Raw genomic sequence first — 144,179 nt, 5'->3', positions numbered from 1 at the left:
AGAGTGTGCTGTCAGTCCTCCCCCATTCCCTCCCATGTTGTGATCCAAGATGGCGGTCCACAAATAAAGGGTGGGAACCAATAGGAACCCTGAATCATGTCATGTGACAGGCTTTGGCCAATAGGATGGCAGTATCTGGTGTGGCCATCAGAGGAAATATAGGACAGGCTCAGCAGCTCTGTGGCCTCAGTCTCACTCAGTCAGCCAGTAGCAGCAGCAGAAGAAGAAGAACAAGAAGAACCATGAAGCATCAGCAGCAGTCGAGATCCAGCACAGTCCCGCAGAACAGGAAGAAATGGAAAAGTAAGTATCCCATACCACATCTTTCTCTGTAGTTAGCATTATTATTTTTATTATTATTAGTTATTTATTTACATTGTTTAAACACATACAAGATCACAAAAGGCAAATTATGACTTGTTGCTGTTATTTTTCTTGTTCTTCCAGTATTGTTTCATCATCTCGCTATGCTTAGCTTGACATTCATCTGTCCACTTTCTTCCAGGTACTTTCTTCTAGGTACCATGGGTTTGTCTTCTGATGAAATGTACCAGCTGTAGATCTTATGTCTGAAGATGTGTAGATCTTATGTCTGAAGACGTTTCGATTTCCGATGGCTGTCGGTGAGATTTTGGCATTTTTAGATTACTTTGGACCTGTTTTATTCAGACTGTTGTTGTTTTCAGTTTCTGTTAAGTACGTCAAAACTTTCTTTGTTAAACGGTTGTCATTTAGTCTCACGATGTGTCCATAGAATTTCAGTCGTCATTTGAGGAAATCGGTTTCGATGCTGGAACATTTTTCTGTGAGTGTGTGTGATTGCAGATGGTATCCTTCGTCTGTGTGTTTTGGCTCGAGGATTTTTCGGATGATTTTTCTTTCAGCCTTTTTGATACTTTCGAGGTCTACTTTGTAATTAAGGTTTAGAGTCTACTGGCATAGAGTGTTTCAGGTTCGATTAACAGTCGTGTAGTGACGAACTTTTATGTCGATGTTTATGCATTTTTTATTGTAGATGTGAGGAACTTTCTCGTAAGCTTTCCGCATTTTGAGGTCCCATGTTTTGTGTGCTATTCTGTCTGTACCTGTAGGCTCAATAATTTCTCCTACATACTTGAAGTATTGTAACCTTGTTTACTGTGCCGTATTTTGTGGTTAAATTTTGGGTCTTGATGTGGTTTTGTAGCCACGAATTCGGTTTTAGAAAAGAAATTTCAGTCCAACTTTCTCGGCACATTCTTTGAGGACTTCAGTCTCATGGATTGCTGTTTGTTCATCACCATAAAGGATAGCGAGGTCATCAGTGAAGGCTAGGCATGTGATGTCGATGTTATCCTTTTCTTTTCCTAGCCTGATGTGTCTCCAGATGTTTCGATTTTTCAGTTCTTGTTCCCATTCTTTGAAGAATTTGTCTAAAACGATGCTCAAAACTAGTGGGGAGAGGCCACCGACCTGCTGGACGACAGTCTTGATGGAAAAAGGCTGTGAGATTTCTCCATTGAATTTAACTTAGAAAGTTATGTCTGTTAGGGTTACTTGGATGAGCCGTTGCGTTTTTGGATCCATATTTTTTATTTTTATTTTTTTAATTTTTTTTATTATATTAAACAGGGATTGTCGGTCGATGGAGTCATAAGCTTTCTTGAACTCGACAAATGTGCAGATGGGAGATTTCGTGTAGCTCGAATTTTCAGGCTAGACTGCAGGTTGAAAGTTTATTCATTGCCTGACCTAAGTGGTCTGAACCCTGCTTGATATTCACCTGTTAGGAGTTCGAGTTTTTCTTGTGCGCATTGTAAGAGGCAAGTGAAGAGAAATTTGTAAGGAACAGAAAGGAGGGAGATTCCTCTGTAGTTAATCACATCAGATTTTGTCTCGTTTTTTATAAAGTGGATGGATGAGTGCACATTTCCAGTCGTCTGGGAATTCTTCATTGCGCCATATGTCCTGAATGATCTATGTGATTTCCTGTAATGATCGTGTTTCGAGATTTTTCAGTAATTCTACGGTCATTCCATCTTTTCCTGATGTCTTTCCATTTTTCAGGTTTGTGTTGTGGTGTCAGATATCTATTGTGTCGGTGGCTCGGCGTCGGGTTTCGTGTGACTTGGTGATGTGCGTGAGACGCGTTCGGATGATTCGGGGCAATTAAGCAGGTTGGAAAAGTAGTGTGCCAGTTCTTTGCAGTTTTCTTGGTTGGTGAGTGCGAATTTCCCATTTTTTTTTTCTTGAAGGTCAAATTTTGTGGTGAATAACCTTTAATTCAGTTAGCGAAAGCTCTATAGAAATTTCTGCTGTTATTATTTCTTAAGTTCGTCCTCAATTGATTTGAGCTGTTGGTTGATGTACTTGCGTTTGGTTTTCCTGATGATTCTGTTTGTCTCTTTGCGGGTATCAAGAAAGTGTCATAAGGTTTCCGGCGATTTATTGCTGTTGTATTTTTGAAAGGCGATTCAGCAATTGATGATGGTTTGGTCGCAGTTGGAATCCCACAATGGGTGTTTTGCCTTTTTCTGAAACAGGATTAATTTTTGGCTTTTCTGATTATTTTGCTACAGAACTCAGTCCAGTTGTTTGTCGGTTCTTTTCCCCATTCTTCTGTAATCTTTGTTTCTTGAATTCTAGATGAGTCGAACTTTTAGATGTGCGGTTTTTTATGTTTTACTCTCTTCAGAGATAATTTTTCTTTAAATCGGGTGAGGTAGTGTTCCAAGTCGATGTTCACACCTCTTCGGACGTCAATGTTGTGGATGATTATGTAGCGGTCGATCTGATATTCACCAAGTTGGATTGGCGATCGCCATGTATTCTGTTTTTGTGGGGGTTTTCTAAAGTGAGTGGACGTAACTTTGAGGTTGATATGTCAATCAGACATGTGCCATTAGTATTAGTGTTTTGATGTGCAGAATTTTTGCCAATTATTTTTCGATAAGTTTTTTCTTTCCAGAGTTGGGCGTTGAAGTCTCCCATTAGGATTTTCACGCTGTGTTGTTGAATTTTGCTCGTAATTTTTTCGAGCTTGTTCCAAAATTTTTCGACAGTTTCGGAATTTTTCTTGTTTTAGATACTGGTGGGCGCATGTACGTTGATGGTCATATATTTTATTGGCACTCTGAATGCGCATGGTCATTGTTGATGGATGTGATTTCTTTAACAGAGTTGATGATGGACTTGTGAACAAGAAAGGCCGTTCCGAAGATTGATGCACCTTCGGAAACCTTCTGTTGTGTTTTGCTCTTGAAGATGCGGTAGTTTCTGTGTAGTCCATGGTTTCATGGTCGGTCAGTCATGTTTCTTGAAGAGCAAGTATGAGAATTTTTTGTTGTTCGATTTCTTGAGTGATATTACGTAATTTTCCTGTTTGGATCAGTGTATTGGTGTTTAGTGTTCCAATGAAAGTTTTTCTGCTTGTAGGGAACTTTACCAGATTTTATCTGCTGTGCTTGCCTGGACTCCCCAGACTCTGAAAGTCCAGTTGCTGTCTGTTGTGTACCACCTAGGGTAAACTTGAATTTGCTTGCACAGTTCATGATTACTTGTGTTTTACTGATTGGTCGTGGTCAATAGCAAAACCAGATAGGACCAAAGTTTGTTGAGGCCTTTGGAACCTAATAATAATAATAATAATAATAATAACAATTATTATTATTGTTATTATTATTATTATTATTTCTTTACTTTCTCAGACGTTAAGTCTGGTTAAGAATGGAAAGTGACGCGGACCTTGATCAAGCGTCACTTCCTATTAACTGTACGGTATGTGTTATATTGCATTTAGGAACTTTCGGGTAATTGAACATGTATCAATAATTACGGATTTCTGTAGTTGTATATATATGGTTGGATGTAGCTGTATTGCATTGGTGTACTGGTGGATATTGTGTGGTATGACTCCTGTAGTTGATAGTATAATTGGTATGATGTCAACTTTATCCTGATGCCACATGTCTTTGACTTCCTCAGCCAGTTGGATGTATTTTTCAATTTTTTCTCCTGTTTTCTTTTGTATATTTGTTGTATTGCGTATAGATATTTCGATTAGTTGTGTTAATTTCTTCTTTTTATTGGTGAGTATGATGTCAGGTTTGTTATGTGGCGTTGTTTTATCTGTTATAATGGTTCTGTTCCAGTATAATTTGTATTCATCATTCTCCAGTACATTTTGTGGTGCATACTTGTATGTAGGAACTTGTTGTTTTAAAAGTTTATGTTGTAAGGCAAGCTGTTGATGTATTATTTTTGTGACATTGTCATGTCTTCTGGGGTATTCTGTATTTGCTAGTATTGTACATCCGCTTGTGATGTGATCTACTGTTTCTATTTGTTGTTTACAAAGTCTGCATTTATCTGTTGTGGTATTGGGATCTTTAATAATATGCTTGCTGTAATACCTGGTGTTTATTGTTTGATCCTGTATTGCAATCATGAATCCTTCTGTCTCACTGTATATATTGCCTTTTCTTAGCCATGTGTTGGATGCGTCTTGATCGATGTGTGGCTGTGTTAGATGATACGGGTGCTTGCCATGAAGTGTTTTCTTTTTCCAATTTACTTTCTTCGTATCTGTTGATGTTATGTGATCTAAAGGGTTGTAGAAGTGGTTATGAAATTGCAGTGGTGTAGCCGATGTATTTATATGAGTGATTTCCTTGTGTATTTTGCTAGTTTCTGCTCGTTCTAGAAAGAATTTTCTTAAATTGTCTACCTGTCCATAATGTAGGTTTTTTATGTCGATAAATCCCCTTCCTCCTTCCTTTCTGCTTAATGTGAATCTTTCTGTTGCTGAATGTATGTGATGTATTCTATATTTGTGGCATTGTGATCGTGTAAGAGTATTGAGTGCTTCTAGGTCTGTGTTACTCCATTTCACTACTCCAAATGAGTAGGTCAATATTGGTATGGCATAAGTATTTATGGCTTTTGTCTTGTTTCTTGCTGTCAATTCTGTTTTCAGTATTTTTGTTAGTCTTTGTCTATATTTTTCTTTTAGTTCTTCTTTAATATTTGTATTATCTATTCCTATTTTTTGTCTGTATCCTAGATATGTATAGGCATCCGTTTTTTCCATCGCTTCTATGCAGTCGCTGTGGTTATCCAATATGTAATCTTCTTGTTTAGTGTGTTTTCCCTTGACTATGCTATTTTTCTTACATTTGTCTGTTCCAAAAGCCATACTTATATCATTGCTGAATACTTCTGTTATCTTTAGTAATTGGTTGACTCGTTGATTTGTTGCTGCCAGTAGTTTTAGATCATCCATGTATAGCAAATGTGTGATTTTGTGTCGGTATGTTCCAGTAATATTGTATCCATAATTTGTATTATTTAGCATGTTGGATAGTGGGTTCAGAGCGAGGCAGAACCAGAAAGGACTTAATGAGTCTCCTTGGTATATTCCACGCTTAATCTGTATTGGCTGTGATGTGATATTATTTGAATTTGTTTGGATATTAAGTGTGGTTTTCCAATTTTTCATTACTATGTTTAGGAACTGTATCAATTTAGGATCTACTTTGTATATTTCCAATATTTGTAGTAACCATGAGTGGGGTACACTATCAAAAGCTTTTTGGTAATCAATGTATGCGTAGTGTAGCGACCTTTGTTTAGTTTTAGCTTGATATGTCACCTCTGCATCTATTATCAGTTGCTCTTTACATCCTCGTGCTCCTTTGCAACAGCCTTTTTGTTCTTCATTTATAATTTTGTTCTGTGTTGTATGTGTCATTAATTTCTGTTTAATGATTGAAGTTAATATTTTGTATATTGTTGGTAGGCATGTTATGGGGCGATATTTAGCTGGGTTCGCTGTGTCTGCTTGATCTTTAGGTTTCAGATAAGTTATTCCATGTGTAAGTGTATCGGGGAATGTGTATGGGTCTGCAATGTAACTGTTAAATAATTTAGTTAGATGTGAATGTGTTGAGGTGAACTTCTTTAACCAGAAATTTGCTATTTTATCATTTCCAGGGGCTTTCCAATTGTGAGTAGAATTAATTGCTTGGGTGACTTCATGTTGCAAAATTACCACTTCAGGCATTTGTGCTATCATCTTGTATGTGTCTGTTTCTGCTTGTATCCACCGTGCATGCCTGTTATGTTGTACCGGGTTTGACCATATGTTGCTCCAGAAGTGTTCCATGTCTGTTATGTTTGGTGGATTGTTTATTTTAATGTGTGTGTTATCTATTGTCTGGTAAAATTTCTTTTGGTTTGTGTTGAATGTTTGGTTTTGTTTCCTTCTATTTTCACTTTTTTTGTATCTTCTAATTCGTTTGGCCAATGTTTGTAATTTCTGCTTCTTTTCATCTAATTGCTCTATCGCTTCTTGTTGTAAGATTTTACCTAACTTTTTCGTTTTTTTTTCTCTGACATTTCATTTCTTATAAATTGTGTTAGCTGTCTGATGTCTTTTCTCAGTTTTTCTATTCTGATCTGAAGCCTGTGTTGCCATGCTGGTTTTGTGGGTTTCTTCTGTGTGTTGGTTGGTTCTGATCTCTGCCTAGTGTGTATATTAAGTGTAGTGAGTGCTCCTATATAAACCAGTAGTTGTAACTCTTCCATAGTTGTGTTTTCATTTATTTTGTTGCGTATGATTGTGTTGATAGTTTTTATTGTTGTTCCGACTTGTGGGTTATTTGGTGGTCTATGCAAGAATGGTCTAATGTCTGTATTTCTGTCTTTGTATTCTATATATGTTAGCTGAAATTTTTCCTCTATATCTAACATCTGTGTCACTTCGTGTTCTATTTGTGCTTGTTCTGGTGGCTGTCTTACGATTTCGTTTTCCTCTGATTGTTTAATTGGTGCGTGTAGTTCTTTGTTTGTTTGCTCTGGGATGTTTGAGTCCATTACTGTATTTTCTTCTTCTTCTGATTGCACATTATTTTGTTCCAGTATTTGTTGTACTTCTTGTTTGATGTTTTCTAATTCTGACTGGGGTATCCTGTTATTTTTGATTATTACACGGATCTGATCAGCTAGTCGTTGTTCTGTTAAAAATTTTAATTCTGGGTATCTGGTAATAAATGTTGTGTATACTTGTGATCTGTATCCAGTTGTGTTGGTTCCTAGGTTTGTTGCTTGGTAATAACAGAACATGAGGTGTCGATTAACTTCATCTGACCATCTCATCCTCTGTCTTTGTTTTCCTTCTAGGGTGGTTGCAGGAAGCATATCCTGCAAAACACCTCTATTTGGATTTAAATCATTTTGCAGTTGGCTAGCAGTGTCGTTACCATTGTGGGCGGGCATAGGGTTCAAGCGTCGTCCCCGACCATGACGGCGCTTGTCCGAGGCTTCTTTAGTTCTGTCCTGAACCAAGTAATCACACTAAAAGGGGGGTTAGCCCTATTAGTGGTTTGTTCTTTTCGTCGCCTTTTACGACTGGCAGAACATACCGGAGGCCTATTCTTTTCCCGGGCCTCCACGGGGATTATTATTATTATTATTATTATTATTATTATTGGTTGCTTTCTGTCTTGGTCTGATGTAACGCTTCCTCCTCCTCTTTCTTCAGAAATAGCCTTCGACAAGTCGAACCCTGCAGGGGCGAGCGCCAACATGTTGACCTCTGTCGTATACGGACCTGCAGCAATGTCAGCCGCCATCTTGTCGAGACCTAAACCGACCTCTGAACCTAGAGCAGGAACAACCTCCAGCATGTCTCGCGAAGAGTCCATGAGGATGAAATCAGAGAGATTAGAGCCCACACAGAGGCATACCGACAATCTTTCTTTCCACGAACAATACGAGACTGGAGTAGAAGGGAGAACCGATAGTGGAACTCAAGGTACCCTCCGCCACACACCGTCAGGTGCTTTGCGGAGTATGGATGTAGATGTAGATGTAGATGTCAAAACCTGTAGCAACAACGTCGGATCCTGTAGCGCATATATCCCACTTCCTGGAGCAGGACAAGAAGCTGTTATTGTCTATCCCACCTATCAATTTTTGCAATGTGGCCACCTGATCTGTTCCAAGCGTATCAAATGCTGCAGGTGGTTCTAAACAACAGTAAGATGGAGAATAGTACAGGTCACTGACATGCGATACATCCCAGCAGAACATCCCTGTGCTAGTGCAGGGACTGAGTGCAGATGCTGTGGATAAGAAGGTATCAAGTGTGCCCATCGTTTTCAGCTCTACTTACAATTTAACTCCTAGTGGAACAAAATATTTAAATGTTGGTACAGAAGCACATCAAGACTCGGACTTGGATATGAGAATTGAAATTGAAAATGTATCAAAGGGTGTTAAAGTGCCTATTTATGAATTCTACTGGGATGAAATATGTTGTGCAGAGTGCTACACCAATCAGCAAATGACTCCAGAGCATTATCCAGTTCTTACCCCCAGACATTCAACTTAGTGGTGCGACACTATCTATTACAACGGTGCATGACGACTATGCACTATGCGTGAAATTGGGTGACAAGACTTTATCTATAGCATGCCCCAGTTATGAACTTATACAATGAGGATACTGCACCACACATTGCATTGGAGAGATTAAGCCGTTGGCTGCCGAGAATTGACTCCACATACAATGATGTAAACTTTCTACAAGTGCATAATGTACATGTTAATGATTTGGAGCAGTACCTTTATTGTGCATGAACGCAGAGCCAAATGAGAAACAGATTAAATGTGCAAGTGAAAAACCAGATTATTGTGAGGTAGCCACTGGTTTGAAGGGGATATGCAAGGAATTTATCGCATATCAAAAAGCATTATTTGAGAAAGACTGTATAGGTGCAAAAAAGAAGACAAGGAAAGAATCAGATGATGTTTTTGAAATACTGCATCCAATGTGCAATATTTAAATAAATGATGTGTTTATATTCTCAATCTTTGTTCATGTTTTATTTCATACCTCTCTCATTATAGCCCAAGTGTTATACTCATTATATCACTATTTTCGATGCTGCATCTATAATCATGCAACAGCAGACAATTGGCTCAAACACCTCCTCACCAGTCATTGTGAAAATAAATGATGAAGTTACTCCTCATGAGTAAATATACAGCTGAATTCTCTGTGTAGCCAACATAGTTCATTTGGTTAAGTGATGGAGCTTTAGTAGCTGCACACACTATTACCATCCTTTCAAGTGTACCTTTCTATATATGTCCACTACTTGTCAGTATCTGGTATAGTCAATATCATCGTGGGGTGGGTGAAACATACTCGTCACAAGGACTTTGTTGTTAGTGACTGGCCCTGTGAAGATGCAAAAGAAGACCTGAAGAAGAAGAATGGAATACTCCTGCCTGATAATATATGAGCAATTTTTGTATGTCCATCCAATTGTGCCAAGATTAATCTGTTCATGACGCTGCTAACACACGTAGATGGAGTCCAATATGAACAAGTTTTTGTATTTCCAAAAATACTTTTCCAGCTCAAGCATCAGCTATTACTGGAGATATTGCAAGGTGTAAAAGGCGTTACATACACGACATTCAGTGAAAACAGTGATATCCTCCTAACTGAAAGAGTGAAGCCAAACACTGTGTTCGTATTTCACGATGTTTCTGTGGAAAAACAAGACCAAATTCAAAGATATTTCTGTTTTGGTCGTCATATGTGTGCTGATCTATTTTATCTAAGGCACACATATTCCAGAATCACGAAACAGTTATTTAGGGATAATGCAAACAAGTCAATCTGACTTTAAAACACATAGACCACGCACATGTAGGAACCGACATGTTTTTCAATGATTTTGTTAAGATATGTGCTGATGGCTGGAATCATTCATAGTATGGGTTCCACGTTATTGATAAAACAAGAAAACTGAATGATGGTAGATACAGTCGAAACTTCCAATAGTTTCTGCGCATATTGCCCGGTAAGAGAGGTAAGTATATCAGTGTAAGCTGCGCCATGTACAAATTCGCTCGCATAAACCCGAGAGAACGGATGTACATGGACAGAACATTCAAGCTATCGTGCATAAAGTTGGAGATATGCACAGGGAGCTAAAGACGTATTGACAGACTCTTCTGAGAATGACCAACTCATTAAATGAGATGGTTAACGGAATCGGTACAAAAGTAAGCGACTTAACTGAAAAGGTTGAGGCTGTTAAGGAGAAAATGGATGTAGAGGCCCTTGTTGTTGAGAAGGGGCAGCAGGCGCATAATAAGAAGAAGAGGAGCAGATATATAAAACAACACGCTACAGAGATGCCTGGTTAATATACACCGAGATGTCAATGAAGCAAAACTTCATTCAGACGTGGAAAGCCGTTCGAGAGAAATTACGGTCGCTAAGGTTAGGGCATATGGATCGACAGAAAACACTAACAATAAGAGATATTCTTAAGCCGGTTACTGAATCTCTCAGGCAGAGCTCAGCAAAAACAAAACCACACGGTAACGATAGTGTTGCATAGACGAATCCATTATCCATCACGCCCCTGACCAGATCGATAGGACATTCGGCGTCAGCAGGGGAAGAGTGAACATGTTGGTGCACTAACTACTGATAGGCATAGTTAGCAAATGAAGGATTTTGATAGAGAACAAACAATGTATTTACCTTAATAGTGTTCAAAAGTCATTATATATATATATATATATATATATATATATATATCAGTTCATGATATCCAGTCTTACAAATTTCGTTTTTCTGACGGACACACGTCCAGATCGTCCGCTCTCAAAACTCTGCCATCTCTCTCCCCACATCCACCACTGCTGGTGGCTCACCTCCAACTGCGCAAGAGGATCGGTTAAAGCACCTCGAGTTCTACCAAAACCCAAGACGTCTGGTGGTTTTGTTCTATTCCTCATCCAAGCACTCTCTGCTCTCTCGGCGGTGCTGCAACTGGTGGTGCTGCAACTATTGCTCGAACAGTCAAGAACGCGCAGAACTCCCAAGCACAGTTAAAAGAAGCAAGAAGACATAACCACATGATGGAAGCCGCAACAATCAGTAAAGGACTATACTAGAAACTGTACAGGTAAGGGCTTTGTTTATTCATAAATAAAAAAGGCCCATTAGCAGTCCTACCAGATCGGCCACTCACAAATACTGATCCTTTTAAGTTTGCTAGAAGAAAATTCAACATTCCAAGATTCTGTGGTGTGTTTATACACGATACATTACCAAAGACTATGTGGAAAACTGGTGAATATGGTATTGTGAATTTACAAGGGGTGGCCACGACGTTCGGATCATAGATTTACTTCAAACTCTGTACTCCTTTCGTAGGCCATTAAAACAATATAATGTGCAAGTAGTAAGGTGCACTACTCTGGCACTTCTGAGAAGATTGCAAGAGAAGTTTTACGCGCCTGTTATGTACCAGATGTATTTGTGCGTAGGTAGTAGATGTTAGAGTTTATAGTGGTCAAGTGGTTAGTGTTCAAGCTTTGTCAGACGAAAGTGTGTGAAGCGAAGGTTTAATTTCCAGTCAAACTCAATTTTTAATCTATATTTTTTCATCACTGGTTATATTATTTAGTTTATATTACATTTGAGAGGTAGTATAAATAAAAAGCCACATATATTTGCATGAAGTTTTGGTGAATTTCATGTTATTTGAATACTTACTATTTTTAATTTAATTATTAGAACACACATATCTATAACTATTGATAAGTAAGTGAAAAAACGCGTAGAGTTTTCCTGAAAATATTTGCCTCTCACGATTGGCAGAATCCCTTGTACGCTATGTGATCAAAAGTATCCAGACACTACCAAAAACATACGTTTTTCATGTTACGTGCATCGTGCTGCCATCTGCTTCCACGTACTCCATAACAGCAACCCCAGTAGTCATTACACATCGTGAGAGAGCAAAATGGGGCGCACCGCGGAACTCAAGGACTTCGAACGTGGTCAGGTGATTGCGATTCACTTGTGTCATACGTCTGTACGCGAGACTTCCACACTCCTAAACATCCTTAGGTCCACTGTTTCCGGTGTGATAGTGAAGTGAAAACGTGAAGGTACACGTACAACACAAAAGCTTACAGGCTGATTTCGTCTGTTGACTGACAGAGACTGCCAACAGTTGAAGAGGGTCGTAATGTATAATAGGCAGACATCTATCCAGACCATCACACAGGAATTCCAAACTGCATCAGGATCCATTGGAAGTACTATGACTGTTAGGTGGGAGGTGAGAAAACTTGGATTTCATGGTCGAATGGCTGTTCATAAGCCACACATTAAGCCAGTAAATCCCAAACGACGCATCGCTTGGTGTAAGGAGCGTAAACATTGGACAACTGAACAGTGGAAAAACGTTGTGTGAAGTGACGAATCAGGGTACACAATGTGGCGATCCGATGGCAGGATATGGGTATTGCGAATGCCTGGTGAACGTCATCTGCCAGCATGTGTAGTTCCAACAGTAAAATTCGGAAGTGGTGGTGTTATGGTGTGGTCGAGTTTTTCATGGAGGTGTCTTGCAACTCTTGTTGTTTTGCATGACCCTATCACATCAATGGCCTACATTGATGTTTTAAGCACCTTCTTGCTTCCCGCTGTTGAAGAGCAATTCAGGAATGGCGATTGCATGTTTCAACATGATCGAGCACCTTTTCATAACGCACGGCCTGTGGCGGAGTGGCTACACGACAATACCATTACTGTAATGGGCTGTCCTGCACAGAGCCGTATATAACACCTATGGGATGTTTTGGATTGCCGACTTCGTGCCAGGCCTCACCGACTGGCATCCATACCTCTCCTCAGTGCAGCACTCCGTCAAGAATGGGCTGCCATTCCCCAAGAAACCTTCCAGCACCTGATTGAAAGTATGCCTGCGAGAGTGGAAGCTGTCGTCAAGGCTAATCATGGGCCAACACAATACTGAATTCCAGCAGTACCGATGGAGGGCGCCAAGAACTTGTAAGTAATTTTCAGCCAGGTGTCCGGATATTTTTGATCACAGTGTATGAATGCATATCATGTGTGCAGAAGAAAGTTAAAAAAGTGTTTTAAGAATGCATAAACAAAAAATATATATTTATATTTATTGAAAAAGCATAAACAGAATAAAATACTTGTATATTTATTTGTTCATACACAATGTATATGCAGCCTGTAAATATATATGTATCAATGCACCATGTTCGTCTTGTATATAGAATAGTTTAAAAGTTTTCACCAGAAGACGTGTGTTCTGTAACTTTCGGCGCTATCAGGACTTAAATACACACCTCTGCGGACATCTATGCATCATGTTTCTCTTGACATCTACAAAGAAGAAGAAGACAAAGACTATATAAGGAAGAGCTTCAAACATTCCTTTATAAGCTGCAGTTCAGTTGCAATGTCGTACACTTTGACTTTAAAAGAACGATCATCTGTATTACGTGCAAATTACTTCCTGCCATTTGATTTCAGCGTTGGTGCATGGAGTATTGCTTTGATTGGACCGGAAACATACAACAGTATGAAAAATATCACCGAGAATAACAAGAATCTGCATATGGATATTAACTGTGAAAAAGACATTGTGGAAATAGAACCAGAAACATACGGTAGTGATAATTTAAACGAAGTCTTAAAACAGTCTGGAAAAGATATTGAGCTACATGCAGACATCAGTACACTTAAATCTGAAATGAGGACTGTGAATGCGATGATTGACTTTAACGAGAAAGGTTCAATAGGGCGCCTACTAGGTTTCACAAAAGGACAGGTTTTGAAGAAGCATTCTAGTAAATTTTACAAATCAGATGAGACTGTGGACCTACTGCCTGTTAGCACAATCCGAGTCGAGTGTAACATTGCAACGAACACCTATCTCAACGACACTGAGTTATACTATTTACGAATTCTTTCTCTCAGTTGCAACAGGGTATAAGATAGTTGAGACTCACAGCAATGCAATGTACCTTCAAGTGACAGTTCAAACACTGGACTATTTGTAGTTGCATATTGTGGACCAGAATATGCAACTTGTTGACCTACGTGGTGAGGAAATCATTGGATGGATGGGCGTATGGTATAAAACCAATGTACGCAATCCACAGCACGTCACTTCGCTAATGAACCGCAAGGTGAACTACGAGTTTCTTAAATCAGTTAGTTTGAAACCTCGCAATGAGGTCCTCACTCAATATGACCAGTCCAGCAGAGTTTGATGAGCGAATTATACATCATGCATACCTCTCGCATAAACCTTATGCTTATACCACATTTAACAAGAATGGTGAAATCAGGATTATCTTCCAACATCAAGACGCGTTTACGCTTCCTCGCAAGAGTTTCATATATTTGGAGGGATCACTCAAGAAAACCGACGTTAGCACTACAAAATGGTTCAAATGGCTCTGAGAACTATGGGACTTAACATCTTAGGTCATCAGTCCCCTAGAACTTAGAACTACTTAAACCTAACTAACCTAAGGACATCACACATATCCATGCCCGAGGCAGGATTCGAACCTGCGACCGTAGCAGTCCCGCGGTTCCGGACTGCAGCGCCTAGAACCGCACGGCCACCGCGGTTAGCACTACAGTTGGATGCAAGCTTACACGTCTTGCTTAAGTATTCCTGTTTCAAGAGATACACTGCGAACTTAGTGAACCTGAGATTAACCATACATCAACCCTTAAAACACACGACTCTGCATCACCTACGGATTTGAATGGTTTAGAAAATGTGGGATGGTTCATAGACGGTCCAGCAAATTAACAGATGCAGAGTACAAACGATTTACTGCATGCAAATCTCTAAAAAGGCATATGGGCTACATTGAGAACATGAAGCAGATTATTACGAAAGCTGAACAGTACTCATTCGAGTATGGAGTGCGACAGACAATAACTCATACATTCAAGGAGCTCAAGAGTATAATATGACCACAGTCAGCAAGATAACTTGGAAAATGCCTTACATCAGTGCATTAGACGAGGAGTACCCAGTGCTACCAACTGCAAGCAGAGAAACACGGGCCATTAAAACCTCTTCACAGCTATAAAAGGGAATACAGCAAATGATTCCACTATATTTGACAATTGCAAAAACTAATACCAGATTCTACCTGAATTCAGAATTGCACACATATGACAATTTACACCTTCAGTGGGATGAAAATGTATACAGTCTAGCATATGACATGTATGCAAGGTTTCGTGCTTCTTACTACGGAAATGCTGAAGAAGAAGGAAGAGGGTGTCTATTCAGTCCATGGAAATTCAAAGAGCTATCACTGATCATCGTAATAGACTGCTTGAAACAGAACGAGATAATTAAGTCTGGATCTGTAGTTGTACGAATTGAATTTGAATCTTCAGAAAATTTCCTCGCACACACTGCAGCATATGCTCTAGTTCTACATAACCATGTGATTAACTACTGCCCGCTCACTGGTGTTGTGTGTCACGATCTGTATAAATGAACAGCTGCTGCGCCATAACCATGGCATCCCACAATAGCATCTCAAGGTGTGGGCATCATTGCAGACACTCAGGATTTCTATCAAAGTGACTGTAGACAGTTCATATTTGAAGAAGTTGCATTTGTAGTGTACACAGAAGATGACAGAATAATAAAGATATTCTCAGCAAACGTTGCATCACTGAGGTCTTTCAAGGATGTGAAGTGTGCTTAAACACGAAAGAGTGCAGAGTGGTTAACACATTTCTACCGTGGAATTCACTGGGATGATCCTGGCATAACCTATAAAGATATGGTGACGTCACTTCGATTATTCGACATTACAGATACCATCATCTATGTGAAGGGGAATGACAAGATCTCATGGATGCATAGAATCTTCAAGTTTGTTGCTATGCAAGAGTTCTACAAGTGTCCTGCTCTCCATTGACTAAAGGAGGTGTATGAAAATAGTGTTGCTGTGTCTGCTGATGAAAATGTAAAATTACTTTTAAGTTGGATAAGAAGTAAATGAATTTTTACCCCTAATATGTGCATCATTTCTCTTTCCCTGTGCCCGCTATGATAGTAGACACTTTTGTCCAGATAACATGTCTGTGGTTTTCTTCAAGCACAGGAGGTATAATTTGAGATATGCTTCCCATATTTCTTTGGAAGCGAATGCAGTCATGTGGCTCTTGCTCCCATAACCAAGTTCGTGCTGCACAACAGGCGTAATTCCTTGCAACCATTTTATATATTTTGTTATTCTCTGTTTTAAATATTGACTCCTTAATAACACTCATCTTAAGAAAAACTAATGTCACTTATGTCCTGCACAGACTTTAAATATACGAGGGCTATTCGGAAAGAAAGGAATGATAGGCCGCGAAATGGAAACCACAGTAAAAATCAAAATTTTATTTGCAACTGTTAGCTACAACTTCCAGCTACTTATCTCCATAGGCGTCGATCCGACTTAGACCTTTGTCGTAGCGTTGTACCAACTTTCCAATACCCTCGTTATAGAAGGCAGCTGCCAGTGCTTACCGCCAATTCTCTACGCTGGCCTACAGCTCGTTGTCTGTGCCAAAATGTTGTCTTCATAGCCAGTGGTTCATGTGAGCAGAGATAAAACTCAGAGGGAGACAATTATGGGCTGTATTGTGTGTAATCAAACATTTTCAATCGAAAACGATGCAGGAGCATCTTTATTGCCCCTGCAGAATACGGCTGAGAATTATGATGAAGGAAACGCATGACAGTAATGTAATGTTGGCAGCATAGCTTCAGGCGAAGTTTCTCACCAAGCCCTCGTACTTGGCGGGAGACGCTAGTGTTCTAGATATCTTTATGTGCTCCCTGTGTGCTCAGAACTAAAAAGAACGACTTAACGTGATCGATGGGCGTACTAGAGACACTGTCCAACACACATGTGCAAAACATCATCCGATTTTCACTGTTGTTTCTATTTCGCAACCGATCGTTCCTTACTTTCCAAATAACCCACGTACATGTTGTTGTTGTGGTCTTCAATCCAGAGACTAGTTTGATGCAACTCTTCATGCAAGCTTCTTCATCTCCAAGTATCTACTGCACCCTAAATCCTCCTGAATCTGCTTACTGTATTCATCTCTTGTTCTCCCTTTACGATTTTTGCCCTCCAAGCTGCCCTTCAATACTAACTTGGTGATCCTTTGATGCCTCAGAACATGTACTACCAACCAATCCCTTCTTTTAGTCAAGTTGTGCCACAAATTCCTCTTCTTCCCAATTCTATTCAGTACCTCCTCATTCGTTAGCTGATCTAACCATCTAATTTCAGCATTCTTCTGTAGCACCACATTTCGAAAGCCTCTATTCTCTTCTTGTCTAAACATTTTATCGTCCATGTTTCACATCTATACTTGGCTACACTCCATACAAATTCTATTAGAAAAGATTTCCTGTCACTTAAATCTATACTCGACGTTAATAAATTTCTCTTCTCCAGAAAAGATTTTCTTGCCACTGCCAGTCTACATTTCATACCCTCTCTACTTTCACCATCATCATTTACTTTGCTCCTTTTTTTTTGGTCATCAGTCTACTGACTGGTTTGATGCGGCCCGCCACGAATTCCTTTCCTGTGCTAACCTCTTCATCTCAGAGTAGCACTTGCAACCTACGTCCTCAATTATTTGCTTGACGTATTCCAATCTCTGTCTTCCTCTACAGTTTTTGCCCTCTACAGCTCCCTCTAGTACCATGGAAGTCATTCCCTCATGTCTTAGCAGATGTCTTATCATCCTGTCCCTTCTCCTTATCAGTGTATTCCACATATTCCTTTCCTCTCTGATTCTGCGTAGAACCTCCTCATTCCTTACCTCATCAGTCCACCTAATTTTCAACATTCGTCTATAGCACCACATCTCAAATGCTTCAATTCTCTTCTGTTCCGGTTTTCCCACAGTCCATGTTTCACTACCATACAATGCTGTACTCCAGACGTACATCCTCAGAAATTTCTTCCTCAAAGTAAGGCCGGTATTTGATATTAATAGTCTTCTCTTGGCAAGAAATGCCTTTTTTACCATAGCGAGTCTGCTTTTGATGTCCTCCTTGCTCCGTCCGTCATCGGTTATTTTACTGCCTAGGTAGCAGAATTCCTTAACTTCATTGACTTCGTGACCATCAATCCTGATGTTAAGTTTCTCACTGTTCTCATTTCTACTACTTCTCATTACCTTCGTCTTTCTCCGATTTACTCTCAAACCATACTGTGTACTCATTAGACTGTTCATTCCGTTCAGCAGATCATTTAATTCTTCTTCACTTTCACTCAGGATAGCAATGTCATCAGCGAATCGTATCATTGGTATCCTTTCACCTTGTATTTTAATTCCACTCCTAAATCTTTTTTTTATTTCCATCATTGCTTCCTCGATGTACAGATTTAAGAGTAGGGGCGAAAGGCTACAGCCTTGTCCTACACCCTTCTTAATACGAGCACTTCGTTCTTGATCGTCCACTCTTATTATTCCCTCTTGGTTGTTGTACATATTGTATATGACCCGTCTCTCCGTATAGCTTACCCCTACTTTTTTCAGAATCTCGAACAGCTTGCACCATTTTATATTGTCGAACGCTTTTTCCAGGTTGACAAATCCTATGAAAGTGTCTTGATTTTTCTTTAGCCTTGCTTCCATTATTAGCCGTAACGTCAGAATTGTCTCTCTCGTCCCTTTACTTTTCCTAAAGCCAAACTGATCGTCACCTAGCGCATTCTCAATTTTCTTTTCCATTCTTCTGTATATTATTCTTGTAAGCAGCTTCGATGCATGAGCTGTTAAGCTGATTGTGCGATAATTCTCGCACTTGTCAGCTCTTGCCGTCTTGTGGATGATGCTTTTCCGAAAGTCAGATGGTATGTCGGTAGACTCATATATTCTACACACCAACGTGAATAGTCGTTTTGTTGCCACTTCCCCCAATGATTTTAGAAATTCTGATGGAATGTTATCTATCCCTTCTGCCTTATTTGACCGTAAGTCCTCCAAAGCTTTTTTAAATTCCGATTCTAATACTGGATCCCCTATCTCTTCTAAATCGACTCCTGTTTCTTTTTCTATCACATCAGACAAATCTTCACCCTCATAGAGGCTTTCAATGTATTCTTTCCACCTATCTGCTCTCTCCTCTACATTTAACAGTGGAATTCCCGTTGCACTCTTAACGTTACCACCGTGGCTTTTAATGTCACCAAAGGTTGTTTTGACTTTCCTGTATGCTGAGTCTGTCCTTCTGACAATCATATCTTTTTCGATGTCTTCACATTTTTCCTGCAGCCATTTCGTCTTAGCTTCCCTGCACTTCCTGTTTATTTCATTCCTCAGCGACTTGTATTTCTGTATTCCTGATTTTCCTGCAACATGTTTGTACTTCCTCCTTTCATCAATCAACTGAAGTATTTCTTCTGTTACCCATGGTTTCTTCGCAGCTGCCTTCTTTATACCTATGTTTTCCTTCCCAACTTCTGTGATGGCCCTTTTTAGAGATGTCCATTCCTCTTCAACTGTACTGCCTACTGCGCTATTCCTTATTGCTGTATCTATAGCGTTAGAGAACTTCAAACGTATCTCGTCATTCCTTAGTACCTCCGTATCCCACTTCTTTGCGTATTGATTCTTCCTGACTAATGTCATGAACTTCAGCCTACTCTTCATCACTACTATATTGTGATCTGAGTCTATATCTGCTCCTGGGTACGCCTTACAATCCAGTATCTGATTTCGGAATCTCTGTCTGACCATGATATAATCTAATTGAAATCTTCCCGTACCTCCCGGCCTTTTCCAAGTATACCTCCTCCTCTTGTGATTCTTGAACAGGGTATTCGCTATTACTAGCTGAAACTTGTTACAGAACTCAATTAGTCTATCTCCTCTTTCATTCCTTGTCCCAAGCTCATATTCTCCTGTAACCTTTTCTTCTGCTCCTTCCCCTACAACTGCATTCCAGTCGCCCATGACTATTAGATTTTCGTCCCCATTTACATACTGAATTGCCCTTTCAATATCCTCATACACTTTCTCTATCTGTTAATCTTCAGCTTGCGACGTCGGCATGTATACCTGAACTATCGTTGTCGGTGTTGGTCTGCTGTCGATTCTGATTAGAACAACCCGGTCACTGAACTGTTCACAGTAACACACCCTCTGCCCTACCTTCCTATTCATAACGAATCCTACACCTGTTATACCATTTTCTGCTGCTATTGATATTACCCGATACTCATCTGACCAGAAATCCCTGTCTTCCTTCCACTTCACTTCACTGACCCCTACTATATCTAGATTGAGCCTTTGCATTTCCCTTTTCAGATTTTCTAGTTTCCCTACCATGTTCAAGCTTCTGACATTCCACGCCCCGACTCAGAAAACTTTATCCTTTCGTTGATTATTCAATCTTTTTCTCATGGTAACCTCCCCCTTGGCAGTCGCCTCCCGGAGATCCGAATGGGGGACTACTCCAGAATCTTTTGCCAATGGAGAGATCATCATGATACTTCTTCAATTACAGGCCACATGTCCTGTAGATACACGTTACGTGTGTTTAATGCAGTGGTTTCCATTGCCTTCTGCATCCTCATGTCGTTGATCATTGCTGATTCTTCCGCCTTTAGGGGCAATTTCCCACCCCTAGGACAAGAGAGTGCCCTGAACCTCTATCCACTCCTCCGTCCTCTTTGACAAGGCCATTGGCAGAATGAGGCTGACTTCTTATGCCGGAAGTCTTCGGCCGCCAATGCTAATTATTTATCAAAATTTAGGCAGTGGCGGGGATCGAACCCGGGACCAAAGACGTTTTGATTATGAATCAAAGACACTACCCCTAGACCACAGGTTCCCCTTAAGTAGCAAAAAATCATCTCCTACTTTAAGTGTCTCATTTCCTAATCTAAATCCCTCAGCATTACCTGATTTAATCAGATTACATTCCATTATCCTCATTTTGCTTTTGTTGATGTTCATCTTATATCCTCCTTTCAAGACACTGTACATTCCATTCAACTGCTCTTCCAGGTCCTTTGCTGTCTCTGACAGAATTACAATGTCATCAGAAAACCTCAAAGTTTTTATTATATATATACATAATGCAATATGGGATGGTTTTTTATAAATAACAACAACAACAAAGACGTATGGTAACGAATTTTTTCGTTTATTTAGTTCACTCAAATACATTTCAGTTTTTGAGATTACAGTTCAGTCCTTGAGACAGTTCAGTTCTTGGATGAAATATACCTCTTGAGGTACAATTTGACTCTACTATTCCAATACAGAGACACTTTTAACATACACACTACAACAATTGTTTTCTCTATAGCACTGGGTGAGAATGTTAAAAAAATTTCCAGGTTTATAAATCCACACTAAAAACTAATGCAGAAATACTTTTTTTGATACTACTACAACTAAATTCGCAGTAGCGTAGCTTTTACAATAATTCTGATGGACTGTGTACACTTAGAATGTAATTTCAACAGACCCATTAAAAAAGATTTTTACGATAGTAATACATCTGATGGACTGTGAGCTATGTAGATATACACATTGGAAAACTAATCTGACTTGGATGGCTAGCAGCAGGTGAAAACTTAAAAACTATTCTGTATACAAGATGTACATGGTGCATAGATACATATATATTTACAGGCTGCACATATATTGTATATGAACAAATAAATAAACAAGTATTTTATTCTGTTTAAGCTTTTTAATTAATATAAATATATTTTTTTGTTTATGCATTCTTAAAAGATTTTTTTACTTTCTTCCACACACATGATGTCCAGACACACACAAGTGTCCAGACACCGGCTGAAAATGACTTACAAGTTCATGGCGCCCTCCATCGGTAATGCTGGAATTCAGTATCGTGTTGACCCATGATTAGCCTTGATGACAGCTTCCACTCTCGCAGGCATACTTTCAATCAGGTTGTAAGAGGTGTATTGCTCATACGCTGCCTGCAATATGCAAGGTAGAAGAGAATCTCTGACAAGAGAGCAGTGTTGACTGTAGTAGGAACTGTGTAGCTGTAGCAGTAAGTTGTTGCTAGTCTGGAGTCTGGTCTGGTCTGGTCTGGTGTATCGTGTTGGCTGGCGCGGTCAGGGTGCAGCGATGCCGGAGCCTGAGTATTATTGTATAAGGTAAAAAAAGGAGCCTCGCGCATGTGTAGTAATGTTATCTCAAGTCGCATGTAAATGTTTTAAAACTCTCGTAATAATAATCTTCCTAATAAAAAGTAACTATTAACAACCATTCATTTCAATCTAAAGAATTTACTAATTTCTCCCATCCATGATCATCCTGATTATTGCAATAGAAAAATCAGTTGCTTCCTTTCATAAATGACAGATAGGTCGGCCAGCATTGCACAGAGCTGTGCCAAAAAAATTTATTGTAAGAGCAGATATATCCGGCGACTTCATTGAGGTAAGAATTTTTCCTTTTTTTATACAGAATGATCTTTCAGGGCCATGACGCTGGTTAAATTCACAGTGAATTATTGAAAAGTCATAAGTGAGCAACAATTTAATTGAGAGGTTAGTTACATTGTTTTATATTGTTTTATTACCAGGTTACTGAATTCATTTTTTATTGGGACGTTACACTGAATGTGAACCACATAATTATAATTTTTACTGTTGAGAGATTTAGGAATTTTTCTGTTTTGAGGTTACGCTAAATGTGAATGAATTTTGAGCTTAGATTAAATCAGAAAGAATTTTGTGGGCAGGTTACGCTGAATGACGATATATATTCATATTATTTAATATTTAAAATTATATTGTGGGGAGGTTACGCTTGGCGACAACCGGCCAGCATTGTATTTCTTTGTGAATCTCTGAGAAGTAGTCATATATCTGCTCTTATTTACTTAAATGTAGTTTGCATCTGGCGCAACGCATTTACTAATTTGTCACTCTTTCCTTCACAGATCATTGGCAATTTATTGCTCCTTGTTGTAATTGTATTTGTTCCATTTTTGCTTTGTCTTTGTTTCATTTTGTGCTTAATTTTGATTTGTGAAAAACGCCGCGAAAACTGTTAACAGTACATTGCGATGTGCAATGAGTGAAATAGCCGACTCAAATAATTTGACCGATAATACTTGTGACACTCAGTGTAATAATGATAATCCTCCATTTACAGACAATCAGTGCATACCGACCACTAGTAATGATTTTAATGCTAATGATGAGCAAACAAATACAATTGTGTCCTCTGTTAATTTAACGACAATTGATGACATGGCACGTTCCATTACAATGAACGCTGACCTGTTTGACACACCTAATTTGCAAAATTTACGTAACAAACAGATAATTGTTTCTAATGAAGGTAACAATGTACTCAAAATATGTCAGATTTATTTGATTCCGGTGTAGTGACTAACAGTGCACATCCAATTGGCGAACCTTTTCAAGAATCAGAGAATGACCTAATAGTTACACAAAACGTGACAAATGCAGATACACCAACACACAGCATAGAAAATAGAGTCGCTACTTTTGGCATGGATCAAGTTATGGCAGTATTGCTACAACTTAATGAAAATCTCAAACAGTCTAAGACAGAACAAGACGACAATTTCAAACGACTTAATGAATCGAACAAACAACTTAATGAAAAACAAGACAACAATTTCAAACAACTTAGTCAACAGATTACAGCCGTTGCCTCGCAATGTCATGATACTAAAGAACAATTACGTGAGGAAATTACACAGATAGCACAGTAAGCCGGTTTCAAAATTGTTTCCAGATGTAAAGTTCAAGTTTATAAACTTGATCAAAGCTGGAATATTCCGGCCTGTTAGTTGGATTCAAGCTTGAAACAATCATCAAAGTTGGCAGAGTTCAAGCTATATTTCAAGCTTGACTTATCAAGTTTGGCTCCAGCTGTATCTACACACGTGGAATACAGCCTGGTATTTACAGCTTGTTTTAAGCTACATAATTATTAATCTGAATTTATTGAACCTAATTAATTAAATAAATATCAGAATGGAAATGGTGTGAAAAAAAATTACCAAGACATGTATGTTTAAAAAATTTTATTTTCAAAGTGTTTAAAATTGTTTTAATTTAAAATTTAATTATTCTGAAGCCCCTCCGGCCCCAGCACACAGACCAGAGCAGGATCAAATATCGCTGACTTCTGCTGGTATAATGCTCCTGTAACAGGTAAAAGAAAATGTTAGCCATACCTAAACATAAAAAATGTAAAACGTTGAAACTGATCAACCTAAATATAATTTATGCCCCAGATTAGCAAAATAACATCAAACTCACTGATGTAGTAAGAATCATTAACTAGTATAAACGTCACTGAGTAAGCAGCTGCTTTTGGTGACTTCATTCCAAACAGTTTTTAAAGTAATTTGAAATAACTTTTTATTTGAAATTTTGAAAGTAAAGATGACATTTGGGTAATTTTGCGATGACTTCATGGAGAAGCCACACATCACTATTTCTAACAGTTTCAGGACCATTTAATCTGAATTATAAAGAAGCAATTACTTGAAATCATATACACCTCATACTGTAAGCTTATAAGGAAACTACCGTTTAGAAAAATGTAGACGTTTTATTCTATCCACAATTATATTTTGGTGAGTAAAACTGAATCAAAATGAAATAAAAGATGAAATCAAAATGAATCTAAGAAATTACCAGTTCAGTGGAACTGAAATGTAAAAGAACAAAAAATGTTCTCCTTGTCATATTTTAATATTGCCTTTTATTAGATTTCAGCCACATTACAAATAGCCTAACAATAAAAGTAAGAAATACCAGTAGGCCCTGCAGTATTATTTCACCTAGGGAACAACAAAATTAAGAGCAATTGAAGACCAGTCAAAGCTACGTAAATAAAAAAGGCTGACACCTATGTAGTGACTGGTTCTTGATGCACTTTTCCTGTTCACCATGTCATTACTATTTGTATTAGCAAAGAAACTTTTCACACTTCATGATTATTCATTCATGGCGTGACACACGCAAGTATTTACAAGTAAACAAATGTAATAGGGCGATATATATAAAAAGGCGAGATTTTAAAAGGGTAAAATAACATTAAGTTTTAATTTATTTGTGCCACGTACTAGAGAGTTAGTTTAAAACGACCTCTTTTTGCTGAACAACTTGTAATATGTTTTCTTAGCTGGTAATCCATTTCACTTTCATCCAGGTTCAATTTTTCTACGTAAAAGAATATGATATTTCTTTGCGTTACGTAATAATATTTAACATTTGTAATATTAACGTACCACTAGAGAAAAAATGCACCAGCGTACCTGTAATACACTATATATCTTCTTCAGACCAGGCGTAGCAGTAAGGCAGGGGATGCCACACACTTTCCGAAATATTTTCCAGTATAAAACAAACTTCACAACAGTCAACAATCATTAACGCACGTCACAAAAATAAAATGGCCGTAAAACTAGCAGAGCCAGTGCAACTGCAAGGCTTATAAACGCTTGTGGCGCTTCCCATGGACGTCTATGGAAGCTATGCTGCGTGCGCATCTGCTGTACAGCCTTTCAGGGAAATTACAGTTTATTTCAAGCTTGGGAAAATTATTTTAATTCAAGCTAAATTTTTACAGCTTGATGTAAACTGTGTAACAGGTTGATTTTTCAATCTTGAATTTTCAATTGAACCTAAACTCAATATCCACCTTGAAATAAGCTGTGTAACAGGTTGATTTTTCAATCTTGAATTTTCAACTGAATCTAAACTCAATATCCACCTTGAAATAAGCTTGAGTGCTAGTTGGGTAAGGCTTGTGCTAGGAGCAGTAGTGAAGAAATTAGATCTGTGGCTCAAGAATTAAATAATACACATGCAGCCATATCTAAATTACTTAGAGATGAAATTAGTGCAGTCGCTAAACAATGCTCTGAAAACGCAACACAGTTACGCGACGAGTTTAAACTAATGTCAGCAGAACTTTCAGGCACACTGGATGCGAAAGTAGACGCGAAATTTGACCAACAGAACAGCCAAATTGACGAACGTTTTAATCACCACCTACAAAACAGTGAGACGCGTTACAATAAATTTATACAGGAACAGAATAAAGTAAAGAAACAAGTCATGGAAACAATTACTGCACAGAGACAGGAAGATAAGCGTAAATTGTTTACGAAAGCAAAAACATACGTAGACAACAATATTGCTACAGTATCAGACGAAATCAAACAGTTGAACACTGAATTGCATGATGAAATTTCCGATCTTAAAACAAAAACAGATACACACACATTAGACTTTCAGACAATGACCAACAGACTTGAAAAGTTGGATCTAATACAGGATCCCGATGCCATCAAAGCAGACGTTAAGAAACTGAACAAAACCACATGTGAAATACAAAAACAAATTAACGCTTGTGATATTAAAAAAGATGATCAGGTAAAAGCACTGACTGAACAATATGATGAATTGGCCAGTCGTATTGATGTTATCGAAAATAATAATGATACCAAATCGGACGATACGTCACCAGTTTCGCTTAATCAAACACCCGAATTCCAAAATTTACAGCAGACGATCAGTGAGATAGGTTCGTCCAATAATACATTACGTAGAAAATTGTCATTCTTACAACAAAAAGTGACAGAAATGAAAAATGTTTCAGTCACTGACACGTTACAGCATACGCCACTTTCCGAACATTTGTCAGACTCACACAGCCAGTATAATGTAGGTAATTTAGAGAGCGTACGTGTCTTAAATTCAGAACAGTCACAGACAAACAGATTTTTACACAAACCTGAACCTGCTCAGTCATGTAGAGACGATAATTTTGATAATAAGCACTTTCTATTGATGAGAAAATTTAAGGTATTTAAGAATGACAGAACACAGATTCACTCTTTCGACTGGATACGACAATTTGCTTTTGAATTTTCACCGGCATTTCCTGTAATGCAGAAACTAGCATTGGACTGGATACAACAACTTGCTTTTGAATTTTCACCGGCATTGCCTGTAACGCAGAAACTAAAATTTATTTGCAGCGCGTAATTGACCTCAGGAGATTCATTACGCTTCGATGAATATGTGCCGTAGCGTGCACAGGGCCCCGAGCCGTAGTAGTGCTATTTCATCTTTAGTTTTCTGCACTGCTGCCTTCTCTTTTACTATCCTTTATATCTATCAAAACAATTCTTCAACTATCGATCTATCTAGGATTAAGGATGAGTAAAGAAATCCTGATACGACAAGTTATTATACGCTCCAGAAATGACAACCACCAGACTTTAATAACAGACAAAATTTTAATTATCAGTATCGTCAAAATTATCAGCAACAGGAACCACATTTTGGTAACAATAGAGGTTTTTCCCAACAACAGCAACAAAACCAACCGGTTAGCGCACCTAACCAACAATGTAATGTGCAAAGTCAACCAAGCTTTGATGTTTCGCCGCCTACACTTATAGCGTCGGCTCCGCCAAATAGTAACGCACACCAACAAGGAAATCACTACGTGCAGAAGACGTATCATTTCAATTCCTATCGCAACGCCCCGTATAGCAATGATTATCATGACAGACGTAAAAGTAATGAGCACAATTTTCAGCGTACGTTTAATAACAGTCGGTCTTACCAGCAGCATAATCAGCCGCAACAACAGATTATCATGAATGAACTAGACAGTAAATATCATCCCGAACGTAGTACGTCAGGACGAAATAACAGAACAGTACAAATAGTTGAAATGCCACAGCATCCTCCCGCAAATAATAGCAGGTCAGATAGAATTTGACTAGATACAGTACAGGTTGCATCTTCCAGCAACGCAAGCAATACTTTTGACACACAGAATCTTGTTCACGAAAATGTTATTACTTTGGACGACATCCGAGACACTCTTTTGCAGGAAAAACCAGTTATTCAAAAAACCATTTCACACCCTGTCATTGAAGTAAAGATTGGATCATCCAAATTTTCAGCAGTAATCGATTCTGAATCACCTATGTCGGTTATAAATGAGGAAACTTTCAACGAATGTAACAAAGAGAATACCTATCCTACATTACCATTAGGCAAAACTAAGTAAAAGGAGCAGTATCTGGTAAAGGAGTAGATGTAAAATTACAGACACACTTATCGTTTTGTATTGCAGGTCATACGTTTCACTCAAATTTTTGGATTGTTCCCTTGTTGACAATAGACGTTATTTTAGGTACGAATTTTCTGGTACAACACGACGCAATTATTGACTTTCAAAATTCGTATTTAATGTTGAAGGATGAAAATATACAACTGGCATTAGAATTTCAGCACTCTTTATCTGCAGAAGAACAAACAATCGTACAGTGGTCATTTCTGCATCACGTAACATAGACTGTCATTCCACATTGTTCACAGATACGTACGTACACAACTATAATACTCCAGGCGAAGCCGACTATGACGTTATACAGATGATTTCTGATAAAATTGAACAGAGCAGTGCAAATACAGACGACGAACGTTCAGAGCTACGCAAAATTCTTTTTCAGCAAGCTCCAGTTTTTGACAACGTCCCTGGTACTATGTCCGGATTTATGTACGAATTTCAAGTTAAACAGCACGACACGTTTAAAGCCAAACATTATCCCATTCCGCATATTCACAGAGAACAAGTTAAGAAAGAATTGCAAGCTATGTTTGACCAAGGTATTATTGAACCGGCAGTTAGTCCGTACATAAACCCGCTCCATATTGTTAAGAAAAAGGATGGTTCACTTCGCCTCGTACTTGACATTATTATTAATGAAACAGATCGCCCACAGACACTAGAACAACTTCTACAGAAATTTCATGGTACTGCTATTTATTCCACATTAGATTTGAAATCGGGATTTTGGCAAATTCAGCTCCATTCGAACTGCAGAAAGTACACAGCTTTTCTCTGTTTTGGTGACTGTTATCAATTTTGTAAATTACCGTTCGGTTTAACTATTTCTTCGGCAGCATTTATTCGCGGTTTAAATACTATACTTCCAACAGAACTAAAAGACAGAATCACAACGTATGTAGACGACATTCTTATTGCAGAAGCTAACTGGTCTGAACACAATTTGATTCTTGAACAACTGTTACGAACTTTTCGTGCACAAGGACTCTTGTTAATCTCAGTAAATCGCACTTTGGCAAAACTTCTATAAAATTTCTTGGACATGTAATTTCAGCAGAAGGCATTGCGCCTGACCCGGAAAAACTTCAAGCTTTACGTGACATTACTGTTCCTACGATGAAGAAACAACTACGCAGCGTTTTGGGTTTAATTAACTTTTTTCGTAAATTTATTCATTACTCTGCTTTAGACACCCCTAGATTATGTCAATTGACAGGGAAAAACACTATTTGGTCCTGGGATTAGCAAGCACATTCTGAATTTCTCTCAGCAACAATCAGCAAGACATCGCAACCAACTTCTGCCAAGCAAATTTTACCGTCATGTATATTCAACAAGTTACATTTGAAAATTTTATTTCGTCATCATTACGAGACATAGCACAAGAGCAGAGTGAAGACAACGTATGGAAAGAAATTAAACACCTTTGGCAAGATAGGAATAGTGTTACCATCAGAAACCATTATACTGTACGCAATAACATTCTTTTTCGCTGCTCTCTCCCTGACAGCAACAACTGGTTACTATGCATTCCTGACGAACTGGTTAACAAATTAATTTGGTATACTCATTTAAGTTACGCACATTACGGAGCCAGAAAATGTTTTCTTATACTGAGACAGAACTGTTATTTTGCCAACATGGAGAAACGTATACGACGAGTTTTAGCGTCATGTAAAATCTGCCAGAAAGCTAAGTCAGATAGGACCTCACATATTCCTCCGTTACATCCCATTGTACCTGTTAAATTCAGACACATGGCCGCTGTAGACATTTTTGGTCCGATTCCCAGAACTAATAGAGGTTTTTGCTACATCTTTGTCGCTGTTGAACTCACTTCAAAATTTGTAACCTTCACTCCGTTACGCAAAGCTACTGCTAAATCTGTTTCTAAAGCATTTGTAAAACATTTTCTATTTCATGTAGGGCATGTATTGAAAGTAATTTCTGACAATGGACCACAGTTTCGATCTGCTATATGGACACGTATGTTACGAACAAGAAACATTTTTCCGATCTATATATCCAGGTATCACGTTTCTTCGAACCCTTGTGAACGACTAATGAAAGAAATTGGTAAACTATGTAGAATATACTGCCATAAAAAACATAATGATTGGGACACACACATAGTCTCATTCCAGGATGTAATTAACTCCATACCAAATGAATCCACTATGCTACCTCCGACTGTTATATTGAAAAATGTTGAACCACCTAACAAAATTGAAGAATTACTATCCTTTCCTACATCTCGTCGACTATGACACCATGAAATAATTGACATTTCACTCAACAACATCAAACGTGCCGGAGAGCGCCGAAGAAGACAGCAAAAACAGGTTTGTACAAGCCGTGACTTTCACATTGGACAGAAGATATTAGTACGCACACATTATTTATCCAAAAGAGGAAAGAGTAGATGTAGTAAATTTGAGCTTCTATACACAGGTCCATATCGAATTCGCAGCATTCCTCACCCCAATGTAGTACACGTCGAAACTTTGAGAACCAGAAAAAGCAAGGGCAATCACCATGTCTCCAATATTAAACCCTTTATTGAATGAACATACTTTATGATTTATCACACTGTAATGCCATTTCCTGATTTTTATATGACCACTTATGCAATTATATTTTTATGACTACTTACTTATGATTATCATATTTTGTTTCTTGGCAAGTGCCCGGCAAGGTAAGATTAGCAGGTCGCTTTTCTTGTCGTTACACATCAGACCGTGCACAATTTTCCAGATAAAGTTACATATTTTATGTCCAATTATGCAATTCTATCTAGTGACATATTAATTTTATCAAATTCTTTCTCCATTAAAGTCTTCAACTCTCGCCTCTATCAACTACACAACATACAAGCTGAACACAAAGAAAGTCATTTCTTGTTGTTATATATCAGACAGTGCACATTTTCCATTTCTCGTGTATGTATGATTGTTTTCCTGTTTTGTTTGTATGCACTACGAAATCTTTAAGATATAACAAACACCAGTTGACTTTAACATTTTTCCTTATGATTTCTCAACATTGTGACTATTTTACATTTTTTTTACTACTACATTGTGATACTCTGTGTACATTTTTTGCACTTGAAAACTGTCTAGGTTTTTGACATAATACGTTTTCTGTCATGCTATGCTGTATGCTTAATTATATCACTAGAAACAAGTTTTTATTTAATGGGTATATGATTTAAATGCAAGATATTAATCCTTATTCATCACTTTCAGAAAGCAATAACGTGTAAAAGAAATAACTTAAACAAACCACAGTGGATTATTATGAATGGGAATTTGACCTTCAGAATGAACGAAAGAAGATGCAATACCTTGTCATGAAGAGTAAATGGATCAGAATTAACGAGCATTAACAAGAATATACTATACACATCGTATGATAGCAGTCTTAACTAATTATTTTTCTTTCAGAATACGAGGCGATTGATGCAGGCTGTCAGACAGAACTACAAATCTTAGTTTTAGTGATGAAATATACTAGAAATAAGAATCTCTATACTATGAATAGTTGTATGAAGTAAATGTTAATATGAATAATGAAGTGTCTTTTTTGCAGATGATGATGAATGATGATGAATAGTTATATGAAGAATATGGTAATATGAATAATGAAGTTTTTCTTTGCAGGTGATGATAGTGATGAATTTTATATGGCCACTTAACGCACCATTTTTAAGTTTTTCTTTGCAGATAAGAATAATGATGAAGTTTATATATTAGTTAAGAGATGCTATGTAGTTATTTAAGTATTTGTTGCATTTCGTTTTGACAGTATGTCTTATATTGCATGGTATAATGACTGAATGTTTTGGAAAGGACAGCTAGAGTACATACATATTGAGTACACGTTTCATTACCTGTTAACTCGAAGTTCACTACTTTTCAGCATAATATGCGTTTCTTTCAGCTGAATAATCCATTTTGTATTTTTTCCAGGAGAAGCTATTCATGAAATTAATGTGCTATAAGCAGTTAGTTATTAAACCTGTTCTAGTACTTGCATTTTTTTACCCATTTGTGTGTGTCATTCATGAATGTGATCACATATACTCTACTTGTTTCATAACCTTGCTACAGCTGACTCATGACGAATGATGTTACTAATCCTTATTTGCAGCAATAAGTCAAAAGCAAATATTTTCATGCCCCAGTAATTAATTATCGATCCCAACGCAATGCATTGCTAGCACAAAAAAATAGACCTTGAATAATAGTTACAGTGTGTTACATTTTAAATATGTCTTATGTCACTTGAATGATGAGTTCTGAGTAATACTGAATGATGTTTTCTAACCACAGACCTTGAGTAATAGTTATAGTGTGTTACATTTTAAATATGTCTTATGTCACTTGAATGATGAGTTCTGAGTAATACTGAATGATGTTTTCTAACCACAGACCTTGAGTAATAGTTATAGTGTGTTACATTTTAAATATGTCTTATGTCACTTGAATGATGAGTTCTGAGTAATACTGAATGATGTTTTCTAACCACAGACCTTGAGTAATAGTTATAGTGTGTTACATTTTAAATATGTCCTATGTCACTTGAATGATGAGTTCTGAGTAATACTGAATGGTGTTTTGTAATAATGCATAAATGCTAGCCAATAATTTCTGTAAATAATATTTTTGTTATACTTTATAAATGCTATGCCAATAATTAACTCTCATTTTGAATGATGACTTCCGAATAATACTGAATAATGTTTTATAAAACTATATGAATACTTTGTAACTGGCCAATGAATGCCACTGTTTCTTATATTTAAATTTGTCTTATGTCACTTACATGCTATTATATATGAATACCAGTAGCTTGGTGCTACACTCATTAATTCCTGTTTTGAATGATGACTTCTGAACAATGCATAAAAATGTTTTGTAACTGGCCAATGAGTGCCAATGATTACTATAATTAGATGAATTATGTAAATACTATGCCATTAATTAACTCCTGGTTTGAATGATGACTTCTGAACAATTCATAAAAATGGTTTGTAACTGGCCAATGAGTGCCAATGATTACTATAACTAGATGAATTATGTAAATGGTATGCCATTAATTAACTCTTGCTTTGAATGATGACTTCTGAACAATGCATAAATATCGTTTGTAACTGGCCAATGAGTGCCAATATTAATTGTAATCAGATGACTTATGAGTACTGTTCTGTAACACTCCATACATAGTACAGAAATGTTTAGTAACTAGGCAATGAGTGCCAACAATTACTCAAATCGGTTGATAGACTAGTGTAATTCTCTATGATGACTAGTATAAGACTTAATGTCCTTCACCTTCTGATCTAAATGCAATATCCGTTTGTCCTGTCCATCCTCATGATCATGGAGCACTATATTTGGATTTTGCACTAATTCTACGTTGGTGAAAAAGTATCAATACTGCAGGGTGTGGTGTTGACACATCATGCTGTCCACCACCTTGAACGATGAAGATGTTATTATGATCCCACTGTTTGGTGTACCTAATGTACTACCAAAATGATAACATTGAATATTAATACGACATTTCAGTGTTTTGGCTACACTGATTAATACTTCAGGGAAGAGAACTTCAGATTTTCTCACTTGGTGTTATGCTTCTGTAGAAAGATATGGACTTTCAGTGCAGCTACGTGCAACCTACTGTGCTACAACCATGATGCAATCCTTCCCTTTCCTTTCCTAGTTCTTGTAAAATGGTAGAGATATATACAGTGCATGTGCACTTTATGTCATTTGTTAATATGTTTTGTACTCATTGCGTATCCTAGTTCTTGTAAAATGGTAGAGATATATACAGTGTGTGTGCACTTTATGTCATTCGTTAATATGTTTTGTACTCATTGCGTGTACATTTTGTCATTGCTTGATATGTTCTGTACTCAGTGCATGTGCACTCTATTTCATATCATGTTCTGCACTTATATATATATATATATATATATATATATATATATATATATATATATATATATACTCTGTGAATTTGTTGCTCATGGCAAGTCCAATTGACTCACCCGCGCTGCCAAATTTTTGCCCCCCCACTGGAGGGTTATGTAAGAGGTGTATTGCTGATACGCTGCCTGCGATATGCCAGGTAGAAGAGAATCTCTGACCAGAGAGCAGTGTTGACTGCAGTAGGAACTGTGTAGCTGTAGCAGTAAGTTGTTGCTAGTCTGGAGTCTGCTCTGGTCTGGTCTGGTGTATCGTGTTGGCTGTTGTGGTCAGGGTGCAGCGAAGCCGGAGCCTGAGTATTATTGTATAAGGTAAAAAAAGGAGCCTCGCGCATTTGTAGTAATGTTATCTCAAGTCGCATGTAAATGTTTTAAAACTCTCGTAATAATAATCTTCCTCATAAAAAGTAACTTTTAACAACCATTCATTTCAATTTAAAGAATTTACAATTTTTCCCATACATGATCATCCCGATTATTGCAATAGAAAAATCAGTTGCTTCCTTTCATAAATGACAGATAGGTCTGCCAGCATTGCACAGAGCTGTGCCAAAAAAATTTATTGTAAGAGCAGATATATCCGGCGACTTCATTGAGGTAAGAATTTTTCCTTTTTTTGTTCAGAATGATCTTTCAGGGCCATGACGCAGCACTGCTGTCGTCCAAAATTTACCAGGTTAAATTCACAGTGAATTATTGAAAAGTCATAAGTGAGCGACAATTTAATTGAGAGGTTAGTTACATTGTTTTATTACCAGGTTACTGAATTCATTTTTTATTGGGACGTTACACTGAATGTGAATGACATAATTATAATTTTTACTTTTGAGAGATTTAGGAATTTTTCTGTTTTGAGGTTACGCTAAATGCAAATGAATTTTGAGCTTAGATTAAATCAGAAAGAATTTTGTGGGCAGGTTACACTGAATGACGATATATATTCATATTATTTAATATTTAAAATTATATAGTGGGGAGGTTACAAGGTGCTGGAAGGTTTCTTGGGGAATGGCAGCCCATTCTTGATGGAGTGCTGCACTCAGGAGAGGTGTGGATGCCAGTCGGTGAGGCATGGCACGAAGTCGGCAATCCAAAACATCCCATAGGTGTTATATACGGCTCTGTGCAGGACAGTCCATTACAGGGATGGTATTGTCGTGTAGCCACTCCGCCACAGGCTGTGCGTTATGAACTGGAGCTCGATCATGCTGAAACATGCAATCGCCATTCCCGAATTGCTCTTCAACAGTGGGAAGCAAGAAGGTGCTTCAAGCATCAATGTAGGCCTGTGCTGTGATAGGGTCACGCAAAACAACAAGAGTTGCAAGACACCTCCATGAAAAACTCGACCACACCATAACACCACCACTTCCGAATTTTACTGTTGGCACTACACATGCTGGCAGATGACGTTCACCAGGCATTCGCAATACCCACACCCTGCCATCAGATCGCCACATTGTGTACCCTGATTCGTCACTTCACACAACGTTTTTCCACTGTTCAGTTGTCCAATGTTTACGCTCCTTACACGAAGCGATGCGTCGTTTGGCATTTACCGGCGTGATGTGTGGCTTGTGAATAGCCGTTCGACCATGAAATCCAAGTTTTCCCACCTCCCACTTAACAGTCATAGTACTTGCAATGGAGCCTGATGCAATTTGGAATTCCTGTGTGATGGTCTGGATAGATGTCTGCCTATTACACATTACAACTCTGTCAACTGTCGGGAGTCTCTGTCAGTCAACAGACCAAATGAGCCTGTATGCTTTTGTGCTGTACGTGTCCCTTTACATTTCCACTTCACTATCACACTGGAAACAGTGGACCGAGGGATGTTTAGGAGTGTGGAAGTCTCGCATACAGATGTGTGACACAAGTGACACCCAATCACCTGACCACATTCAAAGTCCTTGAGTTCTGCGGAGCACCCCATTCTGTTCTCTCACTATGTCTAATGACTACTGATGTGGAGTACATGGCAGTAGGTGGCAGAACAATGCACCTAATATGAAGAACATGTTTTTGGGGGTGTCTGGATACTTTTGATCACATAGTGTATATATACATTTTTTTCTTTTTGTCTTTTCTCCCCACATGTGTATGTGTGTGTGTGTGTGTGTGTGTGTGTGTGTGTGTGTGTGTGTGCGTATGTGTAGACATGTGTGCATAGCACACATAAGTGAATAAAAATTTACATCACACATGCACACACATGCACACACACACACACACATACACACACACAGAAGCACTTACACTGTGATAAAAGGGTCATACTATTACTCTGCAGACTGTCTCTCTCTCTCTCTCTCTCTCTCTCTCTCTCTCTCACTCACCCACTCACTCACTCACTCACTCATTCTCTCCCTTTCACTCAGAGTCTCCCACCCCTTCTCTCTCTACAAGTGAGTAATGTGAGCACGGGAGAGTTTCAGTTCTGTCATCACAAATGACCCTCTTATCCTCATGAGGCGACAGACTGATTTTAGATTGCAGCACATTGTATACCTCACATCCTCTCTATCGAATACTAGTTTTCATATGATATGCGGCAGCTGCGGTGCAGCACCGTGAACACCACTGTACAGGCACCACAAATAGCTTTCGATAGAGAGAGCTCTCATATGATGCACCCCCTTAGTCGACCTCTGGGTGGCAACTTCCATTCTGCGATACATATAAATTTTTGACCTCAGACCTGCAAACCCCACAACAAGCAATCCATTCACCTCATCTTTCATAAGGTCAATAACCTTCTTGTTCTATGGAACAATACCATAAGAATTATCATCCATGTATGAGGACAATCGAATTCTTTATGGTGGTACTTCATTACTTCATATGGATCGTAGTTCTTTACCCAGTAGACGAAGCTATCTGTAACCATATAAAGTAATATAGGATCTGTGAAACGAGTTTTTGGGAACTCATAATGAAAGCGGTACATCTGGAGTTTGGATAGGTCTAGTACGCACATCCCCACATAAATAGGTTTTGTAAGCTCTACTGCAGTCTCTGTCATCTCCACACCAACAAAGCTCTCATTGAATATGGTGACCCACTTAAAATTTAGTCTGGCAATGCATTTTCTTATGACATAACGTCCATCCCATTCGGTTCTAATAAATTTCACATCATTCCCTCAAATTTCCTTTTTTACCTAAAATTGAATTATTCATTAATTTATAAAAAGCTGTCTTAAAGTCTCACGTCACAGAAGTTCTCTGTACCATATTCAAAACAATATACTCCTGCAACCAGGAGGACTGCTTGAAGGAGACAGCCCAGGTGATTCTAACCAGCTCCATCTCCAAGCTGAGACACTGTTGGAAATTATGATAATGAATAATGTATCTTCGTTTATTCCCCAGCATTGTCATTGTTTTGTAATGGAGCCTCCTTGAGGAACTAGTTGCTCTGGACACAGCGGAAAATTGGCATATGCATCATGCAATCTAATAGGGTATGTGAGTTCACCCCCACCATATATCCTACATCAAAATCAGCTGCCATACCCCCCAGGATTTTTCCACCTAATCTCTTGCATTGGTCTTTGGACAACCATCGAAACTCACCAATTAGCAGTGATTACTGCATGGTGTGCCCATATAAGTTACTTACATCCGAGTACATTATGTAACTCGAATCAAGGGATGTGTTGAGACTGTCACCCATCCGTGGGTTATTTCGCTTGACATACCTATGGACACATTGGCAAAGTCCCCCACGTGTCCCTCATTCAAAGAAAAGAAGCATGTCAGCATTGGTCAATAACACTGTCGCTTATGGTACGTGTTTTTCTATGAAAGTGGTATGGGAGATCGTGGGGTCACCTCCACAGTGGGTCACAGGAGTGAGGAGGCATTGAAAGTTGGTGTACACTACAAATGGGCGAGGGTCCTGGTGGAGAGCATTTTTAAACTTTATGAATTTGTTTTCCTCAATAGGCATAATAAGACATACCAGGTCCTTGGAAGCACAATCTACTAGACACTCTGCTGATAACATGTCTGAGTAAAAGCTATTGAGGCACCTTGAGCAAATATGATGTTCACCCTTATATTTACTCATCTGAGAGGCAAGAAGATGGGACATGTTTTTGATACAAACATAACGATAATTATCACCTTCAGAGAAGAGTCGCATGTTTACACACATGTCATGCTCAAGAGCAAATTTTGAGAAATAGAGGGGGCCAACAACAATATGTTTGTCCTGCTCATCTGGTTTGCTATTCTTCTCCAGGCCATAAACATGAACTGACACTCTGGTATTCTGCACCTCAAATTTAGGTATGTTCTGGATCTTGATGGGTAGCTCGATACCATCAATGTTATAACACCCACGCATATTATCACTTACATGCTATATATTGGAATGCTCAGGATTATCTCTGTTATTGTAATTTCTCTCATAAGCCAGGACTGACTATACAAAACAATCCTGATCCACTCTATTTTCGTCGTTCATGCATGTCCTCTTATTACCTATAACCTAAGAGAGTTTCATATAGTTAGACCCTCCATTTACCGGATCATAGACGTGTGTATGGATTAAATTTCCTTCACTTCAAGTTTATGGTCACAATTTTTTGCCGTCAGACTACCAGTTTCAGTCTATAATAACCATCTTCAGATCTGTTTTATAGTAACAAGTCTGAAACTGATAGTCTGATGAGAAAAATTTGTGACCATAGATATGAAGTAAAGAAATTTATTCTATATTCGCGACAACTTGTGATGTATATGGATGTCTAGGTGTAGATTCAACTGAGTGCTTTAGCTGACCCTCTCACTTCCATCTCAGAAAACTGGGCCAATATAGCACTCAAGGTGAATTTACGATACCAATCGGCGAATGACATTCTCCTCTTTTCCCCACCAGAAATAATGAAGATTTGTCTCTTCAATGCCAGAGGCTATTTTGGAGGCGGCGGGGGGAGCTGGAGTGAATAGTTCGACGCAGACTACCATATTGCCATTTAATGACAGGATACTGCGAAGATCATTAACTACTTTGAGGAGCTCCGTCCCCATCACAGGAAGGCACACCCTTAGAAACCCCACAGGGTCGCGGTACTCTCCTGCCGGATTCTCGATTCCTGTGAACGAGATTCCCTCCTCAAAGGCGTCTGCAATCACCGAGTATTCCAACTGCAGTATGGTGTCACTGACCCCATGTCCTTCACTAAAAGGACGAGAGAGGGAACTTCTGTTAGTCACAGGATCTTCTCTATAACTAATAATACTACTACTACTACAGCAGATGCGGCCGCTAGAGAAGAGAGAAAGAATAATGAACACTATTAAGTACAAGTTTCTAGACATTGCATGCTGCTGCAAGGAAAGAAGGAACACTGATTATTTTCAGGGAGAGTGAGTAATTACCATTCACACTCTGCGTCCACGGTATGAGCATTTTATCGACATTGTCAGGTATCTATACCACCCATTCAGGGAACTCACAGTCTAAAAGGGCCAGGTCACATTGCCTTTGCAGCTGTTCATTTGTGACCATTTCCCTGACCCATTCAGATACTCATTTCGTCGGAATCGATATGGCGCCTCTGGTCCATTTCGTCTACAACACACACACACAGAAGAAGAAAAACTTTCTATACTACAGACACAAACAAGCAAATTAAAATCCGTTTTTGCTTTTTTCCTATTTACAAGACTGCTCTGCTGTCTTACCGGGTGCTGTAGACTGCTGCTGCAGTTGGCAGATAACCTCGAGCTGCCTGTCTAGGAGGTCTAGCCTCTCTACAATTGTTGCTGTAACAAGACAAAACAGTTTTTTTATTTGACTTATATAGATACTGCTACATTGACATTTCTTTTTTTCTATTCTTAGGCGGAATTTGGTGCTGTGTATTTACTGTTGGAGGCTGTTCCATAGGTTGTTGCTGCTGCATTTTTTCAGCTTCCAGCATTGCCTCCGGCTGGAGCTGCACTTTCACCATGTGAGCTATAACAGGTACAAGTGTGATATTAGAAATAATCCAACGATACAAAAAACAAATTACTCTACCACTACCACGAAATTTTCTTTTTTTAATACTCACATAGCAGCTCTAGTTGCAGACTTTCCACAGGAGGCTGAACCTCAACAGGGAGAGTTTGCTGTGTCCCAGACTCCTCCTCCCGTCTACACTTTGTAATGGTCCGCCTGGTCGTAGATATTGCTAATTGCTGTAATCGCACTATTTCACTCCAATTTACGGAGCTTGTTAGCACTTGATGTTAGGTTGGCGCCATTAACATGCATTGTATTGTAGTAATCGCTGCTGCTTGCTGGATCGCTGCTGTGTCTCGATGCTGATGCTGGCTCTAAATCTGGTTGTCTAGGGTAAACACATGAGGTCCCGTGTTTTTCGTGTGCTTTTGATGATAAAGAACGAGCGAAACCAACACATATGTAAACATCAAATATTTATTACTTTAGTGGCCATATTAATTCCACTGTCCACCAAAGACCATAACACAACACAAAGTAGTACTTCCTTTACATGTTCTTTGCATTGTTTTGCCAAACAATAACACAGAAACACACTTCACCAAAGTGACATTCTGACTCCCCACTGCCTCCGACTGCCTTTTCGACCCTTGTCGCTGCTTGTATTTATAACATTGTCAAAGAACTACTAAAAAGAGATATAGTTTATGGGTCACATGTACATCTGTTATCATAATTTGTGCAGAAAAGTTATTAATTTGCATCGAGTGACATAATTTAACATGTTATGAAAATGACAGACAGATTTGTTGACTTGACAGAATAATTCTCTGTTACAAAAAGGCCGTTTTTTAGAAGTTTGTCAATTGACTTCTCTAATTTGCATAAATAAGTAAGTAACATGAATTATGAAGAATTACATTGGTTTTCGTCTAAAATAGGATTGATTACGTGAATACTGAGTGAAAACGCTCCTAGTGAACAAATAGGTTTCACTGGGTGATTTTTATTTAAGGAGATCCAAAATACCTAAGTTGGCCACTATTTTTCGTACTTCATATTAATTATTTAAGATAGACTTAGTGTTTTTCATGATGACATTTGCTGTATCAGTGATCAAGTGATATAAACTTTTGTGTGGGTCAGTTATTCAGTATAATTTAATGGGTTGACTATTTATGGAGACATGTTATGCAATCATTGTTCACATACACAATAACTTTTCTATAATCATAAATACTCATTAAACTGGTTGAATTTGGAGGGTATCGCATACTTCGGGAAAGTAAAGCCTTTAATATGTTCCGTTACAATACCCCCCTTGGATAATATCATTTACAGAATGTTAATGATATTAGCTGACTAGGACAAATGTGTCAATTACTATGCATAATGTGTATGTATACAACGACCGTTACACCGTTTCAAAATGACTTTTTCCTGCAAATATTTTAGTTGTGTTGTTTCAAATGCACTTTGTGTTATGGCTCTCAGTATGACAGCATCATAAAAATATTTAGTAATATATGAAGGGAAAAAAAACTATTAATCTTTGCTCCCAGTGAGCCACATGGAAAATGATCAAAAACAGACACAAATATATCACATGCGATCGTAAGATATATAAAAAAATATGTAAATTATTTCAAAGTCAGCTCTCATTGAGTCACAGAATAATCAAGATAATAGAAGGAACATAAATATATTACATAGATGGACAGGTCAGATGTCCATAGGAAAAAGAATGCAACTGTCTGCTCGTTTTGAGCCACATAAAGGAAATGAAAGCAAAGAACATAATTATAAGTATGGACATGATATATATAAACACAAACACTAGAGAAGTCACATGTATGAATATAATATGCATTTAAAAAAAAAGAAAATATTTAAAAAACTTGTCTCCCATTGAGACACATAGTCAAGATAGTACAGGAACATATTAATACCAAAATTGCACACTTAATTTGGTCACAACATAACACAAACATCAAACTTGGTGAACATCTGATTAGCTGTAGAAAATTGTACACAAATCTTATGCCTAAGAAAACAATAGTAACAAAATGATGGGTCTTGCACAACAATTTTTACATTGTCTTTTATATTTGGTGCAAGTATGTCCCATATTCAACAATACAAAAAGAAAGTAATAAATGTTTGTCACCTTCTTGCCCATTGCAAGTAAAGAAGATATCACAATATTTAATATTCAATAGTGACAATACAAATATAAAAACATTGTCTCAGACATCTGGAACTTTTCCAGGGTCTGTAGCATGAGTGGTAGTTGCTATTTGACACACCCAGTAAAAACTTTGCTGATAACATGCTTTATGGAAACTGGGTAAGTAACTGTATTCAAACAGGGAAATGTGCTTAATCATGTTTATATGGTTTCAATTCAGTGATGTTTCTTAATCCAAATAACCTTCTTGATCTGGGAAAGATAAGTCTATACGCATTAGGATGTGGGCTTTCTTTTATTTCAAATGGACCAATGTCATTGTTTACTTTAACATATGGACAACCTAGCTCAACATCTTTGTCTATTTTAGTATTTTCAAACAATAGATCATTTTCAATTTCTTTAGTTCCTAAGTCTAATGTCTCTTTCCTACATTTAGCCACATCCCTCTCTGTTTGCAAAGCATTGACATTTAAATATAAACCTTTGTTTTTATCTGTTCCTCTTAACACTGTGTTGTCACTTAACAAACTACTGTTTTCACCCCATTTTTTATAAAGTCCACTACAGATTCTTGTCCACCATATAGGATACAAGGTTGCACTTACCTTTGCTAATTCTTTCCAAAAGGCATCTTTGTATATACAGTTCCCATAGTTGTTCCACAAAACTTCTAAAAACTTTTTCCCTTTTTCTTGAAAACACACATTTACATTCCATCCCTTTATATTTTCTTTAATATTATTATTATTATTATTACCATTCTCATAGATTAGCATTTCATAGTTCCCAATAGCCAATAGCTTGTCCTCAGATACACATTCCCTAGTCTGCATTTCACTTAAATTAACCTCATTATTACCCATGTTTGTCACATCACTTACCTTTACCACATCATCACTTTTCAATTCTACAAATACTTTTATTTCTTCCTCCACACTCTCATCAATAACATCACTTGATTTAGGATCATTATTTAGATGTCCCTCTATTACTTCTTCCTCCTCCTCAACAACAACCCCATCTGCAGTTTCCCCCCTATGTATCTGAATCTCAGCAATTGAGTCTTTGGCTCCATTAAACACTTCGTCATCCCCCTTCTTATCAAATAAACCCCCCAAAATAGATTCTACTTGTGGTGTGTCTGACTTGTTATTAACACCAGTATCTTTTTCAGCCCAACTATGGAACTCTGCAATACCTTCAACTTCTGCACTTTCACTAACTACCTGTGCTTGAATACTGTTTTTATTAACTGTATCACTTTTACTCATAGTATCCCAAAACCTTTTATTAAATTCTAATTTATTCATTCTAACAACATCAGTATTTTCATGGTATTTACTCTTTACATTGTATCCTCTCCTTTTCCAGTTTCGGTTATGTGTTGTCCTGTCATAATATTGTCTAGCCCCAAAACTACGGACATCTAGTGGGACTGTCCACCGTTTCCCGGCTGGTTCCCTCGGTCTGTCTGCTTGTAGTTGTCATTTTGTTCACTAGTTTCAAGAAACCCCCTTCTATCTGGTTCTCTTCCCCAATACCTATTTCTATCATTCCTGTTATCTCTCCTCCATCCTCCCTCCTGTGTATTGTTTCTGAAATCATTTTCATATCTCCTATCTCCCCTATTTGGAGCATTATTTCCAGAATTTTCAAAGTCTCTCCTCCCATAATAATCTCTATTTACATTCCTGTTCCACCCCCCCATACTGGTTGTTGCCAGAGCCAAAACTTTGGTTATTTTCTCTTTCCAAGGCCCTATCTAATCTATCTACAAATTTCAGGAACTCTTCCATTGAATCGTCTGGTCCATGGACCAATTCCCACTGCAGTCTCTCTGGTAATCTTCTTTTTAAAACATCAATTTGTGTCATAATATCAAAAGAGTTATTTAAATGAGCAAGTTTTTTCAATTGATCTCTGCAAAATTTTTGCATTCCCCCTACTTTCCCTCTATACACTGGTCCATTTAGAAATTCTGACTTTAATCTGGCTTGTATGGATTGTGACCAAAATTTACAAATAAATATAGCTTCAAACTCTTCAAAAGTATTCCAACAATCATTATTCTCATTTGCCCAGGATAGGGCCTCACTTTCTAGAAACCGTTTTACTAACTTAATTTTTATGTTATCTGACATTCCTACAACAAACATATCCTTACATTGGTGAATAAAGTCAATAGGGTGCAGATTTACACCAGGAAAGCATTTCACTTGGATGTGCCCATACATTGTATTTTGATTGTAAAACATTTGTTTTGACATCAGTGCATCTTCCAATTGTGTATATTTAGTGTGTATATTTTCTACTTTTGTATCTACATTAGTGGTATACAGGTTGTATTCTTGTTTAAGGTTTTCTGATGTTTTGTCTATTCTCTGGTCTAATCTTTCAACTTCAGTATCTACTCTGTTGTAGATGACAGCAATGCTGTCTGTGTTAGCTTGTATGTTTTCATTTAAACTTTCAACTTTAACTTGAAATTCTTTTCTGAAGTGTATCAACTGTTCGCTAGTGTTCTTACTGAGGGTAGTTTTAATTTCCTCACACTTCTCATTGAGATGAGTACTTAATAGATCAAAATCCAAACTTAACTTATCCAGTCTATCCGTGTTCTCTTTAAGTTTCAAACTTACTTGTTCATTTGATTGTTTAAAATCCAAACGTACTTGTTCACTTGATTGTTTAAGTTGCGAGCTTACTTGAGTTGCAAACTCTGCTAGCCACTCTGTTAAGTTTAATTGTTCACCATCCCCTGGTTCAATTTTCACATTTCCTACGATCTCATCCCTCTCAGGTAGAGACATGTTAACAATTAATTATTTTAAATGACAACAACAACAAAATACCTTGCTTTATGTCTATGCTATGATGTCGTGGTCGGTGTTCTTGTCGGCTTTCTTCACTTATATTCGGTTTTATTGAAGCTGAGGTCTTGATTGATGAAATCCATTGACATAATCCAGACGTTAATCTTCCGAGCGGTGTGATGATAGTTTTTCGTAGTCGCACAAACACACCTTATTTATTTATTTATTTTTGACATATTTTCACTGTTGCCACACTGCACAAATAAACTTTTTCGGAATGCTAAGCACTTACGAAATTTATCGCTGCACTATTATCATCGATGCACTTAAAGATCCCGGACGAGCCCCCACTTTTGTAATGGTCCGCCTGGTCATAGATATTGCTGATTGCTGTAATCGCACTATTTCACTCCAATTTACGGAGCTTGTTAGCACTTGATGTTAGGTTGGCGCCATTAACATGCATTGTATTGTAGTAATCGCTGCTGCTTGCTGGATCGCTGCTGTGTCTCGATGCTGATGCTGGCTCTAAATCTGGTTGTCTAGGGTAAACACATGAGGTCCCGTGTTTTTCGTGTGCTTTTGATGATAAAGAACGAGCGAAACCAACACATATGTAAACATCAAATATTTATTACTTTAGTGGCCATATTAATTCCACTGTCCACCAAAGACCATAACACAACACAAAGTAGTACTTCCTTTACATGTTCTTTGCATTGTTTTGCCAAACAATAACACAGAAACACACTTCACCAAAGTGACATTCCGACTCCCCACTGCCTCCGACTGCCTTTTCGACCCTTCTCGCTGCTTGTATTTATAACATTGTCAAAGAACTACTAAAAAGAGATATAGTTTATGAGTCACATGTACATCTGTTATCATAATTTGTGCAGAAAAGTTATTAATTTGCATCGAGTGACATAATTTAACATGTTATGAAAATGACAGACAGATTTGTTGACTTGACAGAATAATTCTCTGTTACAAAAAGGCCGTTTTTTAGAAGTTTGTCAATTGACTTCTCTAATTTGCATAAATAAGTAAGTAACATGAATTATGAAGAATTACATTGGTTTTCGTCTCAAATAGGATTGATTACGTGAATACTGAGTGAAAACGCTCCTAGTGAACAAATAGGTTTCACTGGGTGATTTTTATTTAAGGAGATCCAAAATACCTAAGTTGGCCACTATTTTTCGTACTTCATATTAATTATTTAAGATAGACTTAGTGTTTTTCATGATGACATTTGCTGTATCAGTGATCAAGTGATATAAACTTTTGTGTGGGTCAGTTATTCAGTATAATTTAATGGGTTGACTATTTATGGAGACATGTTATGCAATCATTGTTCACATACACAATAACTTTTCTATAATCATAAATACTCATTAAACTGGTTGAATTTGGAGGGTATCGCATACTTCGGGAAAGTAAAGCCTTTAATATGTTCCGTTACAATACCCCCCTTGGATAATATCATTTACAGAATGTTAATGATATTAGCTGACTAGGACAAATGTGTCAATTACTATGCATAATGTGTATGTATACAACGACCGTTACACCGTTTCAAAATGACTTTTTCCTGCAAATATTTTAGTTGTGTTGTTTCAAATGCACTTTGTGTTATGGCTCTCAGTATGACAGCATCATAAAAATATTTAGTAATATATGAAGGGAAAAAAAACTATTAATCTTTGCTCCCAGTGAGCCACATGGAAAATGATCAAAAACAGACACAAATATATCACATGCGATCGTAAGATATATAAAAAAATATGTAAATTATTTCAAAGTCAGCTCTCATTGAGTCACAGAATAATCAAGATAATAGAAGGAACATAAATATATTACATAGATGGACAGGTCAGATGTCCATAGGAAAAAGAATGCAACTGTCTGCTCGTTTTGAGCCACATAAAGGAAATGAAAGCAAAGAACATAATTATAAGTATGGACATGATATATATAAACACAAACACTAGAGAAGTCACATGTATGAATATAATATGCATTTAAAAAAAAAGAAAATATTTAAAAAACTTGTCTCCCATTGAGACACATAGTCAAGATAGTACAGGAACATATTAATACCAGAATTGCACACTTAATTTGGTCACAACATAACACAAACATCAAACTTGGTGAACATCTGATTAGCTGTAGAAAATTGTACACAAATCTTATGCCTAAGAAAACAATAGTAACAAAATGATGGGTCTTGCACAACAATTTTTACATTGTCTTTTATATTTGGTGCAAGTATGTCCCATATTCAACAATACAAAAAGAAAGTAATAAATGTTTGTCACCTTCTTGCCCATTGCAAGTAAAGAAGATATCACAATATTTAATATTCAATAGTGACAATACAAATATAAAAACATTGTCTCAGACATCTGGAACTTTTCCAGGGTCTGTAGCATGAGTGGTAGTTGCTATTTGACACACCCAGTAAAAACTTTGCTGATAACATGCTTTATGGAAACTGGGTAAGTAACTGTATTCAAACAGGGAAATGTGCTTAATCATGTTTATATGGTTTCAATTCAGTGATGTTTCTTAATCCAAATAACCTTCTTGATCTGGGAAAGATAAGTCTATACGCATTAGGATGTGGGCTTTCTTTTATTTCAAATGGACCAATGTCATTGTTTACTTTAACATATGGACAACCTAGCTCAACATCTTTGTCTATTTTAGTATTTTCAAACAATAGATCATTTTCAATTTCTTTAGTTCCTAAGTCTAATGTCTCTTTCCTACATTTAGCCACATCCCTCTCTGTTTGCAAAGCATTGACATTTAAATATAAACCTTTGTTTTTATCTGTTCCTCTTAACACTGTGTTGTCACTTAACAAACTACTGTTTTCACCCCATTTTTTATAAAGTCCACTACAGATTCTTGTCCACCATATAGGATACAAGGTTGCACTTACCTTTGCTAATTCTTTCCAAAAGGCATCTTTGTATATACAGTTCCCATAGTTGTTCCACAAAACTTCTAAAAACTTTTTCCCTTTTTCTTGAAAACACACATTTACATTCCATCCCTTTATATTTTCTTTAATATTATTATTATTATTATTACCATTCTCATAGATTAGCATTTCATAGTTCCCAATAGCCAATAGCTTGTCCTCAGATACACATTCCCTAGTCTGCATTTCACTTAAATTAACCTCATTATTACCCATGTTTGTCACATCACTTACCTTTACCACATCATCACTTTTCAATTCTACAAATACTTTTATTTCTTCCTCCACACTCTCATCAATAACATCACTTGATTTAGGATCATTATTTAGATGTCCCTCTATTACTTCTTCCTCCTCCTCAACAACAACCCCATCTGCAGTTTCCCCCCTATGTATCTGAATCTCAGCAATTGAGTCTTTGGCTCCATTAAACACTTCGTCATCCCCCTTCTTATCAAATAAACCCCCCAAAATAGATTCTACTTGTGGTGTGTCTGACTTGTTATTAACACCAGTATCTTTTTCAGCCCAACTATGGAACTCTGCAATACCTTCAACTTCTGCACTTTCACTAACTACCTGTGCTTGAATACTGTTTTTATTAACTGTATCACTTTTACTCATAGTATCCCAAAACCTTTTATTAAATTCTAATTTATTCATTCTAACAACATCAGTATTTTCATGGTATTTACTCTTTACATTGTATCCTCTCCTTTTCCAGTTTCGGTTATGTGTTGTCCTGTCATAATATTGTCTAGCCCCAAAACTACGGACATCTAGTGGGACTGTCCACCGTTTCCCGGCTGGTTCCCTCGGTCTGTCTGCTTGTAGTTGTCATTTTGTTCACTAGTTTCAAGAAACCCCCTTCTATCTGGTTCTCTTCCCCAATACCTATTTCTATCATTCCTGTTATCTCTCCTCCATCCTCCCTCCTGTGTATTGTTTCTGAAATCATTTTCATATCTCCTATCTCCCCTATTTGGAGCATTATTTCCAGAATTTTCAAAGTCTCTCCTCCCATAATAATCTCTATTTACATTCCTGTTCCACCCCCCATACTGGTTGTTGCCAGAGCCAAAACTTTGGTTATTTTCTCTTTCCAAGGCCCTATCTAATCTATCTACAAATTTCAGGAACTCTTCCATTGAATCGTCTGGTCCATGGACCAATTCCCACTGCAGTCTCTCTGGTAATCTTCTTTTTAAAACATCAATTTGTGTCATAATATCAAAAGAGTTATTTAAATGAGCAAGTTTTTTCAATTGATCTCTGCAAAATTTTTGCATTCCCCCTACTTTCCCTCTATACACTGGTCCATTTAGAAATTCTGACTTTAATCTGGCTTGTATGGATTGTGACCAAAATTTACAAATAAATATAGCTTCAAACTCTTCAAAAGTATTCCAACAATCATTATTCTCATTTGCCCAGGATAGGGCCTCACTTTCTAGAAACCGTTTTACTAACTTAATTTTTATGTTATCTGACATTCCTACAACAAACATATCCTTACATTGGTGAATAAAGTCAATAGGGTGCAGATTTACACCAGGAAAGCATTTCACTTGGATGTGCCCATACATTGTATTTTGATTGTAAAACATTTGTTTTGACATCAGTGCATCTTCCAATTGTGTATATTTAGTGTGTATATTTTCTACTTTTGTATCTACATTAGTGGTATACAGGTTGTATTCTTGTTTAAGGTTTTCTGATGTTTTGTCTATTCTCTGGTCTAATCTTTCAACTTCAGTATCTACTCTGTTGTAGATGACAGCAATGCTGTCTGTGTTAGCTTGTATGTTTTCATTTAAACTTTCAACTTTAACTTGAAATTCTTTTCTGAAGTGTATCAACTGTTCGCTAGTGTTCTTACTGAGGGTAGTTTTAATTTCCTCACACTTCTCATTGAGATGAGTACTTAATAGATCAAAATCCAAACTTAACTTATCCAGTCTATCCGTGTTCTCTTTAAGTTTCAAACTTACTTGTTCATTTGATTGTTTAAAATCCAAACGTACTTGTTCACTTGATTGTTTAAGTTGCGAGCTTACTTGAGTTGCAAACTCTGCTAGCCACTCTGTTAAGTTTAATTGTTCACCATCCCCTGGTTCAATTTTCACATTTCCTACGATCTCATCCCTCTCAGGTAGAGACATGTTAACAATTAATTATTTTAAATGACAACAACAAAATACCTTGCTTTATGTCTATGCTATGATGTCGTGGTCGGTGTTCTTGTCGGCTTTCTTCACTTATATTCGGTTTTATTGAAGCTGAAGTCTTGATTGATGAAATCCATTGACATAATCCAGACGTTAATCTTCCGAGCGGTGTGATGATAGTTTTTCGTAGTCGCACAAACACACCTTATTTATTTATTTATTTTTGACATATTTTCACTGTTGCCACACTGCACAAATAAACTTTTTCGGAATGCTAAGCACTTACGAAATTTATCGCTGCACTATTATCATCGATGCACTTAAAGATCCCGGACGAGCCCCCACTTTTGTAATGGTCCGCCTGGTCATAGATATTGCTGATTGCTGTAATCGCACTATTTCACTCCAATTTACGGAGCTTGTTAGCACTTGATGTTAGGTTGGCGCCATTAACATGCATTGTATTGTAGTAATCGCTGCTGCTTGCTGGATCGCTGCTGTGTCTCGATGCTGATGCTGGCTCTAAATCTGGTTGTCTAGGGTAAACACATGAGGTCCCGTGTTTTTCGTGTGCTTTTGATGATAAAGAACGAGCGAAACCAACACATATGTAAACATCAAATATTTATTACTTTAGTGGCCATATTAATTCCACTGTCCACCAAAGACCATAACACAACACAAAGTAGTACTTCCTTTACATGTTCTTTGCATTGTTTTGCCAAACAATAACACAGAAACACACTTCACCAAAGTGACATTCCGACTCCCCACTGCCTCCGACTGCCTTTTCGACCCTTCTCGCTGCTTGTATTTATAACATTGTCAAAGAACTACTAAAAAGAGATATAGTTTATGAGTCACATGTACATCTGTTATCATAATTTGTGCAGAAAAGTTATTAATTTGCATCGAGTGACATAATTTAACATGTTATGAAAATGACAGACAGATTTGTTGACTTGACAGAATAATTCTCTGTTACAAAAAGGCCGTTTTTTAGAAGTTTGTCAATTGACTTCTCTAATTTGCATAAATAAGTAAGTAACATGAATTATGAAGAATTACATTGGTTTTCGTCTCAAATAGGATTGATTACGTGAATACTGAGTGAAAACGCTCCTAGTGAACAAATAGGTTTCACTGGGTGATTTTTATTTAAGGAGATCCAAAATACCTAAGTTGGCCACTATTTTTCGTACTTCATATTAATTATTTAAGATAGACTTAGTGTTTTTCATGATGACATTTGCTGTATCAGTGATCAAGTGATATAAACTTTTGTGTGGGTCAGTTATTCAGTATAATTTAATGGGTTGACTATTTATGGAGACATGTTATGCAATCATTGTTCACATACACAATAACTTTTCTATAATCATAAATACTCATTAAACTGGTTGAATTTGGAGGGTATCGCATACTTCGGGAAAGTAAAGCCTTTAATATGTTCCGTTACAACTTCCAATCCAGGATATAATATCCTGGAGTTGCACTGTAAAAGAAGGAAAAGTAATTGAATTACCGACGAGAATTTTTTAACGCACTGAATGTTTTTCCTGATTTCAACACCATAACCACATACACTCCTGGAAATTGAAATAAGAACACCGTGAATTCATTGTCCCAGGAAGGGGAAACTTTATTGACACATTCCTGGGGTCAGATACATCACATGATCACACTGACAGAACCACAGGCACATAGACACAGGCAACAGAGCATGCACAATGTCGGCACTAGTACAGTGTATATCCACCTTTCGCAGCAATGCAGGCTGCTATTCTCCCATGGAGACGATCTTAGAGATGCTGGATGTAGTCCTGTGGAACGGCTTGGCATGCCATTTCCACCTGGCGCCTCAGTTGGACCAGCGTTCGTGCTGGACGTGCAGACCGCGTGAGACGACGCTTCATCCAGTCCCAAACATGCTCAATGGGGGACAGATCCGGACATCTTGCTGGCCAGGGTAGTTGACTTACACCTTCTAGAGCACGTTGGGTGGCACGGGATACATGCGGACGTGCATTGTCCTGTTGGAACAGCAAGTTCCCTTGCCGGTCTAGGAATGGTAGAACGATGGGTTCGATGACGGTTTGGATGTACCGTGCACTATTCAGTGTCCCCTCGACGATCACCAGTGGTGTACGGCCAGTGTAGGAGATCGCTCCCCACACCATGATGCCGGGTGTTGGCCCTGTGTGCCTCGGTCGTATGCAATCCTGATTCTGGCGCTCACCTGCACGGCGCCAAACACGCATACGACCATCATTGGCACCAAGGCAGAAGCGACTCTCATCGCTGAAGACGACACGTCTCCATTCGTCCCTCCATTCACGCCTGTCGCGACACCACTGGAGGCGGGCTGCACGATGTTGGGGCGTGAGCGGAAGACGGCCTAACGGTGTGCGGGACCGTAGCCCAGCTTCATGGAGACGGTTGCGAATGGTCCTCGCCGATACCCCAGGAGCAACAGTGTCCCTAATTTGCTGGGAAGTGGCGGTGCGGTCCCCTACGGCACTGCGTAGGATCCTACAGTCTTGGCGTGCATCCGTGCGTCGCTGCGGTCCGATCCCAGGTCGACGGGCACGTGCACCTTCCGCCGACCACTGGCGACAACATCGATGTACTGTGGAGACCTCACGCCCCACGTGTTGAGCAAATCGGCGGTACGTCCACCCGGCCTCCCGCATGCCCACTATACGCCCTCGCTCAAAGTCCGTCAACTGCACATACGGTTCACGTCCACGCTGTCGCGGCATGCTACCAGTGTTAAAGACTGCGATGGAGCTCCGTATGCCACGGCAAACTGGCTGACACTGACGGCGGCGGTGCACAAATGCTGCGCAGCTAGCGCCATTCGACGGCCAACACCGCGGTTCCTGGTGTGTCCGCTGTGCCGTGTGTGTGATCATTGCTTGTACAGCCCTCTCGCAGTGTCTGGAGCAAGTATGGTGGGCCTGACACACCGGTGTCAATGTGTTCTTTTTTCCATTTCCAGGAGTGTATTTACAAATACAAACTTACGAGGGAGTTCGTATTCTTCTTCTACAAGTCTATATCGTTTGCCACTAATGTAGACGAGATGTGGCTCAAATTCAAAGATATAGTAGCAACAGCAATTGAGAGATTCATACCACATAAATTGGTAAGAGATGGAACTGATCCCCCATGGTACACAAAACAGGTCCGAACGCTGTTGCAGAGGCAACGGAAAAAGTATGCGAAGTTCAGAAGAACGCGAAATCCCGAAGATTGGCTAAAATTTACAGACGCGTGACATTTGGCACGGACTTCAATGCGAGATGCCTTTAATAGGTTCCACAACGAAACATTGTCTCGAAATTTGGTAGAAAATCCGAAGAAATTCTGGTCGTATGTAAAGTACAAGCAAGACGCAGTCAATACCTTCGCTGCGCAGTGCCGATGGTACTGTTACCGACGACTGTGCCGCTAAAGCGGAGTTATTGAACGCAGTTTTCCGAAATTCCTTCACCAGGGAAGACGAATCGAATATTCCAGAATTTGAAACACGAACAGCTGCTAGCATGAGTTTCTTAGAAGTAGATACCTTAGGGGTTGCGAAGCAACTCAAATCGCTTGATACGGGCAAGTCTTCAGGTCCAGATTGTATACCGATTAGGTGCCTTTCAGATTACGCTGATACAGTAGCTCCCTACTTAGCAATCATATACAACCGCTCGCACACCGATAGATCTGTACCTACAGATTGGAAAATTGCGCAGGTCGCACCAGTGTTTAAGAAGGGTAGCAGGAGTAAATAATCGAACTACAGACCTACATCATTGACGTCGGTTTGCAGTAGGGTTTTGGAGCATGTACTATATTCAAACATTATGAATCACCTCGAAGGGAACGATCTATTGATACGTAATCAGCATGGTTTCAGAAAACATCGTTCTTGTGCAACGCAGCTAGCTATTTATTCGCACGAAGTAATGGCCACTATCGACAGGGGATCTCAGGTTGATTCCGTATTTCTGGATTTCCGGAAAGCTTTTGACACCGATCCTCACAAGCGACTTCTAATCAAGCTGGGGTATCGTCTCAGTTGTGCGACTGGATTCGTGATTTCCTATCAGGAAGGTCGCAATTCGTAGTGGTAGACGGCAAATCATCGAGTAAAACTGAAGTGATATCAGGTGTTCCCCAGGGAAGCGTCCTGGGACCTCTGCTGTACCTAATCTATATAAATGACCTGGGTGACAATCTGAGCAGTTCTCTTAGGTTATTCGCAGATGCTGCTGTAATTTACCGTCTAGTAAGGTCATCCGAAGACCACTATCAGTTGCAAAGCGATTTAGAAAAGATTGTTGTATGGTGTGGCAGGTGGCAGTTGACGCTAAATAACGAAAAGTGTGAGGTGATCCACATGAGTTCCAAAAGAAATCCGTTGGAATTCGATTACTCGACAAATAGTACAATTCTCAAGGCTGTCAATTCAACTAAGTACCTGGGTGTTAAAATTACGAACAACTTCAGTTGGAAAGGCCACATAGATAATATTGAGGGGAAGGCGAGCCAAAGGTTGCGTTTCATTGGCAGGACACTTAGAAGATGCAACAAGTCCACTAAAGAGACAGCTTACACTACACTCGTTCTTCCTCTGTTAGAATATTGCTGCACGGTGTGGGATCCTTACCAGGTGAGATTGACAGAGGACATCGAAAGGGTGGGAAAAAGGGGCAGCTCGTTTTGTATTATCACGTAATAGGGGAGAGAGTGTGGCAGATATGATACGCGAGTTGGGATGGAAGTAATTAAAGCAAAGACGTTTATAGTCGCAGCGAGATCTATTTACGAAATTTCAGTCACCAACTTTCTCTTCCGAATGCGAAAATATTTTGTTGAGCCCAACCTACATAGGTAGGAATGATCATCAAAATAAAATAAGAGAAATCAGAGGTCGAACAGAAAGGTTTAGGTGTTCGTTTTTCCCGCGCGCTGTTCGGGAGTGGAATGGTAGAGAGATAGTATGATTGTGGTTCGATGAACCCTCTGCCAAGCACTTAAATGTGAGTTGCAGAGTAGTCATGTAGATGTAGATGTAATGTTGATGGTGTTTGATGTCGCCGAATGCTTCATCTTCAACAGCAAACAGACACACACATACAACTAAAAGAACTACCTCTCTGGCGAACTGCCGTTGGCAGAATGAGACTGGGAGTGGAGGGGATAGGATTTACATAGACATACTGATCTGGCAGGAATCAGTCAGGAAGGGCGGTTGGTGGAAAGTCCTGAACAGCAATTTCAGGAACCAATAGGAGTTCCGCATTCCATCCCACCTACCGATGACTGCAGGTCTGAGAACACAGGAGAAGTTGGTGCTGGTCCGCCTGACCACAGTTTTCGCTCACTCGTGGATCCGGCCGGAAAACACCACTTCTGGTTGGCACTTCACTCTTTGGTGACCTGTAGCCACTGACCAACATGATGCCTCTTTGCGGTTCCCGAGTTACCACCATGTATCGAGTATTGTATTTAACAATATTTTTTATGTGCTGTAGCACCGTCTTCAGAGTTTCCACAGGGTGTATTTTCACCCATTCGTTTTAGTTTCAATTTGTAAACAATATTACCGCATAATTTTTTACTGTATTTTGCTGTAATGTATTTCCATTCCACATGCACCTGGGAAGACGGTGCAGTGTTTCGTGTGCGAGTGTATTTGAAACAAATTATTTAAAGCAATGTTTCCAGATGTACTGAGGCGTTAAACACTTTACCTAATTTCTTTATAAACACAAATATTCCAGAGTACTGGAGGAAGACTGAGAGGTTTCACAAGTGCGCCACGATTCTTTTAGAGACTGTGTTCAAGTGTGGCCGTATACACTGCAAAATTGAAGCAAACTTTTGTGCAGCAATCTTTCTGAAAGTGCATTTAGAGACATATTCAATTGGATTTAGCAACTCCTGAAGCAGCTCGTGCTCAAAGACAAAGGTATTTGCCACAAAAGTGCTCGAAGTGTCTCAGGGACTGTTTCACAAGTGTGTCGTGATCTTTTTTTAGAGTCTGTGTGAAAGTGTGGTGGTGGTATTCCTCGGAATAAAACGTGTTATTACATCGAAAATTGTTTAACTATTCTTGCGTCATCTGCAAAGCTCTCCCACTCACTTTGTGCAGTGGTAGATTTAGTTCCTCTGACATCTTCAAGTAACGTATGTGACAGTATTCTGCACATTTCTTTAACACCTGATGTAATATCTCCCAAAGCAGTTCGTGTTCAACGACAAAAGGTATCCATGCACTGGGCAAGGGAAGGAGGAAGGCTGTGAGTATTTCCAGCGTGACAGAAAGTATGCGGCCACCCCTGCGGCTGCCATGTGGTGATGCTATGAGCCCAAAGCGTGGCCTCTGGGGCAGGGAGTGGACACACTGGAGCGAGCGTTTTGCTTCTTGTGCTCCGGAAGACTGACTGGACTTTTATCGAATGATGTACAGCTATGGCACACACATTTATCAGCTTGAATTGGAAAGTGTAAGTTATCCCCATCCTGGCGCATATTCCTTATTTGATGAAGCATATTCGTCTTCTTCATACACTCACCAAATATCATTGCTTTCCAAACATCGTGCAGGTGGCTATGGACACAGTCCTCAGCTGCTCGATTTCAGCTAATATACCCGTTAAACTCCTCCTTCTCCTGCACAGACATCTCATCCATTGAACACATAGTACATACATTAAACAATTACATCCATCCTGCCAGTCCAGCAGCGAGACACAGACTGAGTCCTTTTCCTGCCAATTTTCTCCGGACCGCCATCTTAGATTACATCTCGTGAGGGGAGATGGAGAGGGCTGTCAGTACCCTCTGGTGGTGCTGTTGTGAACTAGATCATTTGGACTCTGGACTTCAATGGGAACACACTGGATGGAGCTACTGCCTATGACAACTCAAACTGTTAAAAAAATAAAACTAATACAAAATAAAGACTTACATCCATCCTAATCGGCAGCACAGCACAGACTGAGCCCCTTTCTCTCCAATTTCCAGATGGGGGAGGGGAGGGGAGAGGAGAGGAGCTTGTTTAAATAAACAATACATACAGAATAAAGATTTATGTCTGTCGTATCCTGCAGTCCAGCATAGTCTGACGCCTTTCCTCCCCCCCCCCCCCCTTACAGATTGGAGATGGAAGGGGCAGGAGTGAGGGGAGGGGAGGGGAGAGGGAGGGTGGAACGGAGTGGGAGCTAGAGTTAGGTTAGTGGAGGTAGACCAATTGACCTATTTTCCCGCCAAAATTTGAACTTCTCGCTATGACATCACTGTGATATTGCCACATCTATGGCCGCCATCTTGGATCCGCCTTCTTGTATAAATTTGGCAACAATGCAGCGTGGGGTGGCACCCACTTTGCCCTAACACTAACAGCCTGTTACAGAGTCATGTCAGATTAAAGCTGTCACTCATGAAGAACCTACTAAAGAATCAAGTGAAACTCTACCAGTCAAACGAAATAATCAAGATCCTCATCACGTAGAAGGGAAAACAACAAATGTCGAAATGCTAAGCAACCCAAAGATACCTGTACAAACATTTGATCTTGACATTATTCAGTAGTACAGTTACATCGAGGAGGATAGCATTAACGCCAATGAAATGGGCAGACGTAGACGATGAAATGTCCACTTAGCCTAACAATAAATGGTGCAGTCATGCCCTCCGGAATATTTTCACTCTTTAACATAAATAAGATATCCAATGTTACTAAGATAGTTATTCTTAACAACTTCTTAATGGAGATTAAATATGATATAGTTTTAGTACAAGAAGTCACAAGTGAAGCAGTTAATCAAATTGTCGAGTTCACAGTAATTTCTAACATCTACCCAGAGACTAAAACTGATACTGCCTTATAATACATCGTGACATTGAAATAAAGAAGGTAGAATTTTTACCGAGTGGGAGTGGAATCGCTTGTTCCACTGACGATGTAGCTCTTGTGAATGTTTACACTTTGTAGTGAAAACAAGAGCAATAGAAGCCATTTCTTTGGTCAAGAAATTTGCCGGTTACTTCACCGAAATAATATAAACTTGTCATCGGTGGCGATTTTTACTGTGTAATTACTAATGATGATCAGAAGCCTCTTCTAAACAAGTGTAATAAACCTACATCACTGGTTAACACTTACACCGAATTTTGAACCCCAACAAAACCGAGTACACATATTTTTATACTAATATACACAGCAGACTTGATAGGATATACATATTACCTTCAGTTAATCGAAATTGGAACAAAACCGGTGATATTCTCGGATCATTGCAGCTACATCTGCCAAATTAAGTTCCCAAAAACACATTTTTGGCATAAGAAAAGCATGAAAGGCTGAACATCAGCCAGTAGGGAAACTGTCTGCTGATGCAAAAATCAGTCACATGACAAGAGTTACTCAAGAAGCGGTGCCACATTAAAATCACTTTGGAATGTTGCCTCACGCAAGCTAAGCCTGCTCTTCGAAATTTATTAATCAACCACAATGCCAAGAAAGCCCTTTGGCCCCGATCAACGTCATAATTCCATCAGAGTTGTCCACAAGATTTCGGTAGAAAACTGACAGTTCAACCGAACTTACTGCAAAGTTGAGACAAATTAAGGTAAAACTTGCATGAGACCTACGAAAGAAAACTCAAAGAACCCTTATAAGGGGTCAACCAGTGGAAGGCAACACAGAAGAACCTACCTCAATCTTCCACTTAAACATGGAACGAAAAAGAGGCGGGAATTGCTTTATAAGAAACAAAAAAAGAATTATAGACGTTGACTTCGAGCAGGCACTGATTGAAATCAATGGGGAAAACTGAAAATTTGTGCCTCACTGGGGATCTTTATAAGGGAATGGAAAAACATAAACGGCCACAAAACTACCGATGAGTATGAAATCAAAACCGAAATCACCACCCACTTTACAAACCTATTCAAAGAAAGCGACGTCAACCATCCGCAATAAACAGTTTTCTTCAGGAAACACCTCTCATGCTTACGGGAAATAATCGGACGCACCGCAAGGCTTTTAGACGAAACAGAGGAAGCAATCAAGACAAATTCTAAAAGAAAATCTCCATGGGTGCATGGGGTTCCTGTTGAATTTTATCTGAAATATGTTAATACTTAAGGGGAAGTTTCACTAGATATTGGTAATGAAATCTGTAATGCTGAAGACATACCGCAAGAATTTCTAATAGGTTGCATCACATTGATACCAAAATCTAAAGAAGCACCAAATTTACAGAAGCTACGGCAGATCACATTACTCAACCTTGAGTAGAAACTGATTGTACGGTGCTTTGCTGGGAGATTAAAGCAAACAATGAAAAAAGTGGATAGTCCTTATCAAATGTGTGCCAATCTGGACAGGAATATGTATGATGCCTTGGGGATTGTACACCGACGAAAAAAAACCGCAGCACCAAAAGATAATTGAGGTAGAGTAATGGAATTTCAGGAATACTTTTGTCTAGGTAACATATTTTAATGATTAACATGACAAGATCACAGATTAATGTGAAACGGAGATAAGCCATTGCAAATGTGAAATACTGGTACATTAATTACCGGCTTAACCGCCAGAATGTTGACTGCAAGTATGCAAATGTGCATGCATCATGTTGTACAGGCACCGGAACTCAGTTTGTGGGGTGGAGCTCCATGCCTGTTGCACTTGGTCAATCAATACAGGGACCATTAATGCTGGTAATGGATGACACTGGAGTTGTCATCTGATGATGTTCCATTTGTGCTTGGTTGGAGACAGATATGGTGATGGAGTAGGCCAAGGCAACATGTAGACATTCTGTAGAGCATGTTGGGATACAACAGTGGTATGTGGACGAGCGTTATCCCCTTGGAAAACCCCTACTGGAATGCTGTTCATGAATGGCAGCACAACAGGTCGAATCACCAGACTGACATACAAATCTGCAATCAGGGTGCGTGGGATAACCACGAGAGTGCTCCTGCTGTCATACAAAATCGCACCCCAGACCATAACTCCAAGTGTAGGTGCAGTGTGTGTAACACTCAGAAAGGCTGGTTGCAGGCCCTCATCTGGCCGCCTTCTACCCACCACACCACCATCACTGGCACCAAGAAAGAACCAGCTTTCAACAGAAAACACAACAGACACCACACTAACCTCCAACGACCTATCACTTGATTCCACTGAAGTGGTGGTTTTGGAGTCAACGGAATGCACACTACAGGGCGCCTGGCTCAGAGCTGTCCTTGAAGAAACCGATTTGTAACAGTTTGTTGTGTCTCTGTGATGCCAACTGCTGCTCAGACTGCTGATGCAGATGTGGTAAGATGCACCAGACGCAATGGTTTTCCCTCTCAGTAGTGCCATGTGGCTCTGTGGAGCCCGGTCCTCTTGCGATCATATATTCCCTTGCCGGTTGCTGCCACCTATCATGTACAGGGCTACATTATTGCTATGTCTTTCTGCAGTAACACAGAAGTAACATCTAGCTTCTGGTAGAACTATTACATGGCCTCGTTCAAACTCAGTGAGGTACTGGTGATGGCGTCTTTATGGTTATAAAGGAATTCTTGATTAACATCAACACATCTTGTCCAATCTCAAACTTAACTAACACTCACGACTTTTAAAGCGTGTATTTCAGCAAATGTGATTTGCATTCCCATAGTCGCGCTACTAGCGCCACTCTTATACAACTGGAGCGAAATTTTAATAGACATCATCTTTTAGAAGCAGAAACACGCCTGCCGCTTTTCGTTAATGTCGCACAACTCCTTCTTGGTGTTGTGATTTTTCCCCAAAAACCGAAATATCAAAGATAGCAGCCTATTTTGTTAATAGACTTTAAAAATGCTTTCGATAAGGTTAGTTATAAATATCTGGGAAAAGTCATGATTAAAATGGGCTTTGGCACCAAGTTCACGAATGCAGTTCGGAATATTTTGGGCAATGCTGTCTCACATGTCATTATTAATGGCAGGTAAGTAAGAAAATCCCATCTGATCTCAGTCAGACAAGGTTGTCCTTTACCTATGTTGTATGTGCAATAGCTTTCGATGTAATCCTCTCCTCTGTACCAAATATTGTGAGTGTGAAGGAATTTCACTAGGAAATGAATGGCTCACATGCCGAGCTTACATCGATAACCTGGGTGTTGCCATGGAAAATTCAAGAGAGGTTGACATCTTACGTAACGTGCTACGACAGTACGAAAAAGCTATAGATGCTATTGTTAACCTAAAAAGTCTATGATGTTGCCAACTGCAAATAATAAGTGGAATTTACAGTGGAATTAATTTGCTGTCAAAGATCAACACCAAGCGTTAGGCGTCATTATGACAAATAACCCACAAGGAATGTAGGCTCTCAATTGACGCATGACGCTGCATAAAATAAGGACGATAGACAACTGTGTGCAGGTAGACATCTAGCTGTGACAGGAAAGGTCAAGTACACAGTCGACACACAAATACTTGCAAAAATGTGGTATGTAGCTCAGGTTTTCCCGGTATCCAAAAAAGTAGGGAGGGCTATACAACAAGTGATATATTGGTTTGTATGGAGGAGTGAAATCCTTAAGGCCTCTCTGCAGACCTGCGCCATAAGCTTAAATGAGGGTGGACCAAGACTAATGGTCTTACACGCAAAACGTGCAGCACTACTCGTCAGCAGAACTACGTATGTAATAAAAATAGGACCATACTCGCCAACTGCTGTAGGCTACTGTTTCACAAGTAACACCTGACATCAGAGCTAGCACCGACTAAAATTGTCAATACCACATACAAATTAAGCTTTGTCTGAAATTATTATCTCAACTCAAGCTATACTTCAACAGTGATATCATCACTGCTTGTATTGACACCATACTATTATGGTGTGTACGTTAATTGGTTTATTGAGACTCAGTGACATCTTGTATTTTACTGACATTTAGCACAAGACACATTGCGTATTATGAAGTAATGTTTTTGTCACATTCTGTGATATCAGTGCTACTACTGATATTTATTAGTACATATACAATAAATATGTAAATGTTTAGTTGACTATGGTAATATTATTTTCATGTGTATTTACGTCTAACTTCTTTGGAACATTACAAATGAGCCACACGGGGTAGCCGTGCAGTCTAAGGCACCTTGCCACTGTTCGCACAGCTCCCCCCGCCGGAGCTTCGAGTCCTACCTCGGGCAAGGGTGTATGTCGTCCTTATAGCCCCTAGCGTAAGTTAGATTAAGTAGTGTGTAAGCCTAGGGACTGATGACCTGAGCAGTTTAGTCTCATAGGAACTTACCACAAATTTCCAAAATCGCAAATAATTCTTGCTATATTACAATACATCGTTCATCCACATGAAGCATCCAGGAACGAAATTTTTGTGAGTTCCATGGGTGTAAGTTTACGGTTCTCAAAGCTCGTCTGAACACTGATGCGAGCTTAATGAGCAATATCATCAGCAAATTCTAAGAATAAATAAAACTGCAGTTCTGGTCTCAACAGTGGGTGGGGTTTGCCGTCTGTTGAGTGCAGCAAGCAGGTGAAGTCAGTCAGCAGAGAGCCACTGGCGTGCAGCTCTAGTGAATGACTGTATAAGTCGGTCATGAGAATCTGTTTCTAAGATAAATCAAATGCCATTGATACAAAAGTTTTGTGAAATGGTTTAAAGTTTAATTAAACTAGTGGCCACATATCTTGATAAAAAATAAATGGCAATGGCATATAGTATTTAGTGAAGTTTGGTTATGGTGGAAGAAGCTAGCAGTGATAAAAAATAGATATTATCAAGCAGAAATATTGCGTAAGACAATTAATTCATTTTCTTGATTCATACCACATCCTGCTTTAGGGCAAGAGAGTTGGAAGAGATCTACGAAATAGCAAAACAATTTGAGTGTAACAGAAGGAATGTTATAAGTGCCTTAGTTTAGCTATATTTGCAGAGCACGGGATTACAGCTATATGTGTATTAATAAGAGACATATCTGGTGTTAAATCTGCAGAGACTTCTTCAAGATTCTCGCTTCCCGCGCCCGGGGTCCCGGGTTCGATTCCCGGCGGGGTCAGGGATTTTCTCTGCCTCGTGATGACTGGGTGTTGTGTGATGTCCTTAGGTTAGTTAGGTTTAAGTAGTTCTAAGTTCTAGGGGACTGATGACCATAGATGTTAAGTCCCATAGTGCTCAGAGCCATTTGAACCATTTGAACTTCTTCAAGAAACCGATTGTTGATAACTACTTCACAATACACACACACACACACACACACACACCATTGATCAAAAGCAACCAGATGTCATTATGTAACATGGAACTGACCACTAGATTTCATGAGAGACAGATCAGCCAGTATAAAAGGAGGCATGAAATAGTGTGTTGGCAGTAGAAGAACTAAGCACAGAATGATTTGCTGAGGAGACCGCAGTGACTTCGAACATGGACTAACTATTGGATGTCACCAGCATAACGAATCCACCAGGAGCATTTAAATTCTTCTAAAGATGCCTGCAGCTGGAAGTGAGGGAAAACAACAGTTTTTAATTTTGAAAAGGGCATGCTGCTCTGCCACAGCGCTAAATGATAATGACATTCTTTTGGGTAAAAATATCCTTGAGGTAAAATTGTCCTCCACTCAGAGCTATAGGAGAGCTGATCATGAGGATGTCATCAGGAAAAATAAAACTGGCATTCTATGGACTGGTGCTTGAACTGTTGGATCACTTAATCTGGTAGGTAGGTTAGAAAATTTAAAGGGCAGTGGATAGGTTGAGGTTAAATGTAGCAGGACTTATTGAAGTTCTGTGGTAGAATGAACAGGACTCCTGGTCAGTTGAGTGCACAGTTATAAATTCAACATCAATTAGGAATAACACTGGAGTGTATCTAATAGTGAATAAGAAAGTAGGAATGTGGCTAAGGCACTCTAAACAACATAATGAACACTTTACCATAGCAAAGATAGACACGAAGCCGATACCATCACAATAGTACAGTTATATAGGCCAACTAGCACGGCAGCTGATGAATAGATTGCAAATATGTACAATGATACTACAGAAATAAATTATTCAGATAGGTAAGTGAGAGGAAAATGTAATTGTGATGGGTGTCTGGAACTCGACTGTAGCAAGAAACAAGGAAGAAAAATAATAGGTGAATATGGACTGGTGGAAAACCATGAAAAAAGGAATCCACGTTGTAGAATTAAGCATAGAGCGTAATTTAATCATAATTGACAATTGCTTTAAGAAATATGAAAGAAGGCTGTATATGTGGGAGAGACCTGGAGACACAGGAGGGCTTCAGATTGATTACATAATGGTAAGACAGAAATTTCGGAATCAGATTTTAAACGCTAAGTAATTTTCAGGGGAAGATGCGGTCTTTGACCATAAGTTACTTACTAGTTATGAACTGTCGATTAAAACTGAAGGAACTGCAAAAAGACAGGAAATTAAAGAGATGGGAACTAGATAAGTTGAAAGTACCAGAGTTTGTTAAAAGTTTCATTAGGCAACATTTTATTGAAACTGGAGAAAGAAATAAAGTAGAAGACAAAGGGGTAGCTTTGAGTATGAAATAGTGAAGGCAGCAGAGGATCACAAAGGTAAAAAGGCAAGGCCAAGTAGAAGTCCTTGGATATCGTAGGAATTTAACTGATGAAAGAAGAAAATATAAAAATTCAGCAAATGAATCAGCCAAAAGGGAATACAAATGTCTAAAAAATGAGACTGACAGTAAGTGCAAAATGGCTAAGCAGGAATGACTAGAGGACGGATGTCAGGATTCAAAAGCATATTTCACTAGGAGAAAGACAGATACCATCTACAAGAAAATTAAAGAGGTCTTCGGAGAAAAGAGTAGTATGAATATCAAGAGCTTAGATGGAAAAACAGTACCAAGTAAAGAAGGGAAAGCTGGAAGGTTGAAGGGGTGTATATAGGGTCTGTACAACGGAGACGAAATTTCAGACAATATTATAGAAAGGAAACAGGATGTAGATGAAGAAGACATGGGAGAAACGATACTGCAAGAACAGTTTGGCCAATTAATGAGAGACCTAACCTGAAACAAGGCCCCTGGTTTGGTCGACTTTCCCTGAGAATTACTGATATTTTGGGAGAGCCAGCCACGACAAAATTATTCCCCCTGGTGTGCAATGTCCTTGATACTGTGGAAATACATCAGAATTGAAGAACAATATAATAATTCCAATTCCAAAACAAAAACTCATGTGTGAGAGGTGTGAATATTAGTGTACTATCAGTTTCATGAGCCATGTTTTCAAATACTGACACAAATTATTTACAGAAGAATGGAAAAGCTAGTAGAAGCTGACTTTTAGAGAAGAATAATTTGGGTTGTGGAGAAGTGCTCTGCTCTCCAAGTGGTGATCTGCTTGGCAGCCATGCCACAGAAATGTATGGCTTGCCGAGCTCCAGTTACAGCGAGCTCAATGTGTGCTGAATCTGGCATCTGCTGATAGGCAGATTTACCATTCACCATTTAATAGACATTACAAAGAGATTTCATTTGTCAGTTGGTTGTTTACTCATTTGTTTCGAAGAAATGTATTTACACTCAACATTCGTGTCACAATATCCACCAATCCTGAACATAGTGTATGGGTGCAATAGTAAATCCAGCTCATTGTATGACTGACATGTAAAGGCGATATTCACATGTTTCTGCTTCACTGATCTTATGAATTATCTGAGAAGAAAGGCAAACCTACAATTACAGCATCTGTAAACTTAGAGAAAGCTTTTGACAATGTGTGACTGGCATATACTCTTTGGAACTCTGAAGGTAGTGGGGATAAAACACAGGGAGCAAAAGGTTAAATACAAATTGTACAGAAACCAGATGGCAGTTATAAGAGTCGAATGGCATGACAGAGAAGCTGTGGTTGAGAATGGAGTGAGACATGTTTATAGCCCATCACTGTTGTTACTCAGTCTGTAAATTGAACAACAGGTAATGGAAACTGAAGAAAAGTTTGGACAAGAAATTAAAGTTCAAGGAGAAGAAATAAAAACCTTGAGGTTTGCTGATGACATCGTAATTCTATCAGATACAGTGAAGGACATAGAAGAGCAGCTGAACCGAATGGACAGCATGACAAAAGGAGGATAGAAGATAAACATCAACAAAAGCAAAACAGGGTAATGGAACGAAGTCGAATTAAATCAAGTGATGCTGAGGGAATTATAAAATGAAATGCTAAACGAAGTAGATGAATTTTCATATTTGAATAGTAAGGAACTGATAATAGCCAAAGTAGAGAAGTTATAAAATGAGACTGGAAATGGAAAAATAAGCATTTCTGAAGAAGAGAAATTTACATATTAGGAAGTCTTTTCTGAAAGTATTTGTGTGGAGTGTAGCATTGTGTGTAAGGGAAAAGTGGACAGGAAACATTTCAGACAAGAAGAGAACAGAAGCTTTTGAAATGTGGTGTTACAGAAGAATACTGAAGATTAGGTGAGTAAATCTTGCAACTAATGAGGAGGCATTAAGTGGAATTGAGGGGAAAAGAAATTTGTGGCATGCATTAACTAAAAGAAGCGATATGTTGGTAGGACACATTCTTAGACATTGAGGTAACATCAGTTCGAAATGTGTGTGTGTGTGTGGGGGGGGGGTTAAAACTACAGAAGGAGACCATGAGATGAATACAGTAAATAGGGACAAATGGACATAGATTGCAGTGGCTACTCTGAGATGAAGAGTCTTGCATAGGACAGAGTAGTGTGGAGAGCTGTGTCTAACCAGTCTTCATAATGAAATCACAACAACAACAAATCGACCCATGTCGACTGCAGTGTGATTATTAAGTGGATATGCAAATGACAGCTAACTCAAGACCAGACAGATCTCATGTAATGATGGAAAAGGAAATCGAGTACCAAGGAGAGGGGTTGTAAGAAGTCTCATGAAATCAGTTCAGTTCTAAAGTGTCACCGATAGTCCAGCTGGCACAACTGTATGTAGGGAGATAAAAATAATAGGTAAAATGGTCGAGTGGCTTCTCACAAGTAACACATTTCCGTAGTAAATGCTAAGTGATGCTTGTTGTGTAAAGAGTGACGCCACTGGGCAGTGGATGGGTGGAAACGCGTGATTTGGAGTGATGAATCACACAATAACCTGTGTCAATGTGATGGAAGGATTTAGTTTTGGCGAAAGGCTGAAGAATGTTATCCGCCAAAATATGTAGTGCCAAATGGTGAACTATGGAGGAGGCTATGTTATGGCTTGGAAATGTTCCTGTTTGTTATTTTGTGGAATTCTTATTTAAGAAAACATTAAATGTGGAAGAGTACAGCGTTGTGTGATGTGTACAGTAGAGCAGTAGTTCAGAAATGTTTGTATTAGTATGACAATTTATCCTGTCATGAAGTAGCAACTTAGAGGAATAAGTTGGTGGGAAATAACTTTCCTGAAACGCACAGGATTGTCTGAAGTCCTGAACTGAATCCAATGGAACACTTTTGGGATGAATTAATACATCGATTTCGCTCCAGGCCCCAGTGTGCAACATCACTACCTTCTCTGGGTTCGGCTCTTTAGGAAGAATGGGCTATTACTCCTCCACAAACATTCAGACACCTTACTGAAAGTATCCTCACCGAATCCAATCCTTCATAAGCGTGAAGGGTGGACACAACCAACATTAATGACCACTGAAAAGTTGAACTTTCTGCAAATGCTATTTCCAACAGCTATAACTCATTTTTTGTATGCCTGACATGCAGATATTGGTCTATAATTACATCTACCGGTTTCAGTATTAGACCATCAACATAGTATAAATGATCAGTTATTAACGACATGCTTTTGCATCTATTATTATGGCAGTCTACCTAATTCTTGTCCCATTTAAATTGCTAATCAAATGTAGAGCCCAACTGGTTTTCTTTGCACAAATGATGGCGTGTCCAGTTTATAAATTAAGTGGTAATCGGATTTGTATAAAGCTACAATAAGAGCACGTGTTGCTCCCGAATCAGCTGTACCACACATAGTGTATATACATCTTCTTATACGAATGCTTCGACCATAAATCTATGGTCGAAGTACGAATGATACCAAGCAAGGATATTCGGTGTGTATAAAATCAAAGAATTTCGTCTCCACAGTGTCTACTGCAGACAGTCGGACTTATATTTGTTTGTTTACATATGGAGTTATGAGAAACGAGAAGCAGTTGCGACGTGTAGTGAATTTTGTTAGTGTACACATTGGAAAACGTGAATTTTATTAGCATTTTTGATCGCATATGTTACATTGATTATCCCATCAAGATGTGAATAAAAACTGTTTGTTTACTTTCTTGCATGAGAATAAATGTATGTTAATTTAATGTTATTTCGTGTCCACCTAAATAGGGGATCTTTGAACACTACAAATACACAGCGTATTTGCTATATATATTTTCGCTGTCGGCGATTTGAAAAAAAAAAAGAAAGAAAGAAAACGAAGTGCGTTACATTTACATTGTGTTTAGATTTTGCGTGTAGGTGCTGCGTGATAAGCCCCCCTCAACCCCATTTCAACAATATTTCGTTGGATATTTACTTGTAATAGGCAACAAAAGTCTCGTCCGAGAATATTGAGCTGTCTGATACAACTTTAATTTACTGTGTAAATTTAGTTTGTATGACGAAATGTGCGTTGAATATGGCGCTAACGTAGACATCATGCAATGTTACTATAACTTTTAGGTCAGAGTGTAATATTTACACCCCACCCCCAGAATCTTGGTTATGGTGTCAGACTGATCTGAATGGTATCCAAGGTTTTTTTTTTTGTTTATATGATTTGTGTATATTCATATGCTGATTTGAATATAATTAAATATTATTTTGGTATTGATTATTTTTCTTTTAGTTTAATTTTGTTGAATTTTTGAATTTATTCTTTAATAATTACTTTTAGAGGTTCAGCTTATTTAAGTTCGTATCATTCTAATTTTTTGTTTTTATGGTTTTGATTTTAATAATTATTGTTCATTTGCTAGATTAAGTCTTCTTTCTTTTTATATTCTTTTTGAGGCTGGATTGGTTCGTACTTTGGTTTTGATTTTAGGTTGGGATTGTCAACGTGAGTGGTTGCAGGCTGCTGTTTATTTAATTTTTTACACTTCGGTTGCTAGATTGCCTATGTTATTAGTTTTATTTAGGGATTATGATTTTTCTAATTCTTTGGATTTCCCTTTATTGGTTGATTGTGGTTCTTATTATTTTATGTTTTTATAAATTTGGCCTTTTTTAGTTAAGATGCCAATATTTTTGGTTCATTTATGACCTCCTAAAGCCCATGTAGAGGCTCCTATTTCTGGTCGAATAACTCTTGCTGGTGTTTTATTGAAGCTAGGTGGTTATGGGAGGTCTGCATGGATAACCCTATTAGCAAGAACAATGTCAATGAAATATAAGATTCCAAGTTAAAGATCCATGTCGACATAGGAGTGTAATTGGTTATGAATATTAGTTGGTTATATATTTATACTCCAATTTTAAATTGTAAGCCTAAGAACTCATTGATGTAACTGACTTCTGTTGTGTTTCCTTGGAGTCTTATGCAGTGCTATGTAAAATCTTATCTGTTTGTAAGCCGCATCACTTCAAATAAAACACTCGAACTTTCAGTAGCTGTCTCTGCCATCGTTATGAGGAGTTAAAATCACTGACTGCCAGGACTGGCATGATATTCTCCTTGTGTTGTCTGTATAGATTAAAGACCAATATGTGTGTTCATATTAGTTTAAATCGTGCAAAAGAAGCTGGTTGTAGGATAAAATGTGCATTAGTGCTGAAGTAAATGCAAAGTTAATATCAACATTCGAAATTCTATTGAAAATATGCTTTGTTGCAAGATTAGTTTTCTGTATTGAAGGTCTGTCAGATTCTGTAGCTATAGAATTTGTTTCTGAGGTAGCCTCTCTCTTTTTTTACAATAGTATACCATAGAACTCTTGGGCTGGGAGAGGAACTGTGCTCAGTAGTTGGAAAAGCTTCCTTAGTTACGCCTGTCTACCAGAAGGATAGCAGATTTGATGCACAAAACTGGTATCTGGCGTCTTTCACATCTATCTTTTGCAGAATTTTAAAACAGAATGACCTCCTTCATGCCACCCAGCATTAATTCCAAAAACATTGTTTTCTCAAAGCTCAACTAATACTTTTCTCACATGACATCGTAAAAAGCAATCAGGTAGATGCAGTAATTGTTGACTTCCTAAAGGAATTTGAGTCATTATCGCACAAATGATTATTAACACAATTAAAATCAGATCTGTGTACTGGACTGGGATTTGAACCTTGGACCTTAGCCTTTAATGGGTTAGTGCTGTACCGACTGAGCTACTGTGAGGTGGGTGTGGATAACTCACTTTGGTGGAGCACATGCCCCTGAAAGGCAGAGGTCCCACATTCGAGTCCCAGTCCAGTACACAGTTTTAATCTGGCGGAGAGTTTCGTATCATGGCACACTCTAATGCAGAGTGAAAATTCATTGTGAAAAGTAAATTAGTGTGAAGTATCAAACAAATTGTGTGACCAGACTGAAAATTTCTTGGTTGGAAGATGCAGTACATTATCTTAGATGGAGAATCATTGACCAGAAGTAGACATAACTTCTGGCATGCCCCAGGGAAATCTCCTCGCTTTTCATGTTTTGTATTAATGACATGGCAGACAATATTAATACACTACTGGCCATTAAAATTGCTACACCACGAAGATGACGTGCTACAGATGCGAAATTTAACCGACAGGAAGAAGATGCTGTGATATGCAAATGATTAGCTTTTCAGAGCATTCATGCAAGGTTGGTGCCGGTGGCGACATGTACAACATGCTGACATGAGGAAAGTTTCCAACCGATTTCTCATACACAAACAGCAGTTGACTGGCGTTGCCTGGTGAAACGTTGTTGTGATGCCTCGTGTAAGGAGGTGAAATTCTTACCATCACGTTTCCGACTTTGATAAAGGTCAGATTGTAGCCTATCGCGATTGCGGTTTATCGTATCGCGACATTGCTGCTCGTGTTGGTCGAGATCCATTGACTTTTAGCAGAATATGGAATTGATGGGTTCTGGAGGGTAATATGGAATGCCATGCTAGATCCCAATGGCCTCGTATAACTAGCAGTCGAGATGACAGGCATCTTATCTGCATGGCTGTAACGGATCGTGCAGCCACGTCTTGATCCCTGAGTCAACAGATGGGGACGTTTGCAAGACAACAATCATCTGCACGAACAGTTCGACGATGTTTGCAGCAGCATGGACTATCAGCTCGGAGACCATGGCTGCAGTTACCCTTGACACTGCATCACAGACAGGAGCGCCTGCGATGGTGTACTCAATGACGAACCAGGGTGCAAGAATGGCAAAACGTCATTTTTTCGGCTGAATCCAGGTTCTGTTTACAACATCATGATGGTCGCATCCGTGGTTGGCGACATCGCGGTGAACGCACATTGGAAGCGTGTATTCGTCATCACCATACTGGCATATCACCCGGCGTGGTGGTATTGGGTGCCATTGGTTACACGTCGTGATCACCTCTTGTATGCATTCACAGCACTTTGAACAGTGGACGCTACATTTCAGATGTGCTACGACCCGTGGCTCTACCCTTCATTCGATCCCTGCGAAACCCTACATTTCAGCAGGATAATGCATGACATCATGTTTCAGGATACAGAAAATGTTTGACTGCTGCCCTGGCCAGTACATTCCTCAAATCTCTCACCAATTGAAATGTCTGGTCAATGGTGGGTGAGCAACTGGCTCGTCACAATATGCCAGTCACTACTCTTGATGAAATGTGGTATCGTGTTGAAGCTGCATGGCCATCCAAGCTCTGTTTGACTCAATGCCCAGGTGTATCAAGGCCGTTATTACGGCCAGAGGTGGTTGTTCTGGGTACTGATTTCTCAGGGTCTATGCACCCAAATTGCGTGAAAATGTAATCACATGTCAGTTCTAGTATAATATATTTGTCCAATGAATACCTGCATATCATCTGCATTTCTTCTTGTTGTAGCGATTTTAATGACCAGTAGTGTAGTAGTCTCGGGCTTTTTGCAGGGGATGTAATTATCTGTAGTGCAGTACTAACTGAAAAAGCTGCACCAGCATTCAGAAAAATCTTGATAAGATAGTAGTGCAAACATTGGCAGCTTGCTTTAAATGTTCAGAAATGTAAAACTGTGTGCTTCACAAAACAAAAAAGAAATTTTCTATCACTCAATATCAGTGAGTCACAATTGAAGTCAGTCAACTCATACAAATACCTGTTGGATGGTCTTTACTGATGTTTCAGGTCAAGTCTGAAACCTGAACACTATGAAGAATACAGAATGCTGCAAAATGCCATAAAATGCGAGTATCATGTATGCTACTTCCTTTGTGTTCAACAATATTAGCTGTGTGATTCTGTGGAAGAACCTCTGTAGATGTGACATGTGGTAGATTGAATTGGGCTTGAAGGTTTCTCATTTAGTAGAAGTGGTTAAGACGACCATTCCTGATAATTGGGAAATCCAGGTTCGAGTCCCAGTCCAGCACATATTTTCATGCGTCATAAACAGCTGTTGTCAATGTATGCTCACAATATGCAAATCTGTTTCGTATTGTTTACCACAGCTGTAATTGTCAATGACAATGTCTGCTCTTTCAGCGAAACATGCATGTTTTAATGACATTGTATTGTGAAGATACAGACACTGTACAGAGACACTGTAACCATCAGTATCTTTCAGAAAGCAAATCACAAAGTTTCAAGATCCAGCATTAATGGAGGAATCTTGGTATATAATAAAACTTCTGCAGGGAGCACAAAGCCAAGATTTTTTACAATGATTACAGCATGCACAAACACATATATGCAGTTTTTCTTCCACACTCCATAAATTAAAAAAAACTGTAAGGAACCCTAACAGTGACACAACAGGAAGTACTATCTACCATACGCTTCACAAGTGTTTTTGTTATGTTCCTTTTTTCCAGTGTACTCTAGATTTGTACAGCCATTTCTGATTTGGCAAATGATAGTGTTGCTGTATTTTGTGCAATGGAATTTATTTTGTTCTCCTCCAGCAGGTATTGTCCATCATTGTGTTTATTGCTTGGTGTTATGTGATAGCTACTGGTTATTATATGTCAAACCGAAATTTAAGAAAAAGTCAGCTGATGTGTTAAATTTCTTATAATATTCAAAGTCATGGCATTTTCTGCTGATGCTGCTGCTTTCCAGGTGCAGGTAAGTTATTAAAATTATTATTTCTATTTTCTGTAAATAATTATGATTAACTACTCATTTTAATCTCAAATTGTCTCCCTTTGTTTAAAATATAGATAATAGTTACATCATTGTCATTATGTTCAAATAATAGTTATTTTATTGTATAATCTGCATGTACTCCTGTGTAGAACAAGGTTGTCCACCAGTCAAAATGTTAGGCTCTCATTTGGAAGGGTGACAGTTCATGTCCCTATCCAACCATCCAGATTTAGATTTTCAGTGGTTTCTCTAAGTTACTGAAAGTGAAGACTGGGCTGGTTACTGTGAAAATGACTTGACACAGTTACCCTCCTTGTCCATACCAGGTTTGTTCTGTGTATCTAGTGTTGATGGATTGTTGAACACAAAACGATAGACTACTACGGGGATGGTGGTGGGGATAGGAGTAGGCCCTGCCTATGTACATTAATTTTCATGGAGGAGCCATTAACATCATTGTGACATACAAAGAACCTCTTTGATAGCCCTTCTAAAACAGACATGATGTCCAACAATTGCTTCTGAATATAATGTTTTATCATTATGGTAGGCTGTGCCTTCACACATAATACTATTTCTCTGCCGTCTTCTGACTTTTGCTAGTGCAGGTGTAGAGAGCTCAACACTAGAAAATGTTTGCAGATTGTATGAAGATAATATGCTGCGGGGTGATTATACCTTTTCGGATCACTGTAAGATGAGATAAGGAAAGGTACTTTGATAAAAGTGCACTGACAGTGTACTGTGGCATTTCTGTTGAATTCTGTTGTTGGTAACTGCTGGCTCCGTGAATGATGGGAAGTCAACATGAATTGTTGTGTGTCAGTTGTCAGAAGTCAGTCGGCATACTCATCTGTAATTTCCAATGGTTCATGAATGAAGGTAGCTGATATGTTGTTCCATTAAGTTACAATATAACTACAGGGTCAAAAGGAAGAGCTGCCAGAAGGTTATTGCATTGACCAACATATATTGTGCTGCACATTAGGCTATGACGGGAATCATATTTTCGTGTGGGTGGATAATTTGTTGTCTTCAGTAATTACGAACCAAATTGTCACACTCCAACCTAACCTAGGCCTTGGAATTTGCTACTGGTCAATATGTCAGCTCATCATTACTTTGTATATAATAGAGGGAAACATTCCACGTGGGAAAATTATATGTAAAAACAAAGATGATGTGACTTACCAAACGAAAGCGCTGGCAGGTCGATAGACACACAAACATACACACAAAATTCTAGCTTTCGCAACCAACGGTTGCCTCGTCAGGAAAGAGGGAAGGAGAGGGAAAGACGAAAGGATGTGGGTGTTAAGGGAGAGGGTAAGGAGTCATTCCAATCCCGGGAGTGGAAAGACTTACCTTAGGGGGGAAAAAGGGACAGGTATACACTCGCACACACACACACATATCCATCCACACATATACAGACACAAGCAGACACATTCAAAGACAAAGAGTTTGGGCAGAGATGTCAGTCGAGGCGGAAGTGCAGAGGCAAAGATGTTGTTGAATGACAGGTGAGGTATGAGTGGCGGCAACTTGAAATTAGCGGAGATTGAGGCCTGGTGGGTGACGGGAAGAGAGGATATATTGAAGAGCAAGTTCCCATCTCCGGAGTTCGGATAGGTTGGTGTTGGTGGGAAGTATCCAGATAACCCGGACGGTGTAACACTGTGCCAAGATGTGCTGGCCGTGCACCAAGGCATGTTTAGCCACAGGGTGATCCTCATTACCAACAAACACTGTCTGCCTGTGTCCATTCATGCGAATGGACAGTTTGTTGCTGGTCATTCCCACATAGAATGCATCACAGTGTAGGCAGGTCAGTTGGTAAATCACGTGGGTGCTTTCACACATGGCTCTGCCTTTGATCGTGTACACCTTCCGGGTTACAGGACTGGAGAAGGTGGTGTTGGGAGGGTGCATGGGACAGGTTATACACCGGGGGCGGTTGCAAGGGTAGGAGCCAGAGGGTAGGGAAGGTGGTTTGGGGATTTCATAGGGATGAACTAACAGGTTACGAAGGTTAGGTGGACGGCGGAAAGACACTCTTGGTGGAGTGGGGAGGATTTCATGAAGGATGGATCTCATTTCAGGGCAGGATTTGAGGAAGTCGTATCCCTGCTGGAGAGCCACATTCAGAGTCTGGTCCAGTCCCGGAAAGTATCCTGTCACAAGTGGGGCACTTTTGTGGTTCTTCTGTGGGAGGTTCTGGGTTTGAGGGGATGAGGAAGTGGCTCTGGTTATTTGCTTCTGTACCAGGTCAGGAGGGTAGTTGCGGGATGCGAAAGCTATTGTCAGGTTGTTGGTGTAATGGTTCAGAGATTCCGGACTGGAGCAGATTCGTTTGCCACGAAGACCTAGGCTGTAGGGAAGGGACGGTCCCTCATTTGCTTCACCTGGTCCTACTCAACCCAATTAGCCACCGTCCTAGATGTTGACCTCCACCTCAAAGATGGCTACATTAGTACCTCTGTCCATATCAAACCTACTAACCAACATCAATACCTCCACTTGGGCAGCTGCCACCCATTCCGTACCAAGAAGTCGCTTCTGTGCAGCCTAGCCACCCATTTCCGTCACATCTGCAGTGATGAGCAGCCCCTATTGAAATATACTGAGGCTCTCACTGATGCCTTAACTGACTGTAATTACCCTCCCAACCTTATACAAAAACAAATCTTCCATGCCTTATCTTTCCAGCCTCCCACCACCTCCCAAAGTCCCACCATCCAGCCACAGAGGAGCATTCCCCTCATAATTCAGTAACACCCACGACTGGAGCAACTGAATTACATTCTCCGTCTGGGTTTTGATTACCTCTTGTCATGCCATGAAATGAGAAATGTTCCCACAGTGGTATTCTGCCGTCCATCAAACCTACACAGTATACTTGTCCATCCATACACAACCCCTGCTCCCAATACATTACCTCCTGGCCCATACCCCTTAATAGACCTAGATGCAAGACCTGTCCCATACATCCTCCTACCACCACCTACTCCAGTCTGGTCACTAACATCACCTGTCCTATCAAAGGCAGGACTACCTGTGAAACCAGTCATGTGGGCTACAAGCAAAACTGCAACGACTTTGCTGCTTTCTATATAGGCATGACAACCAACAAGCTGTCTGTCTGCATGAATGGCCACCGACAAACTGTGGCCAAGAAACAAGTGCACCGCACTGTTGCTGAACACACTGCTAGACATAATGTCCTTCATTTCAGTGACTGCTTCACAGCCTGTGCCATAAGGATCCTTCCCACCAACACCAGCTTTTCTGAACAAACCAAATTCTTACATATTCTTCCATTTATGCTTCTTTGACTTTTGTTTGTCAGTCACGCCGCATTCCTTCCCCGTCTCTTCATTACTTGTATTTCTGTCACATTCTTCTTATGTTCTGACTCACTCCGTCTCTTGTGTATGTTGGTGCTAGTGCCCTCAGTGTGACTTGTTCTGCTTCTCATGAACTAATACAAGCTCTGCTTCTAGTACTTAACTACTACCGCTTTCCACTATTGAAGCTATAGTGATTTCTAAGCATTGTATCCCATACTAAGTGTAAGTCTTGTTTTAAATATATGTGCTGTTATGTGAACACAATGTGAAATATGTAGAATTCCTGGTCAGATATGAAAGAGGGCTGGAATCTAGGCAAAATAAATAGAGCAATTAATAATAACTTATACATATTTCATGTGTATTAAATTTTAAAATTTAATTGTATAACTAGAATATAAATTTGTGGGTAAGATTCACTTTCATACAATTTTTGAAAGCCCTTTCTCCTTTTATTTTTAAAAAATCTGATGAGTAATAAATTAAACAAGCTTCCAGCTCCACCAGTAACACATGTTGCTAGTTTGAGGACTCTATATGTTACACAAGAATTTTTCATTCCTCTTGTCTTATAATCACTTATGTCCTTGGTGAGGAGCTTATATCACTGACCACCAAAGATACAATATGAAGATGGCATCTGTTCTTTCAGACATGTCTGAAAGAACAGATGCCAGTGGTGACCGTGCAACTATTTAGAATGAAATTACACTTAAATCAATACCATTATCTGCTGACAGGCGTTGATATACATCAACAGGGACAGTTGAAAATATGTGCCCCGACCGGGACTTGAACCCAAGATCTCCTGCTTACATGGCAGACACTCTATCCATCTGGCCCACCGAGGGCACAGAGGATAGTGCAACTGCATGGATTTATTGCTGGCACGCCCCCCGTGAGACCCACATTCTCAACTTACAGTCCACACACTACATTCGTAGTGTCCCCGCCAGAGAGCAAAAGAAAAAATCTCATATAGAACAAGGCAACTATTAAGGAGAAGAAACATAGAAACATGAAAATAAAATTAATTAAATAAAATTAAAATTAGAAGACTTCTTTACGCCTGTATATTTCAAGAGAGAAATCAAAAACACAAACAGTTGATAATGAAAGCAATGACATTCTGTAAATAAAACCGGGTGAGATTTATGAAGTCATATTACTGATAAAGAGAGTAAAGACATCTGCATGCGTTGTTTCAGTAAAAGTGGTTGAATTTAGGGACACATAATGTAAAAGGAACGTGGAAAATTATTTGCCCAATGACTGTGGAGGAAGACAATCCACTGTATCTGAAACAATTCTGTAACTGTTCTTTTTCAAAGAACAGAAGCTATAGACACATCAACCTTCACTGTGTAATGTGCAAGATACTTGGTAGACTGTACAGCCTGCATAGATAAAAATGTTGGATTTTAGTAAATCGAAGGAAATGTTCCGAAATATTTGTAATGCTATGAGACAGCTTCACTTTATCAAGAATTCATGGATTTTGAGGTGGTCTCTGAACCAGTTTCAACAAAATTCGTACTTTCGCAGAAAAAAAAAAACATTGATGTTAGTAGGCTGAGGAATGTCTGCATCAGAACACAGATTCCACTAGACTGCGTCAGCACAGTGGGAAATTCAGAACTGAAGAACAGTTGGACAAGTAAATTCCATGTCACTATACTTGTCTCAGAAGCACTGTGACGCATTTCCAGATCTTAAGATGAAGAAGGTCATTTGTTACTGAATACACATCTGAATCACTTTCATGCTGCAGATGACCAGTGTACCTGTAATACAGATAAACTTCCAACATCTAAGGAATGAAGAAGGGAGCAAGTTTGAAAGTAGGTATAAAGATCTTCTACAGTAATACAAAGGTAATATATAGTCCACACATTGAAAAGAAAATAGTACAAATCAACGATGAACTTACAGAACTGGTTGATGAATCTTTTTTTTTCTGCGATTGAACATGAGAAGATGGACAAGGAAAGAAATAAAAAGAAGTGTGTTTTTGGTAATGAACCATTCAAAAACTGAGGAAAGCTCAGCAAACAATGGAGAAATGCATGCTGGCAATTACTAGGAGAAACAGGAATACAAACAAATGTACCAGCAATTAAAGACATAATTATGACTGTAATGAAACTGAAATGTGGGTAGACAGTACATGTAACGTGGAAAATAGAAGGCGGATGTTTGTTGAGTTCCATGAAATTAGAGACTGGGAAGTGGGCGGATGTAATTATAAAATACACAAGAGTAGGATGGATGTGTGCAGCTGAAGACTGTAATGAATGGAAAAGTCTAGAGAAAGATCTTCATTCAGCAGTGGATGCCATATGACCAGCCATGGTGATAACATTTTACAAAGAGATTGCAAAATTTATTTGTTTGTGTTTCTGTAATACATTGTTCTTGTTTTAAGTATTAATACCTGTTTTAGGTATCTAGTTCTGGGATATCTACATATTACAACTGAATATTTCTCATGTGTTCAAATGATCTCATAGTACATTAACACCCCCCCCCCCCCCCCCCTACATGAACCATGGACCTTGCCGTTGGTGGGGAGGCTTGCGTGCCTCAACGATACAGATACAGATAGCCGTACCGTAGGTGCAACCACATCGGAGGGGTATCTGCTGAGAGGCCAGACAAACGTGTGGTTCCTGACAAGGGGCAGCAGCCTTTTCAGTAGTTGCAGGGGCAACAGTCTGGATGATTGACTGACCTGGCCTTGTAACACTAACCAAAACAGCCTTGCTGTGCTGGTACTGCGAACGGCTGAAAGCAAGGGGAAACTACAGCCATAATTTTTCCCCGAGGGCATGCAGCTTTACTGTATGATTAAATGATGATGGTGTCCTCTTGGGGAAAATGTTCTGGAGGTAAAATAGTCCCCCATTCGGATCTCCGGGCGGGGACTACTCAGGAGGACGTCTTTATTGGGAGAAAGAAAACTGGTGTTCTACGGATTGGAGCGTGGAATGTCAGATCCCTTAATTGGGCAGGAAGGTAAGAAAATTTAAAAAGGGAAATAGGTAGGTTAAAGTTAGATATAGTGGGAATTAGTGAAGTTCGATGGCAGGAGGAACAAGACTTTTTGTCAGGTGAATACAGGATTCTAAATACAAAATAAAATAGGGCTAATGCAGGAGTAGGTTTAATAATGAATAAAAAAATAGGAGTGCGGGTAAGCTACTACAAACAGCATAATGAACACATTAATGTGGCCAAGATAGACACAAAGTCCACGCCTACTACAGTAGTACAAGTTTATATGCCAACTAGCTCTGCAGATGATGAAGAAATTGATGAAATGTATGATGAGATAAAAGAAATTATTCAGGTAGTGAAGGGAGACAAAAATTTAATAGTCATGGGTGACTGGAATTCGACAGTAGGAAAAGGAAGAGAAGGAAACGTAGTAGGTGAACATGGATTGGGGCTAAGAAATGCAAGAGGAAGCCGCCTGGTAGAATTTTGCATAAAGCATAACTTAATCATAGCTAACACTTGGTTCAAGAATCATGAAAGAAGGTTGTATACATGGAAGAAGCCTGGAGATACTGCAAGGTCTCAGATTATATAATGGTAAGACAGAGATTTAGGAACCAGGTTTTAAATTGTGAGACATTTCCAGGGGCAGATGTGGATTCTGACCACAATCTATTGGTTATGAACTGCAGATTGAAACTGAAGAAACTGCAAAAAGGTGGGAATTTAAGGAGATGGGACCTGGATAAACTGAAAGAACCAGAGGTTGTACAGAATTTCAGGGAGAGCATAAGGGAACAATTGACAGGAATGGGGGAAAGAAATACAGTAGAAGAAGTATGGGTAGCTTTGAGGTATGAAATAGTGAAGGCAGCAGAGGATCAAGTAGGTAAAAAGACGAGGGCTAGTAGAAATCCTTGGGTAACAGAAGAGATACGGAATTTAATTGATGAAAGGAGAAAATACAAAAATGCAGTAAGTGAAGCAGGCAAAAAGGAATACAAATGTCTAAAAATGAGATTGACAGGAAGTGCAAAATGGCTAAGCAGGGATGGCTAGAGGAGAAATGTAATGATGTACAGGCTTATCTCACTAGGTGTAAGATAGATACTGCCTACAGGAAAATTAAAGAGACCTTTGGAGAAAGGAGAACCACGTGCATGAATATCAAGAGCTCAAATGGAAACCCAGTTCTAAGCAAAGAAGGGAAAGCAGAAAGGTGGAAGGAGTATATAGAGGGTCTATAGTAGATGAAATGGGAGATACGATACTGCATGAAGAGTTTGACAGAGCACTGAAAGACCTACGTCGAAACAAGGCCCCGGGAGTAGACAACATTCCATTAGAACTACTGACAGCCTTGGGAGAGCCAGTCCTGACAAAACTCTACCATCGGGTGAGCAATGTGTATGAGACAGGCGAAATTCCCTTAGACTTCAAGAAAAATATAATAATTCCAATCCCAAATAAAGCAGGTGTTGACAGACGTGAAAATTACCGAACTATCAGTTTAATAAGTCACAGCTGCAGAATACTAACACGAATTCTTTACAGACGAATGGAAAAACTGGTAGAAGCCGACCTTGGGGAAGATCAGTTTGGATTCCGTAGAAATGCTGGAACGTGAGGCAATACTGAACATACGACTTATCTTAGAAAATAGATTAAGAAAAGGCAAACCTACGTTTCTAGCATTTGTAGACTTAGAGAAAGCTTTTGACAATGTTGACTGGAATACTCTCTTTCAAATTCTGAAGGTGGCAGGGGTAAAATACAGGGAGCGAAAGGCTATTTACAATTTGTACAGAAACCAGATGGCAGTTATAAGAGTCACGGGGCGTGAAAGGGAAGCAGTGGTTGGGAAGGGAGTGAGACAGGGTTGTAGCCTCTCCCCGATGTTATTCAATCTGTATATTGAGCAAGCAGTAAAGGAAATAAAAGAAAAGTTCGGAGTAGGTATTAAAATCCATGGAGAAGAAATAAAAACTTTGAGCTTTGCCGATGACATTGTAATTCTGTCAGAGACAGCAAAGGACTTGGAAGAGCAGTTGAACGGAATGGACAATGTCTTGAAAGGAGGTTATAAGATGAACATCAACAAAAGCAAAACGCAGATAATGGAATGTAGTCGAATTAAGTCGGGTGATGCTGAGGGAATTAGATTAGGAAATGAGACACTTAAAGTAGTAAAGGAGTTTTGCTATTTGGGGAGCAAAATAACTGACGATGGTCGAAGTAGAGAGGATATAAAATGTAGACTGGCAATGGCAAGGAAAGTGTTTCTGAAGAAGAGAAATTTATTAACATCGAGTATAGATTTACGTGTCGGAAGTCGTTTCTGAAAGTATTTGTATGGAGTGTAGCCATGTATGGAAGTGAAACGTGGACGATAAATAGTTTAGACAAGAAGATAATAGAAGCTTTCGAAATGTGGTGCTACAGAAGAATGCTGAAAATTAGATGGGTAGATAACATAACTAATGAGGAGGTATTGAACAGAATTGGGGAGAAGAGGAGTTTGTGGCACAGCTTAACCAGAAGAAGGGATCGGTTGGTAGGACGTGTTCTGAGGCATCAAGGGATCACCAATTTAGTACTGGAGGGCAGCGTGGAGGGTAAAAATCATAGAGGGAGACCAAGAGATGAATACACTAAGCAGATTCAGAAGGATGTAGGCTGCAGTAGGTACTGGGAGATGAAGAAGCTTGCACAGGATAGAGTAGCATGGAGAGCTGCATCAAACCAGTCTCAGGACTGAAGACCACAACAACAACAAAAACAACAACAGTACATTAACCTTAGAAGTTTCTTGGCAGCAGACTTAGCTCTTTAACATATAAGGAAAATAATTGTGTATATGTGTGGGGTGGGGTAGGGTGGGCGGGAGTTTCACACGTACACACACCGTGAAACATCCTTCACAATTAAGACCAGCTATGATCTTGTGTTCAGCATGAGCTAAAGCTAATTATAAACATGAACTGCCAGCTGATGATGAACCTTCTGGTTCAAAACTGTCAATGGCACTGTTTGGTTTTAATAACTAGCCTTACTAATAGTGCTTGGTTGTAGTCTCTTTTTTTTCTTTTTAAAATTTTTTGTGAGAATTAAACTGTAAATAAACATTTGATTCTGATTCTGAACTGTACAAACATTGACGCAATTGCTTATGCTTAATACACTGATATATTTTTGTTTAGGAACGACTGAAAGCCTTATATCATCTTGTGCATGAGATTGAAGAAGAAAGAGTAAGGAGTGAACATAACCTTAACAACATATCTAAAGCACATGACAAAATAAATCAAGAAGAAAAAGTTTCTCCATATTACCAGGTAAAATGTGCTCTTTTTAATAACATCTGGGAACAGTTTTGCTCGTGTACTTGTATTCAATTGCTGTTTATCGATGGTTACAATTCATGTCATAATTTGACCATTTGGAAATTTATACCTTATTGTATCATTTATATAAAAAAAAAACGTGAAAATTACAGCATACAATGATGTTGTCAATTCTGCAGCTCTGCAATGAAATGCTTGTTGTGCCCATCTTATTATGGGCTTTGAGAGGGAGACATGCATGCATTTGGTTTTTTTGCAGCCTTATCATCATTGTCAGATGTAGAAGTAACTTGCAGGTGTGCCCCAGGGAAATGTGTTATGACCTTTGCTGTTCATATTGTATATTAATGACCTTGCAGACAATATTAATAGTAACCTCAGACTTTTTGCAGATGATACAGTTATCTGTAATGAAGTACTGTCTAAAAGAAGCCCCATAAATGTTCACTCAGATTCCAATAAGATTTCAAAGTGGTGCAAAGATTGGCAACTCGCTTTAAATGTTCAGAAATGTAAAACTGTGCACTTCACAAAAAAAAAAAAAGAAAAAGAAAGAAAGAAAGAGCAGTAACCTATGACCATATTATCAGTGAGTCTGTATTGGAATCACCCAATTCATATAAATACTATGTAACACTTTGTAGGAGTATGAAATTGAATGATCTCATAGGCTCAGTTGTAGGTAAAGCGTGTGGTTGGCTTCGGTTTATTGGTGGAGTTCTGGGGGAGTGCAGTCAGTGTACAAAGTAGATTGCTTACAAATCACTTGTGCAACTGGTCTAGAATATTGCTCAGTTATATGGGACCCATACCAAATGGGACTAACGGGGATATTGAACCTACACAGAGAAGGTCAGCACAAATGGTCACAGGTTAGTTTGATCCATGGGAGAGAGTCACAGAGATGCTGAAGGAAATGAGCTGGAAGACTCTTGAAAATAGATGTAAACTATCCTGAGAAAGTCTGTTTACAAAGTTTCAAGAACTGGCTCTAAATGATGACTCCAGGAATATACTACAACCCCCTACAAATTGCTAACAATGCGTATAAGATTAGAATAATTACCATCCTCAATACCTGAATGAAATGGGAAGAAACCATAATAACTGGAACAACGGTTTGCAGAGAACAGATTTAAATGTAGATGTAGATTATCTCCTGATAGTTTCGAACATCGGCCTTTAGGCTATATATATTTAAGGCATTCAATTAGATTTAATCCAAAATCTCCCCCCCCCCCTTTTTTTTTTTTTTTTAAAAAAAAAGGCTTTCGAGCTTGCAAGGAGGCTGTTAATGCTGAAGTTACATAATTTCAGTGTAGGGATAGCAAATCTAACGATATTAGTTCAGCTCATACAGTGTAGGGCATGTGAAACATTAAGGTATATAATTTTTCATCGCAGTTGCAATTTCCCAAACTAATAAAACACTTACATCAATCGTTTGCAATGCAAGCTTATTTCAGTGAAATAAAAAGTAACGGCAGATCGACGTTGCCCCACGTTGTGAAACACTAAGATTTCAAACATTTTGCACCTTGATTCAGAAGGGAAGAAACTGAAAATTATGTTCATTAACACAGAAAACAAACTGCAGATATAGACCATTTGCAATTCTGCACTTTCTTATGTTTTTCATCTTGAGATCTATGCAAACAACATATACTAACAAGAACGTTCACTGCTTACGTAATGTGCATGTTTCATTTGTAGCATGCAATTCTGAATATGATTTGTAAGCCTTCTGATGACTTCAATCCAGTACCTTGTGGAAGCAGAAATCTGGTCCGATTTCCGAATACCAAGCAACAACACACAATATATGTGCTAATCAAATCATCAGCTGTCATGAACTAATAGAGCTGTTTCAGAATCCTGAAAATAAAAAAAAAATAAAAAAAATTGCTAGGAGAATGAAGGGCATTGGGGTATGTAGTCTGAGAACTGCTAGAAGGCAGCCTGTGACTGTCAGAAGATTAATGGCATGTCTACCATGGAAGATTATGCTTAAATTTTCTTTTACTGGTTAGCCCTTATTTAGACTTTAATACTCTACCCATCCCATCCATTCTAGTTTTGTTTGATCGCTCAGAGGTGCAGGATACTGCTAATACTCAATATGTAGACAAGTTTTGCTGATCCTTTATCTCCCACCATGTAATCTGTATACTTGATCATAGATTATCTGCATTCGTTGATGGTAATGACCTTGTAAACTCCACCTACATCTTTTCAATGGAGTTAAGGGCTAGTTACTTCAGCACAAAGGGAAGAAGTTTTATTCTTCGCTGTTGTTGGAACCAGTTCTCGATAGCTCTGATGCTATGAATGAGATCCTGTAAATAAATTATCATGTGTTAAATTTCAGATATTATATTTCTGACTAATGTGTGAATTTTTAATTTTGAGACTGTGAAAAAAATTGGACTCCTGCAATGACTGTGTCGTCTAAGCAAGAGGTTTAAAAGTCGTACTTGGTAAAGAGTTTTCAGATTCCATGATACTTCAGTGAGTGCAGCAGACAGAAAAGCACGACCACAAGAGGAGGGTTGGGGATTGCGATCAGAGTACGGAGTGAATGAAGATGTAGTTTAAGATACCAAACATCTCACATTGGTAGGCTTTCGTTCGGGACATATCGTCCTCAGAAAACAGACAAGATTAATTTAAAACAGCCTCAGGTTTTGTAATGGTGAGATAGTCAACTGTGTCTGTTGTTAGGCTGGCCTGTTTGGGGTCTAGCATTCAATAAAAGCCATGTAAAGTGTTACTTTTTTATTTTCGTTGATGTCAGAATTTTTAAATTTCTGTTAGATTCTGTTTCGTGGCTGCAAACGGTATTCTGCTTCACCTTTTTAGTTCAATAACTAGCCTTTACTTTATTTTTTTTCACTCTCTTCCCACTCACAAAGATACAAGAAATATACAGATCTATTTTCAGACGGAGATAGTCTGTGCGAACATCACACATATTCAGTCACTTAATACGCTGCATTTAATGAACGCAGCCATGGCCACCAGTGTTGCCTCTTCGCACCTTGTGTGAATGCCATCACTCATGACTTATTGTTCTTTTGATATATATGCATAAATAGAAGGGTAATAAACTGTAACTGAAATAAGTCAGACAGTGCTGAGGCAATTAGCCTAGGGAATGAGATGCTGAGGTAGTATATGAGTTTTGCTATGTGGGCAGCCAAGTACGTGATGGTTGCAGAAGAAAAGCGGTTATAAAAGGTAGACTGGCAAAACCAACAATAGCTTAAGAGATAAACATGCTAATATTAAATATAAATTTGAGTGTTAGGAAATCTTTTCTGGAAGGATGTTTGTCGGTTTTACTGCTATTGTTTAATGCTGTAGGTTGTGTTCAGTACACACAAACACTAGCCCTAGCTAGGATTTACACATTATCTGAGTCACAGAAATGGAAATAATGTTATTATAGTATTATTCAGTATTCTACTCTTTTTAGACACATGGCCACACTGCATATCCGAAATTTGGAGAGTACAGTGCCTCATGTTGTTGTTGTTGTTGTTGTTATTGTTGTTGTGGTCTTCAGCCCTGAGACTGGTTTGATGCAGCTCTCCATGCTACTCTATCCTGTGCAAGCTGCTTCATCTCCCAGTACGTACTGAAGCCTACATCCTTCTGAATCTGCGTAGTGTATTCATCTCTTGGTCTCCCTCTACGATTTGTACCCTCCGCGCTGCCCTCCAATACTAAATTAGTGATCCCTTGATGCCTCAGAACATGTCCTACCAACTGATCCCTTCTTCTAGTCAAGTTGTGCCACAAACTCCTCTTCTCCCCAATTCTATTCAATACCTCCTCATTAGTTATGTGATCTACCCATCTAATCGTCAGCATTCTTCTGTAGCACCACATTTCGAAAGCTTCTATTCTCTTCTTGTCCAAACTATTTATCGTCCATGTTTCACTTCCATACATGCCTACACTCCATACAAATACTTTCACAAACGACGTCTTGACACTTAAATCTATACTCGATGTACAGTGTCTAAAACCAAAGATGATGTGACTTACCGAACAAAAGCACTGGCAGGTCGATAGACACACAAACAAACACAAACATTCACACAAAATTCAAGCTTTCGCAACAAACAGACACAAGCAGACATATGGCATGGTCTTTAAATATGTCTGCTTGTGTCTGTATATGTGTGGATGGATATGTGTCTGTGTACGAGTGTATACCTGTCCTTTTTGCCCCCTAAGGTAAGTCTTTCCGCTCCCGGGATTGGAATGACTCCTTACCCTCTCCCTTAAAACCCACATACTTTCGTCTTTCCCTCTCCTTCCCTCTTTCCTGATGAGGCAAAAGTTTGTTGCGAAAGCTTGAATTTTGTGTGTATGTTTGTGTTTGTTTGTGTGTCTGTCGACCTGCCAGCACTTTCATTTGGTAAGTCACATCATCTTTGTTTTATATATATATATATATATATATATCTCCTCTTCCTCAAAATCACCCTCTCCAAACCTTTCAGGAATTTCTGACTTCCAGCCTTGCATCTCAATCCTTCTTAAAAAACCTTAATCCTACTCCCAACATCACCACTGCTGAAGCCCAGGCTATCTGTGATCTGAAGGCTGACCGATCCATTGTCATTCTTCCGGCGGACAAGGGTTCCACGACCGTGGTACTTGATCGTCGGGAGTATGTGGCTGAGGCACTGCGTCAGCTTTCAGAGAACACCACATACAAAGTTTGCCAAGGTAACCCCATTCCCGATGTCCAGGCGGAGCTTCAAGGAATCCTCAGAACCTTAGGCCCCCTGCAAAACCTTTCACCTGACTCCATCAACCTCCTGACCCCACCGACACCCCGCACCCCTACCTTCTACCTTCTTCCTTCTTCCTAAAATCCACAAACCCAATCATCCCGGCCGCCCCATTGTAGCTGGTTACCAAGCCCCCACAGAACGTATCTCTGCCTACGTAGATCAACACCTTCAACCCATTACATGCAGTCTCCCATCCTTCATCAAAGACACCAACCACTTTCTCGAACGCCTGGAATCCTTACCCAATCTGTTACCCCTGGAAACCATCCTTGTAACCATTGATGCCACTTCCTTATACACAAATATTCCGCACGTCCAGGGCCTCGCTGCGATGGAGCATTTCCTTTCACGCCGATCACCTGCCACCCTACCTAAAACCTCTTTCCTCATCACCTTAGCCAGCTTCATCCTGACCCACAACTTCTTCACTTTTGAAGGCCAGACACACCATCAATTAAAGGGAACAGCCATGGGTACCAGGATGGCCCCCTCGTACGCCAACCTATTCATGGGTCGCTTAGAGGAAGCCTTCTTGGTTACCCAGGCCTGCCAACCCAAAGTTTGGTACAGATTTATTGATTACATCTTCATGATCTGGACTCACAGTGAAGAAGAACTCCAGAATTTCCTCTCCAACCTCAACTCCTTTGGTTCCATCAGATTCACCTGGTCCTACTCCAAATCCCATGCCACTTTCCTTGACGTTGACCTCCACCTATCCAATGGCCAGCTTCACACGTCCGTCCACATCAAACCCACCAACAAGCAACAGTACCTCCATTATGACAGCTGCCACCCATTCCACATCAAACGGTCCCTTCCCTACAGCCTAGGTCTTCGTGGCAAGCGAGTCTGCTCCAGTCCGGAATCCCTGAACCATTACACCCACAACCTGACAACAGCTTTCGCATTTCGCAACTACCCTCCCGACCTGGTACAGAAGCAAATAACCAGAGCCACCTCCTCATCCCCTCGAACCCAGAATCCCCCACAGAAGAACCACAAAAGTGCCCCACTTGTGACAGGATACTTTCCGGGGCTGGACCAGACTCTGAATGTGGCTCTCCAGCAGGGATACGACTTCCTCAAATCCTGCCCTGAAATGAGATCCATCCTTCATGAAATCCTCCCCACTCTACCAAGAGTGTCTTTCCGCTGTCCACCTAACCTTCGTAACCTGTTAGTTCATCCCTATGAAATCCCCAAACCACCTTCCCTACCCTCTGGCTCCTATCCTTGTAACCGCCCCCGGTGTAAAACCTGTCCCATGCACCCTCCCACCACCACCTACTCCAGTCCTGTAACCCGGAAGGTGTACACGATCAAAGGCAGAGCCACATGTGAAGGCACCCACGTGATTTACCAACTGACCTGCCTACACTGTGATGCATTCTATGTGGGAATGACCAGCAACAACCTGTCCATTCGCATGAATGGACACAGGCAGACAGTGTTTGTTGGTAATGAGGATCACCCTGTGGCTAAACATGCCTTGGTGCACAGCCAGCACATCTTGGCACAGTGTTACACCGTCCGGGTTATCTGGATACTTCCCACCAACACCAACCTATCCGAACTCCGGAGATGGGAACTTGCTCTTCAATATATCCTCTCTTCCCGTTACCCACCAGGCCTCAATCTCCGCTAATTTCAAGTTGCCGCCACTCATACCTCACCTGTCATTCAACATCATCTTTGCCTCTTCACTTCTGCCTCGACTGACATCTCTGCCCAAACTCTTTGTCTTTAAATATGTCTGCTTGTGAGATGTCTGCTTGTGCCTGTATATGTGTGGATGGATATGTGTGTGTGTGCGAGTGTATACCTGTCCTTTTTTCCCCCTAAGGTAAGTCTTTCCGCTCCCGGGATTGGAATGACTCCTTACCCTCTCCCCTAAAACCCACATCCTTTCGTCTTTCCCTCTCCTTCCCTCTTTCCTGATGAGGCAACAGTTTGTTGCAAAAGCTTGAATTTTGTGTGTGTGTTTGTTTGTGTGTCTATCGACCTGCCAGCGCTTTCGTTTGGTAAGTCACATCATCTTTGTTTTTAGATATATTTTTCCCACGTGGAATGTTTCCCTCTATTTTTTATAAAACAGTGTCTCCTATCATATTGGATATATGGAGTCATTCATGCAGGATTCCAGCTATGAAAATGCAGTCTTCTTGCCATTAGTATAGCCAAGACAGTGCAGCTTTGTAGGCATTGTTTGGAAACACTGTTGTTAATTTGCCAGTGTGGGACTGATGTATCCTGCCAAATTTGCTTGATCTTTCTTTGTCATCTGGATGAAATATTCTGAATAAGTCCTACTTAAGACATCACATCGAATTACTAAAATAAACTTTTTTGACTCCAAAAAGGTTGTTTCATGTGTAAGCTACCCCCTACTCTCACCTTTCACATTGCGAAGTATCTACGTCAGTTATGATTTTGGCGATGAGAGGGTGTTAACTGCACCAGTGCTTTGTCAACATAGTTTTTATGTGCGCACTTTCTAAAATGGTAGTGTCATCTGAAACTAGTTACAGTTTTGCTTCTAGGGATATATCTAATTAATTCCTTTTGCTTTACTTTAATTGAGCTGCTAACTGTCACAATCAAGTGATGAATCTTAACCCTTCATCTAATGTGTATCCTGGCAACCCTGCAGGAGTTGCCATAATTGTCTGCTTCATGAGTACCAAATTACATCAGCAACAAAAAAAGAGAAAGTGTCAGAAAAGATTCAAAGCAACTGTAAGTGTGACAAATCTAATTTTGTTCAATATCTTGATATCAAAAATGATAGGAAAACTGACAGAAGCAATGAACAAATTGTTATTTATGATAGGTATGGGGGTGAAAAAGTGAGAAAGTACACAACTGCACATGCCTACTACTTCTGTTTTGTTTCTGCTTCAGTAGTCATAGATTCAGTTTTTTCTTATTAATCCACAGTTTGGCTTCAATGTATTACTCTATAATCCATAACATCTCCACATTTTGGTGGTATTCCTAGTATCTTAGTTGTGTATGGCACAAGACCAGATACAATCCATTTGAGGTCAACAGTACGTAGATCTTACTGTTTCTTTGGACAAGACCATTTTGCACTCGATTTGTGAAAATAAGCTTTCACCACAGGCCAAGCAGGATAGGGGTACAATTCATTTGTGTTTTTCAATGCCTATGTTATCTGCTGTCAGATTCACTCAGATGAGTGTCTGCTAGCACAACTCCACTGATGGCTGGCTGGAGCAGGCTATGGATAGCAGTGAGGACAATGTGAGCCATCCAAGAAGTTCATCATATTGCTAGTGCATTTAAGATGTCACCAAACTGCAGAGGATGTTTGGTACCTCTGTGCTCATTTTCTCTCTCTTGGGATTGGTGCTAAGAGATACTGCTAAATTCTTATGATATTCTCTTTTCATACTAGTGAAATAATTTGTAGTAGTCATGTTTGTATGAAAAAGAGATCACAAATCTAATTTTTGAACCCTAAGAAGGTCGTTCCACACTTAAATTGCAACTGGTTTTATATTTCATATCTGTCATCAGAGAAATGTTAGAGAGCTGGTTGTGGAAGTGTCATGTTAGCTCCTTGGAGTATGCTTGTCTCGTGATCTAATGCAGATGTAGTTGCTGGTTCACATCTCATTAGTCTAGCGAGATGTGTCACTTCAGTTTTTATTTTCTTTTTGTAAATTGCCAGAATGGAATTCAGTAACAAAAGACTGAGAGAATCTTTGCATTGCATCAACTGAATGATTACGCTATTTTTATTTTTCATCTTCAACAGTCTTCTGTAATACAATAAACTTCGTTCATTACTAGTTTGTTATTGTTATTATTTATTATTATTATTACTATTACTATCATTCATTCACTTACAAGAGCTTTCCTAACCCTATTTAGTACCAATATATATGACAATGGATATGGAAGAATGGAATATTGGATGTTTTTCCACGCAAAGAACACACATTTATATTTGTGACTTGTGTTCGCAGCAGTAGGAAAATCCCAGTAAGAATAGGCAACATCAGCATGGTACAGATTTGTGATCATGACAGTGGTTTACCCATGGCTCAACTACAGGTTGCAGTGTTACAACTGTGAATGGAAAACCAAAAACGATTTTTTTGTTCTGCTGCTGTTTGAATGGGCTATGCCAATGGATAAATTTGGGTTTTTACATTGCCACAGCTATTTAAACTTCTACAGAAATTCTGAGTAATCAAATTTGTGTTTCACATGTGAATTTTGATTTCGAATATGATTGGTAAGCCTTCTGGTGAACTTGTTCCAGTATCTTGTGGGAGCAGGTGTAGTGGTCTGCTTATGAATACCAAGCAACAGTAAACAAAAAAGTAACTGGAAATATTCAAAAGAACTATCAGTGACACAGAATGACATGGCGTTGGATTTTTTCATCATTTAGGGACCAAACAAGAGTATAACATTATGAAAGCAATGGACAGACTGTTTAGTATATATTATTTGTATATATCACAAGGTGAAAAATGTATGAAGGTGCAGAGTTGGACATTGCTAATATGTGCAGTTTAGTTTCTGTGTTAATTGCACAAATACACCGTCATTTGGCCATTGCACATACTCCTGTATGGAGAACATAGTAATAAGTGTTGCTGGTGTAGAGAAACAACTAAAAGAGTCGAAAAAAAGTAAGTCACCAGGTCCTAATGGAATCTTAGTTCGGATTTATGAAGAGTACTCTATAAATTGGCTCCTTACTTAGCTCGAATTTATTGTCAATCTCTCACCCAGCACATAGTCCAAAGCAACTGGAAAAAAGCGCATGTGACTCCTGTGTATAGGAAGGGTAAAAGAATGGACTCACAAAACTACAGACCAATATCCTTAACATAGGTTTAGTGCAGAATCCTTGAGAATATTCTCAGTTTCAATATGACAGATTTCCTTGAACGGGAAAAGCTTCTATCCACAAATCAGCATGGTTTTATAAAGCATTACTCTTGTGGAACTGAGGTTGCCCTTTTCTCACATTAGATCCTGGTAACCATTGATGAAGGGTGACAGGTGGAGTCCATATTCTCAGATTTCCGTAAAACATTTGACGCAGTGCCACACTGCTGACTGTTAACGAAGGTACAAGCATACGGAATAGGTTCCCAGATATGTGGCCGGCTGCTGTGGCCGAGTGGTTCTAGGTGCTTCAGTCCTGACCCGTGCTGCTGTTATGGTCACAGGTTCGAATCCTGCCTCGGTAGGTTAGTTAGGTTTAAGTAGTTCTAAGTCTAGGGGACTGATGATCTCAGATGTTAAGTCCATAGTGCTTAGAGCCATTTGAACTGGATATTTGAGTGGCTTGAAGACTTCTTAAGTAACAGAACCCACTATTTTGTCCTCGATGCCAAGTGTTCATCAGAGCTTAGGGTATCATTGGGAGGCCCCCAGGTAAGTGTGATAGGAGCGCTGTAGTTCTCTATATACATAAACAGTGTGATGGACAGGGTAAACAGCAGTCTGTGGCTGTTTGTTGATGATGTTGTGGTGTATGGAAAGGTATCGTCATTGAGTGGCTGTAGGAGGATACACTATGACTTAGATGAAATGTCTAGTTGATGTGATAATTGCAGCTAGCTCTAAATGTAGAAAAATGTGCGTTAATGCAGATCAGTACAGAACATAAACTCACAATGTTCAGATACAGTATTAGTGGTGTGCTGCATGAACAGTCACATTGATTAAATATTTAGGCGTAACATTGCAAAGCAATATGAAATGGATTGATCATGTAAGAACTGTAGAAGGGAAAGCGAATGGTCGGCTGCAGTCTGTTGGTAGAATTTTAGGAAAGTGTGGTTCATCTGTAAATGAAACAGCATATAGGACAGTAGTATGACCCACAATTGAGTACTGTTCAAGTTTTTGGGATCCACACAAGGACGGATTAAAGAAGATATCGAAGCAATTCTTCAGAGGCAGGCTGCTAGATTCCTTACCAGTAGGTTCGAACAGCGTGCAGATATTGTGGAAATGTTTTGGGAAATTAAATGGGAATCACTGGAGGAAGGGCAATGTCTTTTTGAGGAGCACTGTTGAGAAAAGCCCCCAGGGGCTCACCATTCATTTGCTGGGTACGGGCTTGGCGACCCCGGGGTTCCTGAGCTGGGAACTGGTAAGCGCCGCCAGTCCCCTGTCACCGTAAGCTCTGAGCATACTTCAGCGACCACCGTGCGGCGCAGCGGTGGAACGTTGTGTGTCTCAGGGAATGGGGATCTTGGCTTGACCGCCAAGATCGCGAGGATGGAATAAACCTCTATAAAAAAACCCTCAATCTCAAGGTGTGCTGCGTGCCGATGAGATGCATGGCTGTTGAGGTGGAACAGTCGTTAGCGGGCAACCTCTGAGGAACCTGCCGCACCTCAATTGTATAAGGCTTACCTAGGCACGCGGGGCTCTGTCTAGGTGGACTCCTAGTTCCCTAGCTGCTCGTGGGACCGAGATGGAACCCTCGAAGTTTTCTTCTTCTCCTCCCAGCGGAAAGGGTGGGCCGCTGGTAGGTTCTAACACCCAATCTCACAAGAGGGCTCGTGTAGCCAGTCCTCCTGATTCAGGTAGTAGTAACAGAACGCATGCTGCTTCGCAGAATGTGTTTCTTATAATTAAAAGAAAAGATAGGAGTTTCGAAAAAGTTTCGCCATTTTACATCCAGAAAGGCTTAGGAGGTATTGCTGGCACATTAAAATCTGTAAAGCGCTTGCGAAATGGCACCTTGTTGGTTGAAACATCTAGCTTCCAGCAAGTCCAGAACCTTCAGAAGGCACAATTTCTTGGGAGAGTTTGCGATAGAGACTGAATTTCACAACACCTTGAACTACAGCAAGGGTGTTGTGACTTGCAGAGATCTCGTGGACATTCCCCAAGACAAACTGAAGGCTGAATGGTCCCGGGAAGGAATTGTCGACGTGCAACATGTTATGAAACGGGTGGATGGTACTCTCATAAAGACTGACTCATTTATCCTTACATTTAACAGCACCAAATTGCCAGAGCATGTGAAGGCAGGTTTCCTACGTCTCAGTGTACGGCCTTATTACCCCAACCCCATGCGGTGTTTTAAATGCCAACACTTTGGACACACTACTCTCGGCTGTAGAGGGGAAGCCACTTGCAGGAATTGTGGTACAGTTGCCCATGAGGGAGTTAGTTGCTCCTCTCCTCCCAAGTGTGTCAACTGCTCTGGGGCTCACCCTGTGTGGAGTAGGGAATGCAGAGTTTTCCTTGAGGAACGGAAGATCCAGGAACTTAAGACTACAAAACGCATCCCGTATGGTGAGGCGAAGAAAATTTACAAGTCCCTGCAGCCGCCCACGTTCGCTGCTTCCTTTTCTTCCGTTCTCAAACAGCCAGTCTTGAAAACCGATGCCGCTACACAAACGGAGGTTGCTACTGTCAGCACTAGCACCTGCGTTTGTCAATGTACGTGTGCTGCTGCCGTTCCTGTGAAGCCTGCTGCTCCCCCCCGGCCTTCTGACCAGGCTGTGGTAACTGACATCATGGAACTTCCTGCCCCTTCCCGGGTCCAGTTTTGTGCACTGCCCAGTGCTCCTACACCCCCTACTGCTTCTGAGGTGTTGGCTTCAATGCCACCTCAGGCCAGAAAATCGAAGCCAAAGACAAAGGTGAAGACTCGCCCACTAAAGGAGACTGAAGTTCTACAGTCTGCTGATGTGGATGTCATTCTCTCTGACGTCTCTCTCGACTCCTCTTCTGAGGCGATGGAGGTTGATGTCAGACTGGGGCAATCATCTCGCCCCAAATCTGAGCCTCCACCTGTTGTGGGCTCTCCTCCCCGACAGAAAGTGAGAATGAAGGTACTCCCACTCTGATAGATGGCTCCCATTATACAGTGGAACATTAATGGATTCCGGGCACATGTGGAGGAACTGAACCTCCTAGCACGGCAACGCCCCCTGTGCTTGTGTTTACAGGAAACACATTTCAAACTGCATTTCAAACCATCTGATGCTCCTGTACTAAGGGGCTATATGTTATATCGCCGAGATGACCTGACTGGAGACAGGGCCAAAGGCGGAGTCACCGTGTTTGTCGATTATGACCACCACTCCTCTGCTCTCCCCCTGGATACTGACCTGCAAGCAGTTGCAGTTGACATTTATTCCTGTCGGAGGCTTACCGTTTGCTCCCTTTATTTACCCCCTCTGGATGCAGTGAACTTAGAGGCTCTCACAGACCTTATCGACCAACCCCCCCCCCCCCCCTCCCCGTGTTCCTCCTCCTGGGAGACTTCAATGCCCATCATGTCCTGTGGGGCTCCACTTCTCTTTGCGCTCGAGGTCGAATTTTGGAGAGCCTCCTAACATCTCAAGTGTTGTGCATCCTCAACACAGGTACTCCGACTCATTTCTCTAGTGCTACAGGGTCATTCTCAGCCATTGACCTATCTTTCTGCTCTCCAACCCTCACTGACTCTGTTCACTGGGAGGTCATTGACGACCTACATTCCAGCGATCACTTCCCTATCCGCATTCATCTCCTGGATGGTGTATTGCTGGAGCAGCGGCCACCATCGTGGATGATTGGCAGGGCTAACTGGCCACTGTTCACTCGGTTGGCTGTCTTTGACCGCCACAACAGCGTACAGGAATGGGTGGATCACATCACGCTTGTGATCCACCATGCTGCTGACCTGTCCATACCACAGTCTTCTGGCACTCTTAAGCGGCGCCTTGTGCCTTGGTGGACAGAAGAGTGCTGTTTAGCCATCGGGGACAGGCGTGCGGCTCTTCGCCGATTTAAATGCCGCCCAACAGCGGTCAATCTTACCGCCTTTTGTATCGCGAGAGCCAGAGCACGCCGTGTCATTAAAGAGAGCAAGAAAAGGTCATGGCAGGAGTTTCTGGACTCCATCAACCGTTCCACTTGTTCCACAAAGGTATGGGAAGCCATCCGGAGGATTTCCGGTAAACGCAGCTGTTTACCAATAGCTGCAGTCCTGAACCAGGGATGCCTCCAAACGACACCCAGAGCCATAGCTCAGTCGCTGGCAGAGCATTTTGCACAAAGTACTGCCACTGCAACCCAGGATCCAGCGTTTCGTCGCTACCGTGCGACTGTCGAAAGAGCGAACTTGGACTTTCGGTCGAACAGTTCTGAGGCCTACAACTCCCCTTTCTCCATGTGGGAACTTGACTCGGCTCTTACTGAGACTTCTGACACTGCACCAGGTTACAACCGCATCCGGTACTCCATGCTTCGACATCTGCCAGCGGCGTCAAAGGAAATCCTCCTCGAATGTTTTAATCTCATATGGCAGACAGGAGTGTTCCCCACCTCGTGGAGGGAGGCAATCCTCATCCCTCTCCTCAAACCAAGAAAGGAGCGCACATGTCCCAGTAGTTATCGTAGTATCACCTTGACAAGCTGTGTCGGAAAGACCCTGGAACGGATGGTTAACCGTCGTCTGGTCTGGCTGCTAGAGACCAGACAGCTCCTTAGCCGCTTTCAGTGTGGATTCCGAAAATTTCGGTCCACAGTCGACAACCTGACCCTCCTCGAGGCGGCTATTCAGCAGGCTTTCCTCCGTCAGCGTCACTGTATCGGTATCTTCTTTGATATCAGTAAGGCATATGATACTACTTGGAGACACTGTATTCTTGCACAACTGCATCAATGGGGCTTTCGTGGCCACCTCCCCATTTTCATTCGGTCTTTCCTGTCTCAGCGGTTTTTTCGGACCCGCGTTGGTAACACACTGTCTGATCGCTTTGAGCAAGAGAACGGTGTCCCCCAGGGCAGTGTTTTAAGCGTTACCCTCTTTGCCATAGCCATAAACAGTATAACGTCTACAGTGAGGAGTCCGGTACAGTGCTCCTTGTTTGTGGACGACTTTGCTGTTTTCTGTTCCTCCTCTAGTGTTGCATCCGCGAGCCGTCAATTGCAACTAACAGTGCGGCGGTTAGAGGAGTGGGCTGCAAAGACGGGTTTTAGGTTTTCTGCCGATAAGTGTGTTTGTGTTCATTTTAATCGTTCTCGTCGTCTTTTTACGTTGCATGCCTTGCATATGGGGGATACTGTCCTACATTTTAGAGACACAGTGCGGTTTCTGGGCCTAATTTTTGACTCCAGGTTGTCATGGTTGCCACACCTACGTGACTTGAAAGCCAGAATGCTGAAGGCACTGAACATCCTCAAGTGCCTCAGCCACAGGTCTTGGGGAGCGGTCAGGGCGCGTCTCCTTCAGTTTTATCGAGCTTTCATGCGCTCATGGCTGGACTATGGGTGCACAGTATATGGGTCAGCGAGGCCGTCTTATTTGCGGATCCTTGACGCTGTTCACCATGCTGGGATTCGACTGGTCACGGGTGCTTATCGGACCAGTCCCGTACCCAGCCTCTGTGCTGAGGCTGGCGAACCGCCACTTACCATCCGGCGGCAGCTCCTGCTGGTGCGCCAAGCTTGTAAGTTTCTTGCAGCTCCCAGCTCGCCTGCTCACCATCTTGTTGCCCATCCACCTCTGGACCGCCTTTTTTCCCGCCGCCCCCGGGCTACGTTGCCGTTTGGGATCCGAGTGCAACGTGTGCTTGAGTCCCTCGGTGTGGAGTCTGTACAACCCCAAATCCTGGGTTTTAACCGCCTGCCACCCTGGTTACTGAAGAGGCCCCGTGTGATTTTAGATTTATTGCAGTACAAGAGAGATTGCACTCCTACCAGCGTTTTTAATGCAGCATTTACTGCCATTTTATCTGAGCACCACGACTATGTAGCTGTTTTTACGGATGGGTCGAAACAAGGGGATTCCGTGGGTTGCTCAGTTGTTTCTTCGGATCGTGTCCTCAAGGTCCGACTGCCTCAGACTTTTACTGTCTTTGATGCAGAATTGTCTGCGATCTTGCGGGCACTGGAGCAGATGAGACTTTCTTCCTCTCCTAAATTTCTTGTCTGTTCCGATTCACTCAGTGCCCTTCACTCATTGCAACGTTTGTATCCGGCGGACCAAATAGTCCAGACCATCCAGGATGCCCTCCTCCGACTACAGCGACTGGGGAAGGTTGTAGCTTTCTGCTGGGTTCCGGGGCATGTCGGGATTGCTGGGAATGAAAGGGCGGATCTCGCAGCCAAGGAGGCGTGTCTCGAACTACAAGTATCTCAGTGTGCTATCCCCTTGCACGCACTCACCTCGCTGTTGAGCTCACGAGTCATGCGTCGGTGGGAGGATGAGTGGCTGGAAGTGACTGACAGTAAGCTCCGTATAGTCAAGCCCACAACGCGTGTGTGGTGTACTTCCTTCCAGCCCATCGATGGGACGAGGTTCTCCTCACGTGGCTTCGAATAGGCCACAGCCCTATGACGCATGGCTTACTACTCCGACGAGAGGACCCTCCAATGTGTGGTGCTTGCGGCGTCCAGGTCACTGTGCGCCACGTTTTATTGGATTGCGTTTTATTTTCTGCGTTTTTAATGCAGCATTTTCTGCCATTTTATCTGAGCACCACGACTGTAGCTGTTTTTACGGATGGGTCGAAACAAGGGGATTCCGTGGGTTGCTCAGTTGTTTCTTCGGATCGTGTGCTCAAGGTCCGACTGCCTCAGACTTTTACTGTCTTTGATGCAGAATTGTCTGCGATCTTGCGGGCACTGGAGCAGATGAGACTTTCTTCCTCTCCTAAATTTCTTGTCTGTTCCGATTCACTCAGTGCCCTTCACTCATTGCAACGTTTGTATCTGGCGGACCAAATAGTCCAGACCATTCAGGATGCCCTCCTCCGACTACAGGGACTGGGGAAGGTTGTAGCTTTCCTCTCCTAAATTTCTTGTCTGTTCCGATTCACTCAGTGCCCTTCACTCATTGCAACGTTTGTATCCGGCGGACCAAATAGTCCAGACCATCCAGGATGCCCTCCTCCGACTACAGCGACTGGGGAAGGTTGTAGCTTTCTGCTGGGTTCCGGGGCATGTCGGGATTGCTGGGAATGAAAGGGCGGATCTCGCAGCCAAGGAGGTGTGTCTCGAACTACAAGTATCTCAGTGTGCTATCCCCTTGCACGCACTCACCTCGCTGTTGAGCTCACGAGTCATGCGTCGGTGGGAGGTTGAGTGGCTGGAAGTGACTGACAATAAGCTCCGTATAGTCAAGCCCACAACGCGTGTGTGGTGTACTTCCTTCCAGCCCCATCAACGGGACGAGGTTCTCCTCACGCGGCTTCGAATAGGCCACAGCCCTATGACGCATGGCTTACTACTCCGACGAGAGGACCCTCCAATGTGTGGTGCTTGCGGCGTCCAGGTCACTGTGCGCCACGTTTTATTGGATTGCGTTTTATTTTCTGACCAGCGGGCCGCGGCTGACTTGCCGGCGGACCTGCCATCTCTTTTAGGCAACACTCGGACCAATGTGGTTAAAGTTTTAAAGTTCTGTGCCATGTCACATGTTTTTACAAAGATTTTAGGGAAATGTGGTTAAAGTTTTAAAGTTCTGTACCATGTCACATGTTTTTACAAATATTTTAGGGAGAGGATTTTAACTTGTTTACTGTGTGACAAGCTCGCCCATATTTTATGTAAGTGGCCAGCCAATGACAATTTCCTGTGGCATTCGTGTTGCTAAGTTTTCCCTTTCCTTCGGTTTTACTTTCTTATGTAGTCTTTTCCTTCATTTCCTGCTTTCTTTGAGTGTGTTTTTCAGTTTTATTAGGACAGTCCACATTCGTTCCTTTTAATGCGTGTCAGGGCGCTGATGACCTCGATGTTGAGCGCCCATAAGCCCCAACACACACACACACACACACACACACACACACACACTATTGAGAAAACTTAGAGCTGGCATTTGAGGCTGACTGCCGAATGATTCTACTGTTGCCGACGCACATTTTGTGTAAGGACCATGAAGATAAGATTAGAGAGATTAGGCCTTGTACGGAGGCATATAGACAGACATTTATCTCTCACTCTTATTTTGAGTGGATCAAAAGGGAAATGACTAGCCCTGGTGCAGGATGCCCTCCACCGTGCACCAATTGGTGGCTTGCAGAGTATGTATATAGAAGTAGACGAAGACAAACAAATTGTTTACAAAAAATTGCATGAAGAAGGAAAATAAATAAGATATAAAGCATTAACAATAACATTAAGCAACATAGTGAGGTATTTTAATTCAATCATAAACTAAAAAATTAATTTTGAATCATAGCAGTGTTTTGCATCTTAGTGTAATACATTACTAATCATACTGAAAATGGGTAGTCTGCCTCTATCGCTGTCGACCGTGAAATGCAAATCGTAAACATTTTTTGTGGAGAATCATTCAACAGCCATAAAGCATTGTATACTTTCCAAAGTGACGAGCAGTATCTGGCACTTTTTGCAACTGGTGAGGGATCACAGCACACCCACTGCAGGTACCAGCAAATGGGTTCTGGAGAACACTGGTGCAATGCCATTTTTAGGCAGATAGTCTGCCAAGAAATCTATCATAAATATGTAATTGGATGGAGCTGTTACTACCAATATGCCACAAAGTGAAATAAAATATAGGTGTGCTACCATTATACTTGTGACTGCAGCTTTCTGACAGAAGGTGCTATAAAAATTTTGGCTGCCAGGATTGAATTTGGATGACATGTAGTTTACCACCAGGCCACGGGTGTGGACATTGCAGAACAGCTCAAACAGAAAACAAGACTTCTTCCTGGAACTGTTTCAACGTAAAATGTTGCCAAATTGTGAAGAAAGCTGGATTGGTAGCCATGTGTTAGGCTGGTTGCCTTTCATTTGGTTTTAAAATGCAGGCTTTTCTGCCGTTTGCTTATCCGTTTTACGATAGCACCAGTGCTAATGCAGAGTGAATGTTTCTTTCTGATACATTTTATGTTTGTTAGCAATGGTTTTGCTTGTAAATTTAAATTTGAATGTATATTTGCTATATATTTCAGCAAAAATTGAAAGGCTTATACAAAGCGGCAGTATCTGATGCAGCTCAAGAAGAGGAACTTATAAGAAATGCCCTTAATAAAGTGAATGAAATTCGGGCAATTAGAAATGAAAGGAGAATTCAAGCAAGAAATGCTGGTAACAAGGAGACAATTCGTAGAGGGGCTCTCATGAAAATGTTGCAGAGTTCTGCTCAGACCTTACCACTTTGGGTGGGAAAATTAGGGGAAAAGCCACCACCACTGTGTGGAGCAGTTCCAGCAGAACCTACATATATTGCAAAGGTTAGTGACATGCTGAGAAATATACATTATAACAACAGTATTAAGTATTTATTTTTTAGACTAACCACTATATCATACTTATAAAGTTGACTAAATTGTACCTGTTTACCTTTTTTTTAATTCACATGAAAATGGAAATTCCTTGTTGGGATATACACAATGCAAGGAGTAAAGGTAGCAACTCACCACTCAACTGAAACATTGATTGGTCAGTATTTACATAAACAAGACTGAAAGCATTAGTAAGCTTTTGGATAATGTCCTCCTCTGGAGCTAACTAGTGCAGAATACTCATACACCTGTATGGCTACATTGTAGTCAGCAAGGACAAAGTAACCATGAAAGTGTACGTGTAATCTGCGCTAGTTAGCTGTGAGCAAATACAGTGTTCAAAAGCTTTACAATGTTTTCCGTCTTGTTTGTGTGGCTACTCTCCATACCCTCATCTCAGTATGTTACAAAATTAAATAAACCAGTGTGCAGGGCATATCATTGCCCCATGTTGCTATTTAGTGTCAGTGCGATTTGTGTTTTCTTACACCTAGGAGAAGTTTATTAACAAAATATCATAATTTATTCACTCTCCAATATTCTTTGTTTAGTGGTTTCTGTTTGGGAGGGAACTCTGATGAATTTACATCCCGCTCAGTGCGTCAACATGATGAAAAATTTAGTTTGACATAAATTATGAACTTGCTTTCCCCTTACCCATTCGCATCCTTTATACAAACAGTGACATTTATATTACTTAGTGAATGTAGGAGTTGTCCAACATGCACACAGAAACAAAGCATTAACATTAAGTAATAAAAGGAGAAGTATAAAGATATTGATAGTAATGATTCCAGTTTACTTAATCAGTACTTTTGTAAATTTCCCAGCATACGTGGCAAGTTTGAAAGAAATCAGCAATTTGATTTTTCAGTTCATTATATTATTAGCATGGACTTCAGTGTGTGTATCCCTTATTGCAGACTGTTCCAAGTCAGCTGCATGTAGCACAGGTGCCTGCGGGCATTCACAGATGCACCGGGTGAGCAGGCACTTAGGGGTAGGCCGCCTGCAAGGGTTCATTTCACTGCACACATGCACCTGCCATGTTACATGCCTGGAACGTAGTTGCATCTTGTGCTTTTTAATGGACAGTGACGACAATGAGCTCTAGAGCAGCCCATTGCCATTTTCATGAAGTGGGGAAGAACAGAACAGTTTTTGTTTTCAGAGAAAGATGTGTTGCCTCAGTGCCTTGTGTGTCATAAAGTTTGAATACAATGAAAGAGAATATTGTACAACGTCACTACATGTGTCTTTACATGAAGCAGTATGGTGAGCTGGATAGTAATGCAAGAAAGCAAATCATTGTCACACTGAAGGATGAAGTTCAACAACAGGTAAATCTGATGCAAAATAAATAAGTATAACAAATGAATACATATTTCTTCTATGCACTATGTGTGTGTGTGTGTGTGTGTGTGTGTGTGTGTGTGTGTGTGTGTGTGTGTGTGTGTTTTAGATTGCTGACACTGACGAAGTGTGTGCAACTTCGTAGCTTGCTAGAAGTGCCACATCATAGCACCAACTGGAACACCGTTCTCAATGGGTCCATTGGTGAAATCATGCCTGCTCTCTGAGTGCTTAGTGCCAGCAGACAATTCAAAATTTAAAGGAGTTTACCTCTCCAAACAAACAGTGTCTCATTGGATATGTGACATTGCCAACTGAAGCAGAAGTTCCAGATTTTTTATTGCTTTTTGGTTAGCCCTCGATGAAACCACAGATGTCACAGACATTGCTCAGCTCACATTATTTGTGAGGAATGTTAATTCGGAACTAAGATTTTCGAGGAGCTGCTAGAAGTGATACCAATGAAGTACACAACTACAGGTCATGACATATTTGGGGTTCTATGTGAGTGTGTAGAAAACATATGCTTGCCATGGGACAGGTTCTGTTCCATGGCAACAGATGGTACTCCACAAATAGTTGGGAGCAAGCAAGGCTTTGTGACCCTCGTGAAGGGAAAAATAAAGATGGAATTTTTGAAAAAAATATGAAGCATACGCTGTTTTGTGCACCAGGAAGCCCTTTGTGCTGAAAATGTAAAATGCGCCGAGCTCGTGAAGATCATGGTGAGGTGTGTTAATTTTGTAAGGCACCCCAGTCTCAACACTGCCAGTTCAAAGGCATTGTGCACAGCCTGGAAACAGCCTGTGGTAATATTCCTTATCACTGCACATACAGTGGCTTAGCAGATGCAAAGTTCTCGATGTATTTTTTGCAGTTTGGGAACAAATTGCATAGTTTATGGTAATGTATGGAGAAAGGCCAATATTACTGAGTGACGAGATGTGGGTAGTGGACCCAGCCTTCCTAATGGATATTACAAGACATTTAAACAACTTAAATATGTCACTTGAAGGAGGATCTATTTATTGTTGATATGTGCAATAAAATTAATGCATTCATGGACAAACTTCATGTATTTGAAAGGCAACTTGGTAGTGGAAACTTAACTTTTTTTGGGTGTTTTTTATCCCTTAAATTGCCTGAAGAAATAAGTTTTGTTGATTATCAACAAATTATTGAACAACTTCATCAAAGTTTTGAGGCAAGGTTTCAGGACATGTGATGCCTACAAAAAGAGTTAAAACTGTTTAGCACTCCATTTTCAGTTGTACAAGATACTGTTCCTTCATAAATGCAACTATAACTAATATATTTGCAAAACAGTGCATTGCTCAAAGACAGATATCACAACACCACAAATTTAATAAGATGGTATCATGATCTTTGTGCTGAGGATTTGCCCAAATTACACAGGAATGCAGCTGACATCATATATACTTTTGGCTCAACATATGTTTGTGAACAACTATTTTCCATAATGAATAGTTTAAAAACTGCAGAAAGGTCCCAGCTGCATGACCCAACACTTAAAAGAGTATTCTGTGTCTTGCGGCGGCTCGAGGGCTGACACCCAATATTTCATGAATCATGAATAAACAGAAATGTGTTTCTCAAACTAAATAAAATGTTCGTACATTTGGCTTATATTAATGCTTTTTGTTAATTTAATCAGTCACCCTGTATTGCCAGTGTTTTGTGTACAGTGCTGCATGTAAGCTGCTTGCCCAGCCCTTTCTACCTGTGACATTGTACACACATACACAAGCTGTTTACTCATTCTTGCCCACAGGTGCCCGGCTGCTCACAGCTGAACTCTCGAGCTGGAACAGCCTGGCTTCAGTGCGTGCTTGCCACATGGGTTATTTCTTTAAAGTCTGTTCTTAGTTTCATATTTTTTCCATTTGAAAAAAAATATGTGCCTGGTACATGCCTTCTTTTTCCATTGAAAATATTGTGTGCATTCCTCCTCCTGCCTTTCATCTTTGCTGCTCACTTTCTTTAGTGTACACTTACACATTCCTCCTCTGACTTGTTGGAAACACTCATGGTTGGTCTTTTGCCGTTGCTCCTTTGGAATTCTAAAACTTTTGAGAGTCTTCACGTAAATTAACCTTGTCAATTTCATTCAGTTTCAGTTCTATTGTTTGATAATTCCTTATCTGTATCTTAACAAAAATCTCCCAATTTACATAAAAAAGTCATCGGCACTCCCGTCTTTTATCCACAACCTCAAGTAGTATATTCATGCATTTATTTGAGCCTTCAAATGTTTTGTAAATGTCCTTAAACCATTTGTTGAAATCTTTATTTTAAACTTCCAAATCCTGTTTCAATTCTTGTGGTGGGTTTCTGTATGAGCTCAACAAATACACGACACTGTCAGCATGTAATCTATGAAATCACCCACCAGTTCTGTAATGAGATTTTGATGGCATTGAACCACAGTGATGTAATACTTTTTAAGAGAGTAAACAATCATTTGACTGTGTATTATTATAATTATCTTCTGTGTTATCTAGATTTTGGCTTTAATGGTGTAACAACTTCTAGCATTGTTCTTGATAATGGCATAAAAGCCGAAATCTGAATAGTACAAAAGATAAATATAATAATACATGGTCAAATAGTGATTTACTCTTTTAAAAAGTTCGGTAATGTGTTGTAGCTAACACTGACTGCTATGTTGATTTCAACCTTGCATCCAATACCAATGCTGCTATCATCACAGTTAAGGACCCATCTATTTCAAAGCTATTGCTGGCTCCACTGGTCTCAGTCATTGCCTCTGTGAGATATGAAGTCAATTACATCACACATTCACTTGCTGGAGATGCTGTTAGTAATCCCAATCTATATACGAAATGAAAGTTCAGGCATTCCTCATTCTGTCAAAAAATTAAATAGTTGCCAACTGCTGCCAGTGTGCACGTGAGGAGTCCTTGCATAGGAATCTTAAAAGAATGGTGTGTAGGTGATGAATCAGTTGCTCTTCCCCATTGCAGCTGACCACTTTATTTTATTTATTTATTTTATTTGAGATACATATTCCATAGCTCCAGTATGGCGTGATTATGCATGGATGTGGAATGAGTCAAAGCAGATACAATATAGATATCATACAATACAATACATACTGGTATATTACACGTGGTAGATGAATGATTCAAAACTGGTACAATACAATAATATAATAGAGATAATAAACAATACAATACAAAAATACAATAGTGATAAAAAACAATACAGATACAAAGACTAAGGAAATAATCTGAATTACTACTCAAATTATATATCTCTGCTGAAGAATTCATCTAAAGAGTAGAAACATTTTTCCAGTAGGAATTCCTTTAGCCTTTTTTGAATAGTGTTTTATTTTCTTTTAGACACTTTATATTACTCGGGAGTGCGTTAAAGATTTTTATACTTGTGTACTTCACCCCTTTTTGTACCACAGGCAGATTTTTCCATTCACAGTGCATACCACCTTTCTGGCTTGTGTTATAATGATGGTATGCCTCATTTGTTTCATATTCAGAGGAAGTGAGAAGTGTGAAATCCATGAGTGAGAGGAGATATTGTGAGGTAGTGGTTAATATACCTAACTGTTTTAAAAGATTGCGACATGAGGTTCTTGGAGAAACACTACATATAATTCGGACTACTTTTTTCTGGCTTACAAAAATTTTTTTTGAAAGTGGTGAGTTGCCCCAAAAGATTATTCCATAGCACATCAATGTATGGAAGTAGCCAAAATATGCAGACTTTGGTACGTTGATGTCTCCAATTTTGGAGATTATTTGGATGGCAAATGTTGTTGAGCTAAGCTTTTTTAGTGTTTGCTGTATATGGAATTCCCAGTTGAGCCGGTTATCTATGGAACTTTAGGAACTTTATGCACTGAATGCTCTGTAACTGTTGGCTCTTGTGTGCAATGTTAATCTCTTCTGGGCATATGTAACTGGATTGGTACTGCATGTAATTTGTTTTACTGAGGTTTATTGCTAGAGAATTTGCTGTGAACCAGTTCAGAGCATTTGCAAGTGCTTGGTGGCAGTTTTCCTGTCTGTCACTATACTTGTGTTATCTGCAAACGTTGTGATATTGCTAGCACTGTTTGAGGACAGGGGTAGGTCATTAATATACATAATAAATAGGGGGGGACCAAGGACTGACCCTTGTGGAACACCATGATGTACTGTTCCCCAGTCAGACTCTACCTCTCCTACTTGTAGATTGTTAACACCTAGTACTATTTTTTGTTGTCTGTCTTCTAGATATGATCTGAGCCAGTTACCCATTTGTCCACGGATTCCATATTGGGCTGCTTTTCCTAAAAGTATTCTGTGATCGACTCACTCGAAAGCCTTAGTCAGGTCACAGAATATGCCAGCGTGTAATTTTTTCTTGAAAGGCATTCTAAAACATTATTTGTAAGTGCGTAAATTGCTTCGGTTGTAGGTATACCTAATCTGAAACCAAATTTTTGTTTATTAATTAGTGCAAATTTTTCAAGGTGATTTGACAATCCTGACGTATATTAATTTTTTAAAGACTTTAGAAAATGCTGTTACAAGAGAGATAGGACGATAGTTGGAAACATCTGTGGGATCACCTTTTTTGTAGAGGGGCTTCACAGTAACATACTTCATTCTGTCAGGGAAGATATCAGCTAGAACTTTAGAGAGTTGATTAAAGCTGGCTTTTAGCAGTTTACTGGAAATATTGTCTACACCCGATGAATTTTTACTTTTTAGAGAAACTATGGTTTTTCTTATTTCTTGCACAGTTATGGTGGCCATACCTATCATGTCTATAGAGTTAGGGAAAAGTTCTTTCAGAGTTTTTATTGCCTTTTCTGAAGAGCCTTTGCATACTGTTTTCTCAGCAACAGTTAAAAAGTGCTCATTAAAGATTTTAGCCACAATATCTTGATTTTGAACTAGCTTACCTTCATTGTTTGATACAGTTCCCCACAGTCGTTTAATGAGCAAAGTAAGAGCATATGGACTATCAGACCAATTGTGTGATTGGATTGAAGAGTTCCTAGATAACAGAACGCAGCAAGTCATTCTCAGTGGAGACAAGTCTTCCGAAGTAAGAGTGATTTCAGGTGTGCCGCAGGGGAGTGTCGTAGGACCATTGCTATTCACAATATACATAAATGACCTTGTGGATGACATCGGAAGTTCACTGAGGCTTTTTGCGGATGATGCTGTGGTATATCGAGAGGTTGTAACAATGGAAAATTGTACTGAAATGCAGGAGGATCTGCAGCGAATTGACGCATGGTGCAGGGAATGGCAATTGAATCTCAATGTAGACAAGTGTAATGTGCTGCGAATACATAGAAAGAAAGATCCCTTATTATTTAGCTACAATATAGCAGGTCAGCAACTGGAAGCAGTTAATTCCATAAATTATCAGGGAATACGCATTAGGAGTGATTTAAAATGGAATGATCATATGAAGTTGATCGTTGGTAAAGCAGATGCCAGACTGAGATTTACTGGAAGAATCCTAAGGAAATGCAATCTGAAAACAAAGGAAGTAGGTTACAGTACACTTGTTCGCCCACTGCTTGAATATTGCTGACCAGTGTGGGATCCGTACCGGATAGGGTTGATAGAAGAGATAGAGAAGATCCAATGAAGAGCAGCGCGCTTCATTACAGAATCATTTAGTAATTGCGAAAGCGTTATGGAGATGTTAGATAAACTCCAGTGGGAGACTCTGCAGGAGAGATGCTCAGTAGCTCGGTACGGGCTTTTGTTGAAGTTTCGAGAACATACCTTCACCGAGGAGTCAAGCAGTATATTGCTCCCTCCTACGTATGTCTCGCGAAGAGACCATGAGGATAAAATCAGAGAGATTAGAGCCCACACACAGGCATACTGACAATCCTTCTTTCCACGAACAATACGAGACTGGAATAGAAGGGAGAACCGATAGAGGTACTCAAGGTACCCTCCGCCACACACCGTCAGGTGGCTTGCGGAGTATGGATGTAGATGTAGACGTAGATGTAGATTGTTAAGAGCAATATTTTGGGTCTTGTTGGGGTAATTTGCACCAGTCTCATTTCTTATCACTTCCCATATAGTTTTGTTTTATCAGTGGAGTTATTAATTTTTGAGCACAGATACATACTTTTTGATTTCTGAATGACTTTGTTCAATATTTTACAGTATTTTTTATAGTTATTTATAAGGTTAGGGTCATCTGATTTTTTTAAGCAATGTACAACTCACTCTCACTTTTGCATGAAATCCTAATTCCGTTGGTAATCCAAGGCTTGTTGATGGATTTTTTAGTATGGGTTGTATATATTCTTTTCGGGAAGGTACTTTCAAATATTAGAGCCATTTCATTACTGAGAATGTTATATTTGGAATTGGCATTTTCTACGTTATATACTGGACCCCAGTCTATGTTTTGGAGACATGATTTAAATATCTCAATAGTTTCATCAGTAGATTTCCTAGTAATTTTCCAGTTGGGACCACTATTAATCTCACAAATACTTTGAATTGTTAATGGTGAGTCTTTGTCCATCGTGGTCAGAGAGACTGTTCAGGACTTGCCTGACAGCTATACCATCAATCTTGGTTATGTCAGTAAATACATTATCAATTAATGATTTTGTTCGTGAAGTTATTCTGGTGGGGAAATTTACGACAGAAGCAAGATTACATGAGGACATCAAGTTCTCAAGGTCTATCCTGTCTCTGGATTTCATTAGGAAATTTGCATTTAAGTCTCCAACAACTGTGACATCTCTACTGAGTTTAAATATGTATGTTAAGAGTGCATCTAACTATTAAAAAAAAAAAAAAAAGGGCTAAAGTTACCTGAAGGTGCCCTGTATAAAGCTACTACTGCTACATAAGAATTATTTAAAGCCAGCTTTATGGCACACACTTCAAACTGTTGATCCATACAAAAATTCTGCACATTAATTACACTACATGTGATGCTGTTTCTGACATAGATTGCTACTCCACCTTTTTCTATGAATTTTCTACAGTAAGATGTTGCTAAGTGGTAATTATCTATAGCAAGTCTTTCAATATCTGACACAACATGGTGTCAATAAAGCACAGAACATGGGCACAATCTATACCTTGTGGCTCCTGGATGTTAATTAAGAGTTCATTAATTTTGTTGCTCAGGCTATGTATGTTTTGATGGTAAAGAGTCAGGTTTTGATTTCCAGAACCACTTACACATTTATTCCTAAAAAAGGAAATATCAGTTGACAGAGTGGGTTTGGTATTTTTCACTGTCCATTTATTCAAGTTGGTCCGTTTCCATGTACTAGGGGACTGGGAAGTATCAGCTTTTTTACCTGGTGTTTTCAGCAGCCATTTGTCCAATGTTGTCTGTCTATACCCATTCCTGCAGTCTTCTCGTGTTGTTGAGCACTCGTTCTTCTAATGTGTGTGTTTTGAGTATACGTTGTTCCTAGCATTTACGACGATTTCACAAATAATGGATGCTAAGTGACTTATTCCACGCCAATTGAGGTGAAGGCCGTGAGCAGGGTAAAGTTCTCTACTAAAATTTTGCACGTTAACCATTTGTACATTTGCATAAGAGTTGCAAATTTCTGCATGTTGATTGTTTGTATATGCTACTGCCCAGTTCACACGCGAGAATTGAGGCAAGTCATACCTGTGTGGAATATCGAGAACAATGACGTTTGAGTCATGTAGGTGGTTTAGAGCAGATTTTAAGGCATTAACAGCATGCAAACCATCGTTGTGTGCAACGTCATTTGCACCACCACAGATTACAATGAAGTCTTCCTTCATGTTTACAGTTGAAAGCACTTGGTCAAAATGAGTGCCAGGTTTAATAAAATCTGAAACATTTACTTCACTGTTTACACCTTTTTTTTCGTGTGCAAGGCCACTAAGATGACTATCACCCATTAAATATACATTTATTCTTCTTGCTGCATTTGTTGTTTTAGTTAAATTAATTGTTGTCTTGAATGTTGAATTTACCTTGCTTCTGTTTACGAGTGACGGTTTTGCCTGGTGAGGTTCCATATTTTGCTTAATAACAGACTTTTCTTTCAGATGGTGCACGATTTGATCTATTGTAGATAGGCCTACTGTTTTTTGGAGCACGGCAGGAGAATTTATTACTAAAGACGACGAAATGTTCACACTACAGTTAGCATTACCGGTTCACTCAGAATGTGTTGGAATGCTTGAAATGGCGACGGAATCTTCGGTCACTGTGTACACTTTATTTCAGTCAAATTCACTTACGCCCTGCTCGGCGGTTTTTAGTTTTCTATGATCATTTTCAAGATATTTGAGTCTTTCAGCTAATACTTTGCTTTCTGCCAAGGATCTGCACACAATTTCTTGCAACAAATTAATAGTTTCAACTAGTTTTGTTTTGTCAGGATGGACTTCACATGTTACACACTTACATTTTTAGCTGGATGATTTTTCACTGTGGATTTTTTGCGTGGCACTAGACTGGAAACTTTGTGAAGCACTTTTGTTCATCATTTTCTTGCTATTGATGCCGGATAACATTTGAAAATTCGAAATAACTAGAGGCACAAGTTCGCTAAACTTCTCAGTCGCTGCCATCTTTGCATGGGCCCAGTGCAGTCCCCATAACTGAAAGTGTAGACTGCATCATTGATATTCTCCAACCATTGCATAGAGCATGTATGTGTCATCTACATGAATCCAGATGTCTCAGTATTTATTGATGTTTTTTCAGACTTGGCAAAAGAAATGGAAGCTTTTCATTTCAGTAATTTTTATCCTGAGTAGGCATTTATACAAGTTAAATACTAGCGATACCTCCATGTACAAGTTGTTACTAATATTGCTACAGTGTAGGTTATTGTCAACAATTTTTTTTTTTATTATGATGTCTTGTGTGGAACTTAGAGCCCCCTGTTCAGGTCTGTCATCTCTGTGGGACTCACTGCTTTTTCATAAATAGTGTAACATTCAATGCATGAAATAAGGCACATTTATTAATATAATATCTTAAGTTATATACCTTTGAACATGTGTCACTAATTTCCTTTTTCAGAAGGAAACTGATGAATTTACATTGTTGATATTGTGGCTGAATAGGCACATGCTGAAATATAAATTCAAAATATGTTATTCCTTTCCACTGTGTAGAAAGCTACAGATCAGACTGAGTCTAGTTACTTCTTTGTAAAATTGTAAGGCATTAATAAAATAAATAAATAAATAAATAAATTTTCAAGAATATTGGAGAGGATGACACAGAAGAAATGTAGAATTTTTATAGCCAGATGTCTCTGAAGATTTTTGTAGGTGGACCAAAATATAGTAAAAGTCAAATTATGAGAAGAGGGAGAGATATGTAGTTGTGCAGTACTCCAAGGAAGTAAACTCTGATTATATATGTATTACCATTTCAGGAGGCAGTTATTTTATAATGCCATTTAAAGTCGGATAGGATTACTTATAATGTTGAATTAGGTTATGTTAGAAAATGAATATTTTCTGTTAATTTTTGCACCATTTGTTTGAAAAACTCTTACAAAGTAATATCTGTTTGTAATTCTAGCTGATGAAGATGCTTTTCCAAAAGAAATTACACTCATCCCCTATTTCATGAAATTACTTCAACAAAAAATGCATAGTTCACTATTTTCAGATGGGAGATATGGTGGCAGCTTTAGTTAAAGGTGCTGAGGAAGGGGACAATTGGATTCTGGCTGAGGTTGTGCAGTTCAACCAGGCAACAAATAAATATGAGGTGGATGACATAGATGAAGAACAGAAGGACAGGCATATTCTTAGTAGGAGGCGTGTTGTTCCTCTTCCTTTGATGAGAGCTAATCCAGAGACAGACCCCCATGCTCTGTTTCCTAAGGGAGCCACAGGTATGTTTCGTAATCACACAGTGAAAACATTTACAATTCTCACTTGTTTGGAAAGTAACTTCAATTTAATATGAACGCAGTGTGTGTGTTTATAATATTACTAGTGTAAGTCATAAAATTGGGTTAAATGAAGTATATGTTATATACATAATTTGGGCAATGTAAAATGCAGAATACCTGGTGTCAACAGTGTGGCATGTGAATGTGGTGAAAATCATGTAGGGCTGACAATTCACACCATAGCCGAGCTTTGCATCAAACATAGCTGACACATCATGTATGTAAATCTTGAAAAATTAGTGATAACTGTAGCTCTTACTGAAGGACATAAGGCCTGTGCCACATATTGAGTAGCTATGATTTTGTAATAAAAGGAGCAGAAGAAATTTGCATTTGTATCTATAAATGAGGCGTTGACACAGGTAGGGTATGCAGTGCCACAAATTGATTTTTTCATTTTTTTTGCCTTGGATAAGGTAGTAACAGTCAAAGTGAACAGCACAGAGAAAGTTGTTAGTCCAGTGGCAATTAGAACAGCTTAACAGCTTGAAAACATTTCTGCTAGGTGGCTCCTGTAACAAGTACCAGGTTCAACGTGCAAAGAAGGTAGTAAGTCCACTCTGCACCAAACAAGTTCAACAGGTTGATGCTTGAAAATGACAGAAAATGTATTGTGTGCCTCCAAAGTCATTTCCTTGTAAAATGAAAAGCTTAAATTCTGTTTTTGAGTCATCAGTTTTCTGACTCGTTTGATGCGACCCACCATGAATTCCTGTCCTGTGCCAGCCCCTTCATCTCGGAGTAGCACTTGCAACCTATGTCCTCAGTTTTTTACTGGATGTATTCCAATCTCTGTCCTCCTCTACAATTGTTACCCTCTATAGCTCCCTCTAATACCATGGAAGTTGTTCCCTGATCTCTTAACAGCAGTCCTGTCATCCTATCCCTTCTCCTTGTCAGTGTTTTCCACATGTTCGTTTCCTTTCCTCTCCGATTCTGTGAAGAACCTCCTCATTCTTTACATTTCAGTCCACCTAATTTTCAACATTCTTCTGTAACACCATGTCTCAACTGCTTTGATTATTTATGTTCTGGTTTTCCCACAGTCCCTGTTTTACAACCATACAATGCTGTGCTCCAAATCTACATTCTCAGAAATTTCTTCCTCAAATTAAGGTCTGTGTGTGATATTAGAAGACTTCTCTTGGCCAGGAATACCCTTTTTCGCCAGTGCTAATCTGCTTTTTATGTCATCTGTGCTCTGTCTGTCATGGGTTATTTTGCTGCCTCGGTAGCAGAATTTGTTAACTTCATCTACTTATATTATCACTTAATTGTTGCTGTTATCATCAGTGTCCCAGAAGGAACTACTTCTACAACTTTGCTGCTGGAACTGATAAATGTTTGAGTGTGTCTCCTCTTAAAATAAGCACCCTCAGCTGGATTCAAATTCCCAGAGAACATTTCCTAATGAATCAAATGAGACAGCCGTTCAGTCAGCTTTAAATGTGGAAATTTATTATAATATTCAAAAGGCACGAGTCATTCAGGGCTATCATAAGTCTTTAGAATTAGCAGACCCTGGGGAGAAGAGTGATTCTCAGTGAGGTAAAAAGGCAAGACGTATAACACTGGTCAACACTCATTTTCTTGCCAAGGATATTTGAGTGGCTTTAGGATGGGTTAGTGGTGCTGAGGACGAATATAGCAACCATTTATGCAGTTTGGCTCTAGTTTTTGAGATAATGCATGATTTATTCAAAAAATTAGAAAAAATTGCTAATACTGAACTCGAGTGCTACAAACTACAATGAAAAAAGAAAATAATCTTTATAAATAGCTTCTATGAAAACCTGATAGGCATTTGTCCACGTATAAAACATAATTGAAAAGTTTCTCTATAAGTATATCATTTTCCGTCCATGACGAACCGCTTCCTGCATGCTTTCCTTTTATAGGTCTCTTCAGAACAGTCACGTTGCAGATTCCAGCAATAATCTGCCATCATATGCCTGTCCCATCTTCCTTTATATCTTTCCTCTATTCCTTTCATATCTTGATGGAACCGCTCTCCTTGTTCTTCACTGAAATCACCTAGATTACGAGGAAATCGATCCAAGTGGCTGTGAAGGAAGTGCAATTTTATGCTCATGTTAGCTCCTAAGTTTTGAAAGTTAGTGAGCATGTTTTTGACCAGTTCCTCGTAATTGGGAGCTTTATGATTGCCCAAAAAACATTTTACAACAGCGACAAAACTGTTCCAGGCCGATGCTTCAGTGACAGTCATGACACTTGTAAAATTGGTATCGTTGATGAGCCTGCGAATTTGAGGACCATCAAATATTCCTGCCTTAAGTTTTTCACTACTGAGTCCAGGGAACGGTTTGCAGATGTATGTGAAGCAATTACCATTTCTGTCTAAAGCTTTGGTGAATTGCTTCATTAGTCCTAACTTAATATGTAATGGTGGAAGAACAATCTTGTCCCTACTAACCAGAGGTTCATTAATGATGTTTGCTTCACCAACAGCCATATGTTCCCTTGGAGGCCATGTTTTCTGCTTCCAATGTTCGTGCTTTGCCCTACTATCCCACATGCAGATAAAACATGGGTGCTTTGTGTATCCACTTTGTTGTCCAAGCAAGAAGTTCACCATTTTCAAATCAACACAAATCAACCACTGGTGCTGCATATACTGAATTTTCTGCAGAACCATCTTGATGTTAGCATATGCTTCACAAAGTTTTGTTGAGTGGGCAATTGGAATAGATGCGTAACGATTGCCATTGTGTAGGAGAACACATTTTAAACTTCTAGTGGAACTGTCTATGAAGAGACGCCAGTCCTCTGGTCTATATTCCAGCAGCCCCAATTCAAGTAAAAGTCCAGGTATATTGCTGCAATACACTATAACCTCTTCTTGGTTGAAGTATGGAAGAAGGTTTTCTTCTCTCGTCCGGTAAGCTGTTATTTTAACACTCGGATGAAGACAGTTCTTTTCCTTAAGCCTCGATGCTAAGAGTTCTGATGCTTGCTTTGAAAGATTGAGTTCTCGTATCAAGTCACTGAGCTCCTTCTGGTCGAACTGCTGGGGTTGTGTCTCACGTCCTTCGTATTCCGAACCACTACTTGTACATTCCTCGCCGTGCACATCGTCATCTGATGATGTTAGCGTGTGTAATGTTGTGAAGGTTGGTACAGGAACATCGTTGCTGTGCACCACCGGTCTTCTTGCTGACTCCAAATCGGGATATTCCCACTTTAGTTTTTTGAACCTATTAAAACCTTTCACATTAACAATGCAAAAATAGCAATCATCTGTATGGTTCTTCTGCTCTCGCCATACCATAGGCACTCCGAAGTTTAAGCTTTTCCTTTTTCATTTTGTCCACTGCCGTAAGCACTCCACACAGCATTTACAAACTTTATGGGGTGCCCACGCCTTGTCTTGATCTCCAAGTTTAATTCCGAAATATGCCAGATACGCTTCCTTCACAAAAGGAGTGATATTCTTCCCGTTCTTTTGAAGAACGTATTCACCACAAATGTAGCAGAACTCATCTGGATGGTTCACGCAAAGACGGCGTGAAGAACTCATGTTTTCCTAAAACAAAATTGCACAAATACTACATATTATGCAGAACTTTCTTGTATTTGCATGTCAATCACATCCAACAAACATCATTAATTGTTTTGTGTGAAATGAATACTCACCTCTTATTTGCTACATCACGATGAAAAGGTTCTATCTCCTTGAAGCTGCACTGCACATGTGTGTGACTTTCGACCATCGCCATTTTTCTTGTTTACACTGAACGCTACCTATCGGCTGTTGCGGGGATTACCTCGGCCAACAAATGAATGTCGAGTACCGCCGAATTCAAATCTGCACAACCCTCAATATCTTCAACACACGCACCGCACAACAGGACTGAACACATGCTGACAGTGTGATGTTTGCATGATGTAATCCTCAACCACACAGATGCACTCCCTGAGCACAATTGTTTAATAAAGATAGTACAATATCACTAATTAAAAAACAGGTAGCAAATACATTACACCATATATGGACCCTGCAGTCGATATTATCCACATGAAACTCTCATTTCCACAAATAACCTATATCTCAAAAACCAGAGCCAATTTGGAAAAAGTACAAATATACTCGGAATGAGTATCATAACAATATCCCATTTTCGTTCAAACTTCCCTGGCAACGAAAAAAAAATTTTATTTTGTAGAGCTGTGTAATCAATGATGGACTTTCTCAATAAAAAGGAACCTGCATTTTACAGAGAATTTTGTGACTAATGGAAAGAGTTTCTTGTAGGAGTATTGATTATGTTACACTTTCTATTCCAAAAATGTATAAACTACTAATTAACCAATCACACTATGATTAATCCTCAAAATTCAGTTTTCAGTATATTGAGTGAGTGGATTTCTTCGATTTGAAATAATTTTTTAAATAAAGTATCAGTCATCACAAATCATTTTTTGCATCTCCTGGAAATGTTCATTTTTGGTTCTTACTATCTTTCCCGTGTCAACACCTCAATTGGTTCAGAGGTACAGGTATCAGTCTCGGTGGTACCTGGAGATGAGACTTGACATGAAGCATCTCCAAAGAAATATAACCAATAAATGTAATTCTTAAGCAGATAGAATTCCACCCCTCTATCATGTCTCACTGGGTGGAGATGGAACTTACTGCCTTACTGCTGATTTCCTGCATCTGCATGTGAATCCTGCCCACTAGGTGACATCACTCCATCAGTAAAATGTAGAATTCCAAATGATGTATCACTCAACCAATAAAATTTATAATTTCAACTGATGCGTAATGCTCCCTAGTGTTGATGAGTAATTTTTTCAAAAGTTTAATTACTTTATATTATTTTTCTCACATTACTATTTCTTCATGGCCATGGATATTAAAAAGCTTGGACTTTTTCGGATTCTGCAGTAGATACTTGAAATATAAAAGTCAGTACAATATGCAGTTGCGTAAATAAATACAACACTTCTCCAATCAATGTGACATGTATTTTTCCAATACAGTTCTCTTCATGATGAAGTACCTTTCTTTCTCTAGGAACACTGCAGTAATTACTTGACTCTCAATCTCAACATAAATATCAAGTTGATGGACTAAAATAAACAACAGAATAATCAGTTTTTGACAGATCTCTCTGTACATCTTGTGTTCACTGTGACATCATAAGCATTGCCACTGCATGCTCTTTACTTGGTGGCACACCATGCTTCTCCCAGCAAGGACATCTTGAAGCATGGAACAAATGCAATACCCAGCAATTCATGGTAATATTGAAGACACGTTGTCCATCCTTATCCGCTCACATACAAAAGCAATGACAAAAACCTCCAAACAGTTTTTGATTCCAAAATATTTAAGTAATAAATGGTTCCACCTTCTGTGATCATCATTCATCAGCTAATTAGACATTGAGTAACACATCACTCTGCTGGAGTGATATGTTACATGACTATAAGGGAAGCAGCCATTGCTTCCAACAGTCAGTCATCTCATAATGAAGATCGTGATTATCTTCAAAAGCTTGAGATTTAACTCAGATTTGACCAGAATACTGAGAAGGTAGGCACGCAAATTCTTGTCAATTTGTCACATCAGCACTGCAATTAAATGGTTTCATCAACATGCCTCTTTTTGTGAGTTAATTGGTTGCTTCCAATTTGATTTCCATTGCCATATTTATTAATGTGATCAGATAAAATTGGCAAGTATTAAGGAAGTTTGACACAGTTTAGAGAAGAATGAATTTTTTTTTATTTTATTTTATTTTATTTGATTTCAGTCAGAGCCCATGTCACCAGATACAATAATTGCACATAAGTATACATACAGAACATGGGTTTGATTTAATTACAAAATATAAAACACAACTAAAAGAGATACGGGGTCAACAGAGTAGTCTGACTACACCATTACAGTAAAAGCAATGACATTTTTTAGCAACAGATCTATTCGTGGAACTAAGTGCTTCTCCAAGAGGAAAATAGCCCTAAATTTATCAGATTTTATGAAAATATGTACAGTGTCCTCGCCTGTTCATCTGTGTGTGTTATTATTTTGGAGTCCCATAGTAAAGTCTTGTAGACTTGAAACAATGGGCAGAAGTTTCTTTTCTGACACTGAATAATTCAACTTGTTTTTGTTGAGATTATGACTAGCAAATGGTATCATTTGACAATCACATCTTTCTGGATCCCATTCTCTGTGGAACAATTCACGTGTGAGAATGTATTCTGATATATTGTTGCCAATTTAAATTGTTAATTCATTTTAGGGTGATTGAAAATTTTAGCTTCTAGCACTGTTTACTTTATTTTGTTTAATACTTCATCTGCACCATCACCCCATATCCATTTAACCTACAGTTTTAATAAGTTTAACATCCTAGGACCATTCATGACCTGACCTATTACAAATCTCCTGTAGAAACCAGCTAAACTTAAAAACGATAGTAGCTGTTTCACATTTTAGGTTTGGGGCAGTACTTGGTGGCTCTTATTCTTTCAGGGTAAAGATGTATTCTTGCAATTTCTAATTTTAATTTTTGTGTCAGGTAATGCAGGTTAGAGATTTTTATTGTTTTTCTCTTTTCTTATAATAGACATAATGGTCAAAGTAGTAAGTTACCTTCCTAAGAATTAGAAACAAGAAGTAAATGATCTGTGTGTATTATTAAATCCTCAACTCTCTGCCCAGATATTTATCTCAAGCTCGAATAAAAACTTCTGCTGAAATATTTACTCCAGAAGCAATACCTTAAACTGGTATGACTTACTTTTTGAACAGAAAGGTTGTAAACAGTTCCGATTCTTGAGCTAATGGAACCTGCCACCATCCGTATGTTAGGTTAATTGAGGTAAAGAGCTCTTTTTCCTCAAATTTAGATAATAACTTTCCAATAGGTACAGTTCTATCCCTTTCAGTCTGTGTCCTTATTCAGTTTTCTTGATTCTAAAACCAAATGAACTCTGACAGTTGGTTTCTTAATTACTCACAACGAATTATTATACACACTAAGATTGTGTTTTACATAATTATCAACCATCTTCTAAATTTCTTCCCTAACAGCAGCCCTAAGACTCATGCATATGGAATAAGGTTTACAGAAGAAAGATTTATCCTCCTCCATCTCAGACGTACCTATGTAATCTTTATTTACATCTGGTTTATCTGAAAAAACTTTCTTCTATTCTTATTTCATATTGAGCTTTTTCTTCTCGAGTCAGATTATGTGGTTTTTGAGAATTTCAATTTGATACTTTTCTGTAATTCTTGCAAAAGCTTTTCTCGCCCATCTGCTACAGTATTATCACCTAATACTACCAAATGAATATGCTATACTTGTTCTTCCGTAAACTCCATTCAGTTATTTTGGGGAACTACAGTGGCCTCTACACCACAAACTCCTCATACAACCCCTTTCCTATCAAAATCTGATACCAGTTTCTTTTCCAGTAACCAGTCTAAACATTACAGGATAATTCTGTTTAATTTAGATGTTACCGACATTGTTTGGGCAGAAAGTGTATAAGGTAATAGTGAAAGCTGATTGTGTTTCCTTGTTAACTGGTTTTCCCTTATTTACCGTAATACCAACAACATATGTCCATGTTATTGGTAGCATGCGACAACAAAACATTTCATAATCATGCTAGAAACTTCTGCAACAATGAAGATATTCCATGTCCAGAATTGAAATTAATGTTACCTCTTCTTCTGCAAATTTTGCCTGCTGTAATAGATCTTAACCATTCCTTTTGAAGTTCCATCTTTCCTTGCTCAAATAATCACTCACAAGTAGATAGTGGATGTGTGTGTGTGTGTGCTACTACCTTTTTTTTGTACAAGGGCCTACAAGTCCAATGAAATGTCCTGGAACCTAGCTCCTGCTTCAGAACATGCATTATTTTCTGGCAACTTGTTCTGAAAAGGCCACTGTGTTGGTCTATTTACATATTCATTGATTGTATTCTCTGAATTAAATGTTAAATTTCTGTTATCGAATTGGTTATTCATTGTTATATTGTTTCTTAATTTTACAGTATTTGCCCTACATCTTCTAGACATGCTGTTATCCTCCTCAGCTATATCCCCTTTTAAATAACTGAAGACAAAAATCTACTTTTTTTCATATCACCCCAACGCTTTGATAGTGCTCTTGATGAAGTGTGGGATGGACATTCCTTCTGTGATTAAATTCCTTACATCAGTTTATCACCGATTCTAAATGAAGTTCTTCTGATAATTCTATGGGAAGCCCACAACCTGTATTACATTCTTTTTAATTATATGAAGAATTTTGTTTAGTATTGGCAACAAATTTGAGTAAACAGTTCCCAAAATTTAAACATGAAGGCCCACAACCTGTATTACATTTTTTTAATTATATGAGGAATTTTGTTTAGAATTGGCGATAAATTTGAGTAAACGGTTCCCAAAATTTAGACATGAAGGGGGTTGTCCATCTTCATATTTTTTTCAATATTATGAGAAGGAACGTTACTACTCACTATGTAACATAGATGCTGAGTAGCAGATAGGCACAACAAAAAGACTCACAATTAAAAAGATGTGAGTGATGACTGGGTGGGGGTAAGGAGGAGGCTAGGGCGGGGAGGGGGAGAGATAATATGGTGGAAGGGTTGCAGACAGTGAAGTGCTGCAGGTTAAACGAAGGGCCGGTGAGAGGTGGTGGTGGGGGGAGTAGCGGAAAAGGAGAGAGATCAAGAGAGAGGGTGTGGTGGTGGAATAACGGCTGTGTAGTGCTGGAATGGGAACAGGGAAGGGACTGGATGGGTGAGGACAGTGACAAATGAACATTGAGGCCAGGAGGGTTATGGGAACGTAGGATATATTGTAGGGAGAGTTCCCACCTGAGCAGTTAAGAAAAGCTGGTGTTTATGGGAAGGATCCAGATGGCACAGGCTGTGAAGCAGTCATTGAAATGAAGGAAAACATGTTTGCAGCACGTTCAGCAACAGGGTGGTCCACTTGTTTCTTGGCCACAGTTTGTCAGTGGCCATCCATGCGGACAGACAGCTTGTTGGTTGTCATGCCTACATAGAATGCAGCCCAGTGGTTGCAACTTAGCTTGTAGATCACATGACTAGTTTCACAGGTAGCCCTGCCTTTGATGGGATAGATGATGTTAGTGACCGCACTGGAGTAGGTGGTGGTGGGAGGATGTACGGGATAGTGGTATTACAGGGGTATGAGCCATGAGGTAAGGGATTGGGAGCAGGGGTTGTGTAAGGATGGACAAGTATCTTGTGTAGGTTCAGTGGATGGCGACATACCACTGTGAGAGGGGTGGGAAGGATAGTGGGCAGGACATTTCTCATTTCAGGGCATGACGAGAGGTAAATGAAACCCAGACGGAGAATGTAATTCACTCGCTCCAATCCTGGGTGTTACTGAGTTATGAGGGCAATGCTCCTCTGTGGCTGGATGGTGGGACTGTGGGAGGTGGTGGGAGACGAAAGATAAGGCACGGGAGATTTGTTTTTGTTCATGGTTGGAAGGATAATTACGATCAGTGAAGGCTCCAGAGAGACCCTCGGTATATTTCAAGAGGGACTGCTCACCACTGTACATGCAACGACCACGGGTGTTTATGCTGTACGGAAGTGACTTCTTTTTATGGAACAGGTGGCACCTGTCGAAGTGGAGTTATTGCTGGTGGTTAGTAGGTTTGATACAGACGGAGGTACTGATGTAACCATATTTGAGGTGGAGGTCAATGTCTAGGAAGGTTTCAGCAGGACCAGTTGAAGCAAATAGGGGAGAAGTTGTTTTTGTTCTGGAGGAATGTGATAGCGTGTCCTCACTTTCAACCAAGATAGCAAAGATGCCATCAGTGAATCTGAACCAGGTGAGGGGTTTAGGATTCTGGGTTTTTTTGGAAGAGTTCCTGTAGGTGGCCCATGAATAGGTTGGCATAGGATGGTGCCATGTAGGTGCTCATAGCCATATCCTGGATTTGTTTGTGGCAATGCCTTCAAAGGAGAAGTAAGTGTGGATGAGGATATAGTTGGTCATGGCGACTAGGAAGGAGGTTGTTTGTTTGGAATCTGTCGGGTATTGGGAAAGGTAGTGTTCAATAGTGTTAAGGCCATGGTCATTGGGTATGTTAGTATAAATGGAGGTGGCATCAATTGTGACGAGCAGGGCACCGTGTGGGAAAGAGACAGGAACTGTGGAGAGTTAGTGGAGGAAATGGTTGGTATCTTTTACATAGGAGGATAGGTTCCGGGTAATAGGTTGAAGATGTAAGTCTACAAGAGCAGAGAATCTCTTAATGGGGGTACAGTAACTGGCCACAATGAGGCGCCCTGGGTGGTTAGATTTATGGACTTAAGGAAGCTTGTAGAAGGTAGGAATGCAGGAAGTGGTAGGAGTGAGTAGAGAGGTGGTCTCTGGGGAGACTGGGATATGCCTAAGGATTTGAGTAGTGACTGGAGATTCTGCTGGATTACTGGAATGGAGTCACTGTGGCAAGGTTTGTAGGTGGAAGTATCTGACAGCTGGTAGAGTCCTTCTGCCAGGTAGTCCTTGCAGTTCAAAACAACAGTGGGGGAACCTTTGTCCATAGGTAGGATTATAAGGGGGGATCAGTTTTTTAGATGGTGGACTGCAGTTCTTTCTACAGATATGAGGTTAGTTTGCATGTTGAGGGATTTGGAGAATGATACTGAGGCAAGGTTAGAGGTTAAGAAATTCTGAAAAGTTAACAGGGGGGTGGTTTAGGTGCAGTGGGGGTGGATCATGGTTGGCTGGAGGAGTGAACTTAGTTAGGCAAGGTACAGTATTGGTCTTTGGTTGAGTCTGATTGGTAGTCTTGGTGGCAAAAAAGATTTTCCACTGTAGGAACTGGGAGGAGAGAAGGTCTTAACAAGTCCTGCATGATTGAATTTGGGATTGGGACAAAAGGTGTGGCCTTTGGAAAGGACTGATATTTCTCAGGGGCTAAGGCTTCTGGAGGAAAGGTTCATGACTGTGTTGCAGGTCTGTGTAGGTTCTGGATTCTGTGTGATGGTGGGAGTTTTGGAGGGTGGGGTAAGTGTAGTAGATCTGTGAGACAGGGTTTGTCAGCTATGAGGGGACGTGTGGGAGGTTTGGAGGTTGTTGTAGAGGTGGTGGACAGTGTTACTCCAAGGCGGGAGTAGGAAGTGAGCAGGATGGAGAGCTTTTTGAGGTAATGTTGTGCATGTTGCTCAAGTTGCTGCAGGGCAGGAGTTTCAGTGTGTGTTATGGGTTCCAGGAATTTTGGATTGCACAGCAGGAGAATTTTGCAGATGGAGAGAAGTTACTGCAAGGAGGTTTGGGCTTTTTTAATATGGTTTAGCAACACTGTGTTGGTGAGGGCATAGGATTGGTGGAATCTGAACAGGTGGAGGTCATTGTGGAAAGAAGGGTGGCAGCTAGAGATGGGTAATTGGATGATAAGGCCATTAGGGGGGATTCCATGAGACAAGCAACAATGCAGGAACAGTATGTGGGACTGGGATCTGGATGAAGAAACTTCTCTGTATTGATGTAGATGGAAGGAGCAAGGATCCATGGTGGTGGAAAAAATTCAAAAAATTATGTAAATAATGTAGAATCATGTCCGAAAAATTTCTTAAAGATACACTTAAATATCTGTGAAAATTCATGAAATGGATGCAGGAGGGGGGGGGGGGTGGGGGTGGGGGGGGGGGGAGACATGAAATCTGAGGGAGTTGACGATAGTGAAAGGCGAAAACTACTAAAACTGGCAAGAAGTCTCAAGGATCAAACTAAAGAGGTCTGAGGGTGGATAAGTATGAAGAAGGGAGATGGCAAATGTGCAGGATGAGGTGTTTGTAGGATGAGATACAAGATCGTGTGGCACTGGAAAGGTGCGGGGGTTAACACAAAAAAAAGGGTGGATGCAGGGAGAGTGACCAGTTTCAAAGTATAGGATTAATTATATCGGCGGGAGTAATTTGGCATATAAGATGCTGCACCAACAATCAGCATGGTCTTATAACTGTCTGTTGCATGCAGCCAAGAAGGTTGATACAGTGTGGCTTGTAAGTAGAGTGTGTAGTGTGGTTTGTAAGGCGGCAAGAGAAACACAGGAAAGAAGAGGAAAAAAGTACGAACATCGCGTATTGTGATGCATATTTTTTCAGAGCAATTTCAAAGCATTGGATTGATATGAAAAAAGTGGATTTTGTTCACAGTTATTTAGAAGGGGATGCTGCTGAGTGAGCAGCAGCACGTTTGGAATTCACTGCAAGGAATTACTTCCAAGAAGAGTCTAAAAATAAATATTGGTCATCTTTTACTCATAGAAAATTAGCACTCAACTTATTAGATCCCGATTATTGTAATACTAGTTGAGGTAGCTTTAAGAGATCAGCTGACAAATGAGGTGTACTAACAGATGACTCTATCTTTTCTTGCTCTTTTTGTTCTTTCATATTATTCTAATGTTCCTTCAGTGTTCTGAAAGTGGAGATAGCTATTTTGTCTAGCTATTTTGTTTGATTCTTTACAGTGTTCTAAAATATTTTTCCTCATGATAGTGTCTGAAATTTGTTTCTGCACTTCTACAAATTATCATCTAGTAAACTAACTAAATTATTAATGGAAAATCTCATTTAAAGACGTGAAACAAATACTAACAAAGAGATAGAGGGGCTGGCCAGTACTTACCTCAGCTCAGTACAGCCGATAGATACACAAAAAAAAACACAACCGAAAATTTACGTTCCTAGCTTTCGGAACAAATGTTCCTTCATTAGGGAGGAGAGAGGGGAAAGAAAGAGAAGAAGGGAAAGTAGATTCAGTTACTCACAACCCAGGTTATGAAGCAACAGGGGAAGGAAAACAGGGAGGGTAGCAAGGATGGAGGCATGGTTGTCAGAGGGAAGCCAAAGATATTCTACTGTAAGTACTGTGCCAGCTTCAAACCAAAGAGGATGCATACAGAAGTGAAGAGGTATATAGTATAAAGATAAACACAACTATGTAGGATGAAAAGATGCGTGAATGGCTAAAGAGGAAAGGGAAAGAGGAGAAGACTGAAGAGTAAATGGGAGTGAGGTTGTTTAACGTAGGTTCAGTCCAGGGGGATGGCGGGATGAAAGGATGTGTTGAAGTGCAAGTTCCCATCTCCGCAGTTCAGAGGGACTGGTGTTGGGTGGGAGAAGCCAAATGGCACATACAGTGTAGCAGGTTCCTAGGTCCCTAGAATTTTGCTGGAGGGCATGCTCCGCTACTGGGTATTGGACATCTCCTAGGCGGACAGTTCGTCTGTGTCCGTTCATGCGCTCAGCCAGTTTAGTTGTTGTCATACCGATGTAAAAGGCTGTGCAGTGCAGGCATGTCAGTTGATAAATGACATGTGTAGTTTCACACGTGGCCCTGCCTTGAATTGTGTATGTTTTACCAGTAGTGGGGCTGGAGTAGGTGGTTGTGTGGGGGGATGCATGGGGCAGGTTTTGCAGCGGGGTCGGTTACAGGGGTAGGAACCGCTGGGTAGAGAAGGTAGTCTGGGAATATTGTAGGGTTTAACAAGGATGTTACGGAGGTTAGGGGGGCGACGAAAGGCAACTCTGGGTGGTGTGGGGAGAATTTTTTCAAGGGATGATCTCATTTCAGGGGTTGACTTGAGAAAGTCATATCCCTGGTGGAGTAATTTGTTGATGTTTTCGAGGCCAGGATAATATTGGGTGACAAGGGGGATGCTTCTGTGTGGTCTGGGGATAGGAACATTGTTGTTGGACGGGGAGGAATGTATTGCTCGGGAGATCTGTTTGTGGACAAGGTCTGCAGGATAGTTGCGGGAGAGGAAAGCACTGGTTAGGTTATTGGTGTAATTGTTGAGGGATTCGTCACTGGAGCGGATACGTTTGCCACGAATACCTAGGCTATAGGGAAGGGAGCGTTTGATGTTCCAAAAACCTCGTTCCTTATCACATTTACCAACTTCATCCTCATCCATAATTACTTCGCTTTTGAAGGCCAGACCTACAAACAAATCAGGGGAACAGCCATGGGAACCAGGATGACTCCATCCTATGCCAACCTCTTCATGGGCCGCATGGAGGAGGCTTTCCTGAAGGTTTTTGGAACATCAAACGCTCCCTTCCCTATAGCCTAGGTATTCGTGGCAAACGTATCTGCTCCAGTGATGAATCCCTCAACATCTATATCTTTCTGTGCATCCTTAGATTTCCCTTATTTTTATTATGATCATCATTTCTTCTCCCTCCTATTTCTCGACAATACAAAATGTGCTGCTCTTCTTCGAACTTTCTCAATGTACTCTGCAAACCCTATCTGGTAAGGATCCAACACTGTACAGCAGTACTCCAAAAGAGGATGGACAAGCATAGTGTAGGCAGTCTCTTCAGTAGATCTGTTGCGCATTCTAAGTGTTCTGCCAATAAATCACAATCTTTGGTTCGTCTTCCCCTCAACATTTCCTGTGTGTTGTTCTTAATTGTAATTCCTAAGTATTTAGTTGCATTTTCAGCTTTTAGGTTTGATTGCTTTATCAAGTAACCGAAGTTTAGTGGATTCCTTTCAGCGGTCACGTGAATTTTCTCACATTTTTCATTACTTGGGGTCAATTGCTAATTTTTGCACCATACAGATATCTTTTCTGAATCATTTTGAATTTTTTTTAAATCTTGCAATGACTTTATTAGATGATAAACAAGAGCATCATCTGCAAACAGTGTAAAATGGCTGCTCAGAGTGTCTCCTAAATCAGCATTTATACAGATACAGAACAGCAGAAGGTCTGTAACACTACCTTGGAAAACACCAGGAATCACTTGCGTTTTACTTGATGACTTTCCATCAGTTACTATGAACTATGACCTCACTGACAGGAAATCACAACTGAGATGATATTCCATAACCACGCAATTGATTACAAGCTGCTCTTGAGGTACAGTGTCAAAAACAGGTGTTTCTTCACATATGTTTCCTTCCTGTACACTTCTTTTAAAATTTTGTTTAATATTCTTCGCTTTTGTCATTATTTGTGGTCTACATATGCTCTTGCGAAATTTAAGTTTTTGTTACACTTTCAGAAATAAACTGTTGTCATTTGGACTGCATTCTGCAATTGAGGCACCACAAATCAGATGTAAGTTCAATTTCTTCTCCGACTATAACACCTTTAAAATTCTGGACTGCTATGCCACATGTCTATGAAATAACTTGTGAGACTCCAGTTGAATTAACAGCTTTTATATTCTCTTCACCAATAGATACATTAACCTGACTACATTAATACTTTCTTGATTCAATATCCAGAATATCAGTGAAAAACTAAATTCATTTTATGTTCCTTATAACAAGCTCCCATGCTTTAGAGGTCTTCTCATTTCCAAGGCTATATGGCATGGAATATTTATTTCTATGTCCGAGTCAGTATTCCCTCTCATTAAGTCACTGTGATCACTGTCCCCTGCTGCAGATGCACATTGTTCCTTGATTTATGAGGATGAATCAAAAAGTAAATTGCACTTCCAAGTTATGGCCATTTATTTAACCACATAATACCTTCACAACAATGCTATGACAACGTACTAAGTAAGTTCACTTTTCCACATAGTCCCCAAGGGACTTCCCAGAACAGGTAACCAACTTATCAATTCTGGATGCATAGGAATCACATCCAGTGCTATGTAATCACCTACATACAGCTGCTTTCACCTCTTCATCGTTTTGGAACCACCATCCACCGAGATCCCCTTTCATCTTGCTGGAGACATAACAATGACATGTCGCTAGGTCTGGACTGTACGGAGGATGTTGCCATACCTTCCACTTGAATCATTGCAGCAGTTCTAATCTTTGACGAGACAAGGGTGGTGTTGCATTATCGTGCAACAAAAGCACACTGGTGCTCAATTTTCCCCGTCGCATTTCTTTAATTGCCTTATGCAAAAGGTGCAATGTTTTAACAATACGGAGCAGGGTTGATTTTAACGTCCTTGTCAAAAAGCAATCGCCATCACCTTTCCTCCTGAAAGTTGGACCTTAGCCTTCTTTCAATGTGGTGATGTGGTGTACACCCATTCCATCAATGTTCTCTTTGTTTTTTGGGGTGAAGTGATAGACTCACATTTCATCCCTTTTGATGATTCACTGCAGAAACTTTGTTGCCCTCCACAGAATACCATTCCACAAATGCCAGTGACAGCTCGAAATGTTGCCCCTTGTGAACATTGGTGAGCATTGGTGGGACCCATCAGGCACACAGTTTTGGTATCCAACTTGCTGGTGAACAGTGGAGAACACACTGCCATATGAAGTGTTCAGCATGCTGGCAGTTTCTTGCAGTGTAATGCAACGATCCTGTCTGATGACCACATCCACACTGTCAACATTTGCAACATTACTGGACGTTGCGGGCCTGCCTTTGCAATATTTGTCAGTGAGATCCATTTGCCTTGTGTCAAATCGTGTACACCACTTTACAATACCTGGGCGAGAGATTGTGTACTCATCATATACAGCAGTGATTTCATGACGAATTTCCATGCAACTGAGCTGTTTAACCTACAGAATTCTGATTGTTGCATGCACCTTCAGTTTGGAATGAACATCCAGTTGACATGCCATTGAGCTTAGCCCACTCCTGTCGGATGTATCAACAGTTACTTTGCATGCTATTCATTGGCCATGGTCAGGACATACAGCATGCTTTCGCGGAGAGCTAGTGTAACTTACTTTTTGATTCGCACTTGTAACTCACCACATGCAAAATAAAGATAAAACCAACAAACGATATCTGTACATTTATACTTGACATGTTATTCTATGTTACTATTATCGTACTGTATTATTAACTTTCGGTTGCAAGTATCATTTGTCAGTAAGAAGATATAGGGATACTAATCATTCTTCTGGAGGAGTATGTGTCACCACATGGTTCTTCTAATCAGCCCCACATTTCCTGAAATGCAAGATTAAGAACTTGCTTTCCAACTTATCCATTCAGCCCACTAATTTCCTTACTCAGTTCGTGTTATTCCCCCCACATTTCCATCCTTACCCATTCCTTCTGCCATTGTGTTTGTTGGACTTATTTATTCTTCTGCACAATTTTTTCCGTATTTTTTATCTGTTTATCACATTTCATTTATATTACTATTTTAACTAGCTGGTTTCTCTTCTTCTCCCATCCATCTTCACCTCTCATTCCTTTGTATCCAAGTCTGGCAGAGTGCTTATGGGTGCAACTTTTTGACCACACTCTTTTGCCTTTTTCTTTTGTTTAGATACCTTTCCTTCATTAGTAGTGCTGTTTGTTTATTTTTATGTATTTCTACCTACTGTACTGGGAGTTGCGCCTTTTGAATGTCAGTGCTGGCAGTCCATTTATCTCTTAGTGAATTTAATTAATTGAATATTATATCATCTCACATTAGCATTTTATTTAAATGTTTAATCTGCTAATGTGATGGGGAGTGATAAAATGCTTGTAATGATTTAAATAAGTTAAGCCTGTCTCACAAAGGGATGTTACAGAGTGGTAATCTGTGATTTTCAGCATATTTGTAGGATTTGAAGATTGGTGCCCAGTCATCAGTTTCCTAAAACAGTGTGTTGCAGGTCACAAAAAAGTTGAAAAAATTCATTTAAAGACTAGAATATTTTTGAATGCTGTTAGGAATAAAACATTTGATGCTAATTGGCAAATTCAGTGATTGCTCAGTGCGTAGTATAATCGGTTTGAAATCATTAAGTCACTGGAGAATTTGTTGCTAGCAGCATACTTTTTTAAAATTCCATATTTTTGGTAACAAATGTAAATGTTAATTAATGAATAGAAAACCATAATTTTTAATAAAAATAACATATTTTTCAGAATAAAATTAAAATTCAAAACACCAAATAGAGAACCAAATGCTTTTTCGTTTAACAAAGAGACATTTAACATTTCTGTATGAAATTTGTATTGGCCCATTTCTGTTAAAAATTATGATTCAGTATTTGTTAGTTAACATTTCCATTTGTTAATAATTATGGAATTTAAAAAAAGAAAAAAAATATATATGCTTCTAACAGGATTCAACCAGAAACTTTGCGATTATAATCCAATTACACTACTCCTCAAACTACTGGCGAAAATGTTTTGTGTTTTAATAGGACTCAAAAATTTTCAAATCATCAAAAGTGAGTTTTAAAATTTTTTTGAGGATTTTGTCACACTGCTGTAGGAAACTGATGTTCAGACACTGACCCCCAAATTCTATAGGTATGAAGAGAATTGAAGAGGACAGAGCAGTCTGTAAGGTCCCCTTGTCAGTATAAATCTGAAATTAAGTTATGTGCAAAGTATTAATAGATCTGTATTTTCCAGTAATGGCATTATATCCCCAGACAACTTGCTTCTACAAAGCAGTTGTGAATCAGCTGCCAACTACTTCCACTGAAGAATATGAAGTTCTGTTTGAGGACTCATCTTATGCAGAAGGCTATTCACCACCTCTCACTGTGGCACAACGTTATGTTATATCCATAAAGGACAAGAAAAATAAAATTCAAACTTGACACACATCGTTTATCATATTATTTATTCCTAATTCCTTGTCAGATTTAGAATATCTATGCTTGTGTTTGCATGCATATGATCTGTGTGTTTTTGAAATGAGATCACAGTATGACTGAATATCAAGCATGTGGTACTATCTGACTGTATCACAAGTGAAAAGAAGAGATGAGGGTGATATAAAACAGGAAGTAAAGTGGCATGTCAAAGTTTCAGGTTGGGTTAAGCCAGACATATTTGTAAAATAAAATGCTAATGATCAGTAATGTCAATTCAGTGGTGATTATGTTGATTTACTCTAATGAGTAGAAGATAAAATTGAGTTTTTTTTCAAATGCTGAGATTTACAAATGGTAACAAATTTACTTCAAAGAGTTTTTGTGGGTGGCTTCTAAGTTCAAATTCTCAGTTTCAATCAGCATAGTAAGAAAGTTAAAAATCTTAGTCAACAGGTAGTTATGTTAGCAGTCTGGCATAAAAAGAGTTGTTTACTTTCCTCTGAAGATGACTATTTTAGCCGGAGTGAAAATGCAACAGTGAACCACTGTGTGTAAAAATGATTTTCTTTCCAAAAGGCTTTTCCTCATTGTCAGATTAAAAAATTTAACTGTCATACAAATATTTCTAACTTTCTTACACAAAATGCATTTGTTGAAATGATAGTTTGGAAAAGTTTGAAGATAGCATTTCCAAGTTCATTCTATTATCTTTATGCAGCAAGTATCCAAAACAAACAAGACCTGCTGTAATTCAAAAACACCTGCTCATTCTAATATGATGAAAATGGGTGGTGATATTTAACACTGTGACATCAAAGTATGCACAAACATAATTTATACCTAGAAATAATTACTACCATTTAGTAAAATTAATAACAAATAATTCTTCAGGCCTTCAATGTACTCTATGTATCCAAAAATTACTTTCAGTCACCAAGTGGTTGAGAAATTGTCGCAGTTGATTTATCAACTACTTTGACCTCATATAACCCAAAAGTGTTGAATGACACTTTCGAAATTTTAATAGTGTTAAGCACAAAAAAAAGCACACTTCATCCACTGGGCTAATACTAGTTTCAAAATACTACCAACAATAAAATATGCAACAGACATAGGAGATGATAGCTAGAACTGTAAAGTTGCTTGAAACAAACTACTTATATTTGAATAATATTCCAGCAAAGAGAGTAGAATTTTTGAAAAATTCTGATTTGACACAGTCGGTGTATGTCCTTAAATTAGAACTGCCAATTTCAGTCAAATAACTTTCCATCCTGCACTGAACCCATACCTTTGTGATACCTGTTTGATGGTAGTACATGGCGATATAGCTGTGTCAAATGAATTGTACGATACCATTAAAATTCTAATGAGCTGTGTCAAATGAATTGTACGATACCAATAAAATTCTAATGAGCTGTGTCAAATGAATTGTACGATACCATTAAAATTCTAATGTTGTTTCTTTGTAATTGCAAAACTTATTTTCATTTAGAGAATTTTAGATATCATCATTATGTTTGGCAACTGTTATTTGAAATTTCATTTATCATATTATATTTTTTTCATTATATTGTGAAAATCCATTTCTCTCATTTTCATGTTGCTTGTGAAAACATTAATTATCATGTGAAATTGCATCGCCTTCTATCATCAGTAAATGCAGAAATTTGAGCATTTAACACTATTTAGATATCAAAACTACATTATAAAATTATACCTAAAATTATTTCATTGTATTATAATTATAAAATTGTTTATGTCTTGAATATTAATTTTTTTGTAAATGTGGAATTGAACTAACTGTATTCACCTTTGACTCATTGCACCATTGAGTCATGCTATATTTGTTTACTGCATGTTTGGTATGACTTTTAAGGAGTCTTCAATGTGTGCTGAGAAAGGACAGAGGCATGGCTGTGACTTGCCCCTATGTAAGATGGAGTGTAATTATTGTCTGGTGAACTGAATTCTGTCACATGTATGTGAAATCAGTACATTAATTTTTGTAAATCTGAGAGTAACTTCCACCTCTATTATTAAGAGGATTACAGAGGATTATATACTAGGGATTGGCAAACTTGCTGCAATTTTAACAGATAATGCTTCAAATGTCACAAGTAGTAAATATAATTTTTTTTTAATTTTTTAATTTTATTTTTTTAGGAACAACAAATAAGGCATAGTTTGGTTTCGCGTTTTCATCCAGAGGGAAGTCCAGTATAGAGAGTATTCAAAGAACTCAACAGGTTTATTACAACCTATACTCCCCACAAACAGACTAAATTGATAGAGTATTTAGGTCCATTTCAACAACCTGTCAACAACCTTCCCCACACTTCCTCTGTTTTCAGGCCAACAGAATTAGTGTTTTGAAAAACTGAAACCGATGAGTGGCCCAAAGCATTACCACGAATGCCTCAGAATGAGGTATCATTGGAAGAAAAGGTGAGCCAAGCATTGTAACTCATGGTGAGAGGGCAGAAAAGAGAGAGAAAATATATGACAAGAGATTATGGCTTATGTGTATATTCAGAAGTACTACTACACACCCACCTCAAATCAACCAATCGGAAGAAATTAAACTGCAAGTGGCAACTGTTATGTATAGGGCCATACATGATATCTGACATTCCACATCTTGGACGCTATCTTTTGGAACACCCAAATTCAGGAAAGGCGCAAGGGTTATATCCGCACAGGGGTCTAAAGAATTTTGTACACTGAAAGCAACATTTAATGGGACATAGTATACTAATGCCAAATATGACAATTGACTGAAGGTGATAGATACTGATAAAACTGTACAAATGTAAATATTAATTTTAAGTTTAGATTTAAGAAAATGGACTAAGAAGGGAAATGTGAACTATTATATACAAAAATCTGCACTGTACTATAATATGAGCTTGTGGTGACAGCTGTTTGACATTCTTTGCCACGAGCTAATTAAAACTATACTATGTACAAATATGTACACTAATATCTATAAGTAGCAATTCCAATAACTCAAAACTCTAGAGCTAAACACGGATATTAACATGGAGCGGAATTGGTAACAATTTGACACATAACAGTACATTGTGCTGTTGTGAAGGATTTATGACGTAATTCAATAAGCATGATTCTCAAAAGGTAAGTTTTACCAGTGACAAATCCAGCGAGGCGTGCAAGTTATTGTGCCAATGCAAGAGTTAATATGTGAACTCACCAGTATGAGCTTCATCAGGCCGAGTCTAATTTTAGTACTTGTAGACAGTGTAAGATACAAGAATGACATTTCACGTGAGTGTGAAATAATGTGTTCTAAACTACTCTGCCAGTATTTTGCTTAGGTATGAATGGTATACTGGCTAACCTACAGGTAGTGATGCATTTAGTTATTATGTATAGTGGTAAATTTTATGTGAATGAAGTGGGTGCACATCTCAATTAGTAGAGGAGGGTATTTATGAAGGTATGTGTAAATACAGTGATTGGAACCGTGAGGCCACAGCTGATATGAAGTATAATTGGGTATGAATGTATGAGTGTGTGTGAAGATGAACAATATGTGGAGTAGCTAGGCATGCATGAATATTCATTGCTGTGGATGTAAAAGTAACAATAGCTGTAACATAAGTGCTGAAATTGTATGCTGTGTGTCTGTCCTGATACATACAGTGAATCATGGAAGAATGACAAGAATCAAGCTACACATCAGTTGATGGTGTATGTTTTCACAGACTCATGTAAAAACATCTAACAATATAAAGCAAAACTAACCTTTCATTATTAAGCATTAAGGTACCTGGATTCGGTTAAGAATGATTTTGAAGTAATAGGCCTAACATCAGAAGAGGCACCAATGTTAGCACTGAATAGGGGATCATGGAGGAATTTTATAAGGGGGACTATGCTCCAGACTGAATGCTGAAAGGCATAATCAGTCTTAAATGATGATGATGATGATGATGATGATGATGATGATGATAACCTTTCACCTCTCCCCACTCAGGATGTAACCATTTGCATTTTACATTGATTTAATACAGAACCAGTGGTAGTACCAATACTTGCATAAAATACATTTTTCAACCCTTTCAGAACACCTATACTAAATAGAATACTCCATGTTGCTCATCCATGAAGACAGTACATTAGTAAATAGTCGCGCATTTATGTATAAAACTATGGAAGAAATGTGGATTACTAAAATTTTCCACACAGGAGAACGAGATTAATCATGTAGATATTTACAGTTATAAGAATGGCTGATCAAAAAATGACCAGAGGTAGAGATACATATATATCACTATTTAAGAGGTAAAATGACAGTTGCAATGATGAACGTATATTTGCACAATTATAAAAAGGATCAAAATTTGAGAGAAATGAACAATACCACCCATGCGAGTTGAAAAAATGTTTTGACGCAGTATAGTGCGAATACAATGTCGCCTCCTATTTCGAGTCATCTGTGTAAATATTGCAACTAGTAAGAAGGTAGATATTTGGGTACACCACATTGTTCATTATAATTTCTGTCTCAATGAAACATTTCCATTGTAGATTGGCCATGTCTCTTCTATTTGTAGAATATGTAAGCCTATATTATGTTGAGTCTTATCTTCATTCCTTACAATTGAAAGACAGCTTCTAAGTATATTAAGTAGCACTCTTTCTTCTGTGGATGCTGTTGATCTAGTTGCAGGTGCTTGGATTACAGATTTTTGATTAAGATTTTCTGATAGCTAGTGTGGTGTTGATAACGTGCAATGTTTGTGTTGCCTATAAAATGAGAAACCATGAGTTAGCATACCATCCTTTGAAAAAATTATTCCACAGTATATACTGTGAATTAATAGGTGATGTGAAAATCCCAAATGTAATTTTTAAATAGGAAAGTTTTCAAATGTAAGAAAACGAACTTTAATGTACCTTTATATGTAAAGAGAAGTGTAAAGTATATATGTAAGTCAAACTTATATGACTGTTATCACAGCATTGAAGAAGAGATAAATGGGACTTCGGTAAAGTGAAGTTTGTATAAATGGGAAAATTATACAGTTATACAGTGAATACCTTTAAACAGTTTTCAATTAAAGTGGTAAAGTTACTTGTGCAGTGGGGTGTTGGCTATGAAGTATAATTTCAAGTATGAGTGAAGCTAAACATGCCCCAAAGGAACAGCAATCAGTGCCACAAGATGGACTACATTGAACTAAATTACAATTATGTGCGAAAGTTGCTGGGCTAACATCATGGCTGTATATACCATTTTCAGCTTCCACCAGGCCATGGATGAACCGTTATAATATCCTGGAGATACAGGTACATCAAGCAGGCACGGGGCTAAAACCAGTGTATGGCCTATTGTACTTGTGCCGCCCAACGGTCTGAAGCTTGCCATGGAGAGACGAGTCGACTATCATGTGCTAATTAGACTTCAGCAAAGCTGTTGACATTGTTGACTTCGCCATTTTATTTATCAGACTTAGCAGCCTAAATTTCTCGCCAAATGCTGTATAATGGATTCGGTCATACATGATGTCTCACTAGCAATGCATTTGTGTCTGGCACCATCAAGTCATGATGGAGGCAAGTAGTATCAGGTGTCCCGTCTGGCTCGTGTTAGATCATATACTCTTTTCATTGTATGTCAATGATGTGTCATCAGTTTTGTCCTATTGCAAATATCACATGTATGCTGATAACCACCAGTTGTAGCTAAGTGCAAAACCAATAAATCTGAAGACAGCTATCATGAATTTCAGTACTGACCTATGCTCACTATCAAAATTGGTACAGAATATAAGGTTATTGCTCAGACCATCCAAAAACCAAGCGGTACCGGTTGGTCATTCCAGGCTCATTGGCCCAAGAAATTGGGAATTCCTATCATCTTTAATCCTAAATGGGACAAATGTAACGTTCTCTACCTCAGCAAAGACTCTAGAAGTAATAGTAGATGAAAATCTAAATAAGACTGAGCATGTCACAGCATTATGCAAAAAAGCATGAGTGTGTGTCTCCATGCCCTACAAAAATATAAAAAGCTCTTCTCTCTTGGCCTGAAAAAGAAACTTAAACAAACACTTACAGTTCCAGTTATTGATTACGGCATTGTTGTCCTGCAAGAACATTCACAGAAAAGCTTGTGGTGCCTGGAACTAGTTGTGAACACCTGTGTTTGATATATCTGTTATGTTTAACTCTTTGATCATATTTCACGATCATATGCACAGCCAGCCTGGCTGTGTGTAGAGAAGTGCAGAGATCTCCATACACTCTGTCTTTTCTATTGTCTTATCAACACACACTGTCCCTCATATCTCTCCTCAACCTTAATGCTCTTGTCTGAACAATGTAGTAGAAACATTTAGTGAAACTAAAATTCTAATTTTTGTTGTTAATAGGATCCCTAACTCTGACTTCAGAGCATTTCTGCGCATTTCTGCTTAAGCTAGAGAGGGTTCTTGATTCACTTTATAGACAGTACCAGAAATTAGTTATATGTGGTGACTTCAATATTAATATTTTATCTGATAATGCAAGAAAAAGGATGTTGGTGGATCTCCTAAATTAACATGATCTGATGCAGATTGTGTTTTTTTTTTTTTTTTTTTTTTTTTTTTTACACAACTAGGGTGCAGGGGAACAGTAGCACAGCCATAGACAATATTTTTATTCATTCTTCATTTCTAGATGGGCATTCTGATAGTAAGATAGTGAGTGGCCTTTCAGACCATGATGCACAAATTTTAACATTAAAGGGCTTTTGCACTCAAACAAATGTAGGAAAGTTAATCCAACAAATTCTTAAACCTTGTCAAGGAACAAGAATGGCAGGATGTTTATAGTGTCAATAACATAGATGGCAAATGTAATGCTTTCCTTAACACATTTCTCATGCTCTTTGAGAGTTGCTTTCCGTTAGACATTCTGAACGGGGTACTAGCAGTAAAAAGCAGTCTGGGTGGCTTTCTAGTGGGATACGGATATCATGTAGAACAAAGTGGGAATTATATTAAAATGTTAGAAGCTACAGTAGCCCATCACAAACAGTATTGTAAGATGCTTAAAAATGTTATTAGGAAAGCAAAGAGTATGTGGTATGCAAATAGAATAGCTAATTTACAGGATAAAATTAAAACCGTATGGTCAGTCAGCAGCACAATGTCGACAATATAAAGTCAGTTCGTAGTAAAAATATTTCCTTTACTGATAAATCAGACATATGTAAAGTATTTAACAATCATTTTCTGAGCATTTTTGCTGAATTAAATAAAAATTTAGTTTCTACAGGGAATCGTATAACTCTCTTGGCAAATGCCTTTCTGAGATTGATATCTGAAATACTCCTTTGTGACACATACAAGGGGGAGATTGAGTCGATAATTAAATCACTGAAGACTAAGGGCTCCCATGGATAAGATGGAGTCTCTAGCAGAATATTAAAGCACTGCACTGCACATGTTAGCCCTGTACTTAGCCGTATTTGTAATTTTTCCTTTAGGAGTGGTCAGTTTCCTCAACGATTAAAGTACTCAGTAATAAAGCCGCTTTATAAAATGAGAGAAAGGGTTAATGAAGACAATTTTAGATCCATTTCTGTGCCATCAGTGTTTGCTAAAGTTATTGAAAAGACTGTGTACGTGAGGATAATTGATCATTTTATATCACATAATTTGCCTCATCAAATGTACAGTTCGGCTTTAGAAGTTGGTTAACAACTAAAAATGCTGTATTCTCTTTTCTCTGAGGTACTGGATCGATTAAACAACATGTTTCAAATGCTAGGCATATTTTCTGATTTAACTAAGGTGTTTGAGTGTGTTGATCACAAAATATTTCTCCAGAAGTTGGACCATCATGGAATATGGGGAGTAACTGACAATTGGTTCACCTCTTATTTTAGCAACAGACAGCAAAAGGTCATTATTCACAGTGTTGAGATTGGCTGTGATGTGGGGTATGGTCAAGTGGGGGGTGCCCCAGGGATCAGTGTTGGGGCCACTCCTGTTCCTTATTTATATAAATGATATGCCCTCTGGTATTACGGGTAACTCTAAAATATTTCTGTTTGCTGATGATCACGGACATATATAAGGGGGGGGGGGGTCCAGGGGGTCCGGACCTCCCCCTCTCCCCCTTCCTTAGTTTACACAAAAAACGCCGATATTAGAAGAATACCTGCTTTTGAAACCCCATGCCACAAAATAGTCGCGCACTGCACTTGGTTGACGTAGTGACAAGCCATGGAGGAATGAGGCTGAAAAAAATAGCTGTGCCCTGCGGCTGGGTGTCTACCCCCACCCTCACTGTGTGTGCAACGGAAGTAAGTGCAATCTTGCCAACCATAGCGGAATTCCACTTCGCATATTGGAGTTTTTTGGCCTTCGTGACGTAGCGTCAAAATTCTGAAATTGTTAAAAATGTAGCGGAATTCAACTTTCTTTGGTGAAATGTAAAACCCTCATAAATTTTCACTGCCATGTACAAAATATGTAATATATGCACGGGAATGCAGATACCAAACAGTCTTTCTCCATGATGACAGGCATTAAAACTAAAAGACTTATTAAGCTTCTCGCAGAAACGTCAAGAGACTTGTTGAAAGTATGACTAGACATCCAAAACAAGAACCGTAATTGATCATTATATTTCATACACAATTACAGAGGAACATTTCCGTAAATTTGAAAAACATATCAATTATTATCTGAGAACTGAAGGTGATCAAAATATTGCTGCATCAACAAATTGATACATTTCACTGTGATTTTAATAAACATTGAAACATTTCACACACACAATGCTAAAAAAAAACCTTGTAAATTAATTCCTTATGCCTTAGCCAGTTCAGATTCCATATAAAGAGGAAAATTACCTGTCGCATCAAACTACAATTACTATATTAACAGCAACTATTTGAATGAAACACGATATTCAGGTCCATCACTGGACACTGTCGTCCTAGCTGTCGCTGATCATTAAATGCCCCAACTGGAAAGATATGGAATATATTTGTTTATAGCTTAAATTATTTATTTAGCCTGTATATTGTCAGGAATTATGTAGACTATATCATAAATTACATTTGAAACTGAAGCTGAATTTGGATGTGCTCATAGCGGAATTAACTTATTTTTGGCTGACAACACTGAACGGAACCAATCCAGTGTGTTCTGTCGCTAAAAGAGCCTTGGACCCCACCGGATACTTTCAAGTTTCCAGTCACTGGACTACCAGGCACTCATGGCTTGTGTATTCAGACGTCGTGCAGGGAGCATTTTGCAAAATATGTTGTTTTACTTGGAAGAATGCAAGGCAGCCGTGGTCATCAGGAACTTGGAGACTGTTAGTAAGCCATTTACTAACTGGAAGAAAGCTTTAGACAGCTTTAATCACCACGTTGATACAAAATATCATAAATTTGCTGTCGAGCAGGCAGCAAATTTTATAAAGGTCATGGAGGGAAAAGCTCTTGATGTTACAGAGTCCTCAATGTGGAAAATAGTAAAATTGCTGAAGAGAACAGAAGAAGATTGAAAGCTATTGTAGAAACAATTCTTTTCTGTGGAAGACAGGAAATTGCTCTAAGAGGATGCCGTGATTCTGGAGAAGTTGGAACAAACAAACCTGCACATAATGACGGTAATTTTAGAGCGCTACTTCGTTTTCGTGCTCGATCCTGTGATGAAGCACTTAAGAATCACTTACTTATGCTAAACATCCACAGTAGAGCCACGTATACCTCTTCAGGAATTCAGAATGAAGTTATTGAACTGTGTGGTAATGCTATTCAAGCACAAGTACTAAAAAGGGTCAAGAAGGCAGTTTTTTTTACTGTACTGGCTGACGAAACAAAAGACATATCACACCAAGTACAACTAGTGTTATGTTTATGATATGTAGACTGCTCATCTGGAAAATTGATTATCAGGGAGGATTTTCTTGACTTTATCTACGTGGAAGGTGTTTCAGTGCAAGCATTGGCAAACACGATCATAACACATCTCTTATCTTATAACTTGGATATGGACAAATTGGTAGGGCAAGGTTTTGATGGCGCTGCAGTAATGAGCGGCCGGTTATGAGGCATGAGAACAATAATTGCAGAACAATATCCGAGAGCGCAATTTGTACACTGTGTGGCACATGTTCTTAATTTAGTTCTTGCGCATTTGTGTGAAATACCTATGATACAGAACTGTATTGGAACAATAAAAGGTATAATAAACTTTTTTCGACAAACTCCACTTTGGGACAACCTTTTGAAGAAAATTTCAAATCAAACTGACTCATGTCATTCAACGCTGATCTTCCTTTGTGAGATGCAGTGGACTGAAAAGAATGGCTGTTGAGAGATTTGCAGAAATGCTTCCTGTAGTACGCACAACACTTGAAGCCCTTCAAGACGCTGCTAGTAAGGATGTCACCACTGAAGCATACCAACTGCAGACTGTCATGGAAAATAGCCAATTTATCATGTCACTTGTTATATCATGAAAAGTTTTTTCATATACAGTAAAACTGAATAAAGCAATGCAGAAGGTCAATGTTGACCTCATGAACACTTGCAGTTATGCGAAAACAGTTAAAATTACTCTACAAAATATTCAGAGTGAAAGTGAGTTCTCAGTCCTTTTCGAGCAGGCAAAGCAGATGAGCTCAAGTGACATAACTGTTCCAAGAACGACTGGAAGGCAAACCCAGCGCAGCAATGTACCAGGAGAAACTGCTGAAATATATTATCGTCAAAATGTATTTTACCCTTTTATTGAACATGTGATCACAGAACTTGATGCTCGTTTTAAACCACATGAAGAAACAATCGAAGGAATTCAGATGCTTCTGCCTGAGAAAGCAATATGACTCCAGGACAAAAGAATATCTTAAGAAGATAGTGCAAATAGTTCTTGGTGAGAATGTAGGCACAACAATTCTGAGTGAATACGAGATATGGCACAATCACTGGAAATCTGTAGAGGAAAAACCTGTCACTGCAATATTAAGTTATTGATCAGTGTGATAAACTGTTTTTCCCTTCGATAAAAAAGCTTCTTATCATATTAGCCACACTCCCAGTGTCAACGGCGACCCCTGAAAGGTGTTTCTCAACTATGAAGAGGCTAAAAACTTACATAAGGAATAAAATGGGAGGTGAAAGACTTACTGGTCTTGCTCTAATGAGTGTTCATCGTGATCTGGCGGTGCAACTAGATTGTGAAGAAATTGTTAGTAAGTTAGCAGCAAGACGTAAAAGGCTAAATATAATACTTTAATTTAAAGTGATGAATGTTTATTTTTAAATTAACTTATGACCTCAAGTTACAGCAAAATGCCAAAGTGTCACAATTTAAATACAAAGACTAATATAATAATATTATTGCTTAATATAAATGATTAATAATGATATTCAAAAATATATAATTACTTCCAATGTTAGCTTACAATTAGTTGCTTTTTCATAAATAAATACCTCAACAGCTACAATACATATGTTTTATTTAAAGACGCTTGGATCAATTAGTGTTTCTCTACAGTTTTACCCGCATGTAATATGGATGCTAATGTATTGTGGGTTTTTTGATTTCTGCTTGATTGACTCTATTGGCGTTAACAGCAAAACCTTTTTATATGGTGGGCGAAGACAGGTTTACCTTCCTAAATGATAGTGTTGGACTCCCCCCCCCCCCCCCCATGCAAAAGCTGTAGGTACGTTCCTGGTCGGTCCCACTTCTACAGTGGCAAACAAAAAAATTGTGAGACTAAGAAGGAGTTGTGTGACAAAAAAAAGTTGGTAGCATGTTTCTACATCTGAAAGATTACATATAGTGAAATTTTGCATCAGCCGCATAAGCATGGCATTGGTACCACCACTATGAGAATGCAAATCAAGTTTTCTCTAAATACATGCTGTAACAGTCATGAGCATTAGTTACCTTTGAAGTTGACAAAGATGCCATTATCAGCAGCTCACTGAATTTGAATGAGGTCATGTAATAGGGCTACAAGAAACTGGATGTTCCTTCTTCAATATTGCAGAAAGACTTGGCAGGAATATAGCCACTGTACATGATTGCTGGCAGTGGTCACCAGAATGAATGGTCACAAGAAGA

The 144,179-nt window shown here is 39.3% G+C and overlaps 1 protein-coding gene across 6 annotated transcripts; it reads left to right on the top strand.

The window, feature by feature from the left end:
• The first annotated feature begins 68,301 nt into the window (after window positions 1-68,301).
• On the top strand, window positions 68,302-132,079 carry LOC126253114 (SAGA-associated factor 29). Of its 6 annotated transcripts, none has more exons than XM_049954227.1 (6): window positions 68,302-68,393; window positions 73,280-73,439; window positions 83,008-83,142; window positions 101,888-102,169; window positions 113,243-113,471; window positions 131,885-132,079. In XM_049954227.1, the coding sequence occupies exons 2-6, from the start codon at window positions 73,401-73,403 to the stop codon at window positions 132,073-132,075; spliced, it is 876 nt and encodes a 291-aa protein (XP_049810184.1). In that variant the 5' UTR covers window positions 68,302-68,393; window positions 73,280-73,400; the 3' UTR covers window positions 132,076-132,079. The 6 variants fall into 6 exon arrangements, with proteins under 6 accessions (XP_049810184.1, XP_049810185.1, XP_049810186.1 ...); XM_049954228.1 differs by having other exon boundaries at window positions 68,304-68,393; window positions 73,277-73,439; XM_049954229.1 differs by having other exon boundaries at window positions 68,353-68,471.
• Window positions 132,080-144,179: the final 12,100 nt, after the last annotated feature.

The sequence above is a fragment of the Schistocerca nitens genome, chromosome 4, assembly GCF_023898315.1.
Source record: "Schistocerca nitens isolate TAMUIC-IGC-003100 chromosome 4, iqSchNite1.1, whole genome shotgun sequence".
Lineage (NCBI taxonomy): Eukaryota > Metazoa > Arthropoda > Insecta > Orthoptera > Acrididae > Schistocerca > Schistocerca nitens.
Note: the sequence above shows the minus strand (reverse complement) of the source record. Positions and strands in the feature narration are given on the sequence as shown.

Coding starts and splice junctions, on each gene's coding strand:
- LOC126253114 (XM_049954227.1), top strand. CDS start 73,401: ATGGCATTTTCTGCTGATGCTGCTGCTTTCCAGGTGCAG. Junction 73,440..83,007: donor CTGCTGCTTTCCAGGTGCAG/GTAAGTTATTAA, acceptor ATTTTTGTTTAG/GAACGACTGAAAGCCTTATA. Junction 83,143..101,887: donor AAGTTTCTCCATATTACCAG/GTAAAATGTGCT, acceptor TATATATTTCAG/CAAAAATTGAAAGGCTTATA.